General features: G+C 40.8%; 1 protein-coding gene and 3 pseudogenes across 2 annotated transcripts; 1 reads left to right on the forward strand and 3 right to left on the reverse strand.

Moving 5' to 3' along the window:
• Window positions 1-1334: 1334 nt before the first annotated feature.
• On the reverse strand, window positions 1335-104024 carry LOC144339264 (uncharacterized). The gene is made up of 2 exons (XM_077993325.1): window positions 103139-104024; window positions 1335-1436 (listed from the first exon to the last, which is right to left on the reverse strand). Exon 1 carries the CDS (start codon window positions 103631-103633, stop codon window positions 103184-103186), a length of 450 nt encoding a protein of 149 aa, XP_077849451.1. The 5' UTR covers window positions 103634-104024; the 3' UTR covers window positions 1335-1436; window positions 103139-103183.
• Window positions 24814-25206, forward strand: LOC114676376 (large ribosomal subunit protein eL22 pseudogene; annotated as a pseudogene).
• LOC100423837 (RNA-binding protein 43 pseudogene) lies at window positions 36737-47281 on the reverse strand (annotated as a pseudogene). The gene is made up of 3 exons (XR_013414482.1): window positions 47154-47281; window positions 46635-46721; window positions 36737-41033 (listed from the first exon to the last, which is right to left on the reverse strand). The product of XR_013414482.1 is annotated as an RNA-binding protein 43 pseudogene (transcript).
• LOC144339479 (histone H1.8 pseudogene) lies at window positions 96531-102845 on the reverse strand (annotated as a pseudogene).
• Window positions 104025-144179: the final 40155 nt, after the last annotated feature.

Consider the following 144179-nt stretch of genomic DNA (forward strand, 5'->3'; position numbering starts at 1 on the left):
CACTGATCCCCTGTAGCTTTCTTCTATCTCTGCCTGGCACTCTTTAGTTCCTTTGACAGCTGCTTGAACAGTACAAATATGCCCAGAGTTAAAGAACTGGTATCTTCCACTTCCCCAACATCTGTTATGCTCTTCCACATCTTTGCCCCCTTTAAAACAAACAAATGAAATTTCCATCCCTGGGTACACTTTACTCAATGATAAAATCAACCAATAATTACTGAGCACTTTCTATGTGCTCAGCATTCTTTCAAGTGCTTTGCCTATATTGACTCATTTCATCTGCTGAGCAACTCTGTAAGGTAGGTTTTAATATCTCCCACATTTTACAGATGAGGAAACTGAGACAAAGGGAGATTAATCATTTTGACCACAATCATGCAAGTGGTAAGTGGTAGGGCAAGATCTCCAGAGTCAACGTCCTTGACTGTTACATCTCTCCAGCAGGCGCCAGCATGTGGAACTGCAATGATTTCACCAGAGGAAGCATTTTGAGACATAAAATGCTGTTCCTAACTGTTGCACATTTCACTTACGTGCAGTTCATAGTTTTGCATATTTTACATCGATGTTCTTCAAACCGTTTTTGTCTGTCAGATATGAACTTCTGAGAGCATCTCATGAAGAAACATTTTGAGACCTCATCTGGTTGTGTTGCCTACATGCCTGGCAGTTTGGTTTCTATAGCATTGCTACCATTATGACAATGCTTGTGCAACTGTTCAAATATTCCATCCTCTTCTTATTATATTATAAAAGCAGTGGAAAATGGAAAATAAAACCCAAGTAATGATACTAAGCATACAAAGCACTCCCTTACTCCAATTAAGCTAAAGATGAAAATCATTGCACATATAAAAAGAATCAACTATTTGCTTTGCTCAGTTGTCCACTGGACTTAAGTTGGTGAAGCTGCTCAACTGCGAATAAAAAGAAAATACTTCTATAAATGTGTGTATAAATATTGGAAATATAGGAAATATGTCTAAGGCATAGTACAATTAGTACATTTTAATTTTTTTTGTTTATTTTGCTCTGTAGGAAAAGACCTATAAAATGTAAGCATATCATTCAACTTCGGGGTGTTTGACTTTCATTTGAAAGTAGGGGAGTAACTGTATTTATTAATTTTCTTCATCATTTGCTAGTAATGCAAATATTTTGCTAATATGCCATATCACATATCACATCCTGTCCAAGCCCTGCTTGACAAGTCAATGCGTACTCACATGCAAACACACATAAACTCACTTTTCTGTTCTATCTAACATAACAAAGAGTTCAGCATTTACAGAAACGTCCACTTACCTTTAACTAGTGAGTATTCTCTTGCCTTTCTTTTGTTTTTACTGTAATAATCTTGAGATTTTCTTTGCTATGCATAGATGTCATCTTTTTCTTTCACATATTCTTTCTTCTGGATTTCTCATCAAAGCCTGTAATACAGAAGAGAGAAGCTCCTTAATTTCTGTAGGCACAGGCGGAGAAACTATAAATCTCAAGTCAGTGACACTTCTAATTTATTTCTAATTTTCCCCAGGCTGACTACAGTTTAATTACAGTTTTAGAAATTCGCCTAATTACATGAGATTTAGAATAGAGTTCTCTCGAAATACAGATGAAATTGAGGCTAGTCTCCTTAACAACTAAAGATTTCATACCAATTTGTCTTCTTACAGGATGCATGTCACTGAACACACCGTTTTAGACTTCTACTGTCTCTGTAGGAGGAGATTCTGAAGTGCTCAAAGTTATCTACACTCAGTTGCAAAATCAGGGCTGTCAAATGGGAGAGAGAACTCAGTAATACATCCCCTCGGAAGCCATGTTTCAGAGTTACTGAAACCAGAATGGCATTCCTGAATCTTGTTTTTAACAGATGTCAGTGTGGTGAGAATGAAACACATCATGAATACTGATGAAATCTAGCGTGCATATCACGCCATAAGATATCCTCATGTATACGTATTTCTCATTCTCCCTACTACAGAAAAGAAAACAGCTTTCCCCCCAGAAGCTCCACTTAGGTCAATAAGCATGCTTCTCCCTTGTCACTTGTGAGGTCACACTGTTTCACACGCACCCGTGTGTAAAAACAGGACAAGGAGGAAGGCAGAAGTGGCAGATGTGGTATCCCTTGTTCTGCCATGTGGTAAGTGAAACTCTCTGTGGCACCATCCGCATGGCACCTCCCCACACCACCTGCCCCTCCACTCCCCCTGGATGTGCAAGGCATCTAGGTGCAAGGTGGCACAAGAAGCAGGAAGTCAATGGGATTTCTTCACAAACACCTTTGCCCTCTCTCTCCTTACTGATGCTATAGAACAAAGCCATTTTTCTAGCAGGAACTCAACATTCAAGGAGCTTAACTCAAATGAGAGCATGGAAAGGAGAATAGGTTGAGAGTTTCTTGCAGGCAATATTTTTTAGTACCCTTTTAGGAGGAAAGCATGTTGGGCATGGAGTCACGGTTTGGGTAGTACTAAGATCGGTATGAAGAATTCTCACACCCAGTCATCTTCTTGGTCCTCATGATCTCTCGGTGAAACATTAGGCAAAAAAAGGATACACTAGAGATGTGTTTTAGTCTAAGCTCCCACTTTACAAATAAGATAGATAAGGTCCAGAAAGAGAGAGAGAAAGCAACTTGTAAAATGTTACACAGGGCAGAGCTGGAACTGGAATGACACAGTACATTTTCTGCCTTATCACATCATCTCTCCACATCTTTCTTGTGTCTGCCTGGAGACAAAAGCTCCTTGAGGGATTAAGCCCTGTAAACAATGATATACCAAGCAGTGTCTAATGTCATGTGCAAAGAACTAGTTAAATCCTTTACTTCTTTAGTGGGTGTTAACAAAGACTACACAGCTGCTGTCAACTTGGATCACAAAGACAGAAAAAAGAGAAATAAACAGATATCTTCTGATTGCTTTCAATAGCTACTATTTATTAAGTGTACAACATAAGCCATACACTATGCCAGGCACATCACTTGTATTCTGCTAATGCTTCTAGAAACTCCAAAGATAATATGGATGCTATTATACTAGGAAGGTAAGGAAAGGAAGTCAGGGAAATAGATACCTTGTCTGAGGTTACACATAACTGGTTAGTTCTCAGATTCCATTCCTGCCTGCAATAAGCAGCACTATAAACCAAAAAAATATGCATCTATTTGAAAACCCCAGAATCCAGGAATAGAAACAAAGTGGATAGTATTTGGAAGGAAACTAAAGAGAGAAAGAAAGGAAAACTGAGATAAGAGCATTGTGGGAATCTATCTTTTTTTTTTTTTTAAGATGGAGCCTTGCTCTGTCGCCCAGGCTGGAGTGCAGTGGTGCGATCTTGGCTCACTGCAAGCTATGCCTCCTGGGTCCACGCCATTCTCCTGACTTGGCCTCCCGAGTAGCTGGGACTACAGGCGTCTGCCAGCATACCTGACTAATTTTTTGTATTTTTAGTAGAGACGGGGTTTCACCATATTAGCCAGGATGGTCTCCTCTCCATCTCCTGACCTTGTGATCCACCCATCTCGGCCTCCCAAAGTGCTGGGATTACAGGCGTGAGCCACCGCGCCCAGCTTGTGAGAATCTATTCTATAAGTGTTAACACGCAGGAGGGATATGTCTTAAGATCTATGAACACACCAAATATGCAAATATAATTAAAGCACTTGACTCCACCTATACAATTTGGTACAAGATACTTGTGATATTGGGTATCTGGGAATGAGCAAAGAAATTTAAGATCTCAGTGAGATGGGGTAGATGAGTTACAATCACCTACTGTTGTTAGTTTGCTAGGGCTGCCATAACAAAATACCAAAGACTGCACGGCTTACACAACAAAATGTATGTTCTCACATTTCTGCAAGCTGAAAGTTCAAGATCAAGGTGTCAACAGGGCGGGTGTCCTCTGAGGCCTCTCTCCTTGGCTTGCAGATGGCCACCTCTTTACATGGTCTTTCCTCTGTACCCAAACACCCCTCTTTTTGTGCCCATATTTCTTCCTATAAAGACAACAGTCACACTGTATTAGGGCCCATCCTCAAGGCCTAATTTTAACTTCATCACCTCTTTAGAGACCCTATCTACACACACAGTCACATTCTGAGGTGCTATGAATTAGGACTTCAATATATCAGTCTAGGGGCTGGCATAATTCAGCCCTTAACACTCACCAAGCGACTAGTTCTGGTACCACAGAGATGAAAATCCAGACACCTGAAAAGTAACAACCTGTCATCAACCTTCAGTGTCATTCATGAAGAGGTGAAGCCCTCTAATATTTGAATTCAAGTGTAGGAATCTAAGGGTTTACTACAGGTTTTAGGTTTTTTTTAAAAAAAAAAAAAAAAAAAAAAACGGAGAGGAAGGCCATTCAATAAACCTTGGTCATGATGGTCTAAACCAAGTGTCAGAAAACTACTGCTTGCCAGTAGTTTTAAATCTAGCATGCTGCATATTTTTCTAAATAAAGTTTTATCGGCACACATCCATGTCTATTCATTTATGTATTCATTGTCTATGGCTGTTAGCGAGCTACAACGGCAGTTGAATAGCTGTAACAGAAACTGTCTGGTCCACAGGGCTGAAAATATCCACTATCTGGCCCTTCACAGAGAAAGTTTGCCAACTCCTGGTTTAAACTGTGTTAATCAGGTTCCTTTACAGTAGGGCTTTTCAAGGTCTTTCCAATCTTCAAGGGGAAGATAGACAGTAAAATTGCATCTTACCTGGGAGGTAGTTTCTAAAGTCAGTTCAAAGTGAAAACTGTGTAGAGTCAAAATAACTGGAAAATCCCTTAGGGAAAGTGCCAACATAGAGCCCATGAACTACATCTTCATGAATATAGGCAGTTTTTCCTTCAAAGTTGCGACAGATAAAATTTTCTTCAAGCACTACATAAAAGACTCTATTTATGGACCATTTGTATAAAAAGATGCGTATCTTTAAATAACAGAATCATTCTCAGCATAAAAGACTTGAAAAAACTGAGACCAATCAAAGGACAGGAGACTGAGTTACCATCTCCTACTCACTTGCTGAATTTGCAGAAGTTATATATGCGCTGGAAATGACTCTACTGGAGTTTGCTTCCTTTCTCAGCTTACTTAACCAGAGAGTCTCCCTCCCTCACTTTTCTTATCCCACAGAAACCTCTAATATATGAAATCTCTAATAATAAATCTCTAATAATAAAACCTCTAATAATGCAATCAATATTCTGTGGAGCACACTTTGGGAAATGCTGAAATACTAAAAAACATAGGTGTTATGGATCAATCAATCAGACAGAAATATGTACAATGCTTTCCTAACACTGATAATAAAAAAAAACTATAGGATAAACCGCAATGAGATACCATTTCACACCCACTAGGACAGATATATGGGGAACGAAAGGAAAATAAGAAGTGTTGGTGAGAATGTGGAAAAACTGGAACTCTAGTGTATTGATGATGGTATTGTAAAATGGTGCAGCCACTGTGAAAAGCTGTTTAGTAGTCTCTCACAAGGTTAAATACAGAATTACCATATGATCCAGCAATTCCATCTCTGGGCAAATACCCAAAAGAATTGAAAGGAGGGCCTTGAACAGATATTTGCACACTAGTGTTCATAGAAATATTATCCACAATTACCAAAGGTGGAAACAATCCAAATGTCCATCAACAGGTTAATGGATAAACAAAATACAGCATATACATACCATGGACTATAATTCTTTTCACCTTAAAAAGGAATGAGATTCTGATATATGTTACAGCATAAATGAGTCTTAAAAACATTATACTAAATGAAATAGGCCAGACATGAAAGGACAAATATTGTATGATTCCACTTACATGGAGTGATTAGTATCTGGAATAGTTGAATAGTAATTACTATCCAGAACAGTTGAATTCACAGAGACAGAAAGTAGAGCAGAGTTTACAAGAGGCTGGGGGTACTGGGGAATGGGAAGTTACTGTTTAATGGGCATAGAGTTTCAGTTCAGGATGATGAAAAATGTTCTGGAGATGGTGGTCGTGGTTGTTCAACATTGTGAATGCATTTAGACAGGGTCCTACACTGTCATCCAGGCTGGAGTGCAGTGGCACAATCATGGCTCACTGCAGTCTCAAACCCCCAGGCTCAAGCGACCCTCCCACCTCAGCCTCCCAAGTAGCTGGGACCACAGGCATGCGCCACCACGCCCAGTTTTTTAAAAAAAAATTTATAGAGATGAGGTCTCACTATGTTGCCCAGGCTGGTCTGGAACTCCTAGGCTCAAGCAATCCTCCTGCATCTGCCTTCCAAAGTACTGGGTTCACAGGCATGAGCCACTGTGCCTGGCGAACTGTAATTTTTAAATTGTTAAAATGGTAACTTTTATGTTATCTATGTGTGTATATATACAAAATATATAATATAAAATATAAAATATTATATACACTAGTGTATATACTAGTATACTATTCATACTATTATATATAACATACACTATTATATATGTAGTATGTATTATATAATAAATATTAATCAAAATATATAATACATACTATTATATATCAGTATATTATTTACAATAATATTTAATACTATATTAAATATATATACCATATATACTATACAGTATATACTATATATTATATAGTATATATGCTATATATAATATATGCTATATATAAATATATATACTATATAATATATTATATATGCTATATATACTATATAATATATTATATATGCTATATATACTATATAATATATTATATATGCTATATATACTATATAATATATTATATATGCTATATATACTATATATAATATAGTTTGGGCCTCAGTACATATATAGTATATATAGTATATACTGTATATATAGTATATATTATATAATATAATAGTATATATATATATACACACTGTTGAGATAGGGTCTCGCCTTGTCACCCAGGCTGGGGTGCAGTGATGCAATCGTGGCTCACTGCAGCCTCAAACCTCTTGGCTCATGTGATCCTCCCACTTCAGCCTCCTGAGTACCTGGGACTACACAGGCAGCATTACCACACCTGGGTAACTTTTAATTTTTTTTGTAGAGACAGGTTCTCGCTTTGTTGCTCAGGCTGTTCTCGAACTCTTGGCTTCAAATGATTCTTGGGCCTTGACATCCCAAAGTGCTGGGATTACAGGCATGAGCCACTGTGTCCGGCCTTGTTATGCATATTTTACCACAATAAAAAAATGTTCAAGACAAAAAAGGATGTAGAAGCAAAATTGTAGGAATGGGGATGGGGCAGACTTAAATTATTTAGACATCACTTGAATGTGTCATTCTGCTAAAAAATCTAGCTGTTGACAAGTTCCTGGCTTGCTTAGGTGACAATTTCAATACTTGGAAGGCAGAGGATGCTACAAGGGGAAGTGTTCATCCAGGAAAACCTTTTGGGCAATAGAGAAATGAAGCAAAAAAGTGGTCACACACTCTTGGAGTTCAAAGCAGTTGAGAGAGGGATGCTGGGGTCCTCGCTTGGCTCCTCTCTGGTTCCCGTACTGCCTCCCACCACCCAATCTCCATCTTCACCCTTCCACTCACCCCCATTCACTGTACATTCAGCAGCCAAAGTGGGGGTAAAATATGGAAATATACAGAAGAAAATGCAACAAACTCCTATCCATGCGCCCATCATTCAAAACTAACAAATGTTGTTTTCATATTTTTTCACATCCTGTCTTTACCGTTTTAAGTGATAGAACCACACAGAATTTATCTTCTATGTTAATTTCTCCAGTCCAATTCTTCCTTCATCTTCAGAGGCAACCATTCTTCCGAATTTGGAAGATATTTAGTTCGTGTGTGTGTGTGTATGTGTGTCCAAATATATTCTATGATTTTGTAATTTTAAACTTTTTATAAAGTGTATTATGCTGCCTATGAAATTTTACTCAACATGGTTTTTTGAGATCTAGATTATTAACTTTTGCATAGTGTTCTGTTGTATGACTGAATTATAGTTTAATTCTCCATTTGTGGACTGATGGCTATTTGGGTAGTGTCCAATTTTTGTTATAACAAAGGATGTGATAACACACATCCTCATGGTTCTCCTTCTGTACACAGGCCTCTCTGTTTAGTTGTGAGAGGTGTTTGGGGAACAACCTACATGAGAGTACATGGCAGCACTGTGTGGGTATATGCAGGAATTTCTCCTGGTAAATCTCACCTGGGGTGGTCCAATCCTCCAAGGTATTATTTGGAAATGTGGGACAATCTTTTGTGAGATGGGGATGGAATGGGGGGATGCTAAATTTTCTACAGTGCATGAGAGCCCTGAATAACAAAGACTTGTCCCACACAAAACACCAACAGTCCCTCCTTTGAGAAATGCTGCTGATTTCTGTCCCAAAGCAGAATCTTGGTGTTGTAGAATCTGTGTGTTTAGAAGTCTAACTAGGGAATGACAACTTGCTCTCCAAAGTACCACCTGCCACGGCTCAGAGTGCCTGTTTACCTCAATTCTTTGCCAAGTCTCACTGTCAGCCTTTTGAATTTCTGCTATTCTGACGGGCATAAAATGCAGTTTAATTATGATTTTTAAACTTGCATTTCCTGCTTTTATTACCACTGTGGAAAACCTTTTCATATTTTTACTGCTCATTCATGTCTCCCCCTTGTGGAAGTGCCTGTTAATAAGCTATCTGTTTTTCTATTGGGTAGTTTAAATTTCCCTTTTTGATTTGTAGGCGTTCATTAGAGATTCTGGAAACTTGCTTTTGGTAGTTATTTGGGGTTGCAAATGCCTTCTACCAGTTTGTTGCTTGTCTTTTTATTTTATGGTGCTATGCTATGCAGAAATTATACATTTCGATATAGTGAAATTCATCCAATCTTGAGTGTGATTTTTGAGTCTCTAGTTTATAAAATCTACTTTATTCTAAGATTCCTTTTTTCCCCATCTAAAGGTTTTATATTTTTATTTCTTATATTTAAGTATTTAATCCATCTCACAATTTATTCTTGTACAAAGTGTGACGTAGGAATCTGATTTTTTCTTCTTATGGGCTATCAGTTGTAACAATACCATTTACTTTTGATACTGTGTTTTCCTCTGTAACTTCTAAAGCATCCTATATCATATAGAAAGAACCATATTTGTTTAGTTCAACATTGGGCTCTCTTTTCTGTCCTATTGATCTATTTTTCAATTACCCTTCACCAATAATACTATCTATGGCTTTATAATAAATTCTTGAATGTGGCTGGGCATGGTGACTCATGCCCGTAATCCCAGCACTTTGGGAAGCCGAGGTGGGTGGATCACTTGAGGCCAGAAGCTTGAGACCAGCCTGGCCAATGTGGTGAAAACCCATCTCTACTAAAAAAAAAAATACAAAAATTAGCCAGGTGTGGTGATGCAAACCTGTAATCCCAGCTACTTGAGGGGCTAAGGCACGAGAATCGCTTGAACCTAGGAGGCACAGGTTGCACTGAGGCAAGATCATGCCATTGTACTCCAGCCTGGGCAATAGAGTGAGAGACTGTCAACAACAACAACAACAACAACAAAATTATTGATTACTTACATTTTCATTCAAATTTCAGAATGCTGGGGATTTTGCTTAGAACTACAATGAATTTGTAAATACTTATAAATACTCAACATTTCATGATATTGATCTTCCTCTTCCACGTATATGGTATCTCTTGTCATTTCTTTAGTTCTTTTAAAAATAATTTACAATAACCTTTTTTTCCTGAAGCAGATGTATATTTTCTTAAAACTTACTCTGAGTTTCTGAGTGGTTTTGAGCTCTGGAGTGATTTTTTTCAAACCCAAATCTGAAGATAGCAAATCACCCCTCCCCGAATGTAGCTCCTCTGAGACTTTCTGTTACACTTAGAATGAAATTCAAACTCCATACTGGAGCATGATTATAGGACATGGTTTCCTATCTTCCTCCCGGACTTATATTGTATGTTCTGTTAGTCATTAAGCTTTGGCCACAGTGGTTTTCTTTACTTTTTTTTTGTTTTGTTTTTAAGGTTAGTCAAGTGAGGCAGTGAGAGTGGAGTGGTTTTCTTTATGTACTCAAACACACCAAGCTCATTTTATTTTGGGACACTTGTCCTTGAGGCTTTGTTTTTTCTGGAATCTTGTTCCCCAGATATGCATATGGCTAGTTTCTTCCTGCTGTTTGGGCCTCAGTTCAGATGTCTTCTCTCAGAGAAACCATCCCTGCCCACCAGAGAGTAGCCCTCCAGTCATCCATAATGCCATAGCTTCTTCATTTCTTCACAGCACTTGCCACTATTTGAATTTATCTTCTTTGAACTCTTTATTGGTGTATCATTCCCCATGATAGACCATAAGCTCCACATGATCGAGGACTTGCTGTCTTGTTCTTTTCTGTGTCCCCAGAACCTACAACAATTCCTGGCACGTGGCAACTGTTCAATGAATATGAGCTGAATGGATAACTGAGTGGAAAAATGAACTCACATGGATCTCCCCCAGTGCCCCTGGTTGCTCCTCCTGTGTCCTCTTATATCAACAAAGGAGTATTTCCTTTCTCCCACTGGCCACGCATATATTAGCAGTAAATAATGATGTAAGACATTTCTAGTCTCTTGAAGAAATAGTTTAACTGCAGAAATACTTATAAAAGGGATTCCAAACACATTTATGTTCTGCATACCATGTTTCCAAGTGGCTTAGAATAGTGAAAGTGCCACTGTCTATTCGGCCCATTTCTACTCCTAAGAGATGGCTATTAAGTTTATTTGCATAAATCCAGAAACTTTTTATCCATTTACAAATCCCCAGCTAGCTAATCTATCTTAGATTACACAATTTGAATGATTCAACAAAGAAGTTTCTTTTTTTTTTTTTTTTTTTTGAGATGGGGTCTCACTCTGTCACTCAGGCTGTGATGCAATTGTAGCCTGCAGCCTTGAACTTCTGTACTCAAGCAATCCTCCTAACTCAGCCTCCTGAGTAGCTGGAATTACAAGTGCACACCATCATGCTCAGTTAATTTTTTAATTGTTTTGTAGAGATGGGATCTCACTGTGTTGTCCAGGCTGGTCTTAAACTCCTGGCCTCAAGTGAACCTCCTGCTTCAACCTCCCAAAGTGCTGGGATTATAGGCATGAGCCACTATGCTCTGCCAAGAAGTTTTATTCTTATTGAAAAAGTGTTATTTTTAAGTGAATCTGAATTTGTTAAGAAGGCAGATTGTCAATCCCACTTCTAGAGGTTCCGATTCCACAAACCAGAGGTGCAGCCTTCATTTTCAATAAGCACCCTAGATTATTCTAACACATGTAGTCCAACAACCATTTATGAGAAATACTCACCTACATTAAGGCAATTTAATGTCATCCTTATTTAAGACGATGCAGCCTCCCAAACACTAGGGGGCAGATGGAGCCACATGTGCACCCACTGACTTGCTATGTCGTGTCCCCTTTGCCCAAGAAGAGGGCATAGCGGATCCATGTGCCTCCACTGAGGCCCTGAGAACCGGACCTGCTTATGAAGCCACATAAACAATCAGGAAACAGCTCAAAACTGGTAGTGAGGAAATGGGTTCTAGACTCTGAGTGGCTTTGGGCCAGTTTCTTTATATGCAAAATGAGAAGGTGGGCCAGTATGATGTTGTGATAGAATAAGAAATCTCTATTTGTTCTTCCCCAGTTCCTGGCACAGAGTTTCTGAAACTCTTGTAACTTCCGGAGTGATTGGGGTAAGAGGAACATCTTTTGTTACTCTTAATAAGCCCCTTTCAACCACATCTGAGTTTATGTTAATGAGATGTCTGGGGGATTCCAGCCCCAGACAGCTTCAGGGTGGGGGATGGTTGCCAGAGGAACCAACCATGTGATTATAGGGTTGGAACTTTCAGTCCCACCCCCTGACCTCCAGGGAGGGGAGACAGGCTGGAGGTTGAGTTCAATCACCAGTAGCCACAATGTACTCAATCATGCCTAATTAATGGAACCTCCATAAAAACCCTGACCAATGGGGTTTGGAGAGCCTCCTGGTGAATGCATTCACTTTTTGGGAGAGCAGCACACCCCAAACTCCACTGGCACAGAAACTCCTGCTTTTTGGACCCCTCTAGACTTTACCCTATATGAACATCTTCATCTGGCTGTTTGTCTGCATCCTTTATAATATCTTTTCTAATGAACTGCTAAGTGAAGTGGTTCTCTGAGTTCTATGAGCTATTATAGCTAATTGTCAAACATGAGCAGGCGGTCATAGGAACCCCTAATTTGTAGTTAAGTTGGTCAAAAGTGCAGGGGGCCCAGGACTTGCACATGGCGCCTGAAATGGGGGTTGTCTTATGGGCCTGAGCCCTTAACCTGTGAGGCTAAAACCACCTTTGCAAAATTATGACAGTAAGAGAAATCTGACACAGCCAACTCCATCTTGCTTCCAGCAACACACACTTGCTGTCCTCACTCATTCCTGGGTGTAGGCCAAGCTAACTTTCAAAGGCATTTGGTTTATAGTTTAAGCTTAAAACAAGAATGACAATAGCCCTTCTGCAAACTAAACTGCCTTTGTAAAACTAATGAAAGCCCACAAGGTTCGAATTACTTACCTGAATTCTGCTAAGATGTAGGCACAGTTAAAACAACAACCAGCCATTGTTCTGGAGCTCACAAGATCTGTAACTTCCCCAATTACTCCTGTAGATACATCACTATTGTAGAACCCAAGATTGGTCTTTTGAGATGTTTTTCAGACTTTTGCATTTTGATGACTAACTTCACCCGTATCAGGGACTCGGCTGGACCTGTGGCCCCCACCCAGAGGTTGACAGCACACGAGGACCATTTTCCACACCCCTATGATTTCATCTCCCAACCAATCAGCATTCCCCATTCCCTAGCCCCCTGCCCACCAAAGTATCCTTGAAAAACCCTAGCCTCTTTGGGGAGACTGATTTGAGTAATAGCCCCAATCCTTCTGCTTGGCCAGCCTTGCATTCATTAAACTCTTTCTTTACTGCAAAAATGCTGTCTCAGTGAATTGAGTTTATCTGTATAGCAGGCAAGAAGAACCCGTTTGGGGGATTACAGTGTCTGATGCTAATTTCAGGTCGATTTTGTGAAATCAAAATTGAACTGAATTGAATTAAGGACACCCAGTTGGTGTATGAAGAGTTGGAGAACTGATTGCTTAGTGTGGAAAACCCACACATTTGGTATCAGAAGTGTTGTGATTATTGAAATAAAGTTGTTTTATTCTTTCAACCACATAGTTGTAAAAGTGCATTCCAGCTCTATCATTTTATGGGAGACTTCAATATCTCATGGATTTCTGTGTGATTAGGTTACGCCTGGGTCTCACCCCATACCTTCCAAATTTTCTAGGAGGAACTTATATCATGTTTGTAATGGAGAAGAAAATAACCAACACATTTTAAAAGATAACATTTCCCATTATTACTCAAGCAGGATTTTCACAAGCTAAGATGATTGCTTCTGTTTCAGTGCTAAGTTCACTACTCATCTCCATAAACATAAAGAAACAACAAAATCTCTACACACACTTATCCACCAGATTGTTTTAAACAATTTTCAAACTTGTTTTAATAGGCAAAACTGGCTCTGCAATGCTAAACTAGACGTAAATAGCCCAAGGATCCAATTTCAGCCAAAATCTCATACCACATGGAGAAATTAAGCAATTCTTAAATATTTAATAATACTCTGTAATTTTTTAGACTCCTGGGCTCCAAAATTTCTGACAAAGTAATTCCTAAGCCACAATTAACAAAAATAGGCAACCTTCCAAAAAGTTTCGCAAAGCCAAAGTAAACTCCTCCGAGCACTCCCGCTGCAGTGAGAGTGATGCATATGAGTGACATAGCCGCCAGAAATGACAGCAGCCAGAAAGGGTTTGGAGCTTGCCCTGAACTGGTGTCTGCTGAAAAGGCTCATAAAAAGAAGGTTGTGATTAGAAGATCATGACATTTCCAGCACCCACTTATTAGCATGTCTGGAGAATCACAGAACTCTTTACAACGAGTTCACGTCACAGGATATTTACAAATACTGCTATTCCAGTCTTCAGAGCAATTCGGTCTCTGCTCTAATAGCAGACGAAGGATGCAGACGCCCTAGCCAATCACTGCAGGTTGCCTCCTAAGAAAGATTCCTGCCACCCCTTGGTTGCTCAGGACATAAACCTATATATTCTTCTTCCTCATCATCCCACTTCTCATTCATCAAACCCCCTGCTTAAAACTCCTCAGTGACTTCTGATTTTACATAGACTGAAACTTAAACTCCAGCTCCTATGTGGATACCTATCTACCTCTGAAATCTCATTTCATGCCAGTCTTCCCTTTACTCTCAATACACCCCACAATGGCCTCCTTTTCCCACCTTATGGGTCAAGCCCATTCTCACTGCAGGGACTTGGCACTTGCTGTGTCACTGCTTGGATCATTATTTCTCTAGATCTTCACACAGCTGGCTCCACCTCGTAATTCCAATTCAACTCACATGGGCTTCCCAGATCACTATATCCTAAATAGTATTAAGCTACATTTGTGTTATTCTCTACTCCTGTTTGTTTTCTGTCTGGTCCTGAAATTACACTGTTTATTTGCTTGATGGTTTTCTCATCCCACTAGAATTTCACCTCCAAGGGGAGGGAGATACTGCTTTGTCCTGTTCACTGCTACATCCTCATAGCCTGGGACAATGCACATAGTAGATACTCAGTGACTATTTGTCAAATAAATGCATGTGTTTTATTTATTTATTAATTTATTTTTTTCTGAGATGGAGTCTTGCTTTGCCACCCAGGCTGGAGTGCAATGCGTGATCTCGGCTCACTACAACCTCAGCCTCCCAGGATCAAGCAATTCTCCTGCCTCAGCCTCCTGAGTAGCTGGGATTACAGGCATGTACCACCACGCCTGGCTAATTTTTGTATTTTTAGTAGAGACGAGGTTTCACCATGTTGGTTAAGCTGGTCTCGGACCCCTGACTTCATGATCTGCCCGCTTCGGCCTTGTAAAGTGCTGGGATTTGCAGGCGTGAGCCACCGTGCCTGGCCTACAAATTTTTTTTTTTCCTTGAGATGGAGTCTCAATCTGTCGCCCTGGCTGGAGTGCAGTGGTGTGACCTCAGCTTACTCTGCCTCCCTGGTTCAACTGATTCTCCTGCCTCAGCCTCCCTAGTAGCTAGGAATAAAGGCACACACCACCACACCTGGCTAATTTTTGCATTTTTAGTAGAGATGAGGTTTTGTCACGTTGTCCAGGCCAGTCTTGAACTCACCTCAGGTGATCAGCCCGCCTTGGCCTCCCAAAGTGCTGAGATTATAGGCGTGAGTCACCCGCACCCGGCCATGTGTTATTTTAGATTAAATTAGAACCCAACTTTTCAATGTTCTCCCTCTACTCAGAGTTAAAACTCAGTTTGTTGCTTGGAAGACAAGTTAATTTGCAGAAGAGACATATCTCACTCTCTATGAATATCCTCATTGTCACCCCACAACTAGTTTAGAATCTCTGACATAGTACATGTTCCTCTGAAAACATAAGACCCTTTGGAGACATCAGTCAAATGAAATGTAAGCCTCATTGACAAGCTAAGATGACTCTTACAGTCCTTCTTGAGGGAATGATTGTGTAGGTAGTGACTGCTGGAAGTGAAGGGCTCAGAGTCTGAGTGGGTTGATCCACATGTCACACAGATTGAAGCAGGTAGAATTTTTTTTTAATGCTAGGGAAATTTTGCTGAGGTACTCTGTGTTCTAGCCAGGCATTCAATATAGGGGTGGTTCATTTGGGGCTCAAATGAGAGGATCAACTAACTGAAGTTTTAAATGGGTGTCAGATGAAGGGAATTCCACCCTGACTTGCACAGTGAGCTACAGAGTGGTAGTGACAGCCAATTTTCTCCACAGTATCGTAATTTATAAATCTCTTTTATATACTCATCATCTCTTTTGTTTCTTAGGGAAAATCTGTGAGGTTGGCCAAATGTAGTTATTGTACCTATTTCATATATGTGAAGATGAGACTCAAGATTCCATAATGAGTAAATAACCAGAAACTTGATTTGCAATCAAGATCTTATAAGATCATCTTCTAGAGATCCTAATGTACCAATAAGAAAGATATTGAAGAAGGCATTTAAAAAATCAACTTTATTCAGGTATAACATATATACACAATAAAATATTCCCATTTTAAGTGTGGAGTTAAACAGATTTTAACAAATATATACACTCCTTACCCACCACCACAATCAAGATATGGAATCCTTCTCTTTTTTTGAACAAATTTAGGAGATACATTGTAAATTTTGTTACAGGTATATAATGTGTAGTGATCAAGTCAGGGTATTTAGAAGATAACAAAACATTTTTCTCTCTTAAGAAGTTCCTTTATATCCCTTTGTGCTCATTTCTCTCTCTTACTTCCTGTCCTTCCCTTAGGAAACCACTGATCTGCTCTCTGACATTACGTATTACTTTTTCTAGAATTTCATAAGAATAGAATCATATAGTCTGAATTTTTTTGTGTCTCTGGCTCCTTTTGGTTTGTTTGTATGATGTTTTTGAGATTCATCCATGTTATGGCACATATTAGTAGTTTGTTCTTTTTTATTGTTTCATTTTATAGTATTCTATTGTAAGGCTATGTCACAATTTGTTTATCCATTCACCTTCTGATGGACATTTGGATTCTTTCCTGTTTGGGTTATCATAAATGCCACTCTCATGGACATTCCAATACAATTTTTTTTTTCCTTTTATTGAGACAGAGTCTCACTCTATTGCCCAGGCTGCGATCTCAGATCACTGCAACCTCCGCTTCCTCGGTTCAAGGGATTCTCGTGGCTCAGCCTCCCAAGTAGCTGGGATTACAGGCGTGTGCCACCACACCCAGCTAATTTTTGTATTTTTAGTAGAGACAAGGTATCACCATGTTAGGCAGGCTGGTCTCGAACTCCTGACCTCAGGTGATCCACCTGCCTCGGCCTCCCAAAGTGCTGGGATTACAGGCGTGAGCCACCACGCCTGGCCCCAATACAAATCTTTTGTGGGCATATATTTTCATTGCTTTTCAGTAAATACTTTGGAGTGGAATTGTGAGATTCTATGATCCAGGAATTTTTAATTTTATAAAAAACGGAGATCTATGGTCTAAAATGGTTTTACCATTTTATGTTTACACCAGCAGTGTATGGGAATTCCAGTTGCTCCATATCCTCGCTGATACTTGGCATTGTTAGTCTTTACATTTTAGCCATTTTAATAGCTATGAAGTAGTGGGCATCTCACTGTAATTTGAGTTTGCATTTCCTAGATGACTAATAATGTTGAGCATCATTTTTGGGGGCTTATTGCTCATTTGTATAACTTCTGCAAAGGGCAATTTGAGAGACAAGAGATACAAATAATTTTGTGTCTCATGCAAGAATTTGTTTTATTGTAGAAACAATTTTGGAAAATGCAACCTGGAAAAAATTATAAAATATTCAGACTATAAAGAATAAAGAAAACTTTAATATGGTCAAAATGCCCACATTTTTAATTTTTTCTTTAGTATACACTCCTTGAATTTTTTTAGTAAACATTCATGCAATGCTCTAACAAACTGGGGAGGCTGAGTTTTCAGGTAGAAGCGAGCAAAGAAGGAAAAGGCTTTGCTCTCTTTATTTCCATTCCCTAGACTTCATTTTACAGACGATGGGCTCAATTATTCACAGCATCTTTTTATATCTAGCCTCGTAAAACTGTAAGGTGAATCATTACAAAATTAATATTCAACAGGCTTTATATAACTCTGTTTAATTCAATGCATAACTCAGATTTTTATCACCCCAAGGCCTCTCAAGATCTATAAATGCAACCAACTTAATAAGATACCATGTGTTTTAACTCTAACATTACCTCAAAGACCTCCATACCACACAACCACTAAATTTAGACTAGATAACCAAATAGACATCTATGACAGAAATGAACTGTATTTAAAAAGTCAAGTCCTGCATGAAGACTTGCATGATGACAATGAAGATTGTGTTCTAATACATTCGTTTTGAGAACCTTACAGTTTTGATTTTAAAAAGGAGCTTATTTTGCTTCCAGAGCACTAAGCTACAAGTGTTTTATGCCACATAACCCAAAAGAGTTGACTCTTAAATAATCATCACTTGCCAGGAGGTGAAAAAGCGGATGAATGCATCTAGATATTACCTCCTGGCTCCCATTCAAATAAATGTGTATAACTTCCATCCTAAAAGGAATCTTATAGATCATCCAGCCCTGTGATCACATTTTCTGGACAAGGAAACCAAGGCCCAGACAAGTGAAATGATCAGCCTGAGGTCAGACAACCAGCTAAAAAGACTGAATGTGAAATCCAGGTCTTCTGAATCAGATTCTAAATTCTTAGTCTTGTGATTTTTCTTCCTAAGGCTTTTGTTTTGTTTTGTTTTCAATAGTTATACAGGTTCAATGCAGAAATTTTGGAAAACCCAGAAAAGCACAAAGAAAAACTGTTAGACCAATTTTTAACAATTTAAAATTGTTAATCCCAATACTTGAAGATAATCACTCAAACTTTTAGTAGGGCACTATGATATAGAAACTAAGAGGGCTGCTTCTGGAGTACACACATTTGGCTCCTTATCCTGACTCCCATGCTTGGCAAGCTTGTGGGCGTGGGAGTTACTTTACCTTCTTCAGCCTCAGTTTCCCTGCCAGTAAAATGGGGAGAACAAGGTCACTGATTTCTCAAGGTTGTGAGAATGAAGTGAGATGAAATTTGTAAAGCATCTCATACAATGCTTGCAGACAATAATCATTAGCCATCATGATTATCTACTTTCAGACATTTATTTATGTTTACGTTTTCATGCTTTAAAAAAGTAAACCAGCTCAGGCCAAATGTAGTGGCTCATGCCTGTAATCCCAGCACTCTGGGAGGCCCAGGCAGGAGGATCACTTGAGCCCAGGAGTTAGAGACCAGCCTGAAAAGAATTAGCCAGGCACGATGGCATAGGCCTGTAGTTCCAGTTACTTGGGAGACTGAGGTGGGAGGATCGCTTGAGCCCAAGTTCATTCCAGCCTGGGTGACAGGGTGAGACACTGTCTCAGAAAAACAAAATAGGCTGGGGGTGGTGGCACACACCACTAATCCCAGCACTTTGAAGGCCAAGGCAGGCAGATCACCTGAGGTCAGGAGTTCAAGACCAGCCTGTCCAACATGGGGAAACCCCATCTCTACTGAAAATACAAAAAGTTAGCTGGGCGTGGTTGTACACGCCTATAATCCCAGTTGCTCGGGAGGCTGTGGCAGAAGAATCGCTTGAACCCAGGAGGCGGAGGTTGCAGTGAGCCAAGATTGTGCCATTGCACTCCAGCTTGGGCGACAAGAGTGAAAGTCTCCCTTCAAAAAAAAAAAAAAAAAAAAAAAAAAAAAAAAACAATGCAACAACAACAACAAAAAAAGTAAGCCAGTTCTGTGGCCTTTTTCCATCTGATGGTACATTTGCCATGAAAAGTCATTTTCTGATGACCTTCCCACTAAATCAAACTTTCCAGAGAAGTCCAAATTTAAACAGTGATCTGAAGAGCTGCACACTGGGGCTCTGACTAATAAGAAGAAATTCCCACAATCCAGCTAATCCCTCAGAGTTTTAGGTTATGTACAAGGCTGCAGCCATATCCTAATGATGACTTCCAGCAGAGCTTCAGAAAGAATGTGGCTCCCTCCCTCCCCTCGGAGCCTCTGCCTTTTCAGTGCTTCCAGGAACCAGCAGGGCCCCAAGGACCTTTCCACATCAGGGGAATCTCAAAGCATGATGTGTGATGTCTTCATAGCCAGGGTGGTGATTTCCAAGTAAAGTAGGGATGGTTTTTGAGAATTAAAAAATGTCCTGCTGTGATCTCTTTTCTTTCTATCCTACACCAAAACAAACAAACAATAAACCACTACCTACATTTGTGAGACTCCAGAAAGAACTGTTGGCCTGGCAATGATCAGTGACTGATGGGTGATAGCTGTAGGAAGTGCTGTGATAAGGTTTATGAAGCTGTAGCCTGGATCAATGGAAGAGTATATTGTGATTGATTAGGAATGTCTGCATTGGAAGGTGGCAACAGCAGGGTGGTACACAAGCCATGGTGCTGTCCTCCCTGGTCTATTTTAATGTATTCTCTTTATAGGTATGAAAAATAAGGTTTACAGCAATGAGGTATCATGGCTTATCCATCCATGAGTACAGAGTATGGCAAAACTGAAACTAGCAACCATTCCTTATGGTTTGTAGCTCAGCAATCCTCTCTCCATGCCAGGCTGCCTTTCTTCTCTGGTGGGTGAGATGGTTTCCTTCTTATAACCACTAGGTGGTCCTGGCATGTTACAACCTATTCAGAGATCACTTCCATAATGAAAAAATTATGCCAAGATAATTTAAAAAACCCACCAGTCCCAGTTTTGTGTTAAGGCTCTGGCAACAGCCAGCACACAGCTGTTGCGAGGAGGCATATTCTCTTTTGACAAAAGACAGGTGGCTGGTTGTGTCATGTTGGTCTGAGATAACATAATGTGCAGAAAGAGAGACAAGCAGGGAAGGAGAGATTTCTTTCCCAGACTCTCACATAAATGGATTTCTTCTTTGCCTTATGGAGCTCTAAATAAATAAAATACAAAACAAATGTTTACAATATTGTTGAGACACTGAGTTGCTGAGAGATAGCTGTAGAGTTTTATTCTAATTTGTATCCTCTCCAGGAAAATGGAATTCAACACAAACTTTATAATGGTAGGAGGAAGAAGGTATCATCATTTATTCCTTCATATGTTCACCCGATATTTACTAAGTGCCAGGCAGTGCAAAGTACTAGGGATACAACAGTGATCGGAAGATGAATAGTTTCTGTCCTCACATGAAGTCTACTGGAAAGATGAACTATTAACAAGCATTGTAATAAGTGTGTATACACAAAGAAGAAGATAGTATTGAGGGAGCAACTGGGTAGAGGTGAAGGATCAACAGGATTGGCATGCTTAAGTAGAAAGGGCATGTGATTTGGAGCTGGACGAAAGTGAAATTGTTTCTTGCCACTTACCAAGTGGGTGACCTTGAGCAAGTCATTTAGACTTTCTACCCCAATTTCCTTATCTATGAAACAAAGCTAATAATTTCTACCCTGTCAGAATTATGCTAGGTATTGAGTTAAAGTTTATTAAGTTCCCAGGGAAGTCTGTCACAGAGTATGAGTTCAACACATATTTGTCAAGTGAATGAAAGAATCATTATGAAATACACATTGGATCTCTAATAGAAAAAGGGACACTTGGGCAGAGACTGATGAAACAGAGAGAAACTAGACATTAGTCTTGTCTTATACCTATTTAGAGACTGAGAATATATAGCAAATAGCAAATTCATAAAGAAGCACATTTCATGTAGCTAGGTCAGGGAGTACTCTACAACAGAACTATTTAACAGAAACATAACACGGGTCACAAATGAGAGGCACATGTGTAATTTTCAGATTTCCGCAGCCACATTAATAAAAGTAAAAAAGAAAAATAGAATGTTTAGTAATATATTTAACCCAACATAGCCAAAACATTATTATTTTACATATAGCCAATGTAAGTTTATTGATACAATATTTTGCATTCTATTTTTTCTACTAAGACTTCAAAATCCAGTGTGTGCTTTATATTTACACTACATCTCAATTTGGCCTTGCCATGTTTCAGATGCTCAGTTGCCACGTGTGGCTAATGGCTTCCATACTGGACAACACAATTCCAGAAGTGTGGGGATGGGAGAGTTTATTGAAGACACAGACAGTCAGGTGGGCTTAGGGAAGAGGTGAAGAGATGGGCTTGAGTAGATGGGCATTAAAAGACCTGATTTGGTGTTTTTACAAGCTGTATCTATGTACAGTGTCTTGTGTTGCAGCACCTTATAGAAGCCTCCTTCATCTGGCTGGCTCTGTGTCAGGGACCTTCTGAATCTACTCCTGGTGCAGGGGTCATACTCTTGCATTTGGTCCTTACTCTCTGATGGCACCTTCAGACTCTCAGATTGTCCTTTGCTCTCTGGTACCCTCTGACTTGGCACCGTGCATAGCGCCTGGTACCTGGAAACCACATGTATGTAAAAGCAGACTCCTTGGCTGCATAATACAGTTCTAAATAAATAAAATACAAAGTGATTCCTGGAGCTAGCCAAACTCTGGCTCTCAAAGCCACTAGGACTATCAGAGTTGTCCTCTAGCCTAGGGAGACACACAGAGAGTGTCAAGTTTAAAAAATCCCAGGAATATTACCTGTAGAAGACCAGTCTCGTCATGGATTCCCAGTGGGGGAGAGATGGGCACGTGACCTGGCTGGAGGCATGGCATTTGGCAGAGAGGAACTGGAAAAAGGAGGAGATGATGACCTGACCCTTTGAGAGCAGGTCCTGGCCAAGTGCATTCTCTAAGGTGAAACGCAGAAAGGCAATCCATGTGGCCAAGAAAGGTGCAGTGATATGTACCAGAAAGAAATTCAGATGACGGATAAAGGATGAGTGAGAAAAATGGATGTGAAAGGAGGGAGGCAGAAGCCTAGAAAACAAGAGTCCCCACAAGAACCTGGTATCTCCTCACCTAAGCAAGCATTGATGTGTCCCCCACACTAGGACCCAAGCGGGATCGCAGTGGTGGGCTGGACCCAGGTCTGCCTCCTCCTCAGGCCTATACCATCCCACAGCCCAGGGCAATCAAATAAGTAAGAGAAGTAGATTGGATGAGGAGGCAGAACACATTCTCCTGCCGTATACCCAGTGATAACAGTAGCAATGAAGAAGGAGGAATTTGAGTGGGCTTTAATCTCAGTTCAATAGTATCATCATAGGAACTCCTGTCCCGTGTGTAGAAGGAGATACTCCCTGACTCTACCCAACTAACAGCAAGTAGGAATGTGACCCCAAGTGTGGCTAGGTATTTTAATTTTTCCGAAGTTTTAACTATGGATTTTATGTGACACTTTCCAATTTTTTAATGTTTTTAACTATGTTAATAAATTTTTAAACATTGTGCTGGCTCCTACTATGTGAGCCAAAGAAAACAAACCACAGGGCTGGCAGCTTGAGACTTCTACTGTAGGTTCAGGATCCTATTCCACCATCACCTGGCCATTTGTAGCTTCTCACTTCCATTTTGTTCTGAGGCTTAAATCAGAACGACTTGACATCAGTTCCATTTTGCTTTGAGGCTTAATTCAGATTATGCACATCAAGGGCTTAGCTTAGTTTCTGGCACATAGTGAAGGCAGTTAATAACTGGTGCCTAGTATCTGTAAAGAACTTCTGAGATTTATTTCCAACTATTATATAGGGATTGAATCACAGGATGCCCCCAGAGACAAAACATCTGAAACAGGGCTCCTCTCCCTCATATGATATGATTCCCTATCTCTTCATTTCCATTTCACAGCTAAGATTTATGACACTTTCATTTTACTTTGTCAATTCATGAAACTCAAAGTCGTTGCACAAAGGAAGTGAGAAAAACAAAAAACAAATAAACAAACAAAACAACAACAAAAAAACGCCAACCGAGGTAGAAGTGTAAGTTGATATACGTTTTCTAGAAAGTAGTTTGATCATGCTCAGCAAAAGACTAAAAAGAACGCATATGCCTTTTGACTCAGCTATTCTATTTCAAGGAATTTAGCCTAAGGGAAAAATGATGGTTTTTCATAAAGGCTTAGTCCCAAAAATGTTTATGACAGTGTAGTCTATAATAGAAACAATTAAGGAAATTAAATGCCCGTAAAGAAGAGATTGGTTGCAAAAGTTATGCTACACTAGAAAGCTGATTTTTCTCCATCACAGCCCCCTCATTACTTTCAGAGCACTTACTATGTTAATCGTGTCTCCTGCAGTAAACTCCAGGAAAGCACGGTCCTTGTCTGTCCTGTTCACCATTGTATACACCATTGTTTATGAGCTGGCACACAACAGACACAAATGAATATTTAAATACATACAAGACAGTTTATGTAGTATGATTCCATTTTTGTGAGAAAAAAAAAAAAGCAAGCGTGTGTCTGTACGTTATTAGTGCTTTCCCCCAGATGGGGTCAGCAAACTAGACCCTGGACTCACTAAATAAAGTTTTATTGGAACACAGCCACACTTTCTTTTACATGTTGTCTATGGCTGCTTTTGTACTAAAATGGCACAGTTGAGTAGCTGCAACACAGTTTGTGAGTTTGTGTTGCCCACAAAGCTAAAAATATTCACTATGTGGCCCTATAGAGAAAAAGTTTGCAGACTCCTGCTTTAAATGGTATAAGTTCCTTTTGTGCTGTCTAATTCACACAAACACACACACACGTGTGTGTGTATTTAACAATGAACATGTATTACTTTTGTAACCATGAAAAGTTAAAGTTGTTTTTGCAAAAGAAAGACAGGAATGAAGGAACAAAGAAAAAAGAAAAAAAGTAAGGAATTATTTGTTCATGTTTACCAGTATAGAAAAATGTCCACAGCAAGCAAAATTTTAAGTGTGGTATGAACAGGACGGTTATATTTTTGTAATGTCTGGATAAAGAACTGAAAGGAAAAAACGGTTAGCATGGCTGTATCTGGGTAAGGGAACTATAAATGGCTTTTATTTCCTTCTTTGTTCTTCGTTGTATTTTCTCAATTTTCCAGAATAAATATGCTTTATTTTTGTAATAAGAAAAAGAGAAAATAAGTTATATTGAAGATAGAGAAAATAAAATGTTAGTCCACATAAAAAGCAACAATGTTAACTCCACTGCCGCCATGGCACCTGTGAAAAAGCTTGTGGCCAAGGGGGGCAAAAAAAAGAAGCAGGTTCTGAAGTTTCCTCTTGATTGCACCCACCCTGTAGAAGATGGAATCATAGATGCTGCCAATTTTGAGCAGTTTTTGCAAGAAAGGATCAAAGTGAACGGAAAAGCTGGGAACCTTGGGGGAGGGGTGGCGACCATCGAAAGGAGCAAGAGCAAGATCACTATGACATCTGAGGTGCTTTCTCCAAAAGGTATTTGAAATATCTCACCAAAAAATATTTGAAGAATAATAATTTACGTGACTGGTTGTGCGTAGTTGCTAACAGCAAAGACAGTTATGAATTACATTACTTCCAGATTAACCAGGACGAAGAAGAGGAGGAAGATGAGGATTAAATTTCATTTATCCAGAATATTTTGTATGAGTTCTTGAATGAAACTTGGGAACCAAAAAAAAAAAAAAAAGCAACAATGTTTCTACCAGGTTTTGAACATCTACTTGGGGTCCTGGGAGTGTGTCCCTTTGGGCACATTGCTTGTCATTACTGCCCTCCACTAAAATGGTAACATGGCCAAGGTTGAAGTGTTAAAATCTTGTGCCACTTTTTTTTCCCCTAAATTATTTATGTTGTCCTCCAAACAGAATGGATGTTTTTCTTTATATTAAAAAGTTTTAAAAAGTCCACTGAATTATTTCTGAAGCACAGTTTACCATTTCTATCTAGACTAGAAAGTATATTTAGAAAAGAAGTTTTCTGGCTTAGTAGCCGACCCTTGTCCCCACAATCACATTTCCCTAATTTCAGCCTTAGCTGACGTTGACAGTTCTAGCAATATGGACAGCTCCCACCGCATTATTCCACCATTTGTCTCTCTGCTTTTAGGAGGAGGTAACACCCGCCAGGGGCAGCCCTCAACAATGGGGAGCAGTGGATAAATGCTTCAGCCTCTGGGCTGCAGACTTGGCAGACAGGAGCCCCTGTTGCCTATAGAAGCCATCTTTCTTGGCTTTTCTCCATCTCTTGTTCACTCTCTCCACTTCCTTCTCCTGCTTCCTGGGAATCTCCTCTCCCAAAATAGCTTCCTGCACCCAAGATACTGTCTCAGGTTCTGCTTTGGAGGAACTCACACTAAAAGAGTTCGTAAGCAAATGGCAAATTAATAACAAAAATTACACCACAGAGCCCAGAAAGCTCTCATAGATGGAGTCAAATAGAGCTCATTAGCTTCTAGGATACATGTGCTCATTACATGACTATTGATTAGATTTTTACATTGGGCCATGTGGGCTGGGTATACTATGGTGAACTAGATAGACACAGTCTATGCTCACAGAGCATGAGGCATTAAACAATGATTATGCAAATTATACTAACAGAAAGGACAGGAAAGATGGGAAAATACAGGAAAAACTAGTCTAGTCTGAGATTTAACATGGGTTTCTGAGAACACAACATTTAAACTGAGCCTTAAAGTAGGGGTTAGCCAAAAAGTAGGGAAGAGCTACAATGTGTCCTCAGCATACGAAGACTGAACATGGAAGGCGGACATTTGATGGGCTAATTAATCATGTTACAGGATTTGAAGATTTCAAAAAATATATAGCCAGTCAAATTCTCCCCTTTCATCTGACATGGTTAAATATCCTGTGAGCAGAACAAGTATTTGGATATCTTCAGGGTATTAATTACTGAGAGGACCAAAGTTGGCCGTTAAGATTCAAACATGGTTTGGAAAAACACGCTTGTAATCAGAGCCAGTGTACTTGGTAGATTCTACTCTTATTACCTAGGGAGAATGTGGGTCTTCCATGAGGTGGCAAAAAAAAAAAAAAAAAAAAAAAAACAGTCTAACCTTGAAGCTGATGGGCTGGTTTAAAAAAAAAGGAGTCTAATTTGCTCCAAAGACCCACTGCTTCCGATTCACAAAGATGTCATTTAAAACTGGTTTGAAGAACACCTGCCTGCTGATTCATTCTGAAATGGGGAATCAACTCAGAAGAATCTGATCCTTACAAACCTCTAGGGCACACACACTTCCTGAGACTCTGAATGTGCTTAACTTCCTGCTAAACACACAGTGCTTTATGTGCTAACAAAACGCAATAAATACACCATTGGTACTTCTATGTTTATGATCCACTGCCTTTTTTCTTGCAGCGATCTTGTAAGAATTTCACTTCATATTTTTATTATTCTCACTGCATACTAATACTTCAAACATTTCAGTAAATTATGGTTCTCTGGTTCCTACTTCAGAATCATTTAACTGATTTAATGAGCTCTGTCTAATTATTGCATTTCACCTTTCTTATTAAAGTGCAGCAGTGTTTTGGCTGAAATAGCTGGTAATAGCTCAAATACTCAGAAAGGAAAAAAAATGAGGATGGATAATGCAGGACTCACTACAGCGCATTTTATGCTAGACATAATTTTTAAGAATATACAGATATATGTATACCTTAATCCACTCATACATTCATTACATATTTATAAAATGCCTGTATGTGCTATGCATTTGTGAAAGATACCAGAACAGCTTTAATGGTGCTTTCTTAGATTGGCATCCTTTTATCAGGGGCACAAAACACACTGATTAAAAACTCTGGAGTCAGACTGCATATATCGAAATCTTGGCTTCACCATTAGCCATGTGACCTTGGGCAAAACAATGAGCCAATCCGTGCCTCAGTTTTCGCATCTGCAAAACGATAGTTAAAGTATTATTAGCATCTACCTCCACAGGACTGTTGCGGGCATTAAATTAGTCAGTACATACATAACATGTCAAAAGACTACCACGGGCATAACAGGCACTTGGCAATTGTTACCTCTTTTGTGTTCCCTATTGAATTGTGCTGGTCTATAACAAACTCACAGCAACTGTAGGTGTCTCTATCTACTTATCTATTTAATTAGTTATCCATTATTTATTTTTATTTATTGTTTACCTCCATCAAATTATAGGATACATGAACAGAGAGACTAAATGCCCAGTGCCCGGCATTGTGCTTGGTTATAGTAAGGCACTAGTAAATGTTTGTTGAATGAATGAACCAAGGAATAAATGATTCTCTGTCAGCATGCATGACCCCTCTCATTCCCCACAGCCTTTCGCTTCAGAGATTTCCATCACACATGTCTATCATACGGCATTTGTTGGAAATTCCACATGGTTTTATACCCAGATGGTGCCCGTGACAAAGGGAAGGCGTTCTGGCATGCGTGAAAGTTACGATGCCAGATGACAAGCCAATTCACTGTATTATTCATCATCAAATGTTGTTGGCCAGAGAACCGACTGCTGTCTGCTGAGCTCCACAATGGTCAAGTGAAGAGGCTGATTTTTAACGGAAGGTAGTAGCATCTTTAGAGAGACAGGGTGATGTGGTAGGAAGATGAGGTTTAAAAAGTGAGATGTTCCTCAGTCTTGTCTCGGCTTAGCAAGGTTGGGCAAGTCACCTCACTCTTTGGGGCTCTCGGATTACTGTATTTGTAAACGGAGGACACAAATTGTCATCAGTAATTCCCAAAACTGGTTGCACACCAGAATCTTCTGGAAAGCTTTTTAAAATACAGTTTCTTTTTGGCTAGCAGGAGGCAAATTTTTAATATAAAGGGCCAGATATTCCAGGTTTTGCAGGCCATATGATCTCTGTCACAACTACTCAGACTTGACTCTGCCATAATGTAACCTAAGCAACCACAGACAATATGGAAACAAATGGGTGTGTCTGGATTTGACCAGGTTGCCCACAGGACACAGCTTCCCGAGCCCTCCTCTAGGCCATCTGTGGCCTCCCAGCGTAAGGGCCAGTTCTCTGCAGATTTACAAAAGCTCCTCTAAGTGACGTCAGCAGCAGAGATGTTTGTGAACCACCAGATACATGATCCATAGGGCTCCTTCCAGCTCTAATTGGAGCTGAGATTCTACATTTCTTATTTTCACCATGAGAAACGGCTATTCTTGGTCAACACTATCTAAACAATAATTCTCATATTCTTTCAAATGCATCACATTTGGATATTAGCTTTCTACATCTGAAGTTTCTGGTCTCTCAAAATTCAATTTGCTACTCTACCAGGAAGAGTCTGAATAGTTCCTTCCATCGTGTTTAGATCTAAAGCACCTCTCTGTGTGTGTGATATCCCCGTCAGTTCTTTGTAAGTGACATTTTCATTCAGTTGCAAACTAGAGGTTTAATATTATCTCTTTAAGGCAATAAAGCACACAGTACACACCTCCACTTTAAGAAACAACGACACATAAAAATGTGAAATTGGTGAGGCCTGGTGGCTCAGGCCTGTAATCCCAGCACTTTGGAAGGCCGAGGTGGGAGGATTGCAAGAAGCCGGGAGTTCGAGAACATCCTGGGAAACATAGTGAGACCCCCATCTCTAAAATCAATAAATCAATAAATAAAAGTAACCAGGCTGGGCAACACAGTGAGACCTCCATCTCTAAAATAATAAAAATTATCCAGGCACACACCTATAGTCCCACCCACTCGAGCAGCTGAGGTGAGAGAATCACTTGAGCCCAGGAGTTTGAGGCCATGGTGAGCTATGATTACACCACTGCACGCCGCCCTGGAGGACAAAGTGAGACTCTGTCTCAAAAGAAAAAAAAAAAAAAAAAAAAGAAACAGATCATGGACTCTTAAAATAAACAGTGAAATTATGAAACAGTTAAGGGGTGTTTATAGTATTTGGGCTACGCTAGGATTTCCTTTGTATAGAAAACCTCTTTTCTACTGAAATCATGACTGTCAGGTGATAATACATCCTGTATTTTTCCAGGACGGCCCCAGTTTTTACCTGTTGTCTCTGAGCAATTAACAGAGTGCCACCTTTCCCTCTCAAAAGTGCCCCGTTTGGACGATACATAACATGGTATCATCCTTCCTGTAGGTGAAATAGCCAAAATGATTGCTCCATTTATTTTATACTTGGTAAGAGGCAGGCCTGCTCTGGGGGCCTTCTCTATGTTATCCCAATGAATCCTCACGATATTTTGCTGATGGGTGATGTCCTAAGGTTGGGTCTCTCTAAAAGCAGACCCTGAGGCAAGGAGTCAGGGACGAGGAATTTTTCTGGGAAATATTACCAGGAAGCATAGGTAGGGAAGTGAGGAATGGAGTCAGGGAAGGGAAGGATGCCAAAACATGGTGCCTTCGGGAACAGTAACCAGAGCCGCAAGTAACCAAAGCTCAGTATTGCCAGGAACTGTCTGAGACTGTGTGAGCATGCCTCAGAATGTTCCCATGGAGGGGCTAGGAGGCCGCAGTTTTATCCTGCAGTTTTACTCCTCATTGGTTGAGGGTCACTCCTGGAGATGTTCCGTCTCCTTCCCTGATGTCTGGCCTGTGTCATAGGGAGAAGCAGTTCACTCCTATGGCTAGAGAAAGCCCTCAGGTAAAAGACACAAACAGCCTGGTCAGTGTGCGTGAGAACTGTCTGAAGACAACTTCTGGGGTAGGCCCAGGGCCACTAACAGCACGGCTACAGGGAGAATGAGGCTTGGCAAGGTTAAGTCACTTGCCCAGAGCTACATAATTGGTGGGTGGTAGAGACAAGATCTTGACTCATGCATTCGGCTCTGCAGAGCTTACCCTTAGCCATGCATAGACCTCCCTGTGCCTACACCTGAGTCACTTGTGCATCACCCAGTATCTGTGCACTGGCCTTGTTTCTGTCCTGAGAGGCCCTGGCAATGGCTCGCTCTACAGCCAGGGAGCCCAAGGCCTCTGCCACAGCCACCGACTGAGGTACTTGTGGCAGGCTATTCCTCCTGGTCTCTCAGGGAAATGATCGATGAACTCTTCTTCCTCTCTCCCCGTGCACTGCTCAGAAGCATAATAATTTCATATGGCTTCTCCCAAGACACCCCTAGAAGACCATGTAGCCAGCTTGTCACAAAGCCAGCTTTCTCATCTATGATGCACTTCCTTGTATTCACCTCCTTGCCCTCCCTGCTCACTCACTATTCACACTCACACCTGCTTCCCTGGGATTGCACTCTGCAATAAAGTGCTAGTACCCAAGCTTTCATTTTGTAATGGAACATAATCTGCATGCAGTAAGTTTTGACAAATGCCTACACCTATGTGACCCACCCTTGCATCCAGATCTAGAGCAACCATCAGCCCAGGAAGTTTCCTTAGGCCCCTCACCAGTCAATCTGCTCTTCTCACATTCCTAGGCAACCACTGTTCTGATTTATTTCAGCATCAAGCTTCACCTGTCCTAGAATATCATATCAATGGAATCGTGGAATCTAACACATACAGTTTTGCCTGGGGGATCTGTTTTTCGGGGAACCTGGGTGAGGTTCTAACTTGGTATATTTTGAGTTTTTCTCATAATTCTGGTCCATTGAAGTACATGTACCATACATCACTTCCATGGTAGACCAAAATAATTACAAATACTGGTATTTAAAGTTCATGATCAAAATATTTTCATGTAATGAGTGATATTCAAAGCAATGACCTGAGTGTATCATAGATCCTATTTTTTTATCTTCATAGTAAGTCTTTAGGATAGCTATTATCTTTGGCTTATAGACTAGGAAATTAAGGCTCCAGTTAGGCTGAGTAGTGACTTGAGATGACACAATGTAATAGAGGCAGGGTTGGGATTTGAGCCAGACTGCATCTGACTCCAAGTCTTATGCTCTTTCATAAAATACTCTACTTATATAAGTTATCCGAAGAGAAACTCCTCAACTATTAGTAACCATGACTCTAAGGAAGTCCATAAGCAAACTTTGGCTCATAATGCATAAAGCTAAAGGTATAAGGAAATTTGCAAAACTAGGACTCTCTCTGCACAAAGAAATGACTGCCTTATCTCCTAAGTACAGCTTTGAAAGGCTCTCTATTAGAGATCCACCCAGTAGAAAGATTACTGGGTATCAGAAGATTATTAATCACTTATTCCCACAGCAGGCAGGTTCCTGAAACACTACTCTGGAAGCAAGAGGGAGTAAACAGTGAATAGGTGAAGCCTCACCTTGATTCATTTGGAAAAGTACACTATACCCTTTACTTAACTCATGTACCCATTCAAACATATTTGTGGGGCAACTACCATGTGCATACTCTGCTGCTCCCAATTCTGAGGTTATAGCAGCAAACAAGATTGACTTTCTGAATAAATGATCAACTGATCTGTGTTAAACTTTTGCTTATAGTAATTAAAAATACATGCTGGTCACTTTTTTTGCCCATCAATACCTATTCTGTCAGAAATGGGAAGGGTATGTTGGCCAGGAAGTTTTCTGGTAACAGGACAGAGGCATTTTTTGACCATTTAGAGAGCACCTCGAAAATATGCTAGCTTGGCAGGTGAGTGCAGTAGGATAATGTAATATTAGCGGTAATATTAGCAGTGCCCTTACCCATAGACTGTGTGCAGGTCAGAAAGTAAACTGTCACCTATATATGATTACTAAGGCAGATACGGCCTGGGAATGGTGTTTTTCTTTTTTCTTTTCTCTAAAACATGAAACTGGGACTACAGATTAAGTAAAGACCATGTGATACTCAGTATGCAATGGTTTGTAAATGTTTTAAATGTGGAGACCCCTTTCTTATAGAAGTGGTCCTTCTACGACAGGAAGGAAAAACTGACAGAATTAGAATATCACTACTTTGCAGCTCTTAACGAATTAATGGATCCATCACTGATTGCTAATATCCCAGAATGACCACCTGATGCAATGGGGCTCCTAATGCAATTCACCTCCTTGCCCTCCCCCAGGCAAAATTGTATGTGTTAGATTCCACGATTCCATTGATATGATATTCTAGGACAGGTGAAGCTTGATGCTGAAATAAATCAGAACAGTGGTTGCCTAGGAATGTGAGAAGAGTGGATTGACTGGTGAGGGGCCTAAGGAAACTTCCTGGGCTGATGGTTGCTCTAGATCTGGATGCAAGGGTGGGTCACATAGGTGTAGGCATTTGTCAAAACTTACTGCATGCAGATTATGTTCCATTACAAAATGAAAGCTTGGGTACTAGCACTTTATTGCAGAGTGCAATCCCAGGGAAGCTGGTGTGAGGGAACACACACCATCAATAAATTAGTCTTGAGAAAACAAAATTGAACCTGAATCTTAACAACTATTTCGATCCAACTACCAACAAGCATCAAACAGAACACTGAATTACAACATGGCAATGAAATTAACAAAATCCAGACTGTGAGAAACTCTGCAGGTCAAATAACCAATTTTCTTCAATGTCTAAACTGCAAGGGGAAATAACAGAGATGGAGGGAAAACTTACAGATTAAAAGAGGCTTTATAGACATACCAACCAATCCCCAAAAGCTGATGTTATTTGGACCTTAATTCAAAAACAATCTTCAGCCGAGCACGGTGGCTCACACCTGTAATCCAGCACTTTGGGAAGCCAAGGCAGGCGGATCATGAGGTCAGGAGATCAAGATCATCCTGGCCAACACGGTAAAACCCCATCTCTACTAAAAATGCAAAAAAATAGCCAGGCGCAGTGGTGGGCTCCCAGCTGAGGCAGGAGAATGGCATGAACCCAGGAGGTGGAGGCTGCAGTGAGCTGGGATTGCACCACTGCACTCCAGCCTGCGTGACAGAGTGAGACTCCATCTCAAAAAAAAAAAAAAAAAAAAAAAACTTCAGAAAATACAAAATTCCATGAGACATTTAGGTTAACATTGACTGGATTATTCTTTTTTAAAATTATTATTATACTTTAAGTTCTAGGGTACATGTGCACAACATGCAGGTTTGTTTCATAAGTATACACGTGACATGTTGGCTTGCTGCACCCATCGACTCGTCATTTACATTAGGTATTTCTCCCAATGCTATCTCTCCCCCAGCCCCCACCCCCCGACAGGCCTCAGTGTGTGATGTTCCCCACCCTGTGTCCATGTGTTCTTATTGTTCAATTCCCACCTATGAGTGAGAACATGTGGTGTTTGGTTTTCTGTCTTTCTGATAGTTTGCTGAGAATGATGGTTTCCAGCTTCATCTATGTCCCTGCAAAGGACATGAACTCATCCTTTTTCACGGCTGCATAGTCTTCCATGGTGTATATGTACCACATTTTCTTTTTTTTTTTTTTTTTTTGAGACGGAGTCTCGCTCTGTCCCCCAGGCTAGAGTGCAGTGGCGCGATCTCGGCTCACTGCAAGCTCTGCCTCTTGGGTTCACGCCATTCTCCTGCCTCAGCCTCCCGAGTAGCTGGGACTACAGGCGCCCGCCACCGTGCCCGGCTAATTTTTTGTATTTTTAGTAGAGATGGGGTTTCACCGTGGTCTCGATCTCCTCACCTTGTGATCCGCCCGCCTCGGCCTATGTGCCACATTTTCTTAATCCAGTCTATCATTGATGGACATTTGGGTTGGTTCCAAGTCTTTGCTATTGTGAATAGTGCCACAATAAACATACGTGTGCATGTGTCTTTATAGTAGAATGATTTACAATCCTTTGGGTATATAACCAGTAATGGGATTGCTGGGTCAAATGGTATTTCTAGTTCTAGATCCTTGAGGAATCACCACACTGTCTTCCACAATGGTTGAACTAGTTTACAGTCCCACCAACAGTGTAAGAGTGTTCCTAGTTCTCCACATCCTCTCCAGCATCTGTTGTTTCCTGACTTTTTAATGATCGCCATTCTAACTGGTGTGAGATGGTATCTCATTGTGGTTTTGATTTGCATTTCTCTGATGACCAGTGCTGATGAGCATTCTTTCATGTGTCTGTTGGCTGCATAAATGTCTTCTTTTGAAAAGTGTCTGTTCATATCCTTCACCCACTTTTTGATGGGGTTGTTTGTTTTTTTCTTGTAAATTTGTTTAAGTTCTTTGTAGATTCTGGAAATTAGTCCTTTGTCAGATGGGCAGATTGCAAAATTTATTCTCATTCTGTAGGTTGCCCGTTCACTCTGATGGTAGTTTCTTTTGCTGTGCAGAAGCTCTTTAGTTTAATTAGAAACTGGATTATTCTTAAATGTTAAAGGTATGATATTGTTTTTGTGGAAAAACAGTCCTTATCTTTTGAGGATACACACTGAAATATTTTCAGAAAAATAATATGATATATGAGATGTGCTTCAAAATAATAAGGAGGGGAGAAATGGGGTACTGATATAGCACAGTCGGCCATGAGTTGATAATTGTTGAAACCTGCGTGCTGGATACAGGAATGATAATCATACATTTTGCCTTTGTTTATGTTTGTATTTTCTCATAACACAAAGTTAAAATCAACAAACAGAAAAGTAAAAAACTTTTTTTGTTGTTTTTTTTTTTTTTTTTTTTTTTTTTTAAGACAGGATCACTCTGTCACCCAGGCTGGAGTGCAGTGGCTCAATCATGGCTCACTACAGCCTTGACCTACTGGGTTCAACTGATCCTCCCATCTCAGGCTCCTGAGTAGCCAGAACTACAGGCATGCACCACCACACCCAGCTAATTTTTTATTTTTATTTTTATTTTTTATAGAGTCAGGGTCTCACAATGTTGCCCAGGCTGATCTTGAACTCCTGGGCTCCAGTCATCTGCCCACCTTCTCTTCCCAAAGTGCTGGGATTACAGGTGTGAGTCACTGTGCCTGGCTAGAAGTCTTTTAAAAAATAAAACCTTAATGAGAATCCCAGTCTTCTGCGCAAAGCAAAAGTTAGAAAGCCAGAACATGCTTATTTGTCCCCATCTCTCTCCCCCAGAGGTCCTGCTATGGTTTCTAAGGCACTGGTGAGATGGAAAGAGCATGGGCTTTGGAGCCAATGAGAAGTGAAGGTACTCTCTGGGTCTGCAATTTGACATGTCACTTTGGTTCTCTGAGCTCAACTTTCCCATCTCTGGAAAGAAGCTAATAAAGCTAAGAAATACTTCACCAAGAAGCACTTGTGACTTATTAAGAGAAGTAGCATCTGAGTGGTAAATAACTGGCATTATTTGGACACAAATCCATCTGCCTCTTAAAATCCACGCTCACAACTACCACACTACACAGTCTTCTAGAGTGGCACCTGACTGTTTGTGAATTGGCTATGGAGATTCACAGCCAGTAGAGACCTAGGTTCAAAAAAGTTGTTTCACTCATTGTAGGCAGTGAAACCTGTGGTCCCCCAAATCAAGCTTCCCATGTTTCAATCCTAGCTCTCCCATTACCAGCTACATGACTGAGCAAGTCACTTGACCTTGTCAAGCCTCCATTTTTAATTCTATAACATGGGTTAATAAAAGAATGTGCCTAGGGTTTTTTGTGAGAAATAAGTGACACAATCACAACTGTAGTGTCTCAGCTCTTCTCAACCCCAGTATATACCTCCCATCTCCAGAAGAAGAATATGACTAGTCTGTCCAAGCACCACATTCTCCTGATCATGACTGGTTTAGGTGTGGGTACAGAATCCATGCTAGGTAAATGGGATCCTAGCAGGGGACCTTCTGCTACAAATACTAAAAAGGAGGGTGCTGTTTCCTTTTGGACACTGAAGAAATAGGAGTCAGTCAGGAACTATTAGGCACCGACCAATGTGGAAAAAAGCAGAACCAAGGGATACATTCACCTGGGCCTAAAGCTACCCTGAGAAGTTTTAGTCACACCAGCAAATAAATTCTCCTGTTGGTGTAAGCCATTCTGAACTGATTAACAGAGTTTTTGACAAAGAGCACATGTGCAATAAATGTTAGCTATCACTTGAAACATGAAAACAGACCAAATTTTTCCTGCTACCTTTTATTCTGTTGCTTTGCTGGGATTATTTCTTTTTATTTAAAGTTTTATTTTTTTAAATTACGGGTCATTTCAGACATATGCAAAAGCAGAGAAAAAAGTATCATGAACCCTCATGAACTCCAACAATTATCAATTCATGAATAGTCTTGTTTGGACTACGTCCCTCCCACTTATTTCCTTTTTCCCTTTTCATTTATATTTTTCAGATCCTTTTATAGTGTTTTCTTGCATAGCAGACACTGTTGATGGCCTACCCATCACTCATTTCCCAGTTATTCCACCCAGTGATGTTTATTTCTTAAGCTCTCTCATGCAGCCAGAGATACGGACCTGTTTGTATTCAAATCCTAGAGATGGACCCGTTTGGCCTAGGGGTAATTTCATTTCCCTGGTCAGTAACAGGGTCAGGAATGCAATAAATATTGGGTGTTGAAACTTGAAAGGGACACTACTGGGGAAGGGAGATACTTATGGACAATTTTCTGCTCTTAAGGAGCAGCCACAAAAAAATTGTCTCTCTTTTTCCTTTGACTTCTATCCCGTCTGGACGTGATGCTCAGAACTGCAGCAGCTATATTTGCTACTAGCCTGAAGATGAAGCTATTACCAAAGATGACAGAGGATAGGCGGAAGGAAGCTGAGACCTTAATATTATTAAGCAACTGAAGCAAGCAAGCCAAGGGACTGCTCCACCTCTGGACTTGCTGTTCTGAGAGTTAAAAATCTGCTTCATTGTGTAAATCTGTTTGAGTCCAGGTATCTGTTAATTGCTGCTGAAAATAACCAACTTTGCCGTCAATACAGACCTATGACCTGTATAGTCTGAGTTTCAAAAGCTGAGTAAGGAATCGTATTGGGATGATGTAACAAAGATACCCTAAAATACAGTGACTTCAACCAGATAAAAGTTGATTTCTTTCTTATGTTAAGAGTTTTCAGAGGTGTTCCTGGACAGGTTAAGGCAGCTCTACCATCATCAGGGCACAGTTTCATCTGCCATCCTTAGCATCCAGCTTCTCATCTCAGTCAGCTGTTCCGATTCCTACCAACACATACATGCAGACACCCAATCTCTTTAAAAAGAAAACCTATAAATTAATCTCACACATCTCACTTAGTGACATGGCTGCAACCAATTGCAAGGGAGGCTCGGGGATGTAGTTGTTATTCTGGGTGGCCATTTGCCAGTTCTATTACTACAAGGAAAAGGTAGAAATAAATATTGGAACATAGCTGCAATGGTCATAAGGAGTCATCAGAATGCAGTATACGAAGTCTCAGCTAGAGAAGAAGCAGAGAGGCTTAATTTGATTTAGTTCAACTGACTCTTTAATTAAAACAACTCAGAAATGTAACCAAAATTTCAAAGAAATGTTCTTAAGTGCCTCCCCACACGATTTAGCAGAACTTATTTACTTAGATATAGGTAAAAGTACACATCCCTTTCATCTTTTCTTTTTAGGTGAATCCCAGAAGGATCTCAGCAATCAGCAATACCTTGCTGGCCCAGTTTATTACCTTGTGTATGTGAAATAACTGAACTTCACTGATTTTCCTTGATTTCAAATCTCTTTTCCTCAGTTAAACTGCATGACAATGGTTTAATTATACTTTGCTCACTGGTCACCAGAATCCCATAGTAAGCCCCTACTCCACAAGATTGTTACTAATCACAGTAATTCAATTTATGGAAAAATAAAGACAGACAAATAGAGAAAAATGATAGAGCTAAGAGCACAGCATTCTACAGCCCAGCTGAAATAGCTGTTGATAAAGGTTTTGTATAATTAAGATACAAGCGAGACTTTGATTTAGCGCCAGCAGGTTTTAAATGATGCATGAGAAGCCACCAAAGCAAATCCCTTTCTCTATGGTCCCCTCAGGGTCAAGTACCTTGTTTCAATTATAATTTCACCAAATTGCTGTGTTGCAGTGAATGTTTCAGATTAACAGCAGTATAGCACAGTTCTCTGTGGGACATAATCAGAAAATCTAGTTCAGAGGTTTGTTGAAATATACCCCAAGACACTCAGCTGCAAAACACATTAGAGACTCCAAGATGATGGGAATATTTCGGACTGGTATTCTCCAAAGAGATTACTTTTGCAGAAAACAAGTTTATTATTTATGGTGGTAAATAAGATTTCTCAGTGCAGCCAAAGAGGTTTCTTGCAATTACATTGAGAAGGCACCACAGTGCAGTCCATTATGGAAATCATATTTACATTAATAGGGAAAGCTTTTGTTTTGCCAAGATGTGTATTTCTTTCTAAAGCATACTCATGATGAGTTTGGAAGAGATACTAAAATGTTTGGTTTGTCTTTTCATTCCAAATGACTCTATTCCTTGGAGAAGCATTTTGTATAGTAAAACACCATTTTGCGAGTTCTTCTTCAAATTACTAGTTTTTTTTTTTTTTTAATTTAATGCTTTATTTGAGAAGAAATAATTTCATTTCTAGGTGGTCTTTGGTATGTTCAAAGAACAAAGAGAAGGTTGAGGGTTTTATTTAAAAAGAAGAATGTTACTTGCGGTCTTAAGAGAAAGTTCATTGGTATTAGTAAAGCTCTGGGAAGCTGGGAAGCTCCAATTGGTGGGCAATGGCCACAGGTAAATTAGTCCTAGAGTTGCAACAAGTTATCTCAGCAGCTGTAGACAAAACTGGTCTCAGGCTACGGCAAGCAGTTTTGAGTAGCCAGGCTCAAAGAGAACTACATTCCTAGGGCAAAGTTATATGTCCTAAGTACTTTTTCCCCCTAGCTTTTTGACTGTTTCAACTGGGCATGACAAGAATGACCCGATTCATACGATCAATTTGCACAATTATAATAAGAGAATCAACATTTTATGCAAGCACTTAGGCTAAATAAGTAGTAGTAAAACCATCCCACATGGCCAGCAGGCTTGAAACAATAGAATTTAGTCAAATAATGATTACCTGCATCAGCAATACTGTCCATCTAGGTAGTTTCCCAAGTGATTTTTGCCAACACTCTAATTCTACACGCAGTAAACACGAACTGTAAATGTTAAGAAATTGCCCATGGCATAATAGCCATCTTCCCAACTTCTCATATCTTAAGGCTACTTCTTTTTCTAATCATTTGAAGTCACAGAGAAGGTAAGATTCTCTCAAGGGGTTTGGTGAAGTGTTTTTTTTTTTTTTTTCAAAGCTTTATTCCTTAGATAATATCTTTGTAATCAAATAGACTGGGCTAAGTCTCAGCCTCATTCCTTGTCAACTGGATCACTTCAGAAAAGTGTTTTAACTTCTCCAAATGCTAGTTTCCTCCACTATAATATGAGGATAGTTAACACTGACCATGAAGGGTGATCATAAGGATTAATGAGATAAGGTGTGTAAAGCTAGCCTCACTCATGGCAATGGTCACTGCTCAGCAAGAGAATGCAGCCCTTATCACTCTATTGCTGAGATTTTTATTAACTAATCTTTTGCCTTATTAATTTCATGACCCCTTCTTAAATAGGTTAGTGTCAGAAGAAGATCCTATAATGTCAATGTGTGTCCTATAAAGGTTAGTTAGGACTCCAAGATATCTCAAACTTAATTGTTCATATCCCCATTTAATGATTCTTTCCTTTTTTTTCCCCAAAACAAATGTCTCTTTTCTAAGCTCTAAGTGAAGAGCATGTGACCATTCCTCAACGAGCTCCTTTATATGTTTTGGATTGTTTGGTTGAGAACCAGCTTGAGTACTTTTTAGAAAAATTGTGGGGATTTCACCATCCACTCTCTTCTGACTCAGAATATGGAATTTGTTCAGTGTGCTTTAAAAAAATCCACATTTCTGTTTCAGGTAAAGAAAAACATCTGTGTTGGGCAGAAGTGTTTCTCCACTTCTAGTAGTCTCAGGTACTAAGGTCTCAGCTGACTCCAAAGAGTTATTGCTTCTCTGCAGATTCCTTTGGGGGCTCTATTTATTCTACTTTCTCCCCTCACTGGTAAAATTTGTCCTTTTTTTTTTTTTAAAAAAAAAAAGAGAACTTGCTTTTACTTGCAAAGATTCTCTGAGCCTCTTTGACAACTAGAAATGATCCTTCCATGGAGAGTCTTCCACTGGCTTCCAAAGGACTGGAGCTTAAAGTTGGGAATTTCTTTGTCAGGTTCATTACCAGAATTTCTAGAGTAACTTCACTTCCAAAAACAGAAAGATCAAGGATAGCATTTACAGAGCTGAAGATCTTGTCACTAAAATGAGAGACTGTGAGTTCAGCATGTCTTCCTTGTTAGCTGGTGTTTCTTTTTTTTTTCTTTGCATATTACAGATGTAACTCCCTTGGATTCTTGTTGGATATATCACATCTTCAGCATCTCCACCCTCATTCTTAATATCTTGGAAGGGCCTCTTCACTAATACAGCCAATAATTGATCACTAAAAAGGCCAACCAGAAGACCAGCCAATTACAACTGTTCTTTCAAAGCTTTGGATTCCTTGACATTCAAAACTGATACCCTTCTGATGTTTCCATTTCTGGCCAATGCGCCAAAATGTTACAGTTTTGCCAATGCACCACAGTGTAGCAGTCTCATAGCCAGCAGCCTGAGAAGTCACCCAGAAGTTCTCTGTCTCACTATCAAGAAAGTTAAGGAGTGTGGATACCAAGGGTGAGGTTGGAGTGAAAGTTTAATAAGTGAAAGAAGAAAGATCTCCACTGCAGAGAGGGGACCTGGAAGAGGGTTGCCACCAGTCTGGTGTTACGAGGACATCCCATGGGGACTTGCCATGGATCAAATGTTCAGGTATTACCATATTGGGCATATTGGGAGTAGAGTGCTCCAAAGGACCAGAAGTTTTATCCATACCAATGGCTGTAGTAGCATGTCCAAGCCTTCAAGTGAGTCTTTCTTTTTTTTTGACTTGGGGGGTGGAATCTTATTTTTGACTAATTCCCTCTGAGCATTATTTCTAAAGAAGAGAAATTTAAGATCTAACTTCCATATAGGGGGGTTATACTCATTAATCCCACTCCGTATGACTGCAAATTGAAGAGAAACGATATTCCCCAAAGGAATGAAGGTTGGAGGAAAACCTTTAACCCTTCTCTCCAGGAGTAATTTATCTGACAAGGATGGCAGAAGACCAATTATTGGCCTCTGCTTTCTTTGGCCTTCTCTCTTCCTATACTCCATACCTCCAGTAAGCATGTATGTGTTCTTGGGCTTGACAAGGGTGAGGTCAGGTACAATCTTCTATCCAACTGGTGGCTCTGTCCACTCTACCATGTCAACTCTTCCCAAGTTTAGACTCCAAAGTCCAGTTACAGGGTTACAATATAATAAAGTACATTTCGACTTCCAGTCTAAACTACATTCTACAATTTGGCTTCATTGGCAATGCAGCACATATCTGAATCTCCATCTCACTCCTCATTCTGAACTTGGAGATTTGATTATCTTCCACAAACCCCATACCTGATATGGTGTTCATATAGCCATCTTGCATTTGACCCTAATTTGCCTCTCCAGCCATATCGATCTCTCTTTTAATCATTCGAGTATATATACTTTTATTTCCCCAACATCCTTAGGTTTTTGTGTCCACTGAAGATTTAACTGGTGGTTTATAATTCATCCACGTGGGCATTCACAGTGTTTTTAAATAATGAGTTTAATACAACTAATATAATTTAAGAAAATCTGTCATTGCTGAATATGACATAAAAATTTAGGTGAAAAGCAAAGTAGCTTTGGGCAAGGGGTTGAAGAAGCCACCCTACACAAGGTTTAGTCAATAAGGAGAAAACCCAGTAAATCCAACAGGAGAAGGCTGCTTCTACTAGTCCCACCTCTAACAAATGTTATTGGTCTTTCAAGGGTTTGCTCTTAGGTTCCCAAACTTCTCCCATCCGAGCCTTCTCCTATCCTGCAACGTAACTTCTCTTCTCCCTCTTTTCCAACCTTCCCTACACAATTCAAAAATTAGAGATGCCCTACGGTCATCCAAGTTCTCTTCTAAACTGCCAATGCCCAAGGGTTGGTAAAGTCCACCAGTGATCTATGCAATGGTCTGAATTACTTGCTCTCCTCTGTTTTCTCATCTTCAGCCTGGTCTTAGCTCATGTATTACTACAGAATCTTGAATACATGTGACAGAAACCTGTTCTAGCAAACCAAAGTTAATAAGAAAGAAAGGAAGAAAGAAAGGTATTGGAAAGGCTTTAGATAGTTCCCAGAATTAAAGGCAGAGTGAACAATACAATTCTGGTAGAGTAGGAACCAGGGTATATCTGGGGAAACTCAGCAGCATGAAGTTACAAATAGTCATTCCAAAACTACCATCTGAGGACCCTGAGTCAAGTTCCTGAGTAACGCTGCTCAGTTCCTGCAGTGGTTCTCGTTGTTCTAGTGTATGTTCAGTGGGGAATTGGGGATGGTTCTGTGACTGACAGTTTATTAAAATCTCCAGCCCAAAAGAAGGAAAGTCAGGGAAACAGTGGAATTCCTGGTACTTAATCTATGAGCACTTCTGTTCCCAAAGCTACAAGTCTAAATGCTACATATATGATTACAACAGCAAATGTTGAACACTGAAAAAACCAAAGAATTACAATTAGAAGATACGTTCTAATACCCTGATTGCTTTAAACACTGGAACATTGCTGCTGATCTCGTGTGCTATTATTCATCCATTCAGTCACCATTTAGGTATATTAAGCACATGCCACATGAGGGGCAAGAGTGAGCAAGACAGACAGAGTTCCTGCCTTCACAGAGACTACTGTCTGGTGTGGAAGAGGGACTGTTTAACAACTGCTTAAACCAGGGATAAAATGCTATGAAAGAGGAAAGAGAGGATGGTAGGAAAGCCTATAGACAGAGCAATTCATGTGGTCCAGGAATTCTAAACGCTTTGGGAAGAAGTGGCTTTTAAGCTTAGACCGAAAGAATGTATTTGAGGGAAAAAGAAAATGTCTTGCTGTTGGTTTCTAAATTACACAATACACAGCAACGTGACATCAAGTGTATGCCCTTACCTCTTAGGGCCACAGTTCTTAATATATAAAACAGGGCCAGGTTATTACTTACCTCATTAGTGCTGTTGTGAGGATCAGAGTCTGAGGTGTCATAAGCTAATTTCCTGACCTGTGCTTATATTTTTTCTTTGCTCATGATAGGGTTGGTTACTGAATGAGACTCAATTATATAATGATCATTTGTTACCTATCAGGACTTTTTTGGTTATAGATGAACGAACCCCAGTATGAAAATCCCTAAGCAAAAAAGGAAAGTTTAGAGAGGCTACTTTGATATTTCACATAATAGTTAGGCAGTAAGAATGGCAGGGAGGAAAGAGGGTCTTGGAAAGGATGTAGTCAGGGGCTCAAATGCAGCCAAGACACTTCACTCTTTCTGCCTGTCAACTTCAATTCCTGGCTCACTGACTTCTCCTATAAGGAGGAACACTTGGCCACGGCAACTCTCAAGCTTCACCTTTCACAACTTCAGTCCCTGGAGAAAGAAAATCTCAACCTTTAGTGCCCCACATTCAAGAATCTGATCCCAGAGAAGGGCTTCAGTTGACCTTGCTGGAGTCAGGTACTCGCCTCTGGATAAACTAGCAGTCAGCAGAAAACAGGGTACTAGAGTATAAAACAGTGGCTCCTACAGCAACCAGGGAAATAAGGCTTCACAGAGACATTCTCAAAAGAAGGAGACACAGGCAGAGCCAAGCAGAAAATCTCATAAATGTGGACTAGATCTTTTTTTTTTTTCCAATGCCAAGTTCCTTCTTTAAAATGATGCAAAAGCTGCAACTAATTGAATAAACAAAGCACACCAATTATTTTAAAAGCTGAAATTCTGTTTGGGGATAAAAATCATCACCTGGGTTTCAGAAATCACTGAACACACATTTATTAGCTTTGCTCATGCAAAAGTTTTCCTGCAGACCTGTAGTTCAATGCCCTATTCTAATTAGATGCTAGCTTTCTTTAAGGGGTAGGGAGTAGGGTGGGGGTAAAAGCTGTAATGTGATAGAGTATTTTAAAAATAACCCTAAAGAGGCATTGTTGCTGAGAGCTTCTATGTGGCCCTAAGAATATCACAGAACTTAGTAAACTAAGTTGGGAATTATGAGCCATGCCCTGGAGACCTCTGAAGTGTGTCTGCTCCCACACTTAATGATCAAAACCACACTCCCACAGGTGACTGTTTTGTGAAGATGTCTAACAAGAAATGAGAAGGAGGAGAAAAAGGGGGAGGAGGAAGAAAAGAGAGAGAGGGATTGGGAAGAAAAACGAAGGAGACAGGAAAATGACAGCAGTCTAACCGGGGCAATGCTGTAACATCTTCCTTAAAAGAGCATGTTTCATGTGAACATTTCAAACAGTGGAGATTTTTCTAGAAGCTTATTGATGCCAATTTCCTTTTAACTGAAGAATCAAATCTTTAACCAACAGTTCCTAAAATATATTAGAGGGGACAGGAAGTACATCCTTCGTCCAGGGATTGTCAAAGGGTGGGGCTTGTGCCACTGCCTGAAATGACCTCAGATGATCCCCATAGGGGTGCCTAAATAACATGGCATCCCAGAGTAAACAGTTACTCTGTTTTGGTTCGCTTTTAATCCCTCTGAATTAATATGTGACAGTGTTTTGCACTTCTACATATTCAGTACTTCTCTAACGCCAACTCTATCCCCTGTTGTACAGAAACAGCAGATGCTCAGCTAGGCAGGAGGACCTAGAAAGAACTGAATAACACGGTGTGTTTCATTGCACTGAATATCCCAGTAATGTTCAGTTTCAATAATATCGGTCTTCCTTTGAGAGTAGGCATGTAAAGCTGCTTCCTAAAAATTTTTTTGTAGTTCAAAAAAGGCAGTACATTGAAAGAAAAATATCAACAGTGGTGGTACCAGATGTTCCAAAAGTACTCTCTTAGTTACTAAGTATGTATGTTTCTAGGTCCATGGGTCAAAAGGAAGACTCCATGTTGCCAACCCATGTCGGTGCGAGAATAACAGTCTAATATTTTAGGCGAGAAGACCGCCTGTGGCTTCTAAGGCCTTTGCCAGAGCGTCTTGGATTTTAAAATAAATCTTAAGAGCTACTTCTTTCCTTCAGTCCAAGATCGTATTTTCCCTTATGAAGCGCTTACACTGATGATAATAAAGATTATAATGATTTAGAATCCCATAGAGGTTTCCTCTGAAAATCTTTAGTCTAAGAAGATATTTTGGAGTCTGTGATAGAAAGTATGCCAAGGTTCAGGATTTGACTAATGAAAAGCTTAAAATGGATTGTAGAACTGCCTCACCTCATATGAATGATGAAACACTGGAAAATATGGGACCATATTGGGAAACGGTCACCAAAGGGACATTTCCCTACAATTCATGCTGGGAAACTTCATGAGGAGAAGACACAGAAAACCTGGAAACTGCTGGTGGAAAAACAGTTATGGATCTCTTTGCCAACTTCTAAAAATAAAAAGCAATAAACGTCAACCAACTGTGGACCCTTATAGTTATTTTTAAAATCAACAGAAATAAAATGGAAGACTTAATTTCCATTATGATGACCTTATCAAAAGCTCCAAATTACTTTATTTGAAAGAAAATGTCACTTAAAAATAAAAACCAGTTACATTCAACAAATAAATAATGAAACCAGAACCCTGCTCAGTGAGGTTTTTGTCGGTTCAATTTGCCGATTTGGTTCTCCTTGAAATAAAATACACCTTAGCTTTCTTTTCCCTTTAAACAAAAAATCTTGGCAACTGCATTCTCCTGTGTCTTTGAATTTCTCTTCTTTTTTATGCACAATTCTTTAAAAAAATTACCTCAAAGCCTTTTGAGCAAGGGGTAGGATGTTTTGAGCAAGGGATGGGAAGTTAAAATAATCTTAGTGCATTTATTTAGGAGATTACAAATACAAGGAGTGAAGAGCAACAGAAGAATGATTTACAGTTCAAGACAAAGAAGAAGTGGTCATAAGCTCTGTAAGACTGACTTCCCAGTCAGATTCCCACAGGGGCTGGATGGAGAAGGTGGAGGCCTGGTTATAAGACACAATGCATTCTAGAATTCTACCAGGTGCTATTATATATTTGTACCAGGTACTATTGTTACAAGATCTTTGGGGTGTCGATTTTCTGGCTGGAAACCTCTGTGGCCAATGGTGCCTTTGCTCGAGTTCTTGTCCTGTGTCCAGGAAGACTGAGGTACACAGACAAGAGGAGGGTAAGTAAGATGAAGAGGAGCTCTATTAAGTGTTAGAACAGCTCAGAGGAGACGCACAGTGATTAGCTCCTATCTGTAGGCAGGTCATCCCATCAAATGTTCAGCTCTCAGTGGAGAGGAGTCCCTGGAGAGGGTTATTATTTTCTACAGCTGGTATTCCTGACTCTCTGCAGGACCCTGAAGCTCTTAGCAGAGAGGATAGCTCCTCTCTGCTGCCGGTTGTCCAGTCATCTCCAGCTATCAGCAGAAAGGATAACTCCTCTCTGCAGCTGGTCGTCTCATCGTCTCTCCATCCTGTCTGTCCTCTGCCCTGCTCTGGCTGAGCCTGAGGCTTTTATGGGCCTCAGAGGAGGGAAGTATGTGCTGATTCATCCATGGGCAGCCATGGGCAGGTCCAGATAAAAGCACCATGAGTTCCTCCTCCAGTAGGCAGGACTAGCAGCTTGGTTCCCAGGCTTCAGGTCTGTCCCGGCCTGAAGGTGGGGCTTCTCTGGGGACTCCCCAACCTTCTCCCCAGGAGCCTGTCTGCCTGCCATGACCATCCATGGCACCCAGGTTGCTGGCACCAAGGGGCACCTGCAGGCCAGTTCTCAACTGTCCTCAACCCCCCTCAGCTTCCCCTCCCATGCTCCTCTATGCCCAAAGCCCTGAGGGGTCCAGGGCAGCAGGGGGCTGGCATGTCAGCACTGCCCTGAGGGTGCACACACCTGGTTGGGCTGTGACAGTGCTTAAGTTTGGCCCCAACTCCACTCAGAGATTGGAGTGGGTGCCAGGAGTGGGGGAAGGCAAGGCAGCTAGAACAGGCACCTCAGAGCCTGCAAGGGCAAGTGGAGCCTTTGAGGCCCCCCTAAGAGTGCAGGGATGCCTGGATCTACAGCCGCAGTTTGAACAGTTGCAGCTGTACCAGGGTGGGGGGCTCCTGCCTGCTTTGTGAAGCAGGAGGCCCAGATCTGCAGCCAGGACTTCGGCGGCTACAGCCCCACTCAGGAGAACAGGGCTCCTGCCTACTCTCAGCTCCCAGAAGCACAGAGGTGCCTGGGTTGCAGCCACAGCTTGGGCAGCTGCAGTTGCAACTGGGGAGCTCTCACCCCACCAACTTGGAAGGGGTAGGGCTCCCGCTTGTCCCTGGTTCCTGCTGGCTCCATGGAGCATGGCACCTGGCCCAGCCTCCTCACAGCCTGGGGTTGGGGCTCCAGGTCCTTGCTGGGCCTGGGCCAGCATACAGGGCAGGGGCAATGTTGCTGCAAGCTCCTCCTGTAGCCCTGGTGCTCGGGGTGACCCAGAGCTCCGCCTCACCTGGTGCGACCCAGCCCAGCTCCATCACGGTATGGTGGCCCCCAGGGCAGTGGGCTGCAGGTTTGGGGCTGTCCACCTCCCTGTGCCCTCCCTGCAGCAGCCAGTGTGATGGCAGTAGCCACATGAGACAACCCATCGCTGCCGTCACTATTATGTATTTAGCATCTCTGTAACACCAATACATGCAGATATATGTATTCTAGAATATAATAACTACAGATGATTCTAGGTTGAGATATAATGCATTCTAGAATACAATGCATAGTGGTGGTGGACATACACATACATTGGCTACATGGGGCAGTTCAATAGAGCAATTGCATGTAGTTGCCATGTTGATCATATAGAGTCTTGCTCTGAATTTTTCCCAAGTTGGCTGGAAATCTGGTTATTGTTGTTTTTGATATGAAACATCAGGTTTCTAACTGTTGCCAACTAATTCGAAACATTTATTTTTATTATTTTCTGTAAGTTATTGGGGTAAAGGTGGTATTTGGTTACATGAGTAAGTTCTTTAGTGATCTGTGAGATTTTGGTGCATCCATCAACCAAGCAGTATACACTACACCATATTTGTGGTCTTTTATCCCTCGCCCCCTCCCACTCTTCCCCGCAAGTCCCCAAAGTCCACTGTATCATTCTTATGCCTTTGCATCCTTATAGCTTAACTCCCCAAAACATGTTTATAAAACACTATATGGACAAAAGAAAACATATTTGTAAGTTCGATTTGGCCTGTGGATTGCTGGTTTGAATCTCTGTCACGTAACTAAGCCATTAAGTCTTGGGAACTGAATCTATAACTTCACTCTGGAGTGAGCAGAAGGGGATTTACATTGAATCTTGGAAAGAAAAGGGGGGAAAATGTGTATAAGAAGAAGGGAGAGACAGTGGCAGACATACTACATGGGGAGGAAAGCATAAAAGAAGCCCCGAAGCAGGAAGGCTCAAGGCATGTTGAACAAACACTGAAGAGATTAGTTTGGTTAGAAGAGAAAACCCATATACTGATGTGAGGCAAAGTAGCAAATGTTAAGAAGCAATGTTTGCTCATTTCTGCTTGCCAGAATAATTTCACGAAGCCTCTGACTCTGTGAAGATATGCAACTCTCCGGAAAGATACTTTGAAAAGACAAAACAGGATCGATAAAAGACAAAACATGTCCCTGCCCCCAAGGTCTCTTGTTTGAATCACTATATTCCCTAAAAGATAAATGACCCTAGACCTTGCCTTTCTCTATACTTAAGATAACGTCTGACAGGGTCAGTGATTATGCCTCTGTTATCCATAACCAGATGTACTCTTATACCCAAACCTTGATGTGATTCTGCTTTAACGTGATTTCTGAACAAATCTGAGTGATTTTGCATGTACTGAATCTCCACCACCTGTTCTTGAGCACACTGGGCTGAAATGCTGTGCTGGAGCAGTCTCATAGAACCTCTTTAAATGGCTAATCCCAGGCTACAGGCCTGAGTCTATAGTCACCAGTAAGGCTTCTGAATAAAACTAACTTTAAATCTTTAAAAGTTTTTTTTTTTTTTCCTTTAGATGACACTGAGAAAGTCAGAGATAAGGCGTGTAAAGCAAATGAAGGATCAGATAGATAAGGATCTTAAATATTAAGCTAAGAAATTTGAATTTTATTTCATAGGCAAGGAAGATTTGGGAGTCTAGAGATTGGGTTTTCCAATAGAACTAACCCAGTCTATCTCGAAGAGAAAGAGACTACAGGAGAAGAGATTGGTCAGGAGACTCCACTATCTCAGAACTGGTGGAGGCAAGAAGAATTGAAAGCTAGTGAATGAGACAGATCTATGGCAGTGGATAAATCCACAGGACTCATAATCTGTTTCCTCTTAGAAGATGTCAAAAGATCACTCTTCTGTTTGGGTCCTTTGGTATTTGCAGGCATCCTAGTGCAAATATCCAGGAAGACATTTGGAACCTGAATTTAGGAGGCTGTCCAGGGATGCTGAGGCAGTTGGAGTGCTAGCCACATGAGGATGGCCCACAGACAAAGGGAGAGGATTCACGGAGAGAGGAAGCATGAACCTGGGAAGATGAATACCCAATATCTATGTTTCTTACAGCTTACCTCAAAAACTTTGCTAAATTGAGAAATCACTACCCTTGAATTTGTGATTAAGTGATCTCAAATAAAAATGCATTCTGTTTTATTTGTATTATTGTATGCATCACCTAATTTAAATGTGCCCATTGTAAAATTTCATCTCTTCCACCAGATTATGTTTTAAGAGGAAAAAGGAAAGAAAAGAAAAGAAAAGAAAGAAAGAAAGAAAGAAAGAAATAAAGAAAGAAAGAAAGAGAAAGAGAAAGAAAGAAAGAAAGAAAGAAAGAAAGAAAGAAAGAAAGAAAGAAAGAAAGAAAAGAAAGAAAGAAAGAGAGAAAGAAAGAGAGAAAAAAAGAGAGACAGAGAAAGGAGCTTTGGAGTAGATATTGCCTTGTCAAGGGTGGTTAAAATGGAGCCCAGTTAAGGATCTGAGAATTACCTGAAGGCTCTTTCCAGTTCTATGAGTAAATAACATCAGAGCTTTTGTCCAAAAATTCATTTTATAGACAGAGAAATTGAAGGCCCTTCAATTCAAAATTCACCTGACAGCTATCAGTTGCTTTACCACGCAACCAGAGCTTGGCTCTCTGAAGGCTTCACATCATGTTAGAAAGATGGCACTAATTAAAAATGTACCCACCTCAGAGTCCAGAAATTAACTTCTATGGTCCACTGATTTTCTTCAAAGGTGCCAAGCCAATTCATAAGGAAAGCATAGTCTTTTCAACAAATCATGCTGAGACAACTGGATAGCCACATGAAAAATAATAAAATTGAACCCCTACTTCATATCATATAGAAAAAACAACTAAAAGCATATCATAGACATAGCTATAACAGTTTAAGGTATAGGCCTGGCACTGTGGTTCACACTTGTAATCCCAGCACTTTGGGAGGCTGAGGTGGGCGGATTATGAGGTCAGGAGTTCGAGACCAGCCTGGCCAACACAGTGAAACCTGTCTCTACTAAAAATACAAAAATTAGCTGGGCATGGAGGCGGATGCCTGTAATCCCAGCTACTCAGGAGGCTGAGGCAGAAGAATCACTTGAACCCAAGAGGCAGAGGTTGCAGTGAGTCAAGATGGCGCCACTGCACTCCAGCCTGGGTGACAGAGCAAGACTCCATCTCAAAAAAAAAAAAAAAAAAGTTTAACATATAAAACTCTTCAAAGAAAAGACAGTTATAAATCTTTGTGACCTTGGGTTAGGCAACAATTCCTTAGATATGACACCCAGCACAAGCAGGAAAAGAGAAGGTTGATACATTGGACATCACTGAAATTTTTAAAAATTTTGTGCTTCAAAGGACACTATCAAGAATGTGAAAAGACAATCTACTGTCTGGGAGAAATATTGTAAATCATATATCTAATAAGAAACTTATATGCAGAATATATAAAGAACTCTTATAACTTAATACAATGACAAATAAACCAATATAAAAATGGGTAAAAAATATGAATAGACATTTCTCCAAAGGAAATATATAAATTATATATATATACACACACACACACACACACGCACACACACACAGACACACACACGAGCCAATCTAAAAATGGGCAAAGGATTTGAATAGACATTTCTCCAAAGAAAATATATAAATGAAAATATATACATGAAAAGATGCTCAGCCTCATTATTCATTAGGGAAATGCAAATCAAAACCACAGTGAGTTGCCACTTTATAGCCACTAGAATGGCTATAATAAGAAAGACAGATAATAAATGTTGGCAAAGAGGTGGAAAGAAACAAGAATCTTCAAACATTACTGGTGTATATGTAAAATGGTGCAGCGACTTTGGAAAAGTCTAGCAGTTCCTCAAAAAATAAACATAGTGTTGCCATATAGCCCAGAATTCTATTCCTAGGTATCCACTGGAGAGAAATAAAAACATATGTCCATCCCAAGATATGCACACAGATGTTCACAGAAGCATTTTTCACAAGAGCCAAAAAATGAGAACAAGCCCAATGTCCATCAACTGATGATAGGTAAATAAAATGTGATTTATCTACACAATAGAATACTATTCAGTGATAAAAAGGAATAAAGTACTGATAGAGCTACAACATGGTTGAACCTCAAACACATTATTACGAGCCAGTCAGAAAAACCACAATCTTATGATCCCACATATATGAAATGTCCAGAATAGGAAATCCAGGGAGATAGAATGTGGATGAATGGTTGTCAAGGGCTGGGGGAGTTGGGAAGATGGGAAGTAACTGCCAGTGGGTATGGGTTTCTTTTTGGGATGATGAAAATATTCCAAAGTAAGGTTATGGTGCTGGTTGCCCTAATAGGATTACACTAAAAGCCACTGAATTGTATATTTTAAACATGAACAAACATTTTAAATGAGATGATGGTTTATAAATTATATCCCAATGAAAGCTTAAAAACTTTCATCTATCATGTGCTGCATGAAGTTCTCAGCACTAGTCAGACAGGGTCTCTAATCTTGTTAGTCTCTTTTCTTTAAGATCTTTGCATCAGTTCTGCTTTTTGTCATGAATGCCTTGATTCTTTCTACCACAAACTTGCTTCTCTTATCTTCCAAAACAGCATCAAGTTCCTGTCTCTCAAACATGCCAGGCTTGTTCCTGTTTCAGACGTTTGCAATGGTGCTTCCTTCTACTTGGAAAGCTCTCTCCCCTGCCTCTGCAGGACCGCCTCCTTCTCACCACTGAGGTTCAACTCAAAAGAGAGGTCTTAGACTTCCATAGCTCCAGCAGCCCACAGTCACCACCTACCTCTCATTGTATCTGTGTCATCGCAAGTACCTACCAGTAGCTTCTGTCTTGGTTTCCATATTCCCATTTGTATTTGTTTGCTTGCTTGCTAAAGGATTTACTGTGCATCTTCCTCACTAGATCATATGTTCCCTGAGGACGGGAGCTCTGTCATAGCTGCCCCCACCACACCAGGCCTATAATAAGAGATGTTGGCCAATGCCTTTAGGGTGAATGAAGCACTAGATAAGGTTGCTTGCTTCTGCCCTAGTAATAGGATGAAAAAGAATGAAGCCTTTTCCCTCTCCGAAACTCCACCCTCATTCATCCCCACCCCTCCAAGAAGGAGCCAGAATTTCCTTAACAATTTTTTGATGCTAAAAACCTCTCCCCGAGAGACTGATTTCAGAAAAATAAATTCCTCTTCACCTAAAGGTGCAGCGCCAGCTCAATGAAAATTGTTTCAGTAAAACTAGTCTCAAGCAAGATCAATAGGAGGAAAGAGAAAAAAGCAACAAAGACTAGCTTGCACTTCCAATGCAAGGAAAATCAAAGCAGAGTCAGTCCCAGGGGAGTTCAAACACTAGAAACAATAGGTCGGGAAGCCATGCAGCCATTACCCAGACAAAATGAAGATCACTCCAGGAAAATGAAGAAGAGAATGAAGCATAGCTTATTGTGGAGTTTGTCCTCAAATTTATAGCTGACTTTATGAGAAGAACTGCAAAGCATCTAGTCCTTCAATATTGAAAGACGGAAGAAGGAAGAGAAAGGAAAAAAGAAAGAAAAAGATAAGATGAGAAAAAAATGTTTTAAAATAAAAAAGCAAAAGCATTTCCTCACCTAATCCTCTTCTGGTTAAAAGAGCTAGTGAGAGAATCAAAAGAAAGAAAATGACCCCTATTTGCAATTAAAGAAAACTTTACGTAAAAGCACATATCTTATTCTATTTTCTGAACTTCTCTTCTGCAAAAAGAACAAAAAGACAGAAAAAGAAGAAAAGAGACAAGGTTAAAGTTACAAATACAAAACCAAACAAATGATGCTGGTTTCCTTTTTAACCTAAGCACAACACAGTCAATTAATAAAATGCCAAAAGGCTTTCACAATTTACCTGTTACACCATGAGAGACATCACATCCAAATAACGTGCTGATATGCAAGCCTCCAGCTAGATTCACAAGAGGAACGAAGACCAAGTTCAGACACAGCAACTCACACCATTCCAACCAAGTCTCCAGGTATGAACATCTGAAGACCAGTAACATATCTCAAAGACCACTAAATTATTTAAGACCATCATTCAGGAAGTGTTCTCATGCTCAAACAAGCGGAGATCAGAGATTAGACCTAAGCCCCCTCTTCCCCCTCCTCCGCCCTACCCCCCACAAGTCCCAAGACAGTCTGCCAAGAACAAGTTTAGTATCAGCTTATCATAGGCTCTAGTCTTAGCCTTGCAATTACATCCTGCCCTGGCAGGAAGCTGAACCTGGCAATCAAGATTCCCTCTCATCTCTGTTTTCTATATCTTGCATGCTTGGGGAGGCGGCAGAGCATGTGGTATGACCACATGCAGAGTGAAAGTTTGCAAGACCTGCATTTGAATCCTGATTTTGGCACTTCTCCCGTGTGAGCTTGGCAGCTCACTTCACCTCTGAGGGCCTGTTTCTCACTGGTGAACAAGGGCCAGCGATCCCTCTTTAAAGGGTTATGAACATCTCATAATTCCTGGCAGCCAGTAGCTTGCTCAATAAGTGTTAGTCCCCTTTACACAGTAAAATTATTAGCTAAACAGAAAACCAGCATTCTAACCTGGGCAGGTCTCTTTGATTTGAGAAAAAATGCATACTTTAATTTACATCATCTGATTGTATTTTGTGGATCAGTATAGACTGTTTGTAAATCCTTCTGGAAGAAGGCATGAGATATATCCGATACAAATATACATTCTTGGAGGAATCGAGGGACCTTGCTGTGTGCATAAATTCAGTCTGCCCTTCTGCGACCCTGGAAGAAACCATTTTGTCAGGGAACCACTCATCCCTAATTTACCTGATTTGTAATTTCAGGGTTTCATAAAGTGAAGGCACAACTATAATTACCCTTAGTACTCCATTTAGGCAGTCATAAGTTTTGACAAACTCTGATGCTTGGCAACCTAACCTTCTAGCATGTCTGGAATGTCTTGTATGTCTGCTTAGTTATTTGCAAGCTTTCTAAATAGACCTCTACCACTTCATGGCTGGTAAGCGTTTCCAGTTACATTTTAGTCCTCTTGTTGGTCTTCTAAGTATGACATATATTCTATGTTTTATGTATGAGTGTTTCAAAGATGAGGGATAATTCACAGCAACCATCTCTGTATCTTCAGTCTCAGGTGCTCCATTAGGATTCTTAAGTGACCGGATGAAGTCATTATCGAAGCAAGAGCTGTTACTTGAAGAACCGGCAAACTGAAATTTTATCTTACAAGCAGCCAACAATGCACATTCTTTTATACGCAATCAAAAGCACAAACTCGCACTCACACGCATGACTTTTAGCTTAATTTCCAGTGTAACATTTAGAAAAGGGAACTGTTGGCCAAATAAACTTGTCAATTTATCAAATTATGAGGGGAGAGTAAAGTACAGTACAAGATCCAATCTTACTGCCTCAAGTATTTGAGAGGTGGGGTCAAGAGTTACAAACTCAAAATGCTGCTAAGAGCCAATAAGACAGAAAACATAAGTATATAATCAAGGCCACGTGGGAGCAATAGGGAGTGGTGGGGCTTGGGGCAAACTGGAAAACCATCCCCCATCTTAATCTTTTTTTTTTTAACTATTTTGCTAGCCAAACAAAACACATTGTGAGCTGCATTTAGACCAGGTCTGGCTGCTATCTGAAAATTCCTAGTTACTGGAATGGAAAGTTAGGTACAAAGTAAGGAAACATTTTAAGGTCCTAGAAGTTTGACTACTGTATCCAAGTAGATCTCTCTGGTTCTCTACACCAGCACTCCCTTTATTCGCCCTCCTAGCATTTACAGCCTCTGTAATGAGTTTACCTTTTTATTTGCTTACTTCTTTAGAATTCTCTCTCTCTCTCTCTCTCTCTCTCTCAATGGCAGGGGCTGTGTTTATGTTGCTTATGGTTATCATCAGCACTCGCCAGCGTGAGGGACGTAATTTGTTCTCATAAAAACTGCTGAATGGATCAAGCAAGGAGTATGATACGTTTTGTCATCCTATGACATATCTTGTTCATCTTGGGACCCCAAGCACATAGTAGTACAATAGTAATGATAAGTACTGGGGTGCAGTACTGGAGTGCAATCATAGCTTGCTACAGCCTCAAACTCTTGGCCTCAAGCAATTCTCTCGCCTCAGCCTCTGGAGTGCCTGGGACTACAGGTGTAAACCACTGTACCCAGCTAATTTTTTTAAATAAATTTGTAGAGACAGGGTCTTGATATGTTGCCCAGGCTGGTCTCGAACTCTTGGCATCAAGTGGTTCTCCCACCTTGGCCTCCCAAAGCACTGGGATTATAGGCATGAGCCACAACACCCAACCATGATAGTATTTCTTGGATGAAATTATTGGTGATCATGTTCCACCACGAATGGTTAACCACAGGGAGGTGGTTTATGTTGGGTGGGTCCAGGGTCTAGAAATAGATGTGGTCACTAGGCTGAGGAGATGATTGGGCACCAGATCCAGCTCTGCAAGGAAGTTCAGTAAGACAGAAAATAGCAAGTTTTATGAATACTAATAAAACATGACTAGTAATCTAAGCAAGTTGCTGGCATTGGGGATGTCTGATGATGGCTAAAAATAGAGAATCCAGAAAGGGTCAGTGTTCCCAGATAAAGGTATGTAGTCTGCCTCAAGTAAGCAACTGATAATAGAACAACAATCATGAGAGCTGAAGGCTGAGTTCACACGTGTTGCAAGGGGCATGGTAGTCAAAGTCACAACAGAGAATAGGTACTAAGAAACAATCAGCTGAGTGTGGTGGCTTATACATGTAATCCCAGCACTTTGGGAGGCCAAGGTGGGTGGGTCACCTGAAGTCAGGGGTTCGAGACCAGCTTGACTAACATGGTGAAACTCTGTCTCTACTAAAAATACAAAAATTAGCTGGTCATGGTGGCAGGCACCTGTGATTCCAGCTACTTGGAAGGCTGAGGCAGGAGATTTGCTTGAACCCAGGAGGCAGAGGTTGCAGTGAGCCAAGATCACACCATTGCACTTCAGCATGGGCAATAAGAGTGAAACTCCGTCAAAAAGAAAAAAGGAGGGAAGGAAGGAAGGAAAGAAAGAAAAGAAAAGAGGGAGGGAGGGAGGGAGGGAGGGAGAGAGAGAGAGAGAGAGAGAAAAGAAAGAAAGAAAGAAAGAAAGAAAGAAAGAAAGAAAGAAAGAAAGAAAGAAAGACAGACAGACAGACAGACAGACAGAAAGAAAGAAAGAAAGAAAGAAAGAAAGAAAGAAAGAAAGAAAGAATCTAGGTACCCAAATTGGGTTTAGCATTGTAAAATTCCAGAAGTGGTTGCAAGGTATACACTTGGTCTCAGCATCCAGGTTGAAGCTCGAGTCAGGCCCTAGTGTTGGTTGTGTTAAGTTCCCCAATAAATTCCAACCCCACTAAGGACACATTGAGTGCCAATTCCTAAGAGAATACACTCCTCTTTAATGTAGAGACAAGAACTTCCAATCCTGCCTTTTGTCTTGAATGACTTTAATACTAGAATGTTGCATTTCAGAACAGGAGAACCTGTGTGAGTTAATGCTATTACTGACATTAGCAATCAGGACTTTCTCTACGAAGAACAGAAAGATAATCCAAACTCCCTTTAGAAAGAAAGAGGAATCTCTTGGCTGCATAAACACACCATGGGAAGGCAGAAGGAGAGTCGGTCTTGGAGCTTATGCTCTCTCTCTGCCCCTGGGCTGTGTCACTCTCTGTCGTTGGCTTTACTTTCTTCTGAAAGAGATGGACTTTTCCTGTGCAGAATCAATGTAGCTTGGTAGACCAGAGCATGAATTTGGGTCATCCGACAGACTGGGTTTGCATCCCACCTCTGCCCCTTGACCTTAGTCAAATTATTCATCTGTTAAATGGGCATAATTAACGGCACCTCACTCTTAGGTTGTTGCAAGGATTAAATGAGAAAATATATGTAAGGTACTTAGCATGGTGCCTGGAACATGGAAAGGACTCTGTCGTTATTGGTAAGAAGCAGCTCTAGCTCATAACCCAACCATTCTGATAGCAGAGGGAAGAGAGGAATTCACCTTGCCAGTCCTACTTAAAAACGACATCTATAGGAAGGACACTTATTAGCACAGTCTGCAATGGTGGCACCAAATACGTGAGGTATAGGGTCCTGTATCAAAAGGGGAAATGTTGAGAGATAAGGCGGAGATGATTCTGTCCACCAAAATTTGTGCTCCCCTTCCATACAGAGTTGTCACTCATCCAGGGACTATATTCCCTAGCACTCCTCTTCTCTTTGCATGGAGCAAAGGGCATGTACATGGCTACTGCTTGTTCAAGTCATGGGCAGAATCAAAGTGATGTGTGATTATTCTAAGCTAAAGCTTTTAAGAAAGATTGTGTTTTTTCCTTTTTCTGAATGGAGATAATGATGAAGACATTGGTTCTCAATCCTTATTACACAATGAAATCAACTGGAAATATTAACCAAACTAATTCCAGGCTTGATAGTAAATGAGTGGCTCTCAACCAAGGGGCACTTTTGCTCCGTGGGGGCAAGTGGCAAAGTCAAACGACATTTGTTGTCTTCACAATGTGAATCAAGGAGTCACTAGTATCTCATAAGTAGATGCCAGGAACATTGCTATTATCATATGCTAAAATCCTGTGACATGGAACAGCCCTCTACAACAAAGAATTATCTGGCCCCAAATGTACTGAGGTTGAAAAACCCTGGAAGAGGCCTGGATGCCTGAATCACTGCATAGAGGGAAGCAGCCTGTCAACCTGGAACACCCACCTTGAAGTCTTATCTTGAAGTCTTATCTTAATGAAGAATAAACCTCTATTGTATTTAGCATTGAAATTTGGGGCCTGTTTGTTACTAGTGTTGCTAGTGTTACTTTCAGTAACACAAGAAGAAAGATATGCTAAAGGGATTGTGATGATTTCAACTATGAAATGGACATACAATATATTTTATTGTTGTCTGACTAGGTTGAAATATATATTTAAATTGAGGGCCATTGTTTTACCTAAAATTTACTAGTAATTCACTACACAGATTTCCCTGATTAAAACCACCCAAACCAGTATGCAGTGATTTTATGGCACAAGAACAGACTATGAGTATATGGTTTGCATCCTGGACAAAAATCTTTTTGGGTCTGACCTGAATAAGTAGGTTAGTTTATATTTCAAATATTTTTGCTGGGCGTGGTGGCTCGCACCTGTAATCCCAGCACTTTGGGAGGCCAAGGCAGGCTGAGCACGAGGTCAGGAGATCGAGACCATCCTGACTAACATGGTGAAACCCCATCTCTACTAAAAACACAAAAAAATTAGCCGGGCGTGGTGGCAGGTGCCTGTGGTCCCAGCTGCTTGGGAGGCTGAGGCAGGAGAATGGCGTAAAATCGGGAGGCAGAACTTGCAGTGAACTGAGATAGCGCCACTTCACTTGAGCCTGGGTGACAGAGCGAGACTCTGTCTCAAAAATAAATAAATAAATAAATAAATATATATATATATTTCAAATATTTTCATTTATACTATTTCCTCTGTTTTACTCAGTAAATGTTAAGTTAATCTTCCATATCATCTTATTAACCATTGTTTGTAATGAAGACAAATTAGATTTGGAAAATATGAGTAGAAAAATGGTTACAGATGGTGGCTTTAGTAAGTATTGTAAAAATGCCAGACGCTCAAATCTGTTTGACTATTTATGCAAGTTATTGTGAATGCTTTGAAATTCATTAATACTGAACTCTTTAGAGGTTTTGTTATTTCAGGAATTTTAGAGAAAGAGTCAACACTCATAGTGTTTGGGTTCAGGAGGACCCACTTTCTGCTCCAGGAATGACCCAGGACTGGCCGATCAAAACGCTGAACCCTCTGGCCATATTGATTGATTTAGAGATGGGTGAGTGACCCAAGCTCATCCAATTTGGGCCAATCTTGGGACTTGTGCAGAATCTGTCAGCAGACACATGCTCTTTTTTGTTGGTTCAGAGGTACAAGACTATAAGCCATAAGCTGTGGCCAATCATCTTTCTTAAGAATGAAGCCAGCATAGAGTATAGGTGAAAGATGAAAAAGAGAGAGAGAGAGACAGACAGACAGAGAGAGAGAGAGAGAGAGAGATTAGGTCCTGATGATGTCATGAGTATCCAGGCCAAGTCATACTTAAAGCTTCATTAACTCAAGCCAATAAAGTCCACCTTTTTGCTTAAGTCACTATGGGTTATTTGTCACTTTCAATTAATGAATACTTTCAATTAATATAGGTGAGATATATTGATTGTATCTGACCTCCAAGAGTTACATCTCTATTTGTTATGGTAGTTTATACTTTTATTACCAATTATTTGCTCTTCTCCCAGTAACAGCTTGCTTCCCCATCCATTGCTATGTGACTGGCACTGCCTACCCTGAGGTAGGAGAATACCTCTCTAACCCACTGATGTAAACTCGGACCATGTGACTTGTTTTGGTCAACAGGCTGTGGAAAGAAACAACATATGCTGTATCCAAGCAGAAGCTTTAAGGGCTATTACAAGGTCCTGTCATAATTCCTTTTTTGTTCTCTGCCAAGTAGCTATCCCATCTTAGAATGAATCCCCGAATGGAGAAAATATTTGGTGCAGAGCCTCAGCTGACCTACAGCTAATGCGTACCATGAACAAGAAATAAATTTATTTTGTTATAAACTACTGATATTTGGGGATAGTTGTTACTGAAGCATAACCTAACAAAAACTGACTAATATACTTGTTATCTTTGTAATGCTTGTCAAAGTACATAACTGAGTATAAATCTCGAGCACCTATCATGTTGTCTATAATTTATATCCTGTAAGTTACCACAAAGGAATTTCGGATGATTGATTGCTTCTCACTGTTTTAGTGTTCATGGCCCAGTTACATGCAGTGGTGGTCAAAAATATGGGCTTTGTCTTTGTGGTTTAATGACTGGTAAGTTACTGAACTTACGAGTCTCAATATCCTCCTCCTCATAATAATAATAATAATAATGCCTTCCCCATGGGATTCTTGTGTATACAGAGTGAAACACAGTGCAGGGGACATGGTAAAACACTCAGGAAACAGGAACTGTAATTTTTACCATTATAGAAGAAAGTGCCCTGATGGAACTTTTTTTAAGACATAGAGTCTTGCTATGGTGCCCAGGCTGGGGTACAATGGTTCTTCACAGGCAGAATCATGGTGCATTGCAGTCTCAAACTCCTGAGCTCAAGTGATCCTCCCACCTCAGCCTCCTGAGTAGCTGGGACTACAGGCACATGCCACCATGTCTGGCTGAACTCTTTTGATGTTTCCAGAAACAACCCCTCCATGGGTTGTAGAGTCCAAGGTGAGCCTAGCTAACACTGAGCACCATTCCCTAAGAAATAGCATTCTGGGGAGGCTGCTAAGACATTACTTTTTAAATTGCATGTATACCATCCAAGGAAGAGTAGCTGGGGAGAATGCTGCCGAGGAAACTGGATGGGGGCTGAGAAGTGGGATAGCTGTTTATCCTCGGAATTTCTTTGCATTCTGAAGCTCAGTGAAAAGAGAGCAATGCCTCCAGAATTGGACCTCAAGTGAGAACTGAGGAGGACACCAGAATCAAGCTGGCGTGTTGGACATTCATCTTCATTTATGAGTAGCATTTGGACAATTTGTTTTGCTAACGGGCTAAGGTTACATTGATTGAACTTATCATTTAATATTTTTGGAAAAGGCAATAAGGGGATTTTATGACAAGAATATTTTTTAGGACAATTATCTCCTGAATAACAAAGGGTATGCCTTTTGAATGATTTGAATGGATTGAAGACTGCATGTGTGTGTGCATGAGAGAGAGAGAAAGAGAGAGAGAGAGAGAGAAAGAGAGAGGGAGAGAGAGAGAGAGATCTGAAAGCATAAGAATATGAGAATAGTTTTGCAAATACAGCATGCTCTTCAAGGTATTGAGCTTAGAAGTATTTTCTGGGAATTGTTGATAGTTTCAGTCTTCCTCTTTTCAACAAGGATTCATCTCTCTTTGTTCAGGTGCTGTGGTATATGAATATACTCATATAAGTTTCATAGCTTAGAACTCTACAACATGTAACTGTTAAGACTTCTAAGAGTAAATAAACACTTAGCAGACACTTATTAGCATCTCTTATAGAGGAGAAAACGAGGCTTACAAGTATTCACTGATTTGCAGATGGGCTCACAGGCACTCATTTTTATTCAAAGTTTATATTTATACCCAGGACTTATTCCTTCAACGAGTATTTATTGAATATCTACTGTACACCAGAAGTATTTCCAACTTAATAATATCATCTAATAAATTTCCTACTATCATGAAGCTTATGTTCTATTTGGGAAGATAGCTAAGCAAAAAAAAATATAATTTAATATCATGAAAAATAAAACAGGACAATGTGATATAAGTGATAGTGGCACATGAGAAAGGATACTTGTTCATAAAAGTCCTTTGTAAAGCAAAGACACTTGAGCTGAGACAGAATTGATAGGAAGGAATTCTGGGTATGAAAAGCATTCCAGATGGGGGAAAAGTGAGTGCAAAGGTCCTGAGGCAGGAATCAGCTCGGCAGATTTTACAACAGGAGACAGAAAACTAGTGTGGTGAGAGTGCCCTGAACCCAGGAGAAAAGGGTGTAATCGGGGTCCAAGAGATTATAGACTCTTTTGTGCCACAGTAAAGAGTCTGACTCTTATCCTAAGTGCAGTGGGAAGCCATTGATCTGAGTAGTAGTTAAGAAGTTCCTGCTAGGTCCTGTGTGGAGAGTGGATTAGGTAGAAACATAGAGTGCACGAAAAACAACAGCTGAGGAGAAAGGCGGTTGGTTTGCACCATGGTTGTAGGAGAAGAGATACAGAGAAATGGGTGAATTTGGGATATCTTTTGGATGGGAGCTGACAGGAGTTTGTTGTTGGACTAGATGTGAAGGAGAATGATAAAACAGAAACAAGGACGGCTTCTAGGTTTATGACCAAAGTAATTAAATTGTGAAGCTTTGTACTGATGATGCAATCCACATCTCTATACCTCTCCAGTAATCTCTAATTGTGTGTTCTGGTGAGGAATTCTCCCTACTGTTGCGTTATCTTATTATTCTATCTGCAGGGAGCAGGGAGAAAGAGAGAGAGACAGACAGACAGAGAGAGAGAGAGAATTCAGACTCATCTGCTCCAAGTCTTCTGATGTTAATAGCTGTGGCCCGATTATGGGCATTGGCTCGGCCAATGATAGAAAGTGTTTTAGTGTCCACTTCCTTAGATTTAAAGAAGACAAAGAGTCTAACAATATTGGCCTGACCGGCCTTCCTGTTGCCCACTGCTGACCTGTGTCTGAAGTCCACTTCCTGGATCTGGCTTCATGGCTTGGCCAAGAAGACTATGTGTACATGCACTGACAACATGTGATGACAGACTGGGTTCCAGAAGGGGATCTGGACCATGGTCAAGGACATCTGAACGTCCCCAGAGGCCAGAAGATGACAGCCTGGCCCCTTTGGCTCCCTGCCTTCTACAGGCAGAGTAGGCCAAGCCCCAGGACCCAGAGCTGTGGCTGAGCTGGGTCACCACTGTGGTTTGGACAGAGAGCAGGGTGGGGTGCACTATCCCCGGGCTGCTCTGGAGTTGGCTTCAGACAAGAGACTAAGGTCAGGCATGTGGTCGAGATCACACGTATTCCTGGCAGAACTCTCTCATTGGGACTTATGAAAATAGATTTTATAACATCAGCTGCACTCGGCAATGATAATTTCCTGGTTGAAGATGCACAGAGGATCCCTAGGATATATATTCTTAAAGAAGACAGAAATGTGAAATCATTGCACTGAGCGGGTCATCCTTATTCCTTGACACTTGGTAAAGCCTCCTGTGTGGGCATAGAGGAGAGTTTCCCTGAGTCAGGATCCTGGCTGATGGTTCAGGTGAAGAGAATTAATGAAGAAACTACTTGCAGAGGTGTAGGCTGGGCCAAGGGAACTAACAAGGAATGGGAGCCACCTAAAAGGTTAGCAACAAGGGCAAGCAGTTACTACCCCTGGGACTCAAGGGTACAAAGTGAGGGCACGTAGTTACCTGAGCCTGGTAAGAACCGGAACCACAGAGAATGCCCCCCCCCACCCCCTAAGCCAGGGCTGGAGTCACACAGAGGGAAGCAGTGACTGCCACAGAAGTCACACAGAAGTGGGAGAGAGAAAGGAAGGAACACCCACGCTCTATTTTCTGTCCTCTCCTATAGGGGAGGGAGGAAGCAGAAAAGGGAAGAGGATCAATCAGGAAGCGCAAATGAAGAATCCCCAGGACAGGTGGGAAAGTCATGCTCTCCACATCACAGCATTAGCATTGTCTCTCAACATGTCTACACACAGGCATGTACACACGCCCCTCCTACCAAAAAAGAAGGCCAACTTTGTATTTTTAAAATATTATCCTGGAAGCAGTGTGGTGTAGTTTAAAACACAATTCTATGTTTGGTGATATATCCTATCAGTAAGAAAATTAAAAAATCAGGCAATCCCAAATTTGCATATTTATTAATGTATAAATTGTATATGGCAACCTTGTCCAACCCGTGGCCCAGGATGGCTTTGAATGCAGCCCAACACAAATTCGTAAACTTTCCTAAAACATTATGAGATTTACGCATGCATTTTTTTTTTTTTTCTCATTAGCTTTCGTTAGTGTTAGTGTATTTTATGTGTGGCCCAAAACAATTCTTCCAGTGTGGCTCAGGGAAGCCAAATATTAGACACCCCTGGTACATGGCATATATGTATTATCATAGTAATATACTGTGTACAGTATAGCACACTAGGTAAGAGCATGGATTCTGTAGCTCAGCTTCTTCATAGGGTTGTTGTAAGAATTAAATGAACATCTGCAGAGGCCTTAGGACAGTGCCTGACATGAGGCAAGCAGAATATGTGGTACATTATAGTATAAAACACACCTCAACACAGAAATTTGATAAGGCTGAGGTCAAAATAGAGACATAGACGTTGAATACGTTTCTCCAGGCCCCATCATGCGTGCTTGCGTCAGGGTATATACTTCCCACTTTGGAGATCACCAGCTAAAGAGTTAGTATTTGCTACCATGCAGACCATCCCACTGTGCTACCTTGAGTAAATTCACCCATTGCAGCCTCACTGTCCTCATCTGTAAAATGATAAGTTACTAGTACCCTGGTTGTTGGAGGACTAAATGCACTACATCCAGTCAAACACTCAGCCCAGCACACCAGTACTCAATACAATGTTACACGTGATTATTGTCATAAAAGGAATGGTCCCTGTATTAAAATCAACAAAGAGAAAAAAATAAAAATTGTCCATACTCCTATAGGATTATATGCAATCACTGTAAAATAATATTGGCATATGCTTTTTTGAGACCTTCTTCTAAAGCTTATACACATATTTTGCATAATTGGATCATACTGTACATTCTGTGGTAGATCTCTTTTTAATGGCTACAAAGTATAACATCTTATAGGCTCAGAATAATTTATTCACCCAACTCTATTGTTGGTCATTTATGTTATTTTCCAATATTTTTTCATTTTAAGTAACCCCAGGATGAATAATTTTTTTAACAGCTTCATTGGAATATAGTTTACACTTCATAAAATTCACTCACTTAAAGTGTACAATTCAATGGTTTTTAGTGTATTCAGAGTTGTGCAACCATCACCACAATCTAAGTTTGGAACATTTTTGTCATTCCCAAAAGAAACCTATATCGAGTGTAGTCATCCCCAAACCACCCCTCCCAGACCCAGGCCACCTCCAATGTACATGATATTTCTGTAGATTTGCCTATTCTGGGCATTTCATATAAATGGGATCACAAAATATGTGGTCTTTTGTGTCTGGCCTCTTTCACTTAATGTTTATGAGGCTCATCCATGTTATAGGTCTACCAATACTTCATTCCTTTTTATTGCTGAATATTCCATGGAACAGATATACCATATTTTATTTATCCATTCATCAGTAATGGATATCTGGGTTGTTTCCAAGATGAATAATCTTATAGGTTAATCTTTGCACACATCTTAGTTGGTTCCTTTGAATACATTCCTAGACATGAAAATGCTAGGTCAAAGATGACACACATAATTTCTAAACTTTTGAATATCAGGTACTTTTAATTCAAGCTTTATTTCTCACTTGAGCACACTACTTCCTTTCTCATTTGAAGGGTCACTGCTCTTCATCCTATCAACTACAGAACTTTTCTACTCTTTCCTTGTGATGCCTAGAGATATTTGCAATTTCTAATCTTCTAAAGCAACAGCCCCCAGGGATTCTATCCTCTATTGGATATCAGAGGCTCTGATGGACAATGATACTCCTCAAGGAAACAAATAATGGCCAGCACAGTGGCTTATGCCTATAATCCCAGCACTTTGGGAGGCTGAGACCAGAGGGTTTCTTGAGGCCTGGAGTTAGAGACCAGCCTGGGCAAGATAGCAAGACCCTGTCTCTACAAAAAATTAAAAATAAAAAAATAAGCGGGGCATGGTAGCACATGCCTGTAGTCCTAGCTACTCAGGAGGCTGAGGCAGGAGGATCACTTGAGCCCAGGAGTTTGAAGTTACAGTGAGTTATGATCGTACCACTGCCCTCCAGTCTGGGTGATAGAGAAAGACCCTATCTCAAAAAAAAAAAAAAAGAAAAAGAAAAAAAAAAGGAAACAAACAGTATTTACTTGTATCATTCTTTACCATTTTCAACTGGAAGCCCCCTGGAGTGTGACATTAATGAAAATCAACTTGTAAGACTTGTAAGTGGCAGACAGTCTCTTTAAAGCATCTCACTTTGTCCTTGTAAGTAGGTGTTTCTACTATCAACCTCTTGAAAGTGGTTAATATCCAGAAAAATAATTTCTTATTCAGTAAAATTTTGACCCAAGGTTACACAGCACCTAAGAAGCCAAGTATCATTAGGCTCATAACCTTATTTATAACATGTTACAGATAAACTGACTTTCTCCTTCTTAAGAATTTGAAGGAAATGAAAATTTCTTTTCTACATGCTGTGGATTTTAATCCAACATAACTGTTAAATTCTCAGGGCGGCCTCCTGGGTGAAATCTACTCACACGTTTTCTCTATTATATGAAAGGATCCTGTGGGGAAGGCAGCTGGTGGGTAAACACCAGGCTTAAGCCTTAGTCAGTGTGAATCCTGGATAATGTTTACAAATAGAATGGTCTCTGCAGCAACCAACTAACAGTAGATAAGAGAGCTGCCTCATTTACAGCTGCGTTTAATCTTTCCAAAGCCTGAAAAATATTCGCTGAATGCTGGTGAATAGGATGGCTTATCGTGCCCTCACCTTCACCCCTGGACACGCTTCCTCCACTGACCTTTCTGGTCACAAGCAACAAAGGTGGTTAAAAATACCCCATTCTTTGTACAAAGAACATCCACTGCACCCCCAAGAGCCTTAATGTTATCATCCATGATGTTGATGGATTGGCCCTGATCTTCACCCCACTTCCTCTTGGGAACAACATGCATTTATGTTGAGAAGACAGTCTGGCGGGGACTCATAAGTGTTGGAATTCTCTTACATGTTAATTAGGGGAGGCAATTTACATAGGATATCCAATTTCAACATAACAAATGCCCACAAAGTAGGTGCTGTTATGCCCATTATAAGGATGAGAAAGTTGAGGCATAGTTGTGCTGTGTGTCCTGGAACCCAAGTGTTAAAAGAAAAAAAAAAATCTTATTAAATACAGACTTCTTATGAATGTACTTAGGAAGTTAGGAAGTGTACTAATTCCTCAGAGCAAACAAAGGTAACTCTACTGCCAAATTCTTTTTTTTTTTTTTTTTTTCCTTTTAGAGACAGGGTCTCATTTTGCCACCCAGGCTGGAGTACGCTGGCAACATCATCACTCACTGTAGTCTCGACCTCCCTGGCTCAAGCACTCCTCCTGCCTCAGCCTCCTGAGTCTGAGACTATAGGCAGGGGCCACCACACCCAGTCACAGCTAATTTTTTTTTGGGGGGGTGGATAGAGATGGGGTCTCACTATGTTGCCCAGGCTGATCTTGAACTCCTGGACTCAAGCAATTCTCCTGCCTTGGCCTCCTAAGGTGCTGAGATTACAGGCATGAGCCACAGCACCTGTCATCCTACTGTTAAATTCCTGCCTCTCAGCTGGAGACAGTGCACACTGCGGTGACTATTTATTTTAATATAAATGCTGCAGTGCTGTACTTTCCAAGGTGTTAATTTCAGAGAAAATGTGCCACCAAAAATGGGGTGGGTCATATGATCAATAAATTTTGTTAAATTAAATTATACAGGATTCCTGACTGGACCTTCACAGAGACTCTAATATAGGGATGTGTATTGTGAAGCCCCAAGATGGGTGAAGCATCAATACTATTTTTGTGGAACACAAATTAGCCTTTAATGGAGCTGTTTTTTGTGACACCCACAAGCAGAATGAACTTCCTAATGGCCATTCATTTTTGGTTTGATTTTTAAATAGGCAGCATATACAGACAGTAAATTTTTAGTATCCAGAGTTATTCAGTGCAAAGTCCATCTCCCTTTAACCTTTACCTCTAAAACTCTCTCTTAAGAAACAACTATTGATTTCAAGTTCTAAGATATTCTAGGCATATGCAACCATGCATGCACATGTGTATGTATGTATATGTGTAAGTTTGTGTGCGTGTTTTTCAGTTTCGAGTCACACTACATACATTGTTCTGTGCCTTGTATTTTTACTTAATAGATGTTAGAAATCACTCCATATCTGTATATATAAGGCTGTATCATTTGTTTTAATACCTACATAGTATTTTATGGTATGGATGTGTTAAATATGTTTAACCAGTACCATACTGATGGACATTTAGAATATTTCCATATTTACTGCTACAAACAGTGCTGTAGTGGGTACCCTTGTACATTTTTCTTTGCACCATGGTGTTTCTTTTATCAGCTTTTGATTTTTAGAAAGGGGCATCATAATATAATATGATTCTGTGAGGTCAAAAATGGCTCAGGTTTGCAGCCTTCTGGTGGTCTGGCTTGATCCAGAGATAGAAGAATTTAGAGTTTACTGAACTAAGCCCTAAAAAGAATTATCAGAGCTTGTTCAAAATAGAGGGAAAATAAGTTTTTTTTCCAGAGGTAAGAAAAATTAAGGTTTTTTAAAAATCCTATTTCTTTTAAAGAGGTTTTGGGTTATATGCATGTTCCTACGCATGGCCATATGGAACTTAAGGCATGAAATCTCTAAGAACAGGGATTTCCCACATGGATAACCTTTGATTCTTAACTGAAAAAGTAACTGCTTTATTCACCCTGGTTCAGAAGCAATAGTTTTGCTTCCTCACTATCTTGTACTGCATTTAATTTCTGCCAAATAGCATTTCATTGACTCTAAAACATTAAAAGTTGTTCTTTCTCCTGAACGTATTTCTCTCTCTCTCTCTCTCTCTTTTTTTTTTGTTTCCTGAATGGCAAAAAATAACATAATAAAGGGTAACATTTTATAGAAGAAAAAAATAAAACTTTTATTTTATTAAATGAGGTTAATGTCTAGTTGGAATTCAGCAACAGAACTTGATAGAAAGAAGGGCTCCCATATTTTGTTCAACAACTTTACTGATGATGTCTTCCATTTTTTAAAAAAATCAATTTTATCAACAGGGTTCAATCGCAGAACAGGCTGGGGAAATCTCCTTGAGGACAAATTCCTGTTGGGACAAATTACATGGCTTCCAACACGGTTGCTCCAGCTATTATTTTGTTATTTCCTAGTCAATGAGAATAGGGGAAGAGAGAAAGAAAGCATCCTCCTAGCCCAAACTTAGATATATGAACACAGCTAACTACAAAATAGGCTAGGGACAGTAGTCTCTAATTGGGCATCCACCTGCCCAGATAAAACTTGGAGGAATATTGTATCACTGAAAGGATAAAAGGTAAGCAATCAATGGGTCAAAGAAGAAATCACAAGGGAAAATTAAAAATATCAGGTGATTTAACAATATTTTGCATTATCTGGTCCTCATTTGGGACAGTACAGAGCAACACATTATAGGCACCATTCATCATAAAGTGCCATCACCCTGGGTCAGGCACAACAACCCATGAGGTGGATCCTCACAACAACCTGTAAGGTGGGTACTGCTGTTATCTCCATTTCATAGACAAGGAATCTAGAGCACAGGACAATCTCAAGACCACACAGCTAGAATGTTACAGAGCTAGAATTTGAGCCCATTGTTTTAAAACCTTATTCTCTAGACCAGGTCTTGAATTCTTTTAAACCCAAATACATGTAATCACCTGTTGAGAGCAGAAGTTTTGTCTCTGCTCCCATCTAGCTATGTCCAGTGACGCATGGATGATCTCCACTGTTCACAGGCTTCTGCAGCAGTGGGGTTTGTTCTACATTTGAGCAGCCCTGCTCCAGAATGACATAGCTCTCCAGGCCAGACGGTGAAGCAAGTTCTATGACACAGGTGATGGTTTCAAGGAAGGAGAGGTTCTGACCATTTTATTACCTCCCCATGGGACAGAAGCGATCACTTGCAGTGCCATCTAACTCTGCATCTTCACTTGCAGCCAGTTGAACGGGCAAGTCCCTTGCCAAATTCCAACAGAAACATTCATCAGAATTTTCCCGTAGGAATTTTTGCAAAAACTAGCTGTTCCCTCCCGCCATGTTGTAATAGGTAGAAATGGTCATCTAGTTAGGGGTACACAGAATCAAGTATGACAAGTTATCAATTTCCCATTTTTCAAGGTGCTGGAAGTGAGTCATTAAGTAAATCTTGACTATTAGGGTGTCTTCAGACCTTTAAAGAAGCATTTGATGAAAGGATTCTCAGAAACGTAGGTCTAAATTTGATTCTAGTCCTGAGGGCATCTCGTCAATTGCATTTGTCTGCTGCAGCTGTATAAACTCATCTACTGCTGGAAAATCTCAGAAACCTTGTACAGTCATATGTCATTTTATTGCACTTCACAGATATTAATTTTTTGTTTTGTTGTGTTTTTTACAAACTGAAGATTTATGGCAACCCTATATCAAGCAAGTCTATTGGTGCCATTTGTCCAACAGCATGTACTCACCTTACGTCACTGTGTCACGTTTTAGTAATTTTACTAAAATTTTAGTAAAATTTGATACTAAAGCACATATCAAATATTGCAATCAAGTAAGTCACATGATTTTTTGATTTCCCAGTGCATATAAAAGTTCTGTTTACACTATACTATGGAGTATAAACAGAGCTTCTATATGCACTGGGAAATCAAAAAAATCATGTGACATGCTTGATTGCAATATTTGATACTCACTTTATTGAGGTGGTCTGGAATCAAACCTGCAATAGCTACAAGGTATACCTGTGCCTCCCAAGGTCTCTGTTTCCTCCTGAATATTCGTCCAGAACGATTTTGTCTACTTTAAGAGAGGGTTCTGGGATTAAATTACACAATCCCTATAGAATTCTTAGTATATAGTAAACTGATGGTAATAATAGCTATTTTCGTGATTAGTTGAAACTCCACAAAAAATTAGAGAGATGACAATTATTGTAAGATAAAACGACAGTGTCAGAAGCAGTAGCCAAATAAAGATGAGAAATGAAGTCAGTCCAGAAGTCTATATAAAAACTATTAAGCAATTTATCTTATGGTGATGATTCACAGATGTTTTATTCATCTCCTTGATAATGAATTGCCTTTGTATTACTTTTATTATCGGACAAAACAATAAAGCAATTTCCACTTGGGGAGAAAGAACTTAGATGAAGTTCAGGTGTTTCTGAAATTATAAATCAAGGGTAAAACCAATTCAACTTTCAAATTCTCAGTTTTCATGCACTCTCCAAGGAAAGGAGCCCAGCCTGTGAGCATACTTATAGATCAAAATTTACACATTTGGCGTTACAGAGCTCTAAGAGGCCAGGCAACAAGCAAGCCAAAGGTGTTGATGACCACAGCAGGCAGGCTCACACTTACTAATACTACTTGCAGCCCTAAACTCCCATACACGACTCTATAATTTCCAGACCACCCACATTTACACTAACAAGTCCACATACAGGGTACAACAAGCATTCTCATGCAGTTCTGTCATCATGCCCAGTTTTCATGCCTGACCTTTTCTCATACTTCAGAACATTCTGACACTTCCTCTCTGCCTAACTTCAAAGCAGTGAGCATGGGAGAATAATTTACATTCTTATAGTTGACCAATAAATCTAACCATTTTTTCCTCACAGACCAATAGAGCATTTTATTTACATGTGGGGTCATTTATAAATAGAGTACTTTATTAAGTTCATAAAGATATCTCAGAACAAACACCATTTTTCCAAGTACAATGAATGAATTCTTGGGGTTAAGATTTTGTTGAGATTAGATATTTTGACCTGACCAACTGCCATAAGGACATTTATCACATTAAATTTTATCAAACACAGATCTACAGTTTCATGGTCCCAGTAGTTGTATAAGCATCACTAAAGAATCTATCTATTTTGCATTTCATTTTTTTCCCTAAGGCAAATCCTCTTTAAAACCATGTTAGATAAAAATTTTAAAAATCTTTTTAAACTGAAAAAGAACTTATAATTTTTTTTAATGTTCAGGTTGCCTCTGTTTAAAATGTGCCAGCCACTGTGCTAGGCCCTGAGGATACCCAGGCAAAACACACACAGTCCCTGCCTACATGGAGTTTAGAGTACAGGGGGAAGCAGCAAGGAGAATATCATGCCTATATAATCACACATGCCTGTATAATTAAAAACACAGGATGCAGTGGGCACAAGTGGTGGCCATGGAAACACAACTCTCCAACTGCAGGGAGCATACCTGACTGACAGCCCCAGCTGTTGCTCCTCTAGATCCTTCAGGCCACCCCCAGTCAATGGCTCCCATTCCTATCAGAGGCAGAACTTGTCTAACATGCATCTTGGTCTAAGAACACCCCACTGGCATCACTGAAGTGTTCTTAGAACTGAGTAGAGTCTGAGACTCTTCCTATCCACTCCTTCTTCCCTCCCTTTCTCCTTTCTCAAGGATCAGACCTGCATTTGTGGTCCGAAGGCTCTCCCTGTCTATTCTTACCCCTCTTACCCCTGCACTGTATCCTGCACAGGTATTTTCCCTGGTAAGTCCCTTGGATATCTCATCCACTTTTGGCATCTGCTTCTCAGAGGACCTGGACTATATACAACATAGAGGAGAGTACAACCTAGTCTGAGGGATCAGCGAAGACATCTTGGAGAGGGAAATAAATGAGTTGAGATGAGTACAGGTAGAAAGTAATGATGCTAAGAGGAGGCAATGAACATTCCACATACAGAAATTAGCATGTCAAAGATCCTCTGTCACAGGACAAACGAATAAAGAAGAGAGCTTTATGTTCTTTGCCTAGAATATGAAGCAAGAGAGAGAAGAAGCTGCAGAGGTAAGCAAGGACCAGATAAAAAGAAGAGGAGCAAGAAAATAATCTACTCTGGCTCACCATAGTGAGGCACTGCATGGTGCTGGAGTTAAGAGGCAAAACCCTACATACATAGACTTGGGCCCTACTTAATGCTTTCATAATAATTTATTTACTTATTTAGTTTAAATATCTTAATAAGGAAGGCCAACAAAGAAGAAAGCCACCACTGCATAATTTCTTGGGTCAATGTAGCACTTTTGGTAAAGCTAAAGTATTCATATCGTACAGGCTAAGCTACTATAACAAAGAGACCCTCAAAATACAATGGTTTAATTGAGATAAATTTGTATTTTTTTTCTCACATAATGGTCTAAAGAGAAACAGAGAATCTAGGGCAGGTGGATATTTCTGCTCTATAGAGTTACCCAAGGATCCATGATGATGGGTGAGCTCTGCCATCTTTCAAACATGGCTTCCAATGTGGTTGTCCCAGATATTATTATTTCCTCATTTCCTAGTCAATGAGAATAGGGGAAGGGAGAAAGAGCATCCTACCAGCCCAAACTTAGACACATGAACAAAGCTGACTGCAAAGTAAGCTAGGGAAAGTAGTCTCTAACTGTGCATCCACCTGCCCAAATAAAACTTGGAGGAATGTTCTATCATTAAAAGGATAAAAGGTAAGCAACCAATGGGTCAAAAAAGAAATCACAAGGGAAATTTAAACATATATTGAGACAAGTGAAAATGAAAATATTACATACCAAAATTTATGACATGCAGTGAAAGCAGTCATAAGAGGAGAGTTTGTAGCTGTAAATGTATATATTACAAAAGAATGATCTCACATCAACAACCTAACTTTATAACTCAAAGAACTAGGAAAATAAGAACGAATTAAACACAAAGCTAACAAAAGGAAGGAAATAATAAGGATTAGAACAGAGATAAACATAATAGAGAGTAGAAAATTTATAGGAAGTCAATGAAACTGAGTTAGTATTTTGAAAAAATCAACAAATTTGATAAGCTCTTAGATGAACTAAGAAAAAAAGGTAAGACTCAAAAAACTAGAATTAGAAAGGAACTAGATGTTAGAAGGAATGTCATAGAAATAAAAGGGATTATAAGAGAATACAATGAACAATTGTATACCAACAGAAACATAAGAATTCCTAGAAACACACAACCTATCAAGACTGAATCATGAAGAAATACAAAATCTGAACAGACCCGTAACTAATAAGCAGATTGAATTAGTAATCTAAAACCTCCCAACAAAGAAAAGCCCAGGACCAGATGGCTTCACTGGAGAATTCTGCCAAACATTTGAAAAAGAATAACACCAATCCTCTCCAAACTCTTCCAAAAAAATTGAAGAGCAGTAAACACATCCAAACTTATTTTATGAAGCCAGCATTACCTTAATACCAAAGACAAAGATGCTGCAAGAAAACTACTGACCAATATCCCTAAAAAATAATGATGTAAAAACTTCAACAAAATCCTAGCAAACAGAATTCAACAGCATACTAAAAGAATTATATAGGGCAACCAAGTGAGATTTATTTCTGGAATACAAAGATAGTTCAACATGCAAAAATCAATCAATTTACATATTACCACTGTAGTTTACATTACATTAACAGAATAAAGGACAAAAACTACAGAATCAACTCAATCAATGCAGAAAAAGTATATGAAAAGACTAAACACCCTTTTATGATGAAAATACTCAACAAATTAGAAATAAAAAGAAACTACTTCCACATAATTAAGACCATATATGAAAAACCCACAGCTAATGTAATATTCAGCGGTGAAAGACAAAGCATTTCCTCTAAGATCAGGAACAAAACAAGGATCCCAGCTTTTGCCAGTTCTTTTCAACACAGTATTGAAAGTCCAAGCCAGAGCAATTAGGCAAGAAAAAGAAATAAAAGGCATCCAAATTGGAAAGGAGGAAGTAAAACGATCTCTGATCACAGATGACAAATCTCATATGTAGATAAACCTAAAGATTCCACCAAAGAATCTGTTAGAATTAATGAACAATTTCAGCAAGATCGCAGGATACAAAATCAATACAAGAAATCAGTTGCATTTCTATACATTTATAATGAACAATTTGAAAAGGAAATTAGGGAAACAATTCCATTTGCCATGGCATCAAAAAGAATAAAATATTTAAGAATAAGCTAACCAAAGAGGTGAAATAGTTGTACATTGAGAACTACAAAACATTGCTGAAAAAAATTAAAGAAATAGGCCAAGTTCAGTGGCTCACGCCCATAATCCCAACACTTTGGGAGGCCAAGGCGGATGGATCACTTGAGATGAGGATTTCAAGACCAGCCTAGCCAGCAGGGTGAAAGCCTGTCTCTACTAAAAATACAAAACTTAGCCAGGCATGGCGGTGGGCACCTGTTGTCCCAGCTACTCAGGAGGCTGAGGCAGGAGAACTGCTTAAACCTGAGAGACAGAGGTTACAGTGAGCTGAGATCATGCCATTGCATTCCAACTTGGGTGACAGAGCAAGACTCCATCTCAAATAAATAAATAAATAAATAAATAAATAAATAAATAAATGGAAAGACATTCTGTGTTCATGAATTGAAAAACTTAATAGTGTTAGGATGTCCGTGTTACCCAAAATGATCTACAGATTCAAAACAATCCCTACCAAAATCCCAATGGCATTTTTTGAAGAAATAGAAAAATCCATCCTAAAATTCCTATGGATTTTCAAGGGACCCTGAATAGTCAAAACACTTTTGAAAAAAACGAACAAAGTTGGAAGACTCATAGTTCCTGATTTAAAAACATATTACAAAACTGCAAGAATCAAAGCTATGTGGTACTGGCATAAAGACACACAAATAGACCAACGGGGTAGAGTAGAGTTCCCAGAAACAAACCTTCACATGTATGGTCAAATGATCTTCAACAAGCAACCTAAATCACTCAGTGGGGAAAGGTGTCTTACATGGCAGGAACAGGAGCAAGAGAGAGTTGGGTGGGGCAGAGGGTGCAACATACTTTTAAACAGATAGATCTCAAAAGAACTCACTATTATTTGTATCATATACTGATACAAATACAAATAAGCTAACCAAGGAGGTGAAATAGTTGTACATTGAGAACTACAAAACATTGCTGAAAAAAATTAAAGAAATAGGCCAAATCTCCCCAATTTATTTACATACTTGGTCTTTTATTTGTATCAGTATGGACTCATGGATATTTTATTCTTTGGGTTATAATTCAATACTATTTTATTTACTTTCTTGCTCAAACTGTTGCAGCTTTGGCCATTGAGATCTCTTTCATTAGGCTCCTGTGCTCCTCTGATGTATTCCTATCATTGTGGCCAAAAATAATTTTCAAAATATTAAAAACATAATGATGAAACTAATAGATATAGAATATGCATCTAAAGATTTATTTAATTAATAAAGAAACCAGAAGGATGATAGAGTTCAAAGGAAAACACAAGAAACTGACGCAAATATAGTTTCTAGGTGGAAAATATAATGCCGAAATAAGATTGCTAAATTAGAAACAATGCTGGTTAATGTCATGCACTGCATTAAACCTGTAACTTTTGGGATTAACATCTCTCATGAACAAAATCATTTGCATCTTTGAGTAAGCAGAGTAACCGCCCCCAAAAGATAGCCATGTCTTGGCCAGATGCAGTGGCTCATGCTTGTGCTTTGTGAGGCTGATACAGGAGGATCACTGGGGCCAGGAGTTCAAGACCAGCCTGGGCAACAAAGAGAGACTCCATTTCTACAAAAAATTTAAAAATTAGCCAGGTGTGGTGGTGCATGCCTATAGTCCCAACTACTCAGGAGGCTGAGGCAGGAGGACTGCTTCAACCCAGGGGTTTGAGGCTGTGGTGAGCAATGATGGCATTACTGCACTCTAGTGTGGGCAACAGACCAAGACCCTATCTCTAAAATAATAATAATAATAAAGATTTCCATGCCCTAATTCTGGAAACTGCAGATACATCATTTACACGACAAAAGAGGTTTTGTTGCAGATGTGATAAAGTTAAGGATCTTAATATGGGGATATTACTTAGGTGAGCCCAATGTAATAATAAGAATCCTAATAAGAGAAAGGAGGCAAGAGGGTCAAAGTCAAAAAGAGATTGGAAGATGTTATACTGCAACTTTGAAAATTGAGAAAGGAGCCCAAAGTCAAGGAATATAGGCAGATCCTAGAAGGTAGAAAACACAAAGGAACAGGTTTTCCCCCTGGAACTTCCAGAAGGAATGCAACCCTGCCAACATCTTGATTTTAGCCCAGTGAAACCCGGCAAGGACTTCTGAGCTGCAGAGCTGTAATGCAATAAATTTGTGCTTATATTAAACCATTCAACTTGTGGTAATTTGTCATGGCAGCAATAGGAAACTAATACAATCTCTACCAGAGAGAAGTCATCAGATCTTATCAGTTTTCTATGAGTTAACATTTAACACTATGGAATCTGGTCTCTAAGCAATAATTAATCATCAGTCAAACAAAGTTATTATTCCCTAGAGAGCTGGAAAACTGCTGGGTGGGTTTGATGGAACAGAGCTCTAATAGGGTGTTTAACAGTCATCTTTTTGCTGTATTCCCACATCTTGGATAACCTTTCTTAACATGTCTTTGCTGTGCCCATATTTCTCTCAGAAGCATTCACATACTTCCATACCTATCCTCCCTCTGGAGGGTAGCATTGTTACTGCACACTAACCCATTATTTGGGGGCCTTTGATAGCTTTGGACTCTTTACACATGAGGCCTTTGAAAGGGCAATATCTTAAGGGTAAGATTTAATGATCAGGCAATTTACCTTGCCTTTGGAAGGATTCAGGTCATATCCCTGATACTAATGCTACTTTCTGTTAAACATTTCTTAAAAATCCATTGACACCAAAGTTTACACATTAACTGACATTGTTCCTGAAGCCTGAATCTGTAAATGCTTATTTCTTGTTTTTTTCAACAATATGCAATAGGTATAACATACTCCCTTCATTCCACTTTTTCCTCTGTGATAGTTTGCCCAAATACCACCCAGTGTCAGATTGATTTGTTCAGTCCAACAATCTTCTGAAAAAAAGAGCACCAGTCACATAAATAGGTATCATAAAGATTAAGAAAGAATTGAACAGAGAAAAAAAAATTTTAACTGAAAGTCATGTTAGGATCAGAGATATAACCCAAATCCTTCCAAAGGGAAGGAAAATTGCCTGACCAAGTCTCATCCTTAAGATATTGACCTTTCAAAGGTCTCATGTATAATGAGTCCAAAACTATCAAAGGCCCCCAAATAATTGATTAATGGACAGTGACAATGCTACCCTCCAGGGACATTCTGTGAAAAGAACCGGGCTTCCTGACTCCAATCTTCTGCTTTCAAATCCACCCTGCATGCCCCACCCATCCTCTTCTTCAGAAAGCACTTTAACGGCTCACAACATTTTTGAGCCTCCTTACTGCTTTTAACTCAAGTGTGGAACCTCACATGCCTCTGTTACCTATCTGGCTCCATTCCCACTGCACATGTTCCAAGAAACCCCTGCTGGCCTAGTGCAGTGGTTTTCATACTTAAGTGTCCATGAACATCACCTGGAGGGTTTGCAAAAACAGCTTGCTAGGCTCCATCACAGAGTTTCTGATTCTGTAGAGAGCAAAACTCAAGAATCTGCATTTGTAGCAAGTCCCCAAGAGATGCTGCTGCTGCTGCTGGTTTAGACATCAAACTTTGAGAACCACAGGAATCTGAGCTCTGGGCTACTCCTTTTTAAAAAAAACTCAGAATAGGCCGGGCGCGGTGGCCCAAGCCTGTAATCCCAGCACTTTGGGAGGCCGAGGCGGGCGGATCACGAGGTCAGGAGATGGAGACCACTCTGGCTAACACGGTGAAACCTTATCTCTACTAAAAAATACAAAAAATTAGCCAGACGCGGTGGCGGGCGCCCGTAGTCCCAGCTACTCGGGAGGCTGAGGCAGGAGAATGGCGTGAACCCAGGAGGCAGAGCTTGCAGTGAGCCGAGATCGTGCCACGGCACTCCAGCCGGGGCAACAGAGCGAGACTCTGTCTCAAAGGAAAAAAAAAAATAGGGAAAAGGCAAGACCATATACGATTTGGCGCTAGAAATGACAGTATTCCATTTCTACTATCCTTTTCTTAAAGAACTCCATGGTCCACATGGTAGCAGAGAATATGACACCTGGTGTTATCTCCCCTTCCACCCCTTGGACCACAGCTGGCTGCAGCAAAGATCGACCCCTGACCAAGTTAGACCAATCCCACATGTTTGGAACAAGGATTTTGAAGGTGTCAGAGTTACCTGTGGGGAGCTATATAATGTTTAGGACCGAGCCCTGTGCAAGTCAAGGAAGGTAGGCTGGAGAGACAAGGAGGGAAACAAGATCAGCCCCCTGCAGATCTAGAGCAATTCCTGATAAGATTCTGGTTCCTCTGAGACCTGGATGGACTCTTTGCAAAGAGTGCCGGTAGATTCTTCTGGGGGCAGTTGTTCTCAAATACACCCGTGCAGAGGCAACATCCAGGCAGCTTGTTTCTGTGTTGACATCTCAGATTCCCCTCTAAAGAATATGTTGAGAAGGTGTGGGCATGGCACAGAAATGGGGATGTTTAATAAGCACCCCAGTGATCTTGATGGAAGTCTGTGGGTTATATTCTGAGAAACACTATCCTCCATTTGTTTGTTTGTTTTTAACTCCAGCCCCTTTGAGTGGGTGTCTTGTTCTTAGAATCAAAAAGTACTAATTAAGGCAGTGCATATTACCAAGGTTTGGGAAGTAAAGGCAAGCCACTAGACAAAGTGATATGTGGGTCCTCCGGGATGAGTGAGAATTAGCCAGGTGGAATGTGAATATGCGTATGGCTCGGGAGGGCAGGGGAAAGGTAGGTTGTGCAAAGGACCTCGGTCAAGAGGGAGTATGGTATACCTAAGGATCCAAAATTCGATGTGAATAGAGCAGCAGTGTCTGTGTGTGTGTGGCGGGGGCTGGCAGGTGGGTAGAGAGAGAACACTGACCAACAATCAGGAATCCCCCTGTTGGAAAGCAGTCATCATCTTACTGCTTCCCATGGGCAATACTCTATTCCTCCTCATGCCTCAGGGATCCTGCTGGCTTTTTGGCTGCTGTCTTCTATTTTCTCTGCCTAGACCCCTTCCCTCTCTGGCTAGCTTCCCTAACATTTCTAGAATCAAAACCCTACAATTTAATTTTTTTATTTCCATAGGTTTTCAGGGGGAAGAGTTGGTATTTGGTTACAGGAGTAAGTTATTTAGGCGTATTTGTGGGATTTTTGGTGCACCCATCACCCGAGCAGTGTACACTGAACCCAATTTGTAGTCTTTTATCCCTCACTCCCTCCCACTCTCCCCTGAGTCCCCAAAGTCTACTGTATAATTTTTATGCCTTTGCATCCTCATAGCTTAGCTCCCACTTATGAGTGAGAACATATGATGTTTGGTTTTCCATACCTGAGTTACTTCACTTAGAATAATAGTCTCCAATTTTGTCCAGGTTGCTGAGAATGCCATAAATTCATTCCTTTCTACGGCTGAGTAGTATTCCATCACATATGTATATATATATATCACAGTTTCTTTATCCACTCATTGATTAATGGGCATTTGGGCTGGTTCCATATTTTTGCAATTGTGAATTGAAAACCCCACATCTTTAAAGAGTACTTCACGCTAAAGCCTACTGTAAAAGGGATTTCGGGTGTATACCAGACACCTCTTGGGCTGCGCCCTGCAACCTCTCTTCTGGGCTGCTCCCTGTCTCAGCTACACCACAGGTCTCTCTCTGTCCTGCGGCTTGGCATGGGATGGCTACTGGGAGCCGCTCAGTGTGACGGAGTTAACACCCAAGAAGAAACCCTTGGCCCAAAGGGGACAAGAGCCCATGGAAAAATATTCTTTTTTTCTTCCTGGTGGGTAGAAAATTCTAAGGTGCATTTTACATAGCATCTCAGAGCATCCTCAGTGGGACTGAGGTCTGGTGGCCACTTTCCAATCCTTGCTCCTGCTCCTTGAGATTTCTTCCCAGAATAAACCATAGGCACCCAAGCTCTTAGACAAACCGACATCAATAATGACCAAAGGGAAGGATTAAGGTCATCAGAATATTAGAAAGGCTTATTTATCTACTCTGGTCTACCTGAAAATGCATATGGGCTTGTTCGGGTCTCTAGTACTCTAAATTTTTCACTTTGTTCTAGATATTCCCATGAGAATAACCTTAGTTCTGTCTGGAGTGAGTTTGGATTTTATTCTGGGAATTAGCACTTCCAATCCTATCTGGACCGGATGGGGAGATTCTCTGTGTATAGCTTGATGGAGTCAGTACTGGTTTCTGTTCCTCTTACCTAATCCTCGCAGGGACAGTGAGGGGGGACCCCAGATGGTCCCCCACCCTGCATCAGGGCTGCTCTCCCTCCCACACAGCAGATGTGCACCCACTATGGGGGTCTGGCCGGGCCCTACGACTGGGGAAGGCACTTCGACTTCTGCCTCTGAGGAAATCTTCAGTGAGTCTCACAACAAAATTAACTTCTTGGCAGTCTCTTCTATTGGTCTTTGTGTTAGTTTCTCTGGCCCTCAGAAGTCCTGGCCTCTCCCCTCAGTCTGTATCTCTCTTTCTTAATTGGTTTTTCCCCAAGCGTGTTTTTCCTAGATCAAGCCACCATCATCGCTTGACTGAAGCATGGTTGCAGCTTCCTAGCTAACTTACTGATTGCATTAATCATTTCCTAACCTAGTAAATATCCCATGTGACTTTTATTTTAAAGTGTGAGTCAGATCATGTCCCTCTCTGCTTAAGAAACTCCATTAACTTCCCATTGTACTTAGAATAAAATACAAATGCTCAACCATGGCCTACAAGGCCATCTTTGATTTAATCGTGCCTCACCACTCCCTCCCCTACTCACTATGTTCCAGCCACACAGGCCCATTCTCTATTCATAAAACCTACCAAGCATGTTCCTACCTCTGGGCCTCTGCACTCACCATACCCTCTTCCTAGGAATAACCACCCCCCAGACATTCCCATGGCGGGGTCCTTCTCAGCTTTCTGGCTCAACTGAAATGTCGTTCCAAAGACAGACTTTCCACAGTAGCTAATCCAAAGTAACATTCCCTCCCCAAGTTGCACCCTCTCGCTCAATCACCTGTTTTTTATGGTCCTCACGGTCCTACACAATTCATGTTACATAGTAGACACTTAATGTTTCCTGAATGAATAAATCAATGAATGAACCCTCTAGCAAGTTGTGAAGGCCACACACATTTGTGGGTGCTTTAACTACTTTGCTTTTTATTCTAAGATGTGTTCTGACTCAGATTTTTTGGATACGGTAAGGCCTTAGGGTCAAAGACTGCTATTTTAGACATCTATCCATATACTACTCAGTAAGTCATGCTAATGTCCCCAAAACCACCTCCCATATCTCAGTGGGCTAGCACATCAAAGGTTGCTTTCTCATCGTTTCCAGATCTGATGCAGGTCAGCTTGAGGGAGGAGAGGAATTCTGTCATAAAGTTTTTTTCTAGTGAGTCATCCAAGCCCGGGGGTCTTAGAATCAGGCCCTAGATCTTCTCTATCCAGAAAGCAGATGAGGGCAAAAAATCTCAGGGAAGCAGTGAGTTATCATGGGCAAGCAGTTATTATGGGCAAGGCATAGGCAAAACATTTAACACTTCTATCCACATTCCATTGGTCAGAACACAGCCTCCTCCTCCCCCATACTCCAGCAAGAGAGGCTGAGCAATGTAATCTGTGTGCCACCCAGGAAGCAAAGAAGTGGAGTTTGGTGAGTATTGGGCCATGTGATAGCCTATTCCATCAGGCTTCAGATGACATTATTCGTCATCTGAAACTGGGGTCCGTCTTGCCAGTCAAGCATGCATTTCCAAGCTAAAGCACCACTGGAGGCTGCTGCTGTTGGAAGGATGTAAGCATGCAATGGATGCAAAAATAGTCCCTTCTCTCGACCTCTTGCATCCCCATCTCCAGCCAATACCTCCCGTGACAGAACCTAATCAGAAGCCAGCTAATAAGGGAGCCTGGCAAATGTAGCTTACAGACTTTGACTCTGGATCACAGTTCAGCGCATAGCAAGGTGGGCCTGGAGATGAGAATCAATAGCTAAATAACCAGCAGAGCGTTGAGCTTATTAATTCAACAGAGATAATCAAGAGGCTTCAAACCCTAGGTTACTCCATAGGTTATTTTTCTAAGGCCTTTTCTAAAGATTCCTCCTCTGAGGGAATACTTTTCAGGAATCCATTCACATGCTCAGAAAAGCAAAATACAGGAAAGTGCATGTAAAAGAAAATTTTCTGACCACCTGGAGAGGCCATATAATAACAGGTGAAAAAAAAAATTAGAGAAAAATTAAGCACCAAAATATTCACTCCTATGTGCAATGGACAGAATGATCATATCGTATGATTATTCTGCTGGGACGCTGGACTCTATGCATTTGAAAAAGGATGAAGAAATTAATCCATCCTCATAAGAGGATGACAGAAGTGGCTAAGTAGTCCTTTAGCGCAGGGCTTTAAGCCTTGAAAGCTATTGGAAAGCTCAATGTAAAATAAGGTTAAGGCCCATTCACACGCACAAAGCTGAAATGGCGGGGAAGGCTGGTGGTAGGGGAGGAGCTTAGGGCAGCACTCAGGTATTGGTGTGGGGTACCACACCAATAGAAGACCCTCCCTCTTCTATTTTGACATCATGAGCCCATGCTGTCTGGTTTCAAAGTAGCAAATTGGTTGCTGAAGCTCATCTTGTTTCAAAGTAGCAAATTGGTTGCTGAAGCTCCAGTCATGGTATCTGTTCTAGACAGCAGAAAGAGGAAATGCAAAGGCAAAAGACTATGCCTCCCACCTGAGTCAGCTCCCAACAACAGCCCTTCCTGGAAGTGCCGCAGAGCCATATTTAATAGTGTGAGAGGATGGGAAATGTGATTTTAAACAGAGCACACTACCCCCCCAACTAAGATTGGGGTTCTGTTACCAAGAATGGGAGAAATGGATGTCAGGCAGGCAACTAGCAGTTGGCCACAAACACTAAGGATGTGGCTTCCCAGGTGAGCCAGGGAAAAGTGCTGACAATGAAGACATTCAGTTCTCCCCTGAGCAGTTGGTTCCGTTACCTTCACTTGCCACCTTTACCACCCTACCCAGGGAGTCCCTCTGTGAGGGATCAGAAGGCACCAGCCAGCAGAGACTGTCCACTTGATCATCAGACATATCCTTTGTCCCAACAAACTGGATTGCATCCTTTACCTAAGATAAGCAAATGCTCACCACCATCGTTGGTATGTATAGGAAGGAATATATGCTCATTTACCATAGATGACCCCACCTTTCCAGAATATAGCAAAACCAATTCTAGGTCTCAGAGATAGCAAATGTAAAGTTTCTAATCCTGCCTGACTTGGTCAGCAACAGCTCAGTATTATGAATAATGAATAATGATACAAATAACAGTAACAGCCATCCCTCATTGATTGTTGACCATGTGCCAATCACTGTGCTGAGCATCTTATCCTAGAGGCCCACTTGGGAGTATTAAATGTGGAAATGTATCAGTCTCAGAAGAGGTTTAGATTTGTTTTTTATTCAATGTCACCCAGGTGTTAAGTCACAGAGTCAGGATTTAATCCAAATCTTCCTGACTCCAACCTCCATTGATCTTTCAGTTAACTCCAAATTAACTGAGGCTGTCATGTGTTGAGCCTTTGTATTAGTTAGAATGTAGATGCTTGGATTTAATGAAGACCAAAGGAGAGTGGTTTAGATTAGTACTGATTCAAGTCCAAGTAGTAAACAGTCTGGCAGCAGTTGGGGGCTGGGTAGTACAGCTCTGCTCCACACAAAGGTGGGGGAACCCATACCCCTTCCATATTGATGCTCTGCCATCCTATGGTTAAAGATGGCTCTCCACACCTCCTTGTTCCAGCTCAAGGGAAGGAAGGAAGAACAAGTAGAAGGTGTTTCCTCTAAATGGGATTAACTCAGAAGTGACAATTCCTCTCACAGTTCTTTAGGCAGAGCTTGGTCACATGGCCACACCAGTGACAAAGAAGTCTAGGAAATGTAGCCCCTACCTTGACAGCCACATGCTCAGACAAAACTAAAAGGTGGGGACTATTTCTAAAAGGAGGAGAGGAAATGGATTTTGGGGACAAAAAGCAGTCTCTGCCACACTTGCAGATTGCATCATAGGAAGAGAGACTGGACTCTTTGGTTCAGAGGAAGAGCTGGGCACTGCCCAACCAAGACCACACAAAATGGGGAACTCTGCTAATGGAGAGCGGGCAGAATGGAAGTGGGACAGCCCAAAACTGCAGCTGGGGCACTGCTCGGTAATTATACAGCAGAAGAAACAGTGACCATAAGAGCTGAAAGGAAAACAAGCTGTTATTGTTGTAAGAAAAATAAAACAAAAGTTCTTGCTAATCATGCCACCCAAGTTATACATTTATCCTCCCTGCTCTTGGCCATAATGGAGCTCACAGTCTTTTTTCAGACTCCCCTTTCTCAGAGCACATGGGGTGGGTAGATATTGGTTTTTTGGACGGGGGAGGAGGTGGGCTGGGTCTTTATGCTGGAAATACCCATTCTGGCTCCTCCCTCTGGACCCAGATCCCAAGGTGGTAGATGTTTTGATGGTACCTCAAAGGGATGGAGCCACTGTTGAAAAGCACTGCAGGAAAGAAGCCAAAGTGGTGGGCTGGGCAGATCTGGAATTATCAGAAGTTCATAATTAACACATGCAGATCCATTTTATGTAGGCTTTGAGGATTCACAAAGGCCCAGGCTAAGCCCTCAAAAGTCTTCTTGCTGTTATTTGCACACTCATAGTAGATTCTTTATCAGTGGTAGCCTGAAGTCTGCCACTGTACATATTATCTCTAATCTTTTTTTTCCTTTTCCTTTTGAGACCGAGCCTCATTCTTTCACCAAGTCTGGAGTGCAGTGGCACAATCATGGCTCACTGCAGCCTCAACTTCCCTGGGCTCTGGTGATCCTCCCACGTCAGCCTCCTGAGTATCTGGGACTACAGATGTGTGCCACCATGCCTGGCTAAGTTTTGTGTGTTTTTTTTTTTTTTTAGAGATGGGGTTTTGCCATGTTGCCCAGGCTAGTGTCAAACTTCTGGGCTCAAGCGATCTGCCTGCCTTGGCCTCTCAAAGTGCTGGGATTACAGGTGTGAGCCACCATGCCTGGTCTGTCTCTAATTCTTAAAACCACCATAGCAGGTGCTTTTGGCATCCCTCCCACTCCCTTGTCCTTACCATTTCAGAGCACAGTGGCTTGCTTCCAAATGCCCGCACCTGAATTTCTCTGCTGAGGACTTTCTTGTGCTGCTAGAGTCCTACTTTGCCAAGCACGGGATACAGCATATGCACCTACAAATCATTAAAACACTCCACCTCGCAGAAGTAGCCCTCAGTTAACTGCTCAGGAATTGGTGTATAAATACCTCGGCTCCCTCAGATTTTCCCTCAGATGGGAAAATTTGTAGGTACATGCACTCCACTGGTTCCCAGAGCCTCCCCAGTGGGAACAAGCTCTAATAGCCTACGGTGGTAATTGAATTGATAACATACTTTTTCAGGGGCTGCCTTCCATTCCCTGTGTCATTTCCTGACTGCCCAACTGATGTTTCCAGGACTTCCTAAATAAACTACTTGTAGTCTATCTCAGGATCTGCTTCTGGGAGATCTTAAATAAGACACCCTGTGAAATAAGTTATGATCCCCATGAGGGTAACAGGCTGGCACCATAAAAAGCGCACTGGCTCTGGAGTCACAATGACCCAGATTTGAATTCCAGTTTCATCCCTTACCAGCTGTGTGGGGCTGAGAAAATTGTTAGGCTCTGGTGTCTCCATTTTCTGGTCTGTTAAATGAAGCCAATTATACCCACCTTGCAGAACCGGACAGCTTTCAATAAAACGATTCCTCTGATTTCCCTAACACTGTCCCCAGAACATAACAGGCACTCAACAAGAGTTAGTTTTCTTCCCTCCTGTCTCCATTTTACAAATAAGGAAACTGAAACTCAGGAAGGTTTCCTGACCTGTACAAGGTTAAAAAGTTGGTTAAGTGACAGATCTTGGATTCAAACACAAATATCCTCATTCCAAATCTACTTAAAACTTTTCCACTGCGCCTCCCATATCCACTTCAGGGCCTAAATTTCCTGACTTGATACACAAAATCATTTTAAACTTCAAATTCCCAGGTCTTTCTTTCCTATTGTGCTCTGCAGATACCACATCTGGCTTCTGATCCTCAGAGATTCCCACATTCTGGTGCCATTCACACCCTTTGCTATTTGTGCCCTCCATTCTGGGGCATGGCTCTCTCTCTTTCCCGCATTCAGCTGTTACACACACTTTTAATTTGGGGGTAAAGATTTTCACAAGTTCATCTCTGGGTAAAATACAACATCACTGAAAATAGATGAAATTGCAGGAAAAAAGGATTACAGGTAACTCAGGGACAAATAAATGTACATCTGAACGTTTTACTCTTAGACAAAGGTGAGGAGTCCTTTCCTGGTTCCCCCTTGAAAAGAACACCCAGAACCCTTCCGGGGTGGAGCGCAAACATGCCAAGCACCTGCTGCTTCTTGGTGAGTGAGTGGAGGTCCCAAAAAGGAAGAAATATCCAATGTTTCCAAATTAACTCTCCCAATAAATAGTGCTGTTACCCAGCAGCTCAGCCAAAAGCAAAGCAGAGGCAAAGACAAAAAGGAAAACCAAAGTCATTCTGTTCAACTCACTCAGATTTTTGCAATTAGAAATCTAGAAAAAAGCTATTTTTATTTCCAACTTTACATTTGGGCTAATTTTTAAAATACACTACTATTTGGAAATATGTTTATATTGCAGGAACATAATCTTTCAGGGGTTGAACTTTGAAAGGTCCTATGTGTGACCTCACCTACAGTACAGTGACCAATCTGTCATGGTTTTAGTACTAAAAGTCCCTTGTCCCAGAAAATTTCTTAGTCCTGGGTAAACAGAAATGGTTGGTCAACTAATTAGAATACAAATTTGATTCTCAAGTCTGCTCTTTTAAAATACAAATCTCCTTAGGCAGGTCAAAACAATTCACCAGTGGTAATTTAGGGTTCTGATAGCTTCTCACAAAATACCCCACAAAAATGGTCCCCAGTTTAAAAATCCATGAGGATTTCCTATTAAAGGAATCACAAATGCAGACACTGATAGAGACAAGATTCAAATACGTGAAGAAAGCAATTTGCATAAAATCTTCCAGTCTACTCTTTACTTATACAAGGAAATAGAATCTCATTCTTCCAGAAACCCACAGCCCATTTAGTCCATTACCTTCCCTCCTTTGATAGACATGGGATGGACAAACATCTCTCTACCCGAGAAAAACTGCTCAAGTGTGATTTTTAAAAATGGCAATTCTCATTGGGACTCAATGGCAAGGACTATGAGGACTATGGGTTTCCTTCCCTCTCTTTCTTTCTTTCTCTCTTTCTCTCTTCCTTCCTTCCTTCCTCCCTCCCTCCCTCCCTCCTTTCCTTCCTTCCTTCCTCTTTCCTTCTCTCTCTCTCTCTCTTTTTCTTTCCTTTTCCTTTCTCTCTCTCTCTCTCTTTTTTCTTTTTTTGAGACAGTCTCACTCTCTCACCCAGGCTGGAGTGCAGTGGTGCAATCCTGGCTTACTGCAGCCTTGACTTTGTGGGCTCTGGTGATCCTCCTGCCTCAGCCTCCTGAGTAGCTGCATCTACAGGCCCATGCCACCATGCTTGATTAATTTTTTATATATTTTTTAGTAGAGATGGGGTTTTGTCATGTTGCTCAGGCTGCTCTCAAATTCTTGGGATCAAGAAATCCACCTGCCTTGGCTTCCCAAAGTGCTGGGATTGTAGGAGCCACCACAACCAGCCTATGGTTTTCTTAGTCTGGATTCCTCCAGAAGCCAATCCCAGATAAGGATTCAAGTGTAAGGTATTTATCTGAGAGGTCATCCCAGGAAACAATAGTAGGACGGTGCATAAGTGAGACAAGAAAGATAAGGCCACACACATACACAAAAAGGACTAGCCTATTAAGTCACCTATCACCATGGGCGAGTGGAGCTTAACCCCATGAGGAAACTCTGGGAAAAGGTGTACAATATACACCCCTTAGTTTCACTGGATGGGCAAGGGAGCTGGAGTATCCACAGGCCAAACCCTGTTCATTTTTGGAGGGAATGGATGTTAATTCCCCTGCATTTCCAGCCCACCACTTCCACAGCCAGAGAAAGTCCTCAGACAAACCAATGCAGGTGCTGGCAGCGGGAAGTGAAGCTGGCATGCACGACTACGGCCAGGGCAAAGATGTAGGGACCAGCAACACCAGCAGCATCTGCTACAGCAATCAACGCAGAACCCATGAGCCACCAGAGCTCTGTGCTAGTCAGTTGCTGCCATGTGGGAATGCAGCCAGTGTTGCTAGAGCTTCTGAATTTTTAAAAGAAACCAGGGATCCAGATTGTTTTGTGGAATTTCCTGATTCATACTTGCTATTGATTGATTCAAATATTTTAAAAACAGTCTAGGGAATAACCAAGCATATCTATAGGCAGAATGTAGCCTATGGGCCATCAGTTTGCATCCACTACTCTAGTTTAACCTCCTTATTTTATAGATAAGGAGACCAAGGCCCTAGAGGACAGTGACTTGACTCAGGGGATGCTGCAGATTACCACTTGTCTGGGTTCTGCAACCAGTTCCCTTAACTCCCAGGCCAGAGTTCTTCCTAACCCACTGTGCTGCCCACACTGCCCACTCTCTTCTCTCCACACCCATCCTCAAAGGGCAGGAGCCTTATCCCTGCCCTCCACTGCACTCAGAGCAAAGGAAGTTTCCCTTTCTTCCATCAAAGCACTAAATATTTTGTCTCGCTAGAAATGTATTCCTTACTATTCTTAATTTCACAGAAGTTAGACAGTGCTTATTTTGTCCTGGGCACGCTTCTAAATACTTTACAAATAATTACTTTCATTCTCAAAGCAACCCTATGAAGCAAGGATTATTATTTTCCCAGTCTTAAAGATGGACAATTGAAATGCAGAGAGGTTAAGATACTTGCCTGAGTTGAAGCAGTGATGGAATTAGGAGACAAATTTTGGCAGCTATCTCCAGAGCCACAGATTGACAACCACTACTCAACACTGACTCTCAATCACCTACCTATTTAGACTCTTATAATACCTCGATTGGATCTTTTTTTTCTATGATAACAGGAATTGGCAAAGGACGGGCTCATGGGCCAACATCTACCCCCTGCTTGCTTTTGTAATAACAAGTATACCAGAATACAGTCACATCTATTAATTTATGTATTGTCTGCAGCCATTCTTGACCTACAAAGGCAGAATTGAGGAGTTGCAATACAGGCCATAGGGCCCACGAAGCCTATTTTATTTAGTGCTATAGCTTGGATAAGGGTTGTTTGTCCCCACCAAATCTTATGTTGAAATTTAATCCCCGATGTTGGAGGTGGGTCCTAATGGGTAGTGTTTGTGTCACGGGGATGGATCCCTCATGACTAGATTAATGCCTTCACTCAAAGGTGAGTGAGTTCTCACTCTTAGTTTTCACAAGAGCTAGTTGTTAAAGAGTCTGGCATGCCCCAACCCTCACCTCTCCCCTCCTCTCTCATCATGTAATCTCTGCACACACCAGCTCCCATTCTCTTCTACCATGAGTGGAAGCAGCCTGACCAGATGCAGCCCTATCTTGGACTTTCCAGCCATCAGAATCATGAGTCAAATAAAACCATTTTTTGTTTTTTTTTTTTTGTTTTTTTAAATAAATTACCCTGCCTCAGGTATACCTTTACAGTAACACAAAATGAACTAAGACATTTAGTATCTGGCCCTCCACAGAAAAGGTCTGCCAACTTCTGCATTACAGAATTGACAAGCTTTCCTCTGACTGCAAGTTTCTTGATTATGCTGCTTAATCATAATGCAGAAAATCCTATAATCCCTCCCAAAGCCTTAGCATACACAGTGATGAATTCACAGGTTAGACTTCTAGGAACTGCAAATATGCAGATGTCTGGGAACCCAGAAATCATCAAAAATACCCTCAGAACTCCACTTAAGGAAAAACATAACAGTAAGTTCCACGAAATAGGCACATTTTTAATCTTGGGTCCTTACCTGGGCAAAGGCTTTTAAAGCAACAGGACAGACAGAAATACCCAAAGAGGGGTAGAGAGGAGAAATAGAAGAAGTGGCTTTTACAACAACTGGCAATAGGCATCTTGCAGTTAGAGAGACATGGGTTCAAATCTCAACTCTACCACTTACGACTTATCTCTTAAACTTCAATTTTTACCTGTAAAGTAGGAGGAATAATAATGATCATTTCTTGGAGTGGGGTGGACAGTTTAGCCAAGATTATAATGTATATGAATTCTTAGCATCCTACCTGGGATTTGCTAACTACTCAGAGGAGCTCTATTATTAGTAATAAAGGTAACTCTAAAAGAACATGGATCTGTGACTATTTACACAGAGGCTCTCAATCCCACACAATTCAGCTGTCAAATAATAACAGGATTACAGCACAGAACAAAAAGCAATCTTTATCATGATAACCCCAAGTCAGGAAAAGATGTAGCCACATTATACGCACCAAGCAAAAAAAAGTAAAGAAGCATGTGCCATGTTTTCATCAAAGAAAGTTTAAGCAAAAAATCATGTGTGTACAAAGAGATAAGCTTCAATCACCTGGAAAAATCACTTAAGTGAAACAAATTACTTATTCCTTGACAACACTATATAAATGAAACTGTACATGCGGTAGAAAAAATGTTTGCATTGTAGGCTCTGCAAGAAGACAAAGTTACATTTCCCACTCATTGTTTAGTGAAAGCATCTATGGAATAGCATGAAGCCTTGCTGACAAACTGCCAATTTTTAAATACCCTTTATCAGCATCATTTTCATAGCTTTTCTCTGAGATCCAGAAAAGATCAAAGATCAGTTTCCAGGATGCTTTTCCAAGTGTAATCAAGTTCAGTGCTAGAAAGTACAATGAGAACCACTCACGATCTGAACTGTTTAAAGCATCTGAATCGTTGCAAAAACAATTTCTTCCTCTTAATGTGTTTGAATCAAACTTTTGACCTCTAGTAAACTGGATGCCCCATTCTTTCAGGCAGTAAAAGAGCAGCTAGACTGGGAACCTGGAGGTATATAAAACACTACACTACTTTTTTTCCTCTTAAAAATACAAATTGAATTACTTTAACACAGTTGGAGCAAATGACCATGATATGTCCTCAATTTAAGTCTTACAGCCCAACTGGGATGGCGTTCTGTGTTCCCAATCTAGGGGCACATGGTTTTCATTAGTTTGTCAGGATTCTGCATTTCAGTTTGCACATTTAAATAAATGCAATTAGTTCACTTGTGATGGCCCCACATACCCTTATCTTTTCTGATTTATTGAATAAGCCACACTCTCTTAATGTTTTGAGATTTGTCTAAATACTAAAAGGTTATTTGATATGACAAGTTACACAAAATACCACTTTTACTGCATGGCAAATAATTATACTGAAACTATCCACTGATACACCACTGCTTAGGAAGCCTTTTAAGTGCATCTATCTGACATTTAAAAAAAATTAAAGTGAGACTAGTCCAGCCAACACAGACAAAGTGCAGGGTGCACACTTCTGGTTGTTCATAGCATAAAATGTTTAGAGGTGGAAGGACCTCAAGTGTCAATACCCATTTGACAAATCCAGAGAGCTAATGAGCATGCTTCTGGTCAGTCTGCTGCCAAGGTGGGATCAGAACTTGGCCTTCCTGGTTCTTGATTCAGTGCCAACTCCAGCTCCCCTCTCTCCCCAGCCCCTCCTTTATCTGGCAGAACTCGGGTTGAGTATTAAACTTGGATGAAGCAGGGCCAAAGCTGGCCGTACATGCTTTGTGCCTGTCCCGCATTCTGGTCACATATGAGCCTTCTGCTCTTTTGCAAAGACTGAATTGATGGGATGGGCTCAGTCAGGTGCAACAAGGGAAGCCCGACAATAATCCTCAGCCACATCCATTGCTGGGTCCCCCACCGACGCTGTCGGCTGTTATAAGCACCAGCTGGAAGATGGATGCTGGTATTTCCAGAAAGACCTTTTGAATCAGGAGGGGCTGTGACAGGCCCCATGCTGTGGCAAGAGCATAATTATTTCCAATAACTGTCTGTCTAGGCTACTTAGTGATTTCCAAAGCCAAGCTCCTCCTCACTGTGACAACACATTCAGTGTTTATCTGGGGGAGTTTTGCACTTACTTCTTATGGAAGATCACAATGCCGAAAATTCCATTCTGGTAATAGTTTAGTCAGCAAGGCAGAAAGGAATGACATCTTTTATAAATAATGATTGAGGACAACCTATTTGATAACTTTGGATGCTTGTTCAGGATCTGTTGTAGGGGGCAATAGTCTCATTTGGAACAATATGAACCATTAGAATCTTCTGGGAGGCAGGCTCTTGGGAGAAAAAGGCAAGCTCTTATGCTGAGACTGCCAAGGACAACAAAAAGCAGAGACTTGTGCAGCATGGTAGCAAAGAGCACAAACTCCATTCTGAGTTTGAATTCCAGGTGTGTCACTTACTAGCTGTGTAATTTTGGGCAAGTCACTCGCCCACTCCAAGCCTCAGTTTCCACCTCTGCAGAATGTGGGTTACTGTGGGTCATTGTGGAGATGGAATTAAATGCTGCTTGGAAAGTATTTGGCAAATGCCTGGCATCTGGCACTTATAGGGGCTCAATAAAAGGTAGCCATTATCATCAGACACCAGTTAGTGGGGCTTGTGCTTTGAAAAGGGGACTTATTCTGATCCAACATTCCATGCTGATTCTCTGTGTTCATCAGATTGTTGCTGAAATCTCCGTTTGGGCCTTTTTTTGAGGCTTCCCTGCTACTTCTGTCCTTCTTCCTACTTGTCAAATGCTCTGGAACTCTCCACTTGCTGTGCAAATCTTTCAGGCCCAAGCGCAATGCCATCCCGTGCACCCCCTGCTACCATGCAGTAGCTCCAGACAGATCACCATACCTCTCATTTGGTGTCTGGATGGGGGAGTTCACCTTCCATGTTCATTCACATCTCCTTTCCCTGACATGATTACGCTTCTGGGAGACAGGGATTTGCCTTATATATCCTCTACAGCACTCAATACACGCCCACGAGTCTTCCAGGTTCCCTGATCCCTTGCTACACAAAGTATGGTCCACAGACTAGCACCATAGGCATCACTTGGAGCTTGTTAGAAATGCAGTCTCAGGCCCCATCCCAGATCTGCCGAATCAGAATCTGATCCGCAAGTGGTTTGTGTGCACCAAGTTCAGGAAACATCTCTCCAGTCCAGTATTTCCCAGACTTCAGTCATTCACATCTTCCCTTCATAGGTTTTGCCATTTTCCAGTACTATCTACACTGTGTTTTACCTAACACATATTTTTACACTGACATGATTTCTTTCTCAGCCTCGTTCTAAGCAACACTATTCAATCTGTTAATAGTTTGCTCAGCAAGGCAGAAAGGAATATAATCTTTTGCAAGACACGAAGGTATAGGTGAATTTTTTTTCTGGTACACGTTAAAATAAATAGCCAATAAGGAAAAATGTTTCTCTATCTATCATCTAAAATTAACTCATATACCACCAGGGATACACCTACCCACTTTAGCAAACACAGCTCTAGACTTTTTGTAGCTGGATTAGAAGACATCTAAGTCCGGTGCTCCTGAACGGTGTCTGTGCCCACTCAGCATGGTTATCCTATGGGGTGAATGCACTTGTCTTCAAGACAGAGATGGTTGTGGGAGGCTGAAAACCTAGGTTCTAGCCCTGCGCCATCCCTTAATGACTTGTCATATCACAGCCTCTCTTTGGGGCTTATTTTTACGGGTTAGCTGATCTTAAGGCTCCCTTCCAAGTAAAAAAATATGACATTATAATTATGAGATCAAAGGCTCCGGAGTCAGAATGACCTGGAGTTGAAACTAAAGCTCCATTACTTGTTCATTTCATTGAATCTCAGTTTTCCTCATCTGTAAAATGAACAATAAGCGGACATAACACCCATCTCAGAGGATTTGTAAGAAGAAAGAAGACAACTAAAAAATGCCTAGCTTAAAATGTGGGACATAGTTGGTGTTCAACAAATAATATGAATTATTAATTTTTTCCTAGCCTCTACAAAGCACAAATTAATAATGGCTAGAATGTTTTTAGTATTTACTCCACCACAGTTACTACATGAAACACTTCTTTGTATTTTGTCACTTAATCCTCAAAATAACCTGATGAGATAGGAATTCTTATAATCCCCACTTTATGGATGAAGAAATTGAGGCACAAAAAAGGTTAAGTCACTTGGTCAAAGCACACCTTTAGTAAGAAGCAAAGATAGATCTGAGTGTAGATCCTCTGAAGCTACAACCAGTATTCACAACAATGACCTGTCCTGCCTTCTTATAAAACACTAGTCAACATGCACACTTTGCAAACTCAACAAATATTATGTGATTTTGGCCAAGTGGCAACCGCATAACCAGTTTCCTTGGCTGTATAGTGAGGGGTGTTAGGAGTCCCCACCTCATAGGGTGTGGTGAGCATTGAAATGAGGGCACCCTCATGGACATCACAGAGCAATTCCCAGCATAAGTGAATTGGTAACCATGTGTTGCCATTGTTACCATTAGTTCTACCATTATTTGTTGAGCCTTTACATCTGCACAAGATTTTGTGTGTATGTGTTGGGGGTGGGGGAAAGAAACAAAAGTCTTTATTGATAAATAGCTTACGATGAAATAAATAGAGCAGTGGTTTGTTGAAGAATGAAAACTAGGGCAGAGGCTCGGTCTCTCTCCACTCCTGCCTCCGGCCCTAGGATACAGCCCTCTGGCTAGACACTTGGGATGAGGAGACTGTAATGGGCAGTCCAGCTTTTCCTGAGCCCTTGGGGGTCTCTGTCTTCCTGGACAGGTGTGCAGGCACCACCTTGGAGCCACTGTCCTTAGCAGCAGAAGCAGACTTAGCGTTTCGCCCCTGCCCAGCCCCCTAGGCAGCTGCCCTTTAGGAGCCTTGGCCTTGGCCTGCCACCTTCTGGTTGAGGAAGCAGCACCATTCTTGACCTTGCTGACAGTGGGTTTTGAACACTCTTACTCCCAGCTTTGGTTTTCCTGTGGTCCTCAGCATCTCCTTGGCTGCTCCTGCTGCCTTTGGCCTTTGCCTTCCTACTGAGCCTGCTGGCACTGGAAGGGGCCTGCGTGGCCTTGTCTGGCTTGGGGGTGCCTTCCTAGCCTTGCCCGGCTGTGGCCTGGTGTCCTTGGCCGCGCCGCCTTGCTTGTGGGCCTTCTCTGTGGTTGCACCTGGCTTGGGAGGAGCCTTCTGCACCTCTGCTGGCCTCTTGGCTGCCTTCTTCACCTTGCCCGCGTTGGGAGGATCCTCCTTGGCCTCACTTGGCTTCTTGGGGCCCTTCCCCTTGGCCTCTCCCGCTCTCCTGGGGACCGTCGGGGGGCCATCTTCCTGGGCTGGATTTTCCTCTTGCGCTTGGGATCTAATTTGAAGCTGCCAGTGGCCCCCCTGGCTTTGGAGTTGAGGGGTCTGGCGAGGAGGCTGCGGCACGTGCCAGTGGCCAGCGCCTGCTTCAGCAGGTACCTGAAGCGGTGGACGTCCAATGTTGGGTACTTGTACAGGATGTAGAGCTTGATGGCCACCGCCGACGTGCCCCAGCACTGCTCCCCCACCTGCAGAGCCTCTACCACCCTGTAGGGGGTGGGGGAGCTGGGAAGAGGGGAGGACGGTGAGGGGGTAGGAGGCGGCACCCCACCGGGAAGCTGCTGCAGCTCAGGTCTGGCTTTTCAGATTCAGGAGAATCTGGCTTTTCAGATTCAGGAGACCTGGATGATCCTGCTATGGAAGTCAGAAGGAGGGTGAGGTGCCGCTGGTAACGCTCTCGCTCCCGGGAGGGGAGGCATCTGGAGTTTTATCTTTCAGTTATGGTAAGGACTTCCTCAGTTTAATTATTTTAATTTTTTATTTTTTGAGACAGCATCTTGCTGTGTTGCTCAGGCTGGAGTGCAATGGCACTATCACGGCTCACTGCAGCCTCAACCTCCTGGGCTCAAGTGATCCTTCCACCTCAGTCTTCTGAGTAGCTGGGATTACAGGAATGTGCCACCACACCCAGGTAATTTTTAAAATTTGAAGTACGGATGAGGTCTTCCTAGGTTGCCTAGTCTGGTCTTGAACTCCTGGGCTCAAGCAATCCTCCTGCCCCGGCCTCCCAAAATGTTGGGATTACAGTGCACCCCACCAGGAATTCTTTATCACATAATTTAGTCTATTAAATAGATGCCTACTCGTGGCCCCCTAAAACAGTAGCCTTTATACATGGGGTGGCCATATAATTTATCGTCCAAACCGGAGGCATAGACATTAACAAGGATTGACCCAGGCAAGCCCTACTTCTAGGGCCCCTCTGCTGTGAGTGAACATTGTCCTCACAGCTGTATACACTAGGGCCCCCTTTCCCATTGGATAACTGTACATAAAGTGACAGAGGACAATTAAAAGCAGCACATCTCTAACGACAAAGTAACACAGACCCAAATAAAGACCTCAAGGCTGAAGAGCTGCAGAATAGAGCACTCATTTGCCCTGGGCTTTAAGGAGGTGTATTCTTCAAATACTTTGTTCTAAGACACTACTTAAATAACTGCTTTCATTAGATTAGCACAGCAAATTGATTCAAATAAATGTCTTCCAAGATTTGCACATAAATGAAAACAGGATCACAATCACCCCCTCGTAAGAGGTTTTGGGACGGCTGTGGGTTTTTAATCAATATATCTGCCTTTTTCTTCTCAGTGTCATTGGAAAATAAAGTAACTACTATCAATTTGACTTGTTCTGCATCTTGATCTCATAAGTCCTGATATTGACCACGTTAAAAGTGACAGCTAAAGTTTTCCTTACACACATGAAAAATCGTATTGATAACCTATTTGCCTGAATACAATTCAGCTCATTTTCCATTATTTGCGGCATCAAAAAGAAGAGGAATCAGCCTATGTGCATTAGGCACTTGTACCCTGCGGTGAATATTTATTCCAGACTTTCTTAGCCTTAATTTCCCCCTTTTTCCACAACTGTATTCATGTGGCAGTCCAGCCCGCTGATGTCCTCCATCTATATGGTCTGGGTAGGACTCCACTGCTGGGGCAAAGCCCTCAACCTCTGCAGAAGCCACTTAACACAGATTTCCTCCAGCTGTGCTAACTGGGCGAATCAGAACTCATTTTGAAACTTTTTGTTCAACAACTGGGGAAGGGGAGTTTTTTGGTTGCTGGACTTGAACTTGAAACTGCGTAAACCACCAAGTGCTATACAGTCATCTTGTCACCCAAGAAGGACCCCAATACACAGAGGCAAGAAGAAAAAGGCAGACCTGAGGAATGAAAAGAAACCAGATCCTGAAGTCACTGTTTAGTCCTAAGCAAGATGCTCTTGAAGTCAGTCCTACCCGTGTACCTTTTAGTAACCTGAACCCATATGTAAGAAAAAATATATATATTCTATATATGCATATATATAATACCCTAATTCCACTTAAATTTGGGTTTGTAACTTATTATCAAAATAGCACTAACAGATACATGCATCCCGTGGCAGTGCTTTTCAAACTTTTTGACGGCTAAGAATCACATTTTATACTGCAACCCAGAATGCACATAGGAGTGACTCAAAGTTTCATGAAATTACAGAACTCTTAGAACATATGATGATGCTGACACTTGTCTTGTTATACCTAAAAAAAATACTGGTAGTAACCCACTAAATGGATTTTATGACCTTCATATTGAAAAAACACTGTCTTATGAGATTAGGTTAAAAATTGATTTCACCAGGAAGAATGAGATAAGAAATGACATGATAATTTCAGTAAATCCAGTCATTGGGGAGAATAAGAGATTTGGCCTCTAAATTACCTAGAGGGTTTATCAAACATCTGGCAACAGAAAATTGTTATCTTACCACTTCTCTCTAACTGCCCATGGCACATATTTGTCAGAAGAGGAGAAAAAAAAAACATTTTACTGGCTTAGAAATACATGAATTATCCCCCCAGAATCTTCCATCTAAAACAAAATCACAACCACATCTAACAACCACATACGTAAGTAAAGGAAGATACATGTAAGACCTGCTGATGCGCTGAGTACATTATTTATCTATAGGCTGATAGTCATTTCAGTGAGCCTCAGCAGTCCCGAACATATACAAATAGTGCATTCATGATACGATCAGATCTCTGGGGCAGATTTAAAGGGAGAAATAGAAAGATCACTTGCAGTATAAGCCTCAAACCTTCACTTATGTGTGTAAGATAACTATGAAGATTTCCTGCTAGACAATTACTGCAGGCTGGATAAGGCAGGGTATTTTTAACTGTTTTCCATGTACCCTATTTGTATTGTAAGTTAGCCAAAACTTTCTTTTTGTCTGCTCAAAGCATGCAGAGTCTTGATTAAATCTGTGGAATCAAATGGAGAACTAGGATTCTCAGGCTTGCTGAAACTAGAGGCCAGTGACAATAAACATTACTGAGAAAACTTCAGCTGATTTGACACTTGGGAGTGGCTATGAAGTTAACTCCTCCCACGCTTTTCTAGATTAGGCTCAAATGCAACCATCTGCCTGTTTGAGAAACCCATTCACTTTTCTGCCACTAACATGGAAAGTTATTAATTTCAAAACAAAGTGAAGTTTAATACAGGAAAACAGGATCGTGATCACCATGATCACTTGCAGGGGAAAGATCTTCTGAGAACTTTCCCATGGATAATGAAAATTAAACCTTAAAATACGGTATTTAGGTAATTTCTTCATGTTCCAGCACCATATTGTTTAAATGCATTCCACCTGTATTTCTGAATTTAAGCAAATAAAATGTTTGATTAATATTACTTGCAGATGTCACAAACAAGTGATTAAACTTCTACCATTCAATAAGTCCTTGGAGTTGTCTAAATTTTTCTCACCCTTTTAGGAAATGTAAGCACAGTTCAAAAGGGGTGTGTGTGTGGGAGTGTGTGTGTGTTACTTTTTATTACAACATTTTCAGATTACAAAAAGAAAGAAATGGCCGGGCGCGGTGGTTCACGCCTGTAATCCCAGCACTTTGGGACGCCGAGGCGAGTGGTGGATCGTTTGAAGTCAGGAGTTCAAGCCCAGCCCGGCCAACATGGTGAAACCCTGTCTCTACTAAAAATACAAAAATTAGCCGGGCATAGTGGCACATGCCTGTAATCCCAGCTACAAGGGAGGCTGAGGGAAGAGAATCGCTTGAGCCTAGGAGGCAGAGGTTGCGGTGAGGCGCGATTGAGCCACTGCAGTCCAGTCTAGGTGACAGAGTTTGGGGAAAAAAAAAAAGAAGAAGAATTGTAGCAACACCAATACATCCACCACCTGTCTTGTGACAATTTAGAGACAAAAATACATAGAGTGCTTACTGAGTGTCAGTCTCTCTTAAACATCATCTTTTTAAATTTATTAAAAATATATGGGCCGGGCGCGGTGGCTCACACCTGTAATCCCAGCACTTTGGGAGTCTGAGGCGGGCAGATCACAAGGTCAGGAGATCGAGACCAGCCTGGCTAATGCGGTGGAACCCCGTCTTTACTAAAAATACAAAAAATTAGCCAGGCATGGTGGCGTGTGCCTGTAATCCCAGCTACTCGGGAGGCTGAGGCAGGAGACTCGCTTGAACCCGGGAGACGGAGGTTGCAGTGAGCCGAGATCGGGCACTTGCACTCCAGCCTGGGCGACAGAGACTCTGTCTCAAAAATATATATATATATATATGTGTGTGTGTGTGTATATACATATATATGTGTGTATATATACATATATGTGTGTGTATATATACATATACATATGTGTGTATATATGCATATATATGTGTATATATACATATATATGGTAGTTATTATTGTTATTATTTTCTTCATCTGCATTAACACCACCATTGCAGCACATCCCTTTCGGAGGCACTGTCTTGTTAAGAGCCTGGCACCTGAAATTAGATCTTATATAAACCACAGATTACTGGTGGGACTTCCGGTAAGTTACTTAATCTCTCTCTAGGGCTAGGTTTACCACTTCATGGATTACGGATGATGCCCCAAAAGTGCCTACCAGGATGCCTGGCACACAGTAAGCTCTCTAAACCACCATTCTTCACAGCACGTGTATGACAGATGAAAGTGCGTCTTGGTGAGGTTAAGTAAGGCGAAGCTGCTTTTCCTCCCCTCTAGACATTTGATTTGGAAACCTCACAGATCCATTCCCTTTAGGACGGGAAACAGCACGTTGGGGATCGCGCTATAATCTTGTACACATCTTCCGACTTGGCTAGTAAGTTTCTAGGGGCGCCACTGCCTAATCTCCAAGCATCAACCAGCTTTCCGGAAAGACTGCTGCTATCAGCACCCTAAGGTCTTTTTTCCCGAAAGGCCCTGCCTCTAGTCGCAGCCGTCTGAGTACCAGCAAATACACCAAATCAGTTCGCGAAGTTCAGAGGACTTGGCTCTGGTATGTTTACAAGTCCTAACAGATCGCAGGAATGTTCAGGATAATTATTACTCCACCCAGGAGCGCCCAGCCCAACCCTCTCACATCTGGAAGGAAGCGGCCACACAAAGGAGAGCGAGAGAGAGAGAGACCTCCTCCCGCGGCTGCTTTCTCAGGCCGGAGAAGATTTAATACACGTCTCACCCCTTTTGTGAACAAGAGCAGGCACTGTTCAGTATCTTTCAAAGCACAGGACATCCAATGCAAGGGAAGAGTTTGTCCTCTACTCCAAACGAAATGGCACTTCTCAAAGTAGGAGCTAAAGATTATATTTATTTTTTCCTCCCCAGATGAAAATGAAAAGTGAAATACTCCACAAAATAAGAAGCAATTCACATGCACACTGCCTCTCCAACATAGGAGCGGCTAGGATCTGACACACCTATTTGAAAAGCGCAGCCAAACCAAACCCTTAGTGTCCGCTGCTAACTCCAGGGATTTCCCCCCACTCTTTTCGCTGCCTTTTGGAAGTATCTCTGGGGGCCGGATCTGGGCTTCATCAGCTCTTCTCCCGACCTCCCACGAACGCGCGGCAACCAAAGCACGAGGTCCCCGGCGGCGCATTTACAAACCCCACCAACGCCAACGCCTCGAAACCGCCAAACTTCCTGTCTCCATACCACCAAAGCGACCAAAGAGCCGTGCCAAGTGCCCCAGGGACTCCAGCGGAGGCTGCACCAGACCCTGAACCCCAGGGCGGGGTTTTCTACTCTCCCAAGCTCTGGGGATCCGCACCTCCGCTGGGGGTCTCCAAACGTGCGCGATGCGCCCGGGGCGCACCGGGCGCGCCTGTGGCCGCGTCTTGCGGCCGCGCCCTGGCAGCACGCTTGGGGAGCCTGGGGCGGTCGCCCACCTACCTGCTCAGCCGCCTCCTCCCTGCGGCGCTCCGGGGCTGTAGACCGCTACTTTATTGTCTCGGCTGCGCACCGCGCGGGACCTGGAGACCCGGCTCTGCGCCAGTCCTGCAAGTCCGCTCTGCGCTGTGCCTTTCTCGGCGGCAGCTGCCTTCCTCTTCTTCCTCTTCCTCTCTGTCCAAGCTCCAGTTCAGCACGTGAGCCACGCAGCCCGACTCCCGGGCTCTCTGGGCAGCCAGCGCCTGCCGCATCCCCCGGCCCGGGTCTGCAGGTCGCCCCCGCCACCGCCGCTCGCCGTGCGTCCTCGCTTTGATCCACACTTACAGCTGTGCCCCGGGCCGCCTTTCTCGCGTCCTTCGGTCCTGCCTGCCTCCTTTCGCTGTCAGCCGGGGCTTTCGGCTCCCTCTCTCCCCAGCTGCCCCCGCCCGCCGCCTCTCCGGGGGCTGGGGCGGCCGCTGCCAATGAGGCTCGGCTGATGCGCTGTTCCGGCCCAGTCATTGTATCGGGAGGGGAGGAAGAGGAGGGGGAGAGGGAGGAAGGGAGGGGGCGCCCTCGGCCCCAGCCGCGCGCGGCTGCGGGCTGGGCTAGCCTTCCCCGACAGAGAAAGGGCGCCGGTGCCAGGAGGAGGGGAAAGAGGGGGTCACCAGCCCCCTCTCCATCGCTCCCTCTGACTCCTCCAAGCGCTGGGCGGGACTTGATTCTGCCTCCCCAGCTTCAGGCATCCCAGGACCTGAATGCTGTTAGAATAAAGGGTATGAGGCACCGGTGGCTGAGGGAGGCGCAGAATGCACCCAGCCACCCGAGAGGGGCTGGCGAAATGACTTCTGAGATCCCCGCAAATCTGAAGCCATTGCACTTGAAAGAAAGAAAGGAAAAGAAAAAAAAAAAAGGCGAGCCTATCCCATACCAGGCATTTATTCTTCAGAACAATTTTTGTTTTATTATGCGTTCCTCACAGAAAACTAGGGAGGCTCAGAGAGGTTAGCTCAAAATAGCTGATGAGTGACAGGGCAGAGATTCCAACTTGATCTGGTGCTGAGTGTAACACAGCAAATGGGAGAGGAAGGAGAGGAAAGGAGGATTCTTCATGAACGACTTCCTATTGAAAGTTTTTCTATTCTCTTCGAATGAGTTGACAAGGAGAGCACCAAAGGTGCTCTGACAGGGCTGGGAGAAAATACTTCCCAAACAGCCTTAAATATATGTCCCGTGACCAGACTTCACTCCTCTACCTACCATGAATTAATTTTTCTCTACACACTATGAATTAATTTATTTTAAAAAGCAAATCCATTTTTTAAAATAATTCTCACAACTACACAATCACATAGCTTTGGATTTTTGTTGAAAATTAAATTGATTTATCCAATGTCAATATTTTAAAGACTCCACAGTTTCAGTGACCCTGGTTTTGGCCTTTCTTCCTCCTTCTCCTCCGTCTTCCCCTCCTCCTCCTCCTTCCCCTACCCCTCTTTCTCCGCCTTCCTCCCTTCTTTTTTGACAGGTCACCAGTCTAGAAAAAGAATGGGAGCACTGGGCATCTTGATTTCGCAGGCCCTGGTGTGGCTGCTACTGACATGAGGGAGCAAGTAGCAAGCAAGATCTGAAGTAGTAAAGGCTCAAGATGGCATGATGTGGAATATTGTATGTGTGCAGAATGAGGTTTAATTACATTTGCTTCTGATGTCGAATGGATTGTTTGCTTTTAATTAAATAGAATATATTGAATGAATAGCTAACATTTATTGAGTGGTAATTACATGCCCTGCCTCCACCCCCTCCCCCCAAGACTTGAGCTAAATAAGCACTTCACTTGGCATCATCTCATTGCATTCTCCTGGGAGAATGGGAGTGGACTGAAAGCCCCCTGGGGCCAGGGTCTACCTTTGCCTTGTTCAGCATAAGGCACATAGCAATAGCTATTCTGTGTCAGTTGAGTTAAGGGAGACCTGTTTTACTAAGGAGGAACCTGAGGCTCTGAGAGGTTAGTTGACCTGCCCAATAGTATGAAACTGGAAAGTGGCAGTGCCTATCTATAAATGCAGGTGTGGTAACTCCCTACCCATTGCACAATAACAATCTATTCAACAGGTACTGGAGCATAAGGACCCCAGGTAGGGGAGTGATGCAGTGAATAATGGTTTGCCCAGTGCTCACAAATGCCACAATTTCTCCAGAGAGAAAATAAATACATGTAGCACAGTTGTTAGAGAACACTACAGAGTGTAAGGCAAAATGGAACAATGCAGGTAAGATGTACAACACAAGGCTGGGCATCTAAGAAGTGTTTGGCATTTATTACGTTTGGGGAAAAAACTGGATACAGACTATTACACAAAAATGCAACATAAGAGATGTCAGAAAGGTCCATCTGTATGGGTGAGAGTAGTCCAGAAGAATTTCCTTGAAGATGTGGGATATTTACCGGATTTTCTTGGAGCAAAGGGGCTCTGGCTTAAAAATGGGGGCTCTGGGGTTGTTCTATCTGGGTTTGAAGCCCAGCTTTTCAAAATACTCAGCTTTTCTAGACTTCATTTGCTTTTTCTGTTAAACAGGGTTAATAATAATGCATTACTTATAGGGTTATTATAAGGATTAAATTAGTCAATATATGGAAAGCATTTGGAATAGTGCCTCATGCATGATAAATGCTCAATAAATACTAGCTATTATTATTAAAGGAGGGAGACTGCTTTCTTTCCAACTTCAATCTTGTGAAAAATAAATATTTATGGAGTATTTATGGAAAACAGCAAAATTAAAACCACAACACAATTGAACCTACAAAACTTTTTTCCTTTATTTTATCGTAATACAGAATTATCAACCTGGCTGCATATTAGAGTTCTGGGGGCTGTTTTTGTTTATTTGTTTGTTATTTTGTTATTTGTTTGTTTGTTTTCAATACGGGAAGCAATTATATTAGAATCTCTGGGGGGTGGAGTTTGGGCATCAGGATTTTCTTAAAGCTTTGTAGGTGAAATCATTGTACTGTAAAGATTGGAACCACTGAAATGTCCATAGGATGTCCATAGGAACTACCTGAAACCTACTCATGGACTACCTATTTGGATTCTGTATTATATATTATAGACTTGGCTGGGGTAACCACATCCAGAGGGAAAACAACACATCTTTACTCTTTTGTGCGACTAGCAAATACCTAACTCTAGGATAGGTACTATGCAAAAAAAAAAAAAAAAAAAAAAAAAAAAAAAAAAAAAATTAAAAAAAATTTTTTAAAAAAACAACCAAACAAAAATACTGCAACAAACAAGATAAAAGAAATGAGTCTTGCTATTCAGAAGCTCATAATTTAGTTGTTGTGATGAGACAAATATATATGGACAAAGTGACAGCAAGGAGCATGAAGAGGAAACAATTCTGTCTTGAAATATAGAATTTCCAGGTGAAAACTCAGGACCTACCAACTGCTGTATATATAATAAAATGGTTTTGATGCAAGAGGGTGTTAGAAATTCCCCAGACCCCCATTTCAAGCCCTCAGTCTTATACAGTATGAAGGAGTGTGACTTGAGATTCAGCTATTGAATTAATAAGAACATGTATCATAAATATTTTATTTTCTAAATTTAAAGTTATTTATTTATCTGTACTAAGTATAGATATATGCTCATGGGAGTTTTTTTTGTGTTTTTTTTTTTTTTTTAAGATGAGATCTTGCTCTGTCACCCAGGCTGGAGTGCAGTGGCACCATCTCAGCTCACTGCAGCCTTCATCTCCTGGGTTCATGCAATTCTCCCACCTCAGCCTCCCAAGTAGCTGGGATTACAGGGGTGCGCCACCTCGCCCAGCTAATTTTTGCATTTTTAGTACAGATGGGGTTTCACCATGTTGGCCAGACTGGTCTCCAACTCCTGATCTCAGGTAATCCACCCACCTTGGCCTCCCAAAGTGCTGGGATCACAGGCGTGAGCCACTGCACCCCGCTGAGAAGTTTTTGACAATATAAAGAATACATAAAGTAGAAATGAAAAATTACTTGCAAGTTCACTACCCTAAATGAGTACCTTTGACATACATAGTCCAAACTTTTTAAAATGTACATGCAAACACAAAACATACAAATCAGCTATTATATTAATATGCCATAATGTATTCACCCAAGCCAATTAGTTATCTTTGATTTTTATTTTTCTTTTATGTACAATTTTAAAACCAAGGTTAAAAGGAGGTCATATGATTCCTACAGCACTATCGTTTTCTTCAGAGTGTTTCTGCCTTTCAAAGATTTCCTGCTGGTTATTCAAATTTGAGACAAGAGCATATATACTGCTTGCATATTTTATAGCTAAAGGATTGTGAGTGGGCAGACGTTCATTAATTTGTAACAAGAAGCCGTGCTCATGTCCATTAAGTGTTTTGTACATGTGGTCTCATTTGATTAGTGACCCTGTGAAGTAATCATCACCCTTTTTTGCTCCATTCTACACATGAGAAAATTAACCCAGGCAGGTGAAATAACTTGCTCATGGTCCTATAACTATCAAGTCAGTAGCTACAATTTGATCCCAGGTCTGTTTGACCCAGAGGGAATGAAGGTCTAGCCCACCATGACAGGAGACACATGGTACTTTTGTTGTGAATGTAATGACTGGGGTAGATCTCAGTGATTTCTGGATTTTCAATAGACTAAAAAAATTGAATCACAATGACATTGGACACATAAAGGAAACCATACTTGTTGCTACTCAGGGGCAATCATGTTTTCTTTCTAAAGCACTCTCTAGATAACTAAGAACTGCTAATGAGAATAACAGCCACCCCTTGATATACTTCAAGATATTTTTGCTACTTCTTAAAGAGTATCATTGCAGCATATATTTCTGTGTAAGCCCTAGATATACTCTGCACCTTGAAGACACAACACACTGTAATCAACAAAAAGGAGAACCGTTACTTCATGCCTCCATGGGATGTTCATCATCACTGATGCCTTATCTTTCTATTCAACCCCAGGGCCTTGAGATGAAATTAAAGCTTTCCTTTCACTAACCGAACCAAGGCTGATGTGTTTTATGCTCAAACGTAGCACAGAATTATTAGGTGGTTATCTCCAATCTTTGAATATGTAAATAAACATAAAATAAGTGCTTTGCTTTAAGTGTACTAATTATGATACCCTGAAATTAAAACAAAATAAGGAAACTTAAATAATTATATTTAAACATAAACAGAAAGATCATTGGTTAAATCACAGGAAATTGTCTTTCTGTGGATTATAGGTCAAATATTGGCAACTTCATGGGGTTGAACATAACATGAAGCTGTTGCTGATTTAGCTGTGACTATGAACATGTGGCATGAGGCTAACTCTGGTTGCACTTGCTTCCAGATTATGGAGGTAATGTAATTGAATAAGAACCCTGTGATCATGCATACATAACTGTCTTTCGAGGGCACACCAATAAGCACTTCTTACATGTGAAAATGCTTTTTAATAATGTTCTTTTGGCACTTAGCCGGCTAAAATGCCTTGGCGAGAGGCCAGTGCCACAGTCCAGCTCCATCGTGGATAGCCTGAGGGTTGGCAGTCCAGTGGAATCTTAAATCAGAGTATTCAGAGACTATCAATTTTCCTTCCAAAAAGCAAGGATACTCCATGGGAAATAAAACAAATGTTCCTTTTTTTTTTTTTTTTTGTAACCATGTTACCTAATCACAAGGATCCCAAACTGATTAGAGTAAATAATTTGGTAATTACATTGGGAAAGACTCCTTTTCACTGGAGAGGTTGCAAACTGGCATGGGTTTTCATTTGTATAGTGTTTTCTAAGTTGCTAGTGATTAAAAATTGGAGATTTCAACATAAACATCTGGATTAGTGTGTGGGTGTGCCTGAGTGTATTTAGAGGGAAGATTCCAAATGCAACCTACACCATTTGATGTTGTTCCATTATTTCTAAAAATAGATTTTAAAAATGTCACTCTGGATGTGCCAATTTTCTAGAAATATAACTCCCTTTAAAAATTAGGCCCCTTTTTCATTATTCTAGGATTGTTTCATCAAAATGCATTATTTTCTTTAAAAATGAATAAAACAGGGAAACAAAAGTCCCATGAGTTCATCAGGGTTTTCCTTTCAACTCCAGACCTGAATAGAAGAGCTCTTCCAGTTTGATTGCGGACTTTGCACAGTTTTCTTATGCCTGCTTCAGTTTAAGTATTCTGTTGACTTTCTGTAACACCTTTTTCTCTTAGTATCAAGAAATTATAAAACTCGAAGGAATTTAGAAAACTTTTGGTCTGAGGGTTACAAGTTCAAATGCTTAGGTCAGGCAACAACTTATGTGCAGAGGGTCAGATGTATGTCAACAGGGAATAGCGGAGACTATGGCAGTTGGAGAGCATGTGCCCTGTCTACAGGCCCGCCTGCCCCCGCTCAGTAACAACCTATTGTTGAGATAGCAGTGTTGCCAGAATTGCTTTTCAAGAGAGGCCAGAAATGTGGATTTTTTATGAATATCTCTTGATTATAAAACGTTGACAGCTAATTTGAAGCCGTTTTTAAATACTTAGCCAAACAAAACCATATCTACTGGCCCCATATAACTTAAGAGCCTCCAGTTTGTGGCTGCTGATAGATTCCAACCTCTTCATTGTGCAGATCAGGAAACTGAGGCCCAGAGAGTGAATGTGATTTGCCTAAGAGTAAAAAGTAATAGTACAGGAAGTAGAACCTTGTCTGCTTGGCTTCTGTCCTAGGGCTTTTCCAATACAAACATCTGCTTCTATTTTCTTGCTAAGATTTAAATGATGTTCCTAATTACATGATTTCAAACATTGTACATTGTTAAGAAAATAACAATATTCATTGGCTTTGGAGCACACAATTTACAATAAGTGGTTTTTCAGCCACACGATCACATAGTCTAAATTGCTCCTAACATTTATAAGGCCAGCATAATTCTACTTCCATTCATCTACTAAGTAAACTTTATTAATCTCTACTTCCCTACACTTCTCCCTTCAACTGGTTACTAAATCTGACCAAATTTGGAGAAAAAGTAAAATATTTAAGAAGAACCAGGTTGACTACTCTACCATGAATAAGAACTAGGTGGGGAGAAAAAGAAAAATACACTTGTGAACCAGTGACTGTAAAAACTAAGCCATGCATATATAATGTTTCAGGGCAGTTTGCTTATTTTGCCAAAGCAAACAAAATACACAGTAAACTTGTAAGAACCTCGGCACACTTCAGCGAAGGAGTGGAGATAATTTTTCTAAGAGTTTCAGTAACTGAAAACTTCCATTATATGTCTGAGATTGTTTTTATTTTTTCTTTTTCAGAAAAATTTAAAAACAGAATAGTTCAGAATAGATGATAACAAACTTCCCTCCAGCTACTACTCAGGATTGTCCATTGTCCTTTGTTTTTCATCGGACAAAATAAAAAACTTTACAGAAAAGCTGAAGTTCTCTTTGTTCCTTACTACCAACTTAATTCTTATTTCCAACTCCCCAGAAGTAACCATTATCATGAAGTTTGTATCGATGCTTCCAAATTTTTGCATGGCTATACATACCCATGAATATGATATAGCTTTGTTACTTACATTTTTAAATTTACATACATGATATCCTACTATATGTAACATACCAGAGCCTGTGTGTTTCCTCTAATAACAGCCTGTCAAAAATCTGTCCATCTGACCTAAATCAGATCAAGTAAAAAAATAAAATAAAATCAGGAAATAAATAAATAAAAATTAAAAATCTATCCAAGTTGACGAATATGGACCTAGTTCATTCCTTTTAGCCACTTTATGATATTTTATATCTTATTTGTTTATGTCGGTAGATGGCTACTAGGCCATTTTCAATATATGAGTCATTTTATTTTAAAATATTTAAAGTAGGAACTAATTTTCCAGAAAAGATTGACAATCAGTATTAAGCCAGTAGTTTATTACGCTATCCAAAGGGTAAGGAGAAAGATATTGTATACTTTCTTCTAGACCCAGGACTCCTGACCCTCTAGTATGTCAGACAGTTCATTGGTCCCATTGTATGGAAAATTTGTTATGAATGACATTTTTCTGAAGGGAGGGTTGATAGCTCTTATGAGATTAAAATCTGTCTGTGCCAACCCCTAAAATAAAGAATAGCTATTTTTAAATCTCTTCCACTCACCATGGGAAGTAATCATAGTGATTACTTCCTCAGTTCTGCTTTCTTCCACGATTTTTGAATGAATTGCCATCTTTTATTGTGGCTTACAATTAAATTAAATTCAACAGTTAAGCAATGAAAATGCACTGAATATCAGTAGCTGGGACAAGTGCCAGTAGCAAGGACACAAACAAGTCAAGAATAGCCCTGTGTTTCACTAACACAAAAGTCTGGTGAGAAAGGTAATGTCAAAGCCAATGTAGAGTTTCTCAAAGGGATGTCTCTATTGACACTTTTACTGGATAATGATTTTTGCTGTGGGGGCTGTCCTATGCATGATGGGATGTTTCACAGCACCCCTGGCCTCTGCCTACTAGATGCAGTAGCATCTACTCAGAAGTTGTGACAACCAAAAATATCTCCAAGCTCTCTCCAATGTTTCCCAGGAGGCAAATCTACCCAGCTCAGAACCGCTGGCTTAATGTGATGAGCAATGCCAAAGAGAAGTATGGGTATCAGTCTGTAAAATGCTTCCTTGGATGAGCAATCTGTGCAAAACAGAGGCATGAGTTCATGCAGGGGAAGAAACACTGATTGGAGTACTCACAGAAGGATGTACTTGTCTTGGCAGTGCCACAAATTATTTTATGACCTTGGTCAAGTTATTCAATTTCTGTACAACAGGATGGTTGGATAAATCTAGCTCTAAAATTCTACAGTATCCTTGAAATCTGAGTCCTTGGTGAATTATCAGAAAGGGTGTGAGGGACTAGTATTTGGAAGCTGCTGCTATTTTGGGAAAAATAAACACAGAAAAGTGCTCTGCTAAGTATAGAATGTCATCCAAAGCAACCTTTTTATTAGAAAACATAGCTTCTGGATACATTTGCCACATTGCTTCTTTTTAAATGATCTTGCCAATTGCTTTCCTCATTATAAAGCAATCTTGTAGACTCTATTAACAGGAATTGCTGGCTGTTTATCTCTCTTGTAAATTTGTTCTTCAAGAAAGGGGGCCAGATTTATAATCAACGACATTTTAAGAGTTCATTTTCTTAGCCACAGAACACATATGACCAATGAAAGCTTCTCTAGACAACTCAACCAATGTGACCTTGGGTGAATTGTCCTGAAAGATACAGTAATGCCAGTTCCACTAACAATATATCTTTGATTTCTGCTGTGTCAATGGTGATACGGGCACAAGTTCATTTGTGCCTAAATGAATACCAGAAACAGGAATCATTGAAGCAATTGCTTAATAGCTCTGGCTTTTAGTTCTCAATCTTACCAGGATTCCAAGTGAACAGAAAGGAGATTTGGCACTGGACATTCTCAAACTCTCCCCTGTGGTAACTTATGTATATGCTGCCATGCTATCCCTGCCTGAAAGTCATTTCCCTCAGGTCTTTGCTTGGCTGACTCTTTCTTTTCATTTAGGGACCAGCAAAAGATCACTTCTTCAGAAAGTATTGCCCTGCCCACCCTAAAGAAAGTAACCTTCCACGTTGTCTACCTTAATTGTTTAGCTTTTTATCGACTGCCTTCCCTTACCATAAGATAAGCTCCATACACATCAGGGCCTTTTTAGACTATTGCTTATTGCTATATCATCAGCACCTGGAACAGAATTGGCACCCAGTAGAGATTCACTAAGTACTTCTTGGAATTAAATGCTGCCCCTTCCCTCTTTGCTTAGCTAACTCCTATTAATCACTGGGACCTCAGTTCAGATAGCATGGCCTTAGGAAAATCTTTCCTGGTGATCCAAGGCCTGTCAAATCACCCAATACACTCTGAATAACAGCATACCAAATACACTCTGGATAATAGCATAAATCTCTTCCTCCTCTTGACATTTTCTTGGTTCTCATTCAGGGATAACTTTGTCTCCCAGGGAACATTTGACAGTATCTGGAGAAATGTTGGTGGACACAATTGGGGAGGAGGGGTGCAGTGGTTACTACTGTCACCCAGTGGGTAGAGGCCAGAGACGCTGTCATAGGTACGATAATGCACACAAGGACCTCTCAACAACAAAGAATTATCCAGCCCCACGTGTCAGTACTGCTGAAGTTGAGAAGCCCTACCCTAAACAGATTGGCAATTTTATACTCATTTGTGTAATTCTTTGCTTAATGTCTGTCTCCCCTACTAGACTAAAAAATAATGACTAGAACTTAGGATTTAAAATCCATGAAACTTTATCCAGCCACTCAACTATTAGGACCACCAGGCAGCTCACTTAGCTGTTGGCTTTGCCAGTTTCTAGATGGAGTTAATAATGACTTACATTAGAAATAGTTCAAATATTAGTTCTGTTTGGTAGGAATAAAGCACAGTGGATATTTAACCATTTAACCATGCGTAATGAAATCCAAGAAACAAATCCCCAAATGCAAAGAGTGAAGTACTGGAGAATATTCAAGTATTAATATACAAAATACTCAACTGTAGGAACACATGAAAGAATGTTGCTGTGGCCTTATAAGTAGGACCTATGGCTTTGGGTAATGGTGGGGTAGAAAGTAAATTGACTCTATAAACACCTGAGACAAAATATGTATAAAAACAGCAACTAGGCGTCCTCTCCGTTTGAGAGAAGAATAAAGTTCAATAAGGAAGGAGATTGAATATTCACATACACCTAGGATGAAGAAACATTTGTGCACTGGTCATAAGAAAGCTTTATTAGAAAATGGCAGCTCTTTGATACCGGTAATGAGAGGCAAAAGCTTCTTCCCCTTAAACTAATATTTGATGGGTCTAAAGAGGATGGTCTTGTTTATGTGTTATACCACTAAATGGATCAAAACAAAGTAAGTAATGTTCATGTGTCCTTAAGATTGCTTCCTAAATTTTCAATATGAATTCAAAATATCCAAGGATTCATTTTTTGATTCTATGCTTTTAATGAAAGGATTCTGTCTTAAGTTGCTGGAGGCCTGATGTAGCATAGACTGGTGGCCCTTGTACTTCACTGAAACATGTGCATCACCAAGAGATTGTAATACATGTTTTGAATTGGATTAAAAAAAAAAAGATTTAGTTGAATTCTCACTGCCTTTAAAGTTATCCACAAAGACCTCCTTACTGGCTTCCTTTAGGGATTCAAAAGGCTTAAAATTTCTGTCCTTCTTCACAAATGCAATAACGTGAAGTGAGAGACCGTAAGGAAACAGATGGTAAGAGAAACTTTGTTTATTTTCTTTTTATTTTTGATTTTAATCTTTTCAAGTTTCCAAGGACTTAAAACAGATGTTTGTGACCTGCTTTTATTTTTTTTCAAGCTAGTAAAGAAAAGCTGACCTCAATGTTTTAGGGAGAATTCTGTTTAATCAGTAGTTAAGATTTGATCTACTGAGTTCCCAGATAATTTTTTAATCATTCAGAATAAATCATGACATACATTTTTAAACAGTCATCTTTACTATGTGAACCTCTTCTGAAAGGAAGGACATTCTGTAAAAATGCACAGTTCTAGTCTTGAAGTAGACTTCAACTATTCACTTTAGTGCCAATTGCTAGAGAAGGCTCTATTTATAACCTCTAGAATCCAGATGACATCTTTTATCCTTTACAACTACACTTAAAGGAATGGGAATAAGAGTTTTCTTTTGACACTCACTCTCCCACCCCTGGACCTCAAACCTCTGGCTGCAATTTCCCAGGGATATTCCATCTCTTATCAGTGGTTCTCACCCAGGAACAAGTTTGTCCCCACAAGGCATTTGACAAAGCCTAGAGATATTTTTGCTTGTCTCAAGTGACTGGATGGTGCATGTGCTACTGACATTTAGTGGGTGGAGGCCAGAATGCTTCTAAACATTGTACAATGCATAGGGCAGACCTCCACAACAACAAAAAAAATCCAGCCAAATATCTCAAAAATACCAAGGTTGAGAATCCCTGATCTATGATTTTTATCCCTAGCATTAATGGAATTGAATGTGTTTGTGCGTGACAGACAGTTTTCAGTAGAGTATTTTTAAAACAAAATTAGCCTTTACTTTCTTATCTTTCAAGCGAGTTAAAATATTAATGGGAAAATCAATGATTTCCTCAATTAAGCCTCCCAGCATCAAGACCCCATTATTGACCTTTCAAAATAACTCTTCTATTTTGGTACCTGGGAAAACCATATAATTCTAGCTAGCGAAGATTCCACCGGAAGAGTTATCCAAGGAAATCCGGGGCTGGCACCCTCTCTGGGACTTCAGAGAAAAGGCTATTGATTTTCTGTAGACTTTTATTTTTAAAAAACGAGTGACACACTGTTGTGGTAAGTTTTTATCCTATATAAAAATGCCAAAATAAGTAAGTGCTGTCTCAGAGGTATCATTGAGGGCCCAATGTTCTTAGAGCTGTGCTGTCCCTAAATGTGTGGGCCAAAGGGAAGGAAGCCCAAGGCGCCTACCTTGTGGGGTTACCTAATAATGTTCTGCCTAGTGGATGTGTTCAATAAATGCGCACAGGCCAATTTTTCTCAGGTTAGCTTTTCCCAGAAGCAGACTCTGAGTTGAGAATTGGGTTCTCTCGTGAAAAACTGCTGAGGGAATGGGGTAAGTAGGACAGGAAAGGGAACAAGGTCAGGCAAGGATGTCACCTCAAGTCAACCCCCAGCTGTAGCCTCACCTTCTGGGGAGCTCTGAAGCATAAAGTACAACTCAGTTTACTCACCTGGAGACAAAGGAGCTGGGTTTTTATACTTTCACACCAGTCTGTCAGTGGCTTCTCTGGGTGATGGGAGGCCACTCTCAGGCACTTTTGGCTTTGCATCCAGAAAAGGGGCTCAATCCATCCTCTGAAGAGGGTCTCACAGGGGAGGATTCAGCAGTAGAGCAACGGACACTGGTGGTCAAACGGATCTGAGGGGGAATCTGCAGTTTCTACTGCTTCATAGTCTTAAAGTATGGCAGGGCATGCAGTTTATGGACTCTAAAACGTTCATTCATTCAGTCGATCATTCCTTCAACAAATACTTGTTGAATTTCCACTGTGCACCATGAAATGCAATGAACTGGAGATAAATGGTGCACACAAAGTGTGTACAGCAAACGGGCTATGGCAATCTAATGCTGGAGCCAGGAGTGAAGCCTGCTACAGGAGGGACATCTGTTCAGCCTGGGAGATATGATTCTGGAGGAGGCAACAGTGAGTTTGAGAATCAAAAGATAAGCCAGAGTTAGCCCTGTACAAATATCTAGAGGTCAGGGTTGGGTAGCAGAACAGTGAAGATTCTCCTACTCCTTCCTATGGACCAAGGTGGACAACATCCTGGATGACACTTTGGGAACTAAAAATAGTGGAAGAATAGGAAGCAAAATAATAGGGTGTGCTTAAACTGTGAGCCCTTAAGCAAATACTCATAGGCTCTTTCCTCTCTGGAGCCAGAGACATCATTGCAGTATTTTCTGGGGGCACCATTTTTTGGAACTTGTCCCAGCATGTGTACCAGTGAGGACCAGTCAGCTATTTGAGAGCTGTTAGCTTGAAGGGCTGGACTAGCTGGCACCATGGGTTTCCGTATTATTAGTGTGGAATATTGCCAGAGGTGCGATGTCTTAGGCAGAAATAAGAAGACAAATAGATTTATGTGTTTTGGGTGTTTATGGGTACCTAGCACAGGAGCCAGGTCCTAAGGACTCTCTGCTAGGGCTGGCTAGTAACTCTCAGTCACTGAGTCCCAGGGGAGGGGTTGGAATGGCTGTGAACAGCAGGAGACACGGATGAGTTAGGAACAATGGCTTTTTACCAACTAGGATAGAAGTACAGTCATCCTTCAGTATCCATGGAGGATTCCATGACTCCCTGGGGATACCAAAATCCACAGATGCTCAAGTCCCCGATATAACATGGTATAGTATTTGCATATAATGTATGCACATCCTTCCATATACAGTATTTAAAATTATCTTTAGATTACTTATAATACTTAATACAATGCAAATGCTATGCAAATAGTTGAATACTATGTTGTTTAGGGAGAATAATAACAAGGAGAAAAGTCTGTGCATGTTCATTACAGACACAACACCCATTTTTTTTCCCCGAACATTTTTGATTCTTGGTTGATTGAATTCGTTCATATGGAACCCACAGATATGGAGGGCCAATTGTGTTTCACTATATTTAAAACTAGCAGGCCCCGGGTACCAGCTGAATATTATGTGAATGAAGGGAGATGGATAAAACTTTGTTTGTTTTTAAGTTTTAAATTATGTAGTCATTTAATCCATACAATTATGTATGACATACAATTATGTATGACTTTTCCATTCCCTGCTTTGGATAGACATGGTTTCAGTGAATATTTTATTTTTCTCTTAACTATAAGAAAAGTCATAGGTGTAACAACCATGTTACATACATAATAACAACATGTACATGTAGCAGTAGTATTGCATACATAACATAAATGTAACAAAGAGGAACAATAGGGAGTGGTGGGAACTGTGGCAAACTGGAGAAGTGTGCCTGACCTAATGGGTGCAACTGCTACTCAGCTGAAGCCAACTGGGAACCATGTGGGAATGCAGGCCCACTATTGCCAACAGTTCTGATTTTTCAAGGGGAGCCAGAAACTCCAATTTTTAAAAGATTTCTCTCGATTTTGAAATGTTGACAGCCAATTCAAAAAAATTTTTTTAACACTATGTGAAACAAATAAAATATGTCTATGGGCCAGATTTGATTTATGGACCACCAGTTTCAAAGCTCTTTGTCTCTGAAGAGCTAAATTTGTGTCGGTCTTACTGCTCTTCCACCTCTCTCCCACCACCTGTTCTTTCAGTTCCTAGAATTCCCATGGGCTGATGGACCAGAGTAGACAGTTCCCTGTAGTTGAGGCAATCCTTTGTTTCTTACAGTGATAGTTAGAGCTGACACAGGTGCCAGGGGACATTTTAGCTGTGTATTTGAATGGTGGAGATGATTTAAGTCTGTTTATGTTGACGTTCTTGAGAAGGATGGTCAGGGTTGGTGGAGGTTTCACAGCTAAGCTCAAGACAAGGACAGTCAGTTGTTTACTTCACAAAACTGGAAAACTTAGATTTGAAGTTCTCAGGAATGGTAAAGAAAAAGAAGCAACAAACAAAAACCCTCAAGTGACTGATAAATAGCAATCTAACTTCCTACCTACCTTGGTTTATCAACCTTTTCTATCAGATATTTCTCTCTGAAATAATGATAGGTCATCTCTGCTCTAGGTATGGGGACCACAACTTGCTTCAAAGTCAGCATTCAAAGAAACAAGAACTGAAATAAAATGGAATCACATCACATGTGTGCTGAATGCACTCAAATTCGACTATGTGACCTTGGCTAAAAGAGAAATACCCTTTAATTCATTCCTTCTCTTTTCCACCTTTCAAACTAGACTCTAGCCTCCACTGCTTCAGGACAAGAGAAGCCACAGCCAAATTGTAAAAAGAAACAAAGAAATTAATCCTTGGCTTTTGATCTTCCAGGAGTCTAAGCTCTGCTAATTTAAGGGCAGGTAACGAAACTTCAAGGGAAATTTTGAATACATGTTTTTTTTTTTCTTCTTCTTTTCTGACTGTAAAAGCAGATTTCTTAGAAGATGAAATTTATTGATAATTATTAAAATAAGTATAGTCATAATAGCTATTATTTATTGAGTGCCTTCTACGTGTCAAGCACTGAGCTGAACAGATTAGTATTTAACACTCATAAATATTAGCTTCTTTAATCTTTCCAGCAATTCTACGGTTCCAGGCACTATAATTATTCCCATTTTACAGATGAGGAGACACAGGCCCACATATAATAACCAGCCTAAGGTCCCATAGCTATTAAGTGACAGAGTCAAGATTCAAACTCAATTCATCTGACTTAAAAGCTTATGTTCTTTAGTGGGAATATTAAGATTTATCCCCTTACCAGTGGTGGTGAAGATTCATTATTAGTTTAATAATAATAATTATAAGAAGTCCTTACTAAAAACAGTGTGCCAGGCAATGAACACATGAAGAAGTACAGTCCTGCTACCTGAGTCTTCAGTCAGATTGAAAAAACAGAGATCTAAATAAATGACTAAAGTCCAAAATGAGAGCTATGATAGAGGTATCCCAGAAGAAGAGCTCTGAGTTTCTTTCCCATGTGTATATTGTTGTCAATTCCAACCCTCAGCCATTAGACCAGTTGGAATCTCCCAGTTAACTCCTCAAATTTCTGAGTACAGAATATTCATTGGTGGCCAGGCACAGTGGCTCACGCCTATAATCCCAGCACTTTGGGAGGCCAAGGCAGGCAGATCACCTGAGGTCAGGAGTTCAAAACAAGCCTGGCCAACATGGTGAAACCCCATCTCTACTAAAAATGCAAAAATTAGCCAGGCATGGTGGCAGGCTTCTGTTGTCCCAGCTACTCAGGAGGCTGAGGCAGGAAAATCGCTTGAACCTGGGAGGCAGAGGTTGCAGTGAGCTGAGATCACGCCATTGCACTCCAGTCTGGGGGACTTCGTCTCAAAAAAAAAAAAAAATTATATGTGTGTATATATATATAATTTTAAGAGTATATATATATTATATATATTCGTGTATATATATATACACATATAATTATATGTGTGTATATATATATTTTTATATATTATATATATTCATTGGCAAGCTATACCTCTGTCCAAGTCAGATAGCATCTACTCACCCTTCTTAGTTTTCCTGAGCTTGTTAATAATCATGAAGTCTGCAACTTTTAATATCTAATTGTTCTGACATCATCCACAGAGATTTCCTCCTGGGGCAGGATTTCCTAATGTCCTCACAGTGCAATTTTTGTTACAGAGAAGGCTGCCAAGCATTAGGCAATTGTCAAACACTAACAGGCTGTAGGGACAATGGTTCTTCTTTCTCTTTGGAGTCCAGCCAATGGCCCAACAAAATGAAGCAAGCCTGGAAGGAATGTACCATCAAAGGCACTGCAGAGGCATAAAGCTAAGCATTGACATCTTCCCATGCATTTCAGGGTATTAGGCTTAGATTTTACCAGGCTAAGAAGATAAAGATTGATCTTTGGCTGCAAAACAAGAATTTATTACTAACTGCTATGGTCTGAATGTTTTTGTCTACCCAAATGTGTTAAAATCCTAACCACCAAGGTGATGGTATTGGAGACAGGGCCTTTGGGAGGTAACTAGATTGAGGGTAGACCCCTTATGATTGGGATTAATGCACATATAAAAGAGATCCCAGAGAACTAGCCACTCCTTCTCACCATGTGAGGACACAACTAGGAGGTACCATCTATGAACCAGGAAGCAAGTCCTAACTAGGCACTGAATTTGCCAGTACCTTGATCTTAGACCTCCCAGCCTTGAGAACTACAAGAAATAAATTTCTGCTGTTTATAAACTGCCTAGTCGATGATATTCTGTTACAGTACTCCAAATGGACACTGACCAAAGATAAATGTAAGCAAAATTATCCTTCTATCTGGCATATTTGCTGAGAATATTTTTTTCTCTTGATTTTTACAAACACTCTGCAAGGTAGTATTGCAAGGAAGAACAGCAATGCTGCTATATTCCTTGGAGAAGATGGTTCCCTGGGAAGTAATATCTCCAGAGGAATTGCTGAAGTTTTTGGTCTGTTGTTAAATAGTCTTCATAAAGACCTGGAAGCAAGACAGTAAAACATAGGCATGCTTCTGGGCTTCTCATGACACTCAATGCTCCATAGAATCATCCTGTTAAATCTCCATGTATCCTATTAACATTTATTATAATAGCTATAATTTATTGAGCATCTACTCTGTGCCACGCACTGAACAATGAGATTTATATCCATTATCGCTAATCAAAAGGTGAGACACAATTGGCGGAACTCAATCCACGTTGTGAGTCTCTATAAGACATGCCTCTTCAATGGGAATATCATCTCCAAAGATGTGAAAATTAATGTAGGGTGATAGTGAGGGGGAGGACTTACTCTTTTTACATATATAAAACACAGATATACATAAAGAAGCCAAACAGACACACAGTATATTTGTGGTATTAAAGTTTTATGTGGTGAGGGGAAGTGATTAGGAAAAAAATGTCTAAAAAGGCTCAGTGTGGGGTGATAATGAAAAAAAGTTGAGAAACACTGCTTTAAGAGATATAGTCAACTCTTAATTTTTTGTTGAATTTTATAATATTTATTTTCTAATGTGACAATTTTGAGCTATTTTGATAATTAACATGTAAATCATGACTCGAAAATTTCAATTTGTATAGCTGATTTCATATACTCTTGTGTAGGTTCTTTCATGTTTTGGAATTCTTAAAGAATATTTCTTTCCTTGGGTCCACAGGAATTTTCAACAGATTTGGGGCACATTCCAGCATGTATGGAGTTCTGCTTCCCTACCATATAATTCATGCTCCCTGATGCTGTGCCCATGGATAATTCCCACAACCACTAGGTGAGGAAGATGTTATGATTCTCCTTTTTACAGATAAGGAAACAAACATTGTGAAAGGTTGAGACATTCATTTCCTCATGATCTTGCAGCTGGTTTGTGCGGACTTGGCATTAAAACCCAGTTCTGGAAGAGTCAAAAGCCCATGCATGTTTGATCCACTGCTCTGGAGTTCTCAAAATGGTGTTCCATGGGCCAGATACAGTCCACAGACATGGCTTTTGTGTGTGTATGTGTTGTTTTGTTTTTGTTAACTTAGTGTACTTAAAATATTTAAATTTGCTGCCAACACTTAAAAATTAAGAGATCTTTACAGGAACAAGTCTGAATTTCCAACTTTTCTTTGAAAACTTAGGGGCTGTGGGCTTCCATCCTACATGGGAACAATTGACTGAAACTAAGGAGAGGATACTTTTCAAAATAGGGTTTGCACACTCTAATTTGCCTAGGTCCCTGCCCCTTCCTACTATCTTACACCCAAAACCCCTTCATTCAAATGTCCTGTAGGAATTTGACTCTATGACTCCCAGAATATAGTGTGTCTGTTTCCTTTGACTTCCAATGTTTTCTAAATCCTGTGTGTCTCTTCAGTATCTTTCCTTCTCACTCATCCATGCAATAATTTTAAAGTGATATATGAGTCCACTTTAATTTACTACTTTATTCTTTCTGATTTTCTAGTTCTCTCAAGCAGAGCAACTTTATCAGTGATATTTAATAAAATGAAACCAATTTTCTTTTTCTTCTTTCAATAGCCATGTTATATTTCACCTGAAAATCCTTCTAATTCATTGCTTATTTCCTTAGGGTCTCCATTTCTGAAATTCATATGCTGCTAAGCCTTAAAATACTCATTCTCTCCCAGCCTGTAGTTTTGAGCTACACTGCAAGGGCATATCAATTTTACTTCACAGTTGGAGTTTTGATTAGTATGTAAGAACTTTTCTCCCCCTTGACCTTTTATGGGTTAAACAGAGCCTATGGGTCTATATAAAGCTCTTTCCTTCTTGAATTCTTTCCTTGCAAGTATCTTTATTTTGACTTGTAGTACTTGGTAGATTAAGTGCTTGAAAAAGAAGTGGTCTGCCTGCCAATTCAGGAAGAAGAAGGAAACGTTCAAAAACTTGATCAGAGAGGAGGAGGAAACACTCAAGGAGTATAATTTGTTGGGGCATTCCAGTCTGTCAACAGCTCCATTGCTATGAAGACATGAAAATGCAAGAAATAAACACAAAGCAAAGACCATAGTAGATAAGAAGAGGCATTTCCATCCTGGAAGCAAATGTCTGTGTCCTCGCATGGTGGTTTTACACTGTTCCATTCGTCACTGTGGAATGCACTTTTCACCAACAACATCTGGCTCTCTAACAACGATGTAACTCACTGAAGAACACACAAACACTATCAGAAAACAAACAGCTGTATTTTGATATATCCAACCTAACCCTTTCTTTTGTGCTATTGCTTTAAGCATTTTATTTGTGTGTAAATCTACTTTTAAATAAAAAAATCACAGAATACAGAATTTAACATTTTTTGCCCTAATTTATTATACATGTATTCATTGTAGTGTTCTCTCACTTATTCATTGGACCCATAGTTTATTCATTCACACATTCATGCGTTCTGCAAACATATGATGAGTTTGTTTTATTTTTAAAAATCTTCCACTGTGAAGCTTTTACAAATATACATGCTAGGGCTGCAGGCCCAGACATTCTGATTTGTTTGATCAGTGGGATCCAGTAATCAGTATTCTTAAAAAGATTTCTAGGTATTTCTACTGTTATAAACAGTGGGAGCCAGTAATCAGTATTTTAAAAAAGATTTCTAGGTATTTCTACTGTTATAAACCAGTGTTTAATGAGAAACATGGCATAGAGTGTTTTTTTCCAATAGAAGTGATTATTTGAAGCATTATAGTGGCAGATTTTTGTATTCAGAATGGACCTGCCTTGGCATAAATGACAATAATATGCCTTGATAACTAATAACGATAACGGTTAACATTTACTGAGTGCCATAGGTACTGGGCTAGGTACTTCATACTTAATACTTTATGTAATTTCTACATTGGCCATGTAAACTAGGTACTTTTATCTTTGTTTTGTGTTGAGGAAAAAACATTCAGAAAATGTACTTAACATGACACAGATAGAATTAGTTTAACTATTGGGATTTGAAGTCCATATTTCTCACTCCAAGTTATGGTCTTTCTGCTCTGCACACTCATTCAGAATTTTGTTTTGACATCCTATATTCATAAGCATAACTAATATTTTTCTTCATAGAGCATCTTAGGCACATGACCTCATTCCATAGTGCTATTCACACAGAGAAGTTAATCGTGGCAGAGTGGAGGCACTGTGGTTTCACAGAAGAGAGTGAAGCAATGAAAACCACTCAGCTAGTTCTGCCTAGAATTTGAGTTACAAATCCTAGACTTTTCCTACTGTGCCATGCTTCCTTGTTTCTTTTTCATGTTCTGATTCAGAAGTTTAGGCGGGCAACGACTGCCTTGGCCCTCTCAGTGAGCAATACAGCTGGTAACGCTATGCTTTGGCCATAGCTGATTGGCTCAAAGGTGGACATCTGTCCTGGGTTGACCCAATCAAATTCATTCTCTCTCTTTCTGACTTCCCACCGGTCTCTCTCCCAGGTATTTAGAATCAGCACTTGAAAAGATTGGTCAATTCTACCTGCAGGTGTTGAGCCTATATGGCAATGTATATCAGCAATGGATGAACTCACCTGAGGACGGTTTCTTAAGGGCCAGGAAAACTAATAACGGAACTGATGTTCACGGACCAATAGAGATATCTGGTGAATCCCAAAAGAGAGAGACAAGCACAAAGAGTAGCTCCTTTGACTTCTGCTGACTCTCTAGATACTATTTATTCTTTATTGTGATGCCTGATCTTAATTTATGCCCTTGGGTTTTGTGAGCAACCTTTGACTTGATACAACAAACTCCTTTTTATTTGAGCAAATTGAGTAAGTTTCCCATGCTTTAAAACAAACAACCCTTGACTAAACTAATGACCATGTTTTAGAACGCGTATAAATTTTATCATTTTGGCATCCTTAGAGTGAGCTACATTTTATTCCTAAATAATCTAGTTACTCTATTAATCTGGACTATTTAGACTGCCAATCACAGAAACTGAAATCAAACCAGCTTAAGGGAAAAAGGGAAATTTATTTAGCTGTTGTAATTGAAATATCCAGGCCTTGCTTTAGGCACAGCCGGATCTGGTGACCTAAATGAGGAAACTGCTTCTCTCCCTCTCTTGACACCATTTTCCTCTCTGGGAGCTTCATTTGCAGGCAGCCACCTAGGGGCAAATATGGTCACCAGTGCTTCCTTGTACGCATCCTATTGATTTACCAATCCCAGTAGAAAGAGGGGGCCTCTTTCCAATTAGTGCCAGGGAAAGATCCAAGCCTGATTTTCACTGGCTCACACTGAGATCTCAGCCCAACATTGAAGCAATCATTATGGTCCAAGAGATGAGACTCCTCATTGGCTGGGAGTTTGGCATGTCTCCGCCTGGAGCTAGAAATGGCATCTCTTTCTTCTGATGGCAAGGACTGAGTGAATTGTGGTTTTCCAATAGGAAGGCTTGGGATTTATTCCTGGAGGGGATTCTGGGCAAGCAAAAGAGGGCCTGTTCATTAACTTGTTAATTTTCCAACCTCCTTCGTTTTTCAGCAGTTTGCTTTCTTATCTAAATAATTTTTAAAACCTAATTCATTATTGCATTCTTTATTATTGTTATACAGATAGAGAGAGAGGGTCTCACACTGTCAGGCTAGGATGCAGTGGCACAATCAATCATAGCTCGCTGCAGCCTTGACCTCTTGGGCTCAAGTGGTTCTCCTGCCTTGGCCCCCAAAGTGCTGGGATGATGGACACATGCCACCACACTGGCCTGCATTCTTAATTTTTGTTGTTTTTTTGTTATTTTTAAGGAATTTACTGATGGTATCATACAGGTTCTTTGTTAGCCTTCTTGTTTATACCACCTGCTTATTTATTTTAATGTGGTATATTTTTTTAAAAAATTATGCTTTAAGTAAGTCATATTATCTTTGTATGAGGTAGTTATTACATTCACTGGGAATATAATTTTAACATGAATCAGAATATAATGATTCCAGCCCTTTATCCAATCACTAATCCAGATTGTTCTAATATCCTTTGTGGTACTCTTTAAACTTTTCTTACAAATACCAATGCATGAATCCCATGAGTCTATAAACATCAGATTAACAAGTAATTTTGGGAACCCAGAGAGAAATTTGGGATGAGGGGAGAACATTTCATCCATTCTTTAACTCTGGAAAATTCTATGACTTTGTAAAATCATCCTAGTTGTTAAATCCAAAGGACATTTTTTTCAGTCCTTAAGACATTTGGAAGATTTTGCTGCTCTGGAAATATTTGTTGATCTACTTTTCCCTCTTGAAATTCTTTACTTAGCTGGGGGCCGTGGCTCACACCTGTTATCCCACCACTTTGGAAGGCCAAGGCAGGATAATTGCTTGAGGTCAGGAGTTCAAGACCAGGCTGGACAACATAGCAAGGCTCTGTCTCTAAAAAAAAGAAAAAATTAGCTGGGCCTGGTGGTGCAAGCCTGTAGTTCCAGATGAGGCTGAGGTGGCAGGATTGCTTGCTCAGGAGTTTGAGGCTGCAGTGAGCTATGATTGCACCACTGCACTTCAGCCTGGGCAACAGCAAGACCCTGTCTCTATAAAATAATACAAATTTTAAAAGTTAAAAAACAGAAATTCATTAATTCTTTTGCTTCCCTAAAAAAGTATGCTTGGTTCTCCTACCTCTCTGCCCACTCATTTGCTGTCTCTTCTGTGATCTCTTTGTCCTTCTCTTACACTTTCTTCTTCTTTTTTTTTTTTTGAGATGGAATTTTGCTCTTGTCACCCAAGCTGGAGTGCAATGGTGCGATCTCGGCTCACTGAAACCTCCACCTCACGGGTTCAAGTGATTCTCCTGCCTCAGCTTCCTGAGTAGCTGAGATTACAGGTGCACACCACCATGCCTGGCTAATTTTTGTAATTTTAGTAGAGACAGGGTTTCACCATGTTGGTCAGGCTGGTCTTGAACTCCTGATCTCAGGTGATCTACCCACCTTGGCATCCCAAAGTGCTGGAGTTACAGATGTGAGCCACCGCACTCATTACTGTGGTCCTCCAGACTCTGCCCTTGGCCTTCTGCCCTCCTCACCTTGCCAACACACTCACTCAATCCGATGTTCTCATCCACTTGCATATTTCCAGTCCACATCTACTTACTGATGTCTCTTAAGACTAGAACTCAGCCTGACCTTTCTTCAGAGCATTTCAGATTTATGGATGCAATAGCTGACAGATGTCATGCACATGTCCCCACACATTTCTGAGGTAACACATCCATAATTGACCTTGAGATATTCCCCAGAAATCCACTTCCACTTTCTCTCTACCATTGCCTTAACACAGATACTTTTTATCTTTCACCATAGCTTCCTCCAGGTGTCTCCCCGGCTATAGTCCTGTTTCCTAAGCTCACTCCCAAGCTCATATCCCTCCATGGATCTCTAGCACCTTCAGGATATATTCTAGTCCAAGGGTGGGAAAACATTTTATTAAAGGACCAGATAGTAAATAGTTTAGGTTTTGTAGGCCAAGAGGCAAAATTGAGGATATAATGGAGGTACTTAGGCAAACATGTAAAAGACAGCTACTTAAGTTTGGGTGCAGTGACTCACGCCCGTAATCCCAGCATTTTAGGAGGCTGAGATGGCTGGATCACTTGAGGTCAGGAGCTCGAAACCAGCCTGGCCCGCATCATAAAACTGTGTCTCTACTAAAAATACAAAAAATTAGCCATGCGTGGTGGTGCGCACCTGTAATCCCAGTTACTTGGGAGGCTGAGGCAGAAGAATTGCTTGAACCTGGGAGGTGGAGGTTGCAGTAAGCCGAGATCATGCCACTGCACTCCAGCCTGGGAGACAGAGCAAAATATCATCTCAAAAAAAAAAAAAAAAAAAAAAAAAAAAAAAAAAAGAGTAGCTACTTAAAATGGAAAAAGCCATTTTTAACTCATGTACAGAAACCAGTGGTGGGTCAGATTTGGTCTGTAGGCCGTAGTTTGCCATCTCCTCACAGGATGCATATAGTCCTGCATGATCCAGGCCCTAGTCTTCTCCATCCTCATTCTCACCATGCACTTTACATGGCAGTAAAGCTGCATGGCTTACGGGGTCATACTCCATGCTGTTTCCTGCCTCCCAGCCTTCCTTATCCTGCTTCCTCTGCCTGGTGTGCTTCCTCTTTCCCCAACTCCCCTGCTAGACTAACTCCCACCCATCTGTTGCTACTCAGCTCAAGGACCTTTTCTTCTTGGAAGAATTCCCACACTCTCCTGGGTAACCTAGAGGCTCCCTCCTGAGCTCCCACAATTCCTTGCACCTATTCCTATCATCCTCACATGGTAGCGCAACTATCTGTTTCAATGTCTGTGTCAAGGACCAAACTGTGATTCCTTGATGAGCAGAACTGGATCTTAGTCATCCTATATCCTCAGGGGTGAGCACAGGGATTGGCTCAAAGCACACACCCAGTAAATGCCTATTGGCACTTGATTATAGCTAAATCTATTCTTCTTTAGTAGAGGAAGAGTATTGTGTCATGTTCTTTGAAACACCTGTACTACAGCTTAACCACCTACAGTGTCAATGGCCTATTTCTAACTCAGGGAGATCTATTCAATTGTAATAGTTTGAAAGTCGTTTGTGGATGCCTAGTTCCTTTGGGTGGTGGATGGTGCTAATAATACCAAGGGTACAGATTCAATAGCTGTTTAGTAGAGAGCGTTTTGCTCTCCCGAGTGACCACAGGCTATACCTCCAGCCCAGCTGGCTGTTTTTCACATTCCTGCCATTTGTCACAAGGAACGCTAGACTCTAGACACAGACATCCATCACCCATGGTCAGAAAAGAATTGTTCAAAGCACACACCTCTGATTAGAAAATAGAACACACTCCTGTGGAAAATGAACAACATATAAAGAGAATATTCAATATACAGAATAGTATAAAAAACAAATAAATAGAGAAGTAGAGAAAATAATTCAGCCATCATTCCACCAACAGAAGGAAACCACTGTTGAAATGTGAACACTACTCTTTTTACTGTAATTTTCATCTTTGCTATGTTTCTATTTATTCACCGTAGCTTCCTGATTTCTCCCCCTACTCAATATTATATCTAGAGCATTTTCCCAGGCTTCTATCATTCTTTGTATTATTTTAAATTCTTGCTTTTTAAATAGCCCATCAGATGGCTATACCGTGACTTACACCATCATTGCTCATTTGCTGGAAAGATTTGTGGCATCCAGAACAAAACAATGTAACACAAAAGTCTCCCTTTGTCCTAACCCTCCAATTCAGGTTCAAATGTTAGTCAAATTTGTTTGTTTTCATACCTAAAGAAGGAAAAGATAGCATGGAGAATTGGAATTTCGACTGAAATAAATGAGATAATTTCATTTCTCCTTTTGTTTTGTACATGAGAAAACTGAGATGCAGAGAATTTATGACTTATCCTGGAGGCCACTACCAGGACAAGAGTTTTACTACAAACAATTCAGAATTCTTTCCAAGAATTGTGGTTCAGCGCCATGCTGACTCAGGGAGAGAAATGAAGCAACAGAGATTGTGACTGTCTTTCTTTTTCAGCATATCACTGACAAGTATGTGCTGTTTATATTTCTAATTGCTGAAGGTGATCCCTGCAGGTTCAATGGTATCTCCTGTATTCCCTTCTGGAAACAAACCAGCAAGTGGAAAAAAATTATATTCTTTGTACAAATGGATGAAAATAAACATGTAAATATCTTATTTTTTCTTATTTTTTCAACATATTTATGGGAACAGAATATCTTATTTTTTCAACGTATTTATGGGGACAGAAATACTCCCATTAAACCCAGGTCATTAGTACATAGATTTTGTCATATTTTACCAGTGAGTGAAACTCACAAATGCATTAAATGATCTTTTCTGCAAAGAATCTTTAGACAGAGAATAGCATGAGTGAGAAATAAAGACTCAGATAAGAGAAGAAGTTCATCTAGGCTGGAGCACTTGTGAGCAGAATGCAGGATTGTAGCATTCACGTTCTATTTGAGAATCACAAGCATAGAAGGAAGAATAAAAAATAGCAACCCTCATATACTACTTACAGACATAATGCTCACGTTTATTTGTCTTGGCCATCAGGTTTTTCTGTGGAACGTGACCATATGCTTCGCTTTCTAGGAGCGTAAGCATTTCTATTCAATATGCTAGCTGGGGAGCAAAAGATGGCTTTACAGCATATTTAATTCTACCCTTGACTTTGAAACGAAAATGGATGTCAGTTTCCCCCACCCCATCAAGCTGTTTTCCAAATGTTAAACTCTTCTGTCTTTCATCAAACCTCTTCCTACCTCATCTGTCAATGTCCTTTTATCTTCACAAAAATTTTCTACTCAAATTAGATTAAAATAAACTTCTTTCTGTCTTACCTGCTGAGTGCTCCACAGTAATACTTTCTTAGTTCTTAGAAACCTGTGTACTCAGAGGGGAGACCTAGAAGCAGAAGGCCTCAGAAGAATTCCCAAGGAAGATAGCATCAGCCCTATTGTTCTAGGGAGGCATCATCGAAAGAGAGAGAGAAATGTTTCACTCACCTGCCACCAGCATCTTTTGAGGAAGGGAGGACACAAGTTATTCATTCCGAATAACAGGGACCTTTTAGCTTTGCAAGTGCAGACGCTTTACTTTTCATGTCCTCTCATGCAAATTTCCTGTAAGAGGGGCGGAGAGAGGAGGAAGCATTCAAGAATCAAGCTATGATAAAGCCAAGCCAGCAGTCCTAATTTATCGAGCATTTCCTATATGTCACTCACTGCTAAATTTTTCACATTCTTTATCTCACTTGGATCTTCATAAAAACCCTAGAGTTAAAGCTATTAGTATTGTCTTCTTGTACACTAGAAGACCAAAGGTCAGAGCAATTAAAACACTTGTCCAAATTCACATAGGTAGAAAGTGACAGACCTAGGATTCAAATCCAGATGTCACTGGATCTCAGAGCCTGTGCCTTCAGCTATGATGTAATCTGTCTTCCTAGGAAAGTGTCCATGGATGAGGCTGAGGCAAGAAATGGAAACCAGGTGGGAACTTGAAACAAGAGCAGAGTTTGTGGGAACAGGAGACAAAAGGAAACTGCAGAGATTACTTGGGAAAGTGGAAAGTGGTCGCCTGACCTGGTGTGGGTGGAGTGGGTTCAGGAACATAATCTCCAAATGGCCCTGCCCCTCCGGCTTTACATTGGCTTCACTCGTGTTGAGTGCCTGCTCTTCTTAAATGGTCCCTTCATTGTCATCTCTGTCTAGATTCTCTCCAGTCTCATGTCACATTCTCTCTCCCACACTAACTCCCACCATCCTGGGCTTTGGGTTCCTTGAATATGCTGTGTGTTCTCCGCTTTTTACCAGCACTGTTCTCTCTGACTGGAATCTTCTTTGTCCTTCCTCCCTTAGCCTGATTAACTTCATCTGGGATGCCACGTTGCATCATGGGGACAAGTGTAGATGCTAGAACCAGGTTGCCTGGATTCAGTTTCCCAATCTACTTTTGCTGTGTGTGTGTGAGCTTGGCTAAAGGATTTAACTTCTCTGTTTCCTCAACTAAAAGACTGTTGTGAGGATGAATGAGTTCAAACATGTGACATGCCCAGCACAGTGCCCAGCAGAGTTCAGAGCTCATGGGGCATTAGCTATCATTGTTCCTCATCCCCCCAGCCTTAGCTGCCCCTCATCTGGGGATTCTTCCTGACCCTGCTGAGCTGAAGCTACGTGGCACTTTATGGGGTGTTCTGACATGGCACCTACATCCCTGCCTTACAATGGTCTGCATCCTCATCCATCTCTTCTGATGAACTTTAAGCTCCTTGAGGACAGGAACCACATGGATCCTGTTTTCTACTGCTCTTTACTATACCTCCAGTGAAGTACTTAGCACATGGTTGCTCTCGATAAATAACTGTAGCGTTGCCTGCTCCCCAAGTTCTTACATTTGGTTTTTGATTCCTGATCTTAAGTGCCAATTGCGGGGTCAATTTGCTCCATCAGGTATCAAGTTCCCAGGAAGAGATCTACCATTCATCACTTTTGTTTGGGAAATGCTGATTTGGGATCCTTTTTCTTGGGTGCTAATTTTGCAAGCTGTGTCTTCTAGGTAACCCATCATGGGCCATTATGACCCAAAGATCCCCCTAAACACTCATGTTCTTGGCTTACATGACCTGAAGGAAAAGAAGAGTCCTAAAAGGCAAAGGAAACTGATATACATTGTTCTTATTTAAAACTTTATTATGGAGAATTTCAAACATATTTCAAAGTAAATAGACTAGTATCCTGAACCACTGTGTACCAATACCCCAGCTTCAACAATTACCAACTCAGCCGATCTTGTTTTATCTATATCTTCATTGACTTATTCCCTTCTATTATTTTGGTGCAAATTATGTTTATTGTGTCATTTATTTCTTTATAATTGATGACGTTGAGATTTGGAAAGGTCAAGTAATTTTGGAAAAGTTAGGTCCTCAGTCATTTTCTTTGATTCATTCATTCAAACAAACATATGTATATATCTATGTGTCAGGCACTGGCAAGTGATAAGTAGTGAGCCAGATGTACAGAATCTCTGCTTTCATATCTTCTCGGGGTAGAAAGATGAGTGGATCAGATGAGAAATAATTGAACAAACACAATGAAGGAGAAAATTTTCGATAATGAGTAAGTGCTGAGAGGACAACAAAAGAGAGAATGCATAGAGATTGAGGTTTGGGTGGTGCTATGGCTTGCATGTATCCCCTCCAAAAGCGTATTTTGGAAACTTAATGCCCAGTGCAAATAGTGTTGGGAGGTGGGACCTAATGGGTAGTGTTTAGGTCATGAGGGTTCCAGTCTCATGAATGGATTCATGCTGATTATAAAAGAGCTTGAGGTTGTATCATCTTTGCTCTCTCTCTGGCCTTTCTCCATGGGATGACACAGCAAGAAGACCCTCACAGGATGTGGTCACTTGATTTTGGACTTCCCGGCCTCCACAACTGTGAGCCAAATAAATTACTGTTCTTTATAAATTACCCAGTCTTAGGTACTCCGCTATAGCGGAACAAACAGGACTAAGACAAGTAGTAAGGGAAGGTCTCTCAGAAGTGGGGCATTTGAGCAGAACTCAGTAAAGACAAGTGAACCATGAGAAGATCTTAAAGCAGGAAATTTCAGACAAAGGGAACGAGTGCAGAGATTCCAAGGTGGGAATAAGCTAGAATATCTGAGAAAAAAAGAAGAACCAAGTGGTTGAAATGTGCTAAATGATAATTTTCAAAAAAGGGTAAAATCATGACTCATGCAGATTTAACATACACAGTTGTTAAGGAATTAATTTAATTTAATTTATTCATCAATGAGAGATCATAGCAGATGCTATAAACGGTTCAAAAGAGAAGTCACAACAGCACAAATTTATATGGAGTTAAGGATTTTTTTTTTTTTTTTTTTTTGAGACGGAGTCTTGCTCTGTCGCCCGGGCTGGAGTGCAGTGGCCAGATCTCAGCTCACTGCAACCTCCGCCTCCCAGGTTTACGCCATTCTCCTGCCTCAGCCTCCCAAGTAGCTGGGACTACAGGCGCCCGCCACCTCGCCCGGCTAGTTTTTTGTATTTTTTAGTAGAGACGGGGTTTCACTGTGTTAGCCAGGATGGTCTCGATCTCCTGACCTCGTGATCCGCCCGTCTCGGCCTCCCAAAGTGCTGGGATTACAGGCCTGAGCCACTGCGCCCGGCCGGAGTTAAGGATATTAAAGTGAATGTGTAAACAGAGACAAACTAGTTTCTTCAGGTGGGGAGGAAAGCCCATTGAATTTCTAAAGAACAGTACATGTTTGCATATCTAGAGCCAAGAGTTATTTGGCATTGCCAAATTACAGAGCTGTAAAATAGCTTTCATAGAATCTGAATCAGGTAGCCTGGTAGAATGTCTTCTAAAGTCTAGATATTGTATAGTGTTCATGGAAGCACAAATTATTCCCTCCATTCTGATTGAGAAGGATAATAATAGGAGATGAGATAGAAGTAGTTAGGGCCCAGATCCTACATGGGCTCCGGACCCCCTTAACAACTTTCAATTTTGTTTGAAGGGTTCCAGGAAACCATAGGAGGGCTTCAGAGCCAAAAAGAGGCACCCTCTGCTTTACCTATCAGACAAAGTCCACTTTGGCTGCTGGGTGAAGATCAAACGGCTGTGGGGGATGGAATTAGTCAATGACTAAAGTGTATTATTAATATATAATTTTCAAAAAAGGGCAGAATCCTAATTCTCATACAAATATTTAAAGAAAACGCTTGTTAAAGATTTTATTGAATTCATTAATCAGTGAGGGAAACTGGCAGTTGACCTAGTGAGAGGCAAGGATGGCTTGCAGGTAGCAGTGAAGATGGAGAGAAGAGGGATTCAGGATCAGGTGTAGAATTAGAGCTGAAAGAACTGGTTCTTGTTTTACCTAGAGTCTTGTTGCTAACTGATATACAAAGAGAAAAAAACCTTGAAACTCCAGAACTGGAAAAGGTGGGTAAGGAAGAGGAGACCTTAGCCTTGTAAATAAGGTCAGGTGAATTAGCAAGAAAAAGCAGAGCTAGAGACTGCAGGCACCTAATTTTGAGAAAGGGAGTGAAACAGAAGGTAAACAACACTGAGGCCTGAAATCTGCACCAAGTAAATGTACAATGTGCCATTGTGGCTAATGATAATCCTTAGATATACTGAACTGCTAGTCTGGAAACTCCCTCACACTTAATGCGAATAGTGAATTTGGCTCTGCAGGGGAAATGGGACAAAAAGGTACCAGTCTGTAAGAGAAAGGGGTTATAGCAGAGGTTACAATCCTCAAGGGTTCACCGGTAGGTGGAAATACAGCCCGTCACTCCTTGCTCATCATTACATCACCCCGTGATCCGATAATTTACCCAGTATAAGTGGCAGCAGAAGGCCAATTATGGGAGACTTGTTTGGGGGCTGCCTGAGGGGACTTCCTCCTTTACAGTTACTGTGTCCTTGTTTGACAGATGTGAAAATCAAGTCCTAGAAAGGCTAAAAGAGCTGCCGAATGCCACAAAGAAGTGGCGTTGTCACTGGAAACCAGAGTCTCACTCTCAACACTACTCTTCTCACTGCACCGTACAGCCCTAGTTCTACTGTGCCAATTGGTTCAGAACAACATCAAACTCAACTTTCTGTATCAGCACTATCCAAAAGCACTTTCTGCAATGAAGGAAATGTATAATTATGCTGTCTGATACATTAGCTGATAGCCACATGTAGCAACTGAGCACTTGAAATCTGTTAGTGAGACTGAGGAACTCAATTTTAATTTAATTTAAATGTAAATAGACACATGTGGCTGGCTAGTAGCTACTCTCTAGGACCGTACAGTTTTCTACCGCAGCAAACTGTACATTTCCTAACAGGGCTTCATTGTGGACATTTGTCAATTCCTTTTTGCTTGAACACCTTTCCTAGGTTTCAACTCCTGGCCTTGAATAGTCCTCCCACCTCAGCCTGCCAAGTAGCTGGGATTACAGGCCTGAGCCACCATACATGGCAATAAGAGTATGTTCTACAATAGCTACAAGTAGCTAAAATTTCTAGTATGCTTATTTTACACTAGCCAATAGGCTAAGCCCTCTATATATATTATCTTAATTAAGTTTTATAGTGATTCAGTTTTGTTTTTCTCTTTATTTTATAGGTGAGAAAACTGCAGCTTAGTAAAATCTAGTATGTTGCACTGAGTCACGTAGTTAATAAAAAGTGGAGGCAGGATTTGAGTGTAGTTCTCTTTGGCTCCAAACCCCATGCATGGTTCCGTTCAAACTATTTCACTGCTTTTAATATGCAGAATCTTCCTGAGAGAGGTGGGAAAAATAAACCAGATTTCTGCCCCCAAATAACCCCAAGGGCAACAAACAAACAAAAACCCCCAAGCATATTTTTCTTCAAGTTGGTAATTTAACACTCTTACAATTGAATAGTTCCATCTTGCCAAGATTTCTTTTCAAAATTCTGAAAACTCACTCACTTTTCTCTACAATTCCTTTGCTGAAAATTGTTTTAGGATTCTCACTTAACTGTCACAACACAGCTTTGTAATAATAAAATTGCTTCAGCTAATTTTTTTTTTTTTTATTTTGAGACGTAGTCTCGCTCTGTCACCCAGACTGGAGTGCAGTGGCACTATCTTGGCTCACTACAGCCTCCAACCCCTGGGTTCAAGTGATTCTCCTGACTCAGGATCCTCAGTAGTTGGTACTACAGGTGCCCGCCACCACTGCTGGCTATTTTTGCTTTTTTAGTAGAGATAGGGATTCACCATGTTGACCAGCCTGGTCTCGAACTCCTGACCTCAGGTGATCCACGAGCCTCGGCCTCCCAAAGTGTTGGGATTACAGGCGTGAGCCACCGCACACGGCCAGCGGTTTTTAATGAAAATTTCTTAATTTATGTTTTAAATTTTGGTGTAATACAACAAATGAAAGCCTTCCTTTCCTCTCTTAACATCAATTGCTTCTCACAGAGGAAACACCAAAATAGCTAGGTATGTTAATCTCTAGACATTGATACATTTATAAACAGATGTACATTCTATATAGAGTTTTTAATCATTTGATTTATACAGATGGAATTATAGTATGCCTACTGCTCTGTTCCTTCACTTGTTCTTTCATCTCATCATGGATCTCTCTCCATGGTGGTGTATATACAGCCATCTCATTCTTTTTAACAACCCCGGTTATTTTGCAAAGCAGAGTTTAAATGGTCATTATAATATATCATATTCTCCTTTCCCCCTGCTGGCTAAGCACTCACACCAGGCTCATAAAAAGAATGCTGGGTCTGAAGTTCTTTAAAATGAGCACTAGTCTATTTCCCCTTCTGATATAACTCTTGGAAAGTCATTTTTCTCTTGCATGTATTTCATTCTCTAGAGTGTTTCATTTATTCCTGCCTGGAGCTAATCTTCAGTGTAAAGGAAGCTTTTTTTTTGCCACCCATTATTCTGTTTAAAAACAAACAAACAACAACAACAAAAACAATTGGGGCTCCCAAAAGGATAGACCAGCAATGTCTTCTAGCAAACTCCTTCAAAATGATCCTCTCTGCAACCACATTTGTCAATGTGAGAATTATAAGGGGAACGGAGAATTTAATATGTGTTGGGACCTCCCCTCCTTCCAGTTGTGTGTGTAGGAGACTGTAATGAACAAGCCGATTAGTATTTAATGCATTAATCTGTACAATGCTCTCCTCAATAAAGCTTTAATTATTTAGATGGTCTTGAAGGCAGCCAATGTACTTAATACACTGCTCAGGGAAACGTGCAAATCACCAGAGCAAGGGAAATTGCAAGTCAGAGGAAAATGGTCAGCTCCTAGTCAGAGTTGACCAAGTCCTCCACAACAAGACTTGATTTCCAGCTGGATCATTTCACGGGGCAGCAGCACTGAAGCTCTTAGCTTGTATGTGCAAGGGGCTTTGAAAATCATGTACATCCTAAGCATTTAATTTTAAAGGTCTCCACCTGGGGGGGGGGTGGCCTCTGTGAGCTTGACTAAACTGAAATGTTTTGGTTCAACAAGGAAGAGAGACAATGGGGAGGGGTCAGAAACCAAGCTTCTGGAAAGCCCTCCCAGTTCTGTCTTCAGGGACCAAACCGGCTGAGGCTTTCTGTCACGGTTCCAGAATGAATAACGCACACAACTAATTAAGAGTAGTCTCGAATAATTAACATCTGTGCAACCAGACAGCTTTGCCTCGGGACCATTTAGAAGCAAATCCAAAAGTGAATGGGACACAATCAGCAATGGTTTCTGCGGGAGATATGCACCCCCCACCTCAAGACACAATTCTGAGAAGCATTTCATGAGGCTGTTCAAAAGGTCCCAGGGACCTGCAATGGTCACCCAGAGCAGTGGCAGGTGACTCCCACTGGGCTTTACAGTGTCCCTGTCACCTACTATGTCTCTCTCCCGTCTCTCACTCCCTAGGATCACTTCCCACATCAACCATTTCACACACACACACACACACACACACACACACACACACATACACTGAATGGCACAGTTTGGAAGCAGATGATGCTTGACAGATTCTGCTTGGGAGGAGGTAGGGGAGAGGAGGTGGCATAGAGGAGGGAAAAGATCTCCATAATTGATATCAAGAGAGTTGAAATTAAAGTTGGGATAGAGCAAAACAGAATGAATGAATTCAGGCTAAAGATCCACTGTGATATAAATCTTATACTTATCAGATTAGATTAATTAGAATGATGTACAGTTCAACACAGACTTAATTTTTATGTTATTCTGTTTTATCTCCCCTTTGTTTCAAAATTAGCCATACTTTTTTGTTTACACAGAAACATACATAAAATATAAAACAAATATGTAAATATAAAATATGTATAACATGAAAATAATGTTATAATATATATTTCTGCTTAAGTGTGAAAAGAAAAGAAGTTGGTGTCTGTGGCTTCCTCTGATGTCAAAGTCAGAAAGTGGGTCCCCTACAGATAAAACTTAAAAGAGGTTCAGTTTTGTATTACAAACTCTTTTGTATCTTTTCAATTTTGTATCATATGCATACGTTACCTAAGCAAAAAAGAAAGTTCATTTTAAAAACATGCTTTTGGCAGTAATAATCTAGGACTCCTCCTCTTCCAGCCCCCCCCCTAGCAATAGTTTGGTGTATATCCTTCTAGATCAATGGTTCTCAACCTGGCTGTGTATTGAAATTTGTGTGTGTGAATGTTTGCTTGTGTATAATTATACACATTATGTATGATCAATAGATATTTGTATATTGTTTGATGGTCTTCTTTTTTTTCTTTCTACTTCTTTTGGCTACAGAGTAGCCAATTTTAGGTTTGATTCTTGCTGAATCAGTATTGCTGATTCTAAATTTGCCCTTTCCATAGTAATGCATAACAGGATAAATATATTTTCATATATATAATATATTTATCTCTCTTTACATATATATGTGTGATTGTGTATATGTATGTATGTGTATATATTATATATATATATTAGTAGTAAATAACTCAGATTGTTTCAAAGTAATACAAGCCAAAGAAAGGTATTTTATTTGAGAATACCGAGATGTCTCATGGAAGTTAAAGGTAGCTGCTTAAATAAACACCAAATTCACAATGACCTGACAAAGGAAATGTTTGTTTTTCACTCATTTCACAGGTTAGTTGAGTCTTTGCCAGGTGACCTTCCACAAAGTCATTCAGGAACTTAGACTTCTTCTAGCTAATGGCTCCACTGTGCCTTGAATCTTCTGCTGGATCCTGTTCCCTGGCCAGTCAGTGAACACAGAGAGAGAATGAGCTGAGCCGGGCTGTGGGAGAATTAAGGTACCCCGTCTGGAAGCAGCACATCATTTCTGTCCATAGTCCATCAGCTGGGACTCAGTCACATGGCATCACTCAGTTGCAGGGGAGGCTGGCAATGTGGTATAGCAATGTGCCCAGGGACAAGAGGAGAGCATGGGTACTGGCAAGTTCCAGAAGCCCGTCGTAAGCAGGAAGTGTAGGCTGGCCTAAACAAATACATGAGCAATGCGTAGCAACCCCAGCAACTAGGTCTTCTCTCATCCTCTCTCTCTGGTACTGCATCATGTGTCTTTGCTTCTCCCTGAACAACTAAATACATCATTCTTCTCTCCCCTCCCCTCTTTCTCTTCCTCTCCCTCTCCAGGTACACTTAAGAGAATGTCTGCGGTTTGTCCGCCAGACAGAGTGTCTACTCTCAAAATAATTATCTAATTTTAGTCCTTCTGACACCACCTAAGAGTTCAGTTTGCTATGACAGCCTGATAGGGATTTGGACTTAGTGGGGAAACGCTTCTTTGAGGAGTAACACTTAAGCTGAAATCTGATGAATAAGGAGGGAGAAGGGGGAAGGGTCAGGGTGGGGTGAGACAGGGGAATGTCTCAGAGAACTCCAGGCAGAGGAAACAGAATTCCTTACACTGCGTGCCAAGGAGAGGTAAATGGTGCCACCCAAGCCGTATGTGGTGGGGTATACGGCAAGCAGAAACTTGTCGACCATCATGAGAATTTTCTATTCTTTCCCTCATGACAAGGAAAATTAATCCTTTGTCTTTAAACATTTACTTTTTAAAATAGGGACCACTCTAACTCTTAGGCTTTTTCTTAAAAAAATTGCTAGGGTAGTATAATGAATGGGGCAGAGAGGTTTTGGCTACTGTGGTAATAGGGATTGTATTATACCTGTTTGGCTAGTCATAGGAATTGGAAAACCCGGTCATGACCAGGCTATGTGATAATGTATGAAAATCACATAGCTCCCTCTTCTTCAGATTAGCTTGTTCATGTCATCAGGAATATGTCACTAAGGGTTAAAAGTCTGGAAATTTTTTATCATGTAAAATTGCCTGAAAATTGATAAATGCAGCAATTATCAGGCAAAGATTGAGCTGAAACATGCCAATTCTATTTATGCTAAGATTTAATTTATAGTGTGTTTTATATAGCTAGCTACTCGTTGTTTAGCTAATTGAAACATTAACTAATTGAAACATTAGTGACATTGAATCTCTGTCCAACAATCACTACAACTCATATTTATTTGTTGTGGATGGAAAGTGAGTGGGCAGAAATGTGTCATTAATGATGTGTTGGCGTGGCATTTCCCAAATTATGAAACATAACCTGAAATATTAAAATATCCTCTTATCAAGTGCAAAGTTAAATTTAAAAAAATTGTTCTACTACATGTGTGTCAATTTCTTTATGCTGATAGTAATACTACAAACTTAGTACAAAACTAAAGTGAAATGCTATCCAGGACTAAATAAACCCTAACTAACTTTAGACTATTTGGGCAAGTATGCAACAAGAAAAATAGACATAACTATCAATATTTTTACAATTGGGAACTGAATTAACTATAAATATCTTACGAAATAAAAGAGCTTTAAATTATCATGAAAATTATATTGTAATGTCTTCCTCTTTGCTCTCTGACAGTAATTTTTTTTTATGTGAAATCCCAGCTGTAGTGTTTACTAGGTATCTTGTGTCCAGAATTGGTGGGTTCTTGGTCTCGCTGACTTAAAGAATGAAGCCGCACACTGTCGCGGTAAGTGTTACAGCTCTTAAATGGGGCGCGCCTAGAGTTGTTTCTTCTGATGTTTGGGCGTGCTGGGAGTTTATTCCTGCTGGTGGGTTCCTGATCTCACTGGCTTCGGGAGGTAAGCTGCAGACCTTCACTGTGAATGTTACAGCTCACGAAGGCGGGGTGGACCCAAAGAGTGAGCAACAAGACTTACTGTAAAAAGCAAAAGAACAAGGCTTCCACGGTGTGGAAAGGGACCCCAGTGGGTTCCCACTGCTGGCTCAGGCAGCCTGCTTTTATTCCCTTATCTGACCCCACCCACATCCTGCTGATTGGTCCATTTTGACAGAGTGCTGATTGGTGCATTTACAATCCCTGAGCTAGACACAGAGTGCTGATTGGTGTGTTTATAATCCTTTAGCTAGACAGAGTGATAGAAAAGTTCTCCAAGTCCCCACTAGGTTAGCTAGATACAGAGTACTGATTGGTGTATTTACAAACCTTGAGCTAGTCACAGAGTACTGATTGGTGTATTTACAATCTCTTAGCTAGACATAAAGGTTCTCCAAGTCCCCACTAGACCCAAGGGCCCAGCTGGCTTCACCTAGTGGATCCCACACCAGGGCCACAGGCGGAGCTGCCCGCCAGTCCCGCGCGCCCTGCGCCCGCACTCCTCAGCCCTTGGGCAGTCGATGGGACCCGCTCCGCGACGCAGGGGGCGGCGCTAGTCGGGGAGGCTCGGGGAGCGCAGGAGTCCACGGCCGGGGTGAGGCTTGGGCATGGCGGGCTGCAAGTCCCGAGCCCTGCCCGGCAGGGAGGCAGCTGAGGCCGGGCGAGAATTCCAGCCCAGCGCCGGCGGGCCGGCACTGCTGGGAGACCCGGCGCAACCTCTGCAGCTGCTGGCCGCGGCCGCTCTGAGTGCAGGGCCCGCCGAGCCCGAGCCCACGCCCACCCGGAACTCGCGCTGGCCCGTGAGCGCCGCGCGCAGCCCGGGTTCCCGCCCACGCCTCTCCCTCCACACCTCCACGGAAGCAGAGGGAACCGGCTCCGGCCTGGGCCAACCCAGAGAGGGCCTCCCACAGTGCCGTGGCGGGCTGAAGGGCTCTTCAAAAGCTGCCAGAGTGGACACCGAGGCCGAGGAGGCGCCCCGAGGGCTGCTAGCATGTTGTCAACTCTCAATATGACCTTAGGTAATTTATTTAATCTTTCTGAGCCTCAGTTTCGTCATCTGTAAAATGTGTATCTTAATTGGAACAGATTCTATGAACTTGTTTTGAAGATTAATTGAGATACTTTATCTAAAGCACTTAGCACAATTCCTAGCACTTAATGGAAGTCAGTACCCAATAAAGAGTAGTTATTATCTGTAGTAGAATTTTACTACAATCCTTCAGAAGCACAGCTTCCAAGTGTTCACTCAGTAAAATATAGTTTTGAAATACCACTAGATATTTGGAGGTAGATACACAAACAAATACAAATGTTATGGTCCCTACCTTTGAAAATTTATAGTGCTTTTGTAGGGAACAAGACTAAGTAAGGTTAAATACCCTATGAGGAAATAGGGGATTAATGATGAATTGATGTCATAGACCTGTGTTTCTTGATTTTAGACTTTGTTTAAAGAAAAGTGTTATGTCAGGCACTCAGGATTAACTTAAATTATTTTTACTATAATGCTATTTACATACAGTATGCACAAAGATAAATGCATGTTATAAACTGCTTCTTGCTCTAAGGTACCTATGAAACAAAAGAAAATAAGGAAATTAAATACAAGCTACAAAATCACTAAAATTCAAATAAACAGCATTTATTTAACATATTTAATAATGTTGTTTCCTGAAACCAAATGGTGCTTTAGAGATTTTTGGTTTGGGAGGTAGCAGGTGTCAGACAGGGATTTCTGGTAAAGGTGGAATTTAAGATAGCAAAGGTGAGGAGGAATAATATGTGCAAGTTCTCCTTAGGAAGTAAGTTGGCTGCCTGGCAACCTGAGTAGGTGGTTTGTTAGATAATTTTGATGAAAGGAAGGAAAAAATTAAGATAAGTGAAAGTTGTAAAGTTAAGAAAATTTCTTTCAAACTAGGGGATATCTGTGCTTGTTTAAAGTTGCAAAGAAGGAAACAACTGAGGAAAAACCAGGAAGGGAGAGTGTGTCAGTGTCACTGTAGTACTGATCTTCTCATCTATCCTGCCCGTTCTCCTCCTCTTTCTCCCTTGACAAACTCCTTCTACCCCACTCCACCCTCTTCACTGTGATTGGTCTACGGAATGGTCTATGAGCTTAGTTTAGCCAATCACATTGTTTCTCCTGAGATTTTGAAACCGGAGCAGTGAACCAGAGTGTTAAAAGGAGTCTGACATTGTCATCTTATGGCGCCAAACCAGAGGAAAGAACCACAGCTTCTACTGCCAAGCTCTTTACCAGGTCTTGATTTTTCAACTCTTTTGGATAAATCAGTCTTTGCCTAACCTAGCCAGAATCACATTAAATGCAACCAAAAGAGCCTTAACTGATACATAAGAAGGGGGTTCTACATGTTGATGTAAAGACCCACACTTTTTGGGTGGGGGGGCACCTAAGGGAAGCATAAAGGATGGGTGTTAGTCACAGATAGACAGATGAAGGGGTTCAGATTAAATGACCTCAAGCTTCTTAACAAAGTAAGAAGTTGGATTGTCTGCCAAGCATAAGACAGTGGAATGTGATTATAAAAAGTGTTTAACATTTGAAGACATTTTAATCTTCTTAGCTCATGGTACAGAATCTATGTAGTGAGAGATCTGACATTGTTCAGAAGATGTGTGACTAAACTAATTGCTAGTCATTGGAATTTAGGGTTAGAGGAAGGAAGAAATTGGATCTTATGTGTGTCAGGGAATGGGTAGAGACAATCTTAAACAGTATGGTAACAGAGCTAAGCATTATCTGGAGGAAAGGTGAGGGCAGAAGGCCCCCCTGCAGTAGCCCAACCAAAGTGAGAATTTGATAAGTTTTCAAATAACTCGGGATTACCAAGGGTTGCAGGAGTGAGGGAAATGGGGAAGTACTGGTCCGAGGGTACGAATTTGCAGTTAAAGATGAATAGGTTCTGGATCCTAATGTACAGCATGGTGACTATGTTAATAATTTGTTATGTACTTCAAATTTGCTACAATAGTGGATTTTGAGTATTCTCACCGCACAAAAAAGTAACTATGTGAGGTAATA

This window comes from Macaca mulatta, chromosome 2 (assembly GCF_049350105.2).
Source record: "Macaca mulatta isolate MMU2019108-1 chromosome 2, T2T-MMU8v2.0, whole genome shotgun sequence".
Lineage (NCBI taxonomy): Eukaryota > Metazoa > Chordata > Mammalia > Primates > Cercopithecidae > Macaca > Macaca mulatta.

What these genes read in the sequence shown, in the direction of transcription:
- LOC144339264 (XM_077993325.1), bottom strand. Translation starts at nt 103,633, where the DNA reads ATGACTGGGCCGGAACAGCGCATCAGCCGAGCCTCATTGGCAGCGGCC.